The sequence below is a fragment of the Sapajus apella genome, unplaced genomic scaffold, assembly GCF_009761245.1.
Source record: "Sapajus apella isolate SASKATOON/1434 unplaced genomic scaffold, GSC_monkey_1.0 scaffold61, whole genome shotgun sequence".
Lineage (NCBI taxonomy): Eukaryota > Metazoa > Chordata > Mammalia > Primates > Cebidae > Sapajus > Sapajus apella.
The window spans coordinates 9,062,894-9,207,072 of NW_022437001.1; the positions used below are offsets into that span (position 1 = coordinate 9,062,894).

Genomic DNA, 144,179 nt, shown 5'->3' on the forward strand with positions numbered 1-144,179 from the left:
GCAGGCTATGCGGGGGCCAGCGGCATAGGCATGGGAGGCATCACCGCCGTCACCATCAACCAGAGCCTGCTGAACCCCATTAAGCTGGACGTGGACCCCAACATCCAGGCCATGCGTACCCAGAAGAAGGAGCAGATCAAGACCCTCAACAACAAGTTTGCTTCCTTCATCGACAAGGTGCGGTTCCTGGAGCAGCAGAACAAGATGCTGGAGACCAAGTGGAGCCTCCTGCAGCAGCAGAAGACGGGTAGGAGCAACATGGACAACATGTTGGAGAGCTACATCAACAACCTGAGGCGGCAGCTGGAGACTCTGGGCCAGGAGAAGCTGAAGCTGGAGGCAGAGCTTGGCAACATGCAGGGGCTGGTGGAGGACTTCCAGAACAAGTATGAGGAAGAGATCAATAAGCGTACAGAGATGGAGAATGAATTTGTCCTCATCAAGAAGGATGTGGATGAAGCTTACATGAACAAGGTAGAGCTGGAGTCTCGCCTGGAAGGACTGACTGACGAGATCAACTTCCTCAGGCAGCTGTATGAAGAGGAGATGCGGGAGCTGCAGTCCCAGATCTCGGACACGTCTGTGGTGCTGTCCATGGACAACAGCTGCTCCCTGGACATGGATAGCATCATCGCTGAGGTCAAGGCGCAGTACGAGGAGATCGCCAACTGCAGCCGGGCTGAGGCGGAGAGCATATACCAGATCAAGTATGAGGAGCTGCGGATGCTGGCTGGGAAGCACGGGGATGACCTGCGACTACGAAGACTGAGATCTCCGAGATGAACCAGAACATCAGCCGGCTCCAGGCCGAGAGTGAGGGCCTCAAAGGCCAGAGGGCTTCCCTGGAGGCTGCCATTGCAGATGCTGAGCATCGCGGGGAGCAGGCACTCAAGGGTGCTCGTGCCAAGCAGCAGCAGCTGGAGGAAGCCCTGCAGAAGGCCAAGCAGGACATGGCATGGCAGCTGCGTGACCACCAGGAGCTGATGAACGTCAAACTGGCCCTGGACATTGAGATCGCCACCTACCGCAAGCTACTGGAGGGCGAGGAGAGCCGGCTGGAGTCTGGGATGCAGAACATGAGTATTCACACGAAGACCACCAGCGGCTGTGCAGGTGGTCTGAGCTCTGCCTGTGGGGGCCTCACAAGCCCCGGCCTCAGCTACGGCCTGGGCTCCAGCTTTGGCTCTGACGGGGGCTCCAGCATCCTCAGCCGCACCAGCTCCACCAAGGCTGTGGTTGTGAAGAAGATTGAGACCCGCGATGGGAGGCTGGTGTCCGAGTCCTCTGAGGTCCTGCCCAAGTGAACAGCTGCAACAGCCCCTCCCAGCCTGCCCCTCCTGAGGCTGCCCCAGAGCCCGGGAGGGTGGCCGCTGTGCAGGGGAGCACAGGAAACAGGAGGCCCACCCGACGCTCAGACCTAGCCCTCAGCCCACCCGCCAGGAGTTTACTGCCTGGGGACCTCCCTTGCCCATGCCTCCAGCTGAAAAACAATTCAATTGCTTTTTTTTTTTTTTGGTCCAAAATAAAATCTCAGCTAGCTTGGAATAAATAAATAAATAATCTGTTTACTGCCAAATCCTCTGTCTTCCAGGGCAGAGGAGAATTTATTCTTGTTTCTCTTTTCAACCTTGACACCATTAATGTTATGAATAACTATTTACTGTGGGGACTGTCCTGTGTAATGGAGTAAAACTGTCCTTTGTAATGGAGTAAAACTAGCTTAAACACAAGAGTTGCTAACATTATATGGAGCTGGCTATATCTGGTACTTTCAAGAGGAAATCTTAAAGAAGAGCATGTTAAGCAGCATCCCTGGCCTCTATATACTCGATGCAAGTAGAATGCCCCCCCCAGCTGTGACCCCCAAAAATGTCACCAGACATTGCCAAGTCTCCCCTAGCAGGTAAAATCAGCCCAACTAAAAACTATTGCTCTATAATGAAATGCTTTAAGCTCAAGGGTTCTTTAAGTAAAGACTTGCAAATTAGACATTTCTTGGCCCTATTTCATACTTAAGAAAAATCTCATCTATCTTTTTCTTCTCATTAGTCACTCTTTTGTTAGAAAACTGCTCTTACTGAAAGGAACAGCCAATGAAGAACAAACCACAGAACCTAAAATCAAATGAATAGGAACAGTATTGAATCATCCTGTGGTTTTTGGTCAGAAACAAGTCAAATATGTTGAGGTTTTTAACGATCTACTCTATCCAGTTAAAAAGAACTGCCTAGAAACCACAAGCCATGGACCCAGCCCCACTTATTGATTGGACTTCTTCTCTGGGTCACCTCCTAAGAAGGAGGTAGAAAGCAGATAATTTTGAGAGGATTCCAAGCATAACCAGGTGAAAGATTTTCTTCTTTCTTTCCTTTTAAAACAGATTCTCTGTGTTAGCTTATTTAGCTGTAGATGTGTTCATAGGTTATAGAAGTTATACTTTCCATCTCAGACAGTTTGGGGGGATTATCATTTTCTGTTCCTGAAGTACAAATCACATGGTTGAAAAATCCCCTTACTGCAGGTTTTCTGGGGGTAAACTCTCATTGTTTTCTGTTTATCAGAATATGTCTTTATTTCAACTCCTGTCTTGAAATTCTAGATTGACAGTAATACTCTCCCAGCATTTTAAAGTTATTATTCAACGGTATTCTGGCTTCCATTGTTGTTAAGAAGTTTGCTTTTCATCTAAAAGTTGTCTTTGTACAGATGTCTTTTCTACACATCTAAAATCTTATATGTATTTGATCTGAATCTGTGAAAGATCTGAGGGCTCCACTTGAAAATGTTTTCCTCCAAAATGGTTTCCTTTGCTTATTCTAGGATTCACAGGGTACTACTGATGCAGACACACTCCTGCTGCCCTGTATCCTCAGGTGTAACCACAGTTTCTTGGTCAGCTCTGTGAGGTGCCCTATGCCCAAGGCCTATCTCCACCTGCAATGGTGATAGTGCACCTGCTCTTGTGGGGATACCACCTACTGAATGGGAATCGCTTCTATGGATTTCAGGTTGAGGGAGGGTTTTTATGGCTTGTTTTAAGTTTTTTTAATTTCAATTTTGTTTTGTTTGTTGGAGGGGGGTTATTTGACATTTGACAATATTCCCTATAACCTATAAAAACAGAAAAGACAGAATCATTATTTTTTCTAGTTATTTTTTAATGTGAGGGTATCCCAGAGTACCTGACTGGCCAGTCTGCTGGAAACAAAAGTCCCAAAATCCCCTCTAGATAGAAGCTCTCATGCTGCTCCAGCCCAGCCTTTCCTACCCTCGTCTTCTCTCCTCTGGTTCCCCCACCTCCCTTCAGTCATCAGCCCTGCTGGGGCATGAAGTGACTTGTGCCTGGGGCTCCAAAAGCCTCCTGCTCCAATCAGGTTTTAGCTGCTGCTCTTTAAAGGGGTTGATTGCTTGTCTTGCTGCCCTATTAAAATGTATATATTAAAGGAAAATCATGTGTTTAAAAGAATTTATAATCAAATAACTAAAGACAATGAGAGAAAGTGAAAAGTGCTTTAGGCTTATTCTCAGGAGATGGGTCTTTGACTCCTTAGATAACACGGGGCATTCTCTGCCTCAGTTTTCTTATTGATAAAAATGTCCTGGCTACCTCATAACCAAACAACATAATACAATGGTTTAATTACCTTTGAGTGTAGTTCCTTAATAGGACTTTCTCCCTGATTTTAACATTTATGATTTTTGTAATGCAAATGTAACATATAGTCACAGAGACTGAGCTGTAAATACTCTTTGGTAAATAAATCATCAATTTAAAAAATAATCTGACAAATTCTCAGGCTGCCAGTGAGATAAGGGAGGCCTGGACAGGGGAAATCGATGCCATCATCATCACAGATAAAGTGGTATGCTGGATCCAGCTAGTAACTGCTCCTAAAAGCTGATTCTGTGCACCTCTCCCCTACTCTGTGCTCAGTGACTTCACATTGTTAGTTGAAGTTGGCTATGGTGGAAATATTAATACAACAAAAGTCAGCAAAGGTTGCAAATCAGCTTTGTGTGCCTTGTTTGGAGAGCGGCTTGGAAAACACTGTTTGGCACATCACCATGCTAAGGGGGGAACTCCTAGGTTAATATGAAATGAATCTTTGGTTTTAACCTTAATTTTAGAGAACTAAACCCACACCCATTAAAACTATAATACATCGTGCCTCATAATCTATCCCTGCAAACAATGAATCTTCTTTAATGTTTCTCAGAAAGATGCTATGCACTACCACTGGTCAAGCCACTCAAACAAGCTTTGAGGCCCAATTACTAAAGTGTCTTTGATACCAACCTGGAAATCATACACTTATACTCCTTGAAGCCTCTCCACTGTTAAATATGGGATATGTACAGACCATCGCCAGGGACCATATCTTTTGTCTCAGAATATATTTGATGTTTTCAGAACAGAATTTTCTCTCTAAGTTCTGAGAATTCTTAACTTGCTGCAGATAAAATACTATTTGTTTGTTTTTTATGTAAGTGAATGTCAGTATTCACGTTCTTAGCTATTGAGTATAACTAATCAAAGAGTTTCCCAAAGCAAATTTTCTAGAATCCTAAAAGGAATATTCCATTTAGATCAACCGAATTTTTTCATTAAGTACAATTTACATAGACAACTTTTTTCATCAGCTTTTGTTTAAAAATCTTGCTAAAACATATTGTCTTGATTTCTGCTTTAAAAAAGTTCAATAGCCAAATGATTTTCAAGAAGTATTATATTTCAGTCTTTCATTTAACCCAGAAATCAACCTTCTTAAAGGTCATATCTATGTCAACCAGTGGATTGGCCAAATACAAAAAAAAACAAATTAAACAGAAAAGAAAAATCTCAACTGCTTTTGTTTCATGAACTATAAATAAATCATTATTTGAATATTCATTAGGTGATATATATTGAGAAAGAGGTTTAATACAGATAGTTATATTTAGTGAAGACAGTATTAGATACTTACTATGTGAGTCTAGGGTGTATAGTATCTGCTTTTGGCATTTATCCTGAGGAGTTAACATGCAGTTTCTGACAAGGTTCTTCATTATATCACTGTCATACCAACATACTGCACCCTTGATGGCTAGGCAAAATTGAGAATTGTGTTCTCCAAGGTATAGTTCTGTTTAAACATCTGGCTCTTTAAAAGGCATTCCAAAAGTTGTTTGCTATTTAATGAGATTGTTGTAAGAGCTTAAGGCCATTTTCCCTATGTCTATGTGCCCTGGAACACAGAAGGTCTCTCTGACAGTGTTTCATCTCATCCTGAGAGCCTTTCTATATTCTAGCCCCTCACCTCTTTCCCTATTTAACTGGAGAGTGCCCGTCTTAGGCATTCAGTGATAGAACTATGTCTCACATCTCGAGAACCAGCCTATCCTGGTTGACTTGAGCACGGAAACTCTTTCAAGCATATGTTTCCCCAGAGAAGGAATCTCATGAAATAATAAGGTTTCAAAGCATAGACCTCCATGAAAACTCAGCTAGCTTCCCCACCAAGTGATAGCCCCCGTTGTGCCTCTCCATTTTGATCAGTTTCTGCCCTCTGCCCTAGCAAACACATTTTATTTTCATCAACTCTCCAGCTCTAACAATTTTTATGTTTCCAGAATAGCAAAACAGTCGATTTGTTACTTCTGAATAATTCTAAAATTTTTGCTCTTTCAAAAAAAAACCATTCTGAAACACTTTAGAGTCAGTGCCCTTCTGAGCAAAGCATCTGAGGTCAGTTGGAGACCACTATCACTTTTTAACAACCTAGATCTGTACAGGCAACATGTAGTGATGGACACCAACTTGTACTGATGTGTAGGTGACAGTGGTGTCATTATGCATTTGTGCATGTACCATAGCTATAAGCAAGAAACACTCTTACAAGACTGGAGCATCCAGTCCAGAATCTCACTGTCATCTCCCCATTGCTTCTTATTAAAATGCGCTATGGTGGGAAATATTTATACTTTTCAAAAACTTCCTATCTGGTATAATATTATTTTATAGTGTTTGTTCTGCCTAAATCTGATCTGCCTAAATCATTTAAATTACAATGAATACTTTTCAGTCTTTTAGCCCTAAACCTATGTGTTTCTAGATTTTTTCTTTTCTCTTTTTTTTTTTTTTTTTAAGATGGAGTCTTGCTCTGTCACCCAGGCTGGAGTGCAGTGGCATGATATTGGTTTACTGCAACCTCTGCCCCTGGGTTCAAGCAATTCTCCTGCCTCAGCCTCCCGAGTAGCTGGGACTACAGGTGCGCACCACCACACCCAGCTAATTTTCATAGTTTTAGTAGAGACAGTGTTTCACCATATTGGTCAGGCTGGTCTTAAACTCCTGATCTTGTGATTCACCCACCTTGGCCTCCCAAAGTGCTGGGATTACAGGTGTGAGCCACTGGGCCTGGCCTGCTGTTTTAAAACTGCAAAAACTGCATCAAATCCTAGAAATCCTACTCCTACGTATTTATTCTAGAAAAAAAATCATTAGATTGGTGCAAAAGTAATTGTGGTTATTGCCATTAAAAGTAATGGGAAAACCGCAATTGCTTTTGCACCAACATATACATACCCACGCAAAGACTCGTACTTGAATAGTCATGGCAGCATTATTTACAATTGCTAAGAACTAGAAATAACCCAAATTAGCAACTGGTAAATGGATTAACAAACTGTGGTATAGCCACACAATGGGAAACAATAGCCAGCAATAAAAGGGAAAACAAATCACTGTACATGGATGAATCTCAAAAGCATTGTGCTAAATGAAAGATTCAAAACATATGCTTCATTTGTATAAAATTTCTCATAAAGGCAAATAAATCTATAATGACATGAAGCAGATCTGTGATTTCCAAGGCCTGGGAGACAGGGAAGAAGATGGATTGCAAGAGACACAGTCAACTTTTGGGAATGGATAAAAAAGTTTTATGTTATGATTGTGGCAGTGGTCACATGATTATAAGCATTTGTCAAAACTCTTCAAACTGTGCATTCACATTGGTGAATATTAATGCAAGTAAATTATCAAAATAACATTTAAAACAAACACACTGAATGTAAACTGAAATACTCTAATCAATCCTGCACTCCTTGCAAAATAAGATATCATTTTCTGGCTGTATTATGGTGTCATACAAGGAATTCTAGCTGGGTTGTATGATGATCAGATCACAAAGATGCTGTGCACAGCTTTGTCACTATAGGCAGAGCAGCAGCAGGAAAAAAATCTATACCGTTTTCATGCTGTGGATTCTCTAGTCCTAATTTCACTGCACCTCAGTTTTCCCATCTATATATGAAATAATTGAGCTAAGCTAGCCCCAGCATCCTGTGATCCTGTTTTTTAACCCCTAGTATAAACAAACTTTATTCAATATACTCTATTTTAAAAAATCACTAATCTAGATCATGTCACAATACCAGAGTCTATTCCAGAAGCCTTCTGATTACAATATTAACATTTGTGAGCATAAGTACATTGTATCATTCAGACAGCTATTATCTAAAAATAGGTTAAAGAAAACAAACATGCTTCTGGTTTGGAATTCTATTTCTTCTCAACCTCCCTGTTCCTTCTCGTATTTCTGTAGGTTCTGCCACAGGCACAGTTTCTTCCACAGTGTTATCATTCTCTGATTACATCTCACGTCCAGAAGACCACACCAGCATCCTCCACTTTGGCAAGAACGAGACACAGAAGACCTGCAGAGTCCTGATCATCGATGACTCCCTTTACGAAGAGGAGGAATCCTTCAGTGTTTCACTGAGGCTGCCAGTGGGAGGACAGCTGGGAGCCAGATTCCCCACCACTAAGGTGACTATCCTGGCTGATCGTTATGATGGTAAGTCTATTTCTTGCTTCCCAACCTTTGGCAATAGCTGCCTTCTTCTCACATGTGCCCCCAACAGTGGAAAGGCAAATGTAGCTTAACTTGTCTTTAAAAGAATATTTTATGCTCCTTTTTCTCCAAAAACTGTGAGTAGCTCTTCAAATGCATAGACATCGCCAACACTAACAACAAAATAGCCATGTGAGAAGATTAAATATTTGGGTATGACACAAGAAAAGCACAGCCCAAGGAGGTGACCTAAGACTTAGAAGGAAATTAGGAAGAAGACCTAAGTCAAGTATCTAATCAACCAACCAGGACTACCCCAAGAGGACCCTCATCTTAGCAGCAAAAGGATCATCCCTCACAGCAAGGGTGTGAGTTGTCAAGTGGTACAAAGACAAGATGGAGCCCCGCGTGTCAGCATCTGTACCCCTTTATGGTTACCTAGCAGGGCATTTGTTTCCAGTCCCTAAGAAACCCAGCTGAAATTTGGCCAGAGAAGAGAGGGGCGCCTCATTCCTCAACACCAGCCCTCCCCTCCCAGACACAACATAAAATATCAAGCGCAGTATGATTTTCCTAGGTCTCACCTGCCCTTTCTATAAGGAGCACTTTTAATAGAAAATGGTAATAAAGACAAGGCCAGGATCAGACTGTGTTATTACTATTTATCATATTAGTTTGACTGCTTCATCTCTCAACCATGCTCCTATCAGGATTTGAGTGGCTGTGAGTTGCTGAGCTCAGACATAAGAAGGGTTACACTGGGCTGTTAATCTAGACCCAAAATTAATATGACTGCTTTATGGATGCACACAAAGCTTCCATTAAACTGAGAGCTTTGCCAAAAGATAAACACAGATTTGTAAAGTTTGAACAGTTTATACACTCTCCAGTTAGGTATGGTAAATTTATCGTATACTATCATATTCTGTTTGAAATTATGTCTTCATAACAACCATGGAACAAAGGAAAATATGAATGAGATTAAAGATAGTCTTTTGTTTGTTTGTTTGTTTGTTGCTGAGTCTATCCTGCAGACTCTGGCTGAGTGGCAGATGAAAGGAGTATTCAGACACAGGTATTTTACGTAAGAGCAGCGAGGGGACTGCTGGAGAGAGCAGTCACAATGAGCCAGAGCCGCTTGTATTTATTCAGTACTGGTATAATGTCAAAGGCCTGAAGCCAACACAATTGTGGGTAATTAACATTTGCAGGGAGGAATCTTGCATGTCAATGATCAAAGGTCGGTCTCTGACTGACATTAGGTAAATAACTTATCTAGATAGATTTCTTTACACTCCCTTGTTATCTACTGTTCGCTCTCAGCCTCAGAGTAAGAGAATCAGCTGCCTTCAGCTTTATTCTCACCAGAAGCTTTGCAGAGCCTTCTGACCTTTCAAAAGGCCTGCTTCTTTCCCTATAGCTTCTCCCACCACCCTGACCGATCTCCTACAGTTTGTTTGTTGTTTAGTCTCCTAAATGACTTTATTTGGGAATACTGGACCCTTTGGACCACATCTCTGAAATGTTCATTAGTCTAGTTTTGCTCCATTAAAAAGAAAAAAGAATTTTCAAGGACTAAGTTCAGTTCCAAAATACATCTTTACAAGTATCAAGAGCTAAGAATAAGAATAGGCCCTGAGATCCATGCTGTGTTCATTGTGTACTTTTCAAAAATTTCTTCATTGGAATTAAAACAAAGACTGTTTTTCTTAAAATAATTTGAATGAATTTTCAACTTTTTATGGAAATGCATAATTGTGTTATACAGTATATTCTCCTTTTTATAATCAATGCTTACAGTTCCATCATGATGAAGAATTAACATGAAAAGTTGAAATTTGTAAACATAGTAGTTTCAAATTTCTTTTCCCTTCACCATCACATCTTTTCTTATAGCCAGAAAGATTGGCGTCAGAACAGTCTCCATTATGTTTCTCTAGCAAAGCTAGTAATAGGTCAAAGTACAAAGCAAAAGAAATGGGAGAAAAAAAGGAAGAGAATCAAAAGTGGAACAACTGAGCCAGAAAAGCTTGAGCTGGGGGCTGGAGATTTTGGATTCTAGGCCTGAGACACACTGTCTCTGGGTAACCTTGACTAGGTCGAGCTATCTGGGGCTCTGTTTCCCAATCATGAAATAAGGGAATTGATTGGGTTGCCTCTAGGAATCCTTTCACTCCATAATTCTATGATTCTTAAGTCATTCTAAGAAGAAGGCATTAGTTAATAAACACCACCCTTACACAAAAATGATGCATCCTGTAGGCTGAGCTTTTCCATTAAAATTTTGTCATGAACTTAGAAAAATACGTGTCAAAGTTTTGCTCTAAATAAGCCAGATAAAAAAGAGAGTTAACTGGTGAAGGAAAAACTTGAATGGTCATGCATTTATGCATTTTAAGCTATCCATTTTGTCTTTCATTTTTCCAAGGCCTACCCCTGTTTGACTCATGCGATGCTCTAACATTTTTATAAGCAAGTGCATTATATAATTTTACCCAGATAATTAGAAGGAAATTTCTTTTAAAACTAGCCTGAAAATTTTAACTAAAAATGAAGAATGAGATTGTCTGAACTTCAATTATTCTATCTCTTCTTCCTCAAGAAGAAGTATGTTTTCTGCATGCTCTTTACCTAATATAGTTATTAGAATAAGCTCAAAAACCAGAGCTTATCTGAAAACTACAATGACTAGAAACAAGGCATGAAGCACGCAACAGATATTAGATCTAAGCAAGCAATTTAACGGGTGAGATTATATTACTCTGTTGGTATGCTCAGATCTGTGGTGACTTTGGGGACCACCACACAAAAGAATGAAGAGAGAGTTCCTTATCCAAAATATTAGTGCTTGTATGTATAATAACAAATGAATGGCTGCCAAAAGAGCAGATATTCAAGTCCTTTGGTCAATATTGTAGGCTGAATAATGGACCTCAAAGATATTCACATTCTAACCACCAACATTGTGAATGTGTCACCTTACATGGCAAAAGGGACTTTGTGGTTAAGGCTGTTGAGATGAAGTGATTATCCTGAGTTACCCAAGTGGGCCCAGAGTAATCAGCAGGGTCCTTATAAGAGAGAGGCAAGAGGATCACAGAGAAAAAGGGAATCCAATGACTGAAACCAGAGGTTGGAGTGAGGCACTTTGAAGCTGGAGGAAAGAGCCACTAGCTGAGGAATGCAGGTAGCCTCTAGAAGCTAGAAAATCAAGGAGATGGATTTCTTCCTGAAGCCTCCATTTAGAACACAGCCCTGGTAACACCCTTTATTTTAGTTAGACTTCTGACTCGAAGAACTATAATATAATAGAATAAATTTGTGTTGTTTTAAGCCACTAAATTTGTGGTAACTTATTATGGCAACAAAAGGAAATTAATAACGTTAGTATTGTTTCTGGGGACAACATCTGTATAAGTTACCAATTTATAATTAGAAAATTTAGTGACTGGTGTGGAAATGAAATGGAAAGATGATCTGTTCTTATCATTAAGCAAATACAGCTTTCTCTGCTACACTCATAATCCTACAAGAGTATTGCACAGCTGAGTATAAGTCAAGGATGCTCAACCTAACTCTTAATCACTGAGTTCCCCGCTTCTGACTGTATGTCCTTTTCCTAAATCTTCAATTCCTATTCTAGTAACACGGTGAATCAACTACAGAGCAAGGTAAAAAGTGATTAAGGCAAGACAGGCTCAGATGAAGGACCAAGGAAGTCAAGAAAAGCCAGATATTTCTTCTAGCTGGAGGAGCTCAAGAAAAATGTATCAATTGTACTGTGTCTGGATGGGTAAACTTGAGGATAGAGAAAGGAAGGACAATAGCATTTCAGGTGGAGGAAACAGCTTGAGCAAAGTCATAAATGAGGCGATATCAAGAATGTGGTTCAAGACTCTGCAGGAATGCCATGGGCCAATTCTTTTATTCAATAGGATTGAGAATTCGCCTCACGCTTTATATTTGTTAAGAACTACTTGTTTATTAATTTATTAGTTCCAAAAGCATTTGTTGAGCCTCATTATGTATCAGGAACTCTGCTAGGCATAGAGGATACAGCAGTGAAGGATCCAACCATTATATAATCAAGGGAGAAACACTATTCCGGAGTTTTTCTCGAAACCAAATAAAGGATATTAATAATAACTTTCAGCCATTGCATCTCAGGTTCAAACCTAAGAAAATATTTCTGGTAAAGTTCTAGATACCAAAATATACTGCAGAGAGAGATTTTTTTTTGGAATACTTTTAAGAAGAGAATATGCAATATAATATTACCTAAGTTGTTTGTATGTAAGTAAGTCTTGCCTAGGGACAAGAAATAGATTAAAATCCTTCTAGGTTCATAAAAGCATAAAATCTTAGAAATAAAGATCATGTGGTTCAGCCTTCTCATTGTTGAGGTAAATGTACTAAGTGGCTTTTCAAGTTTGCCCAGCCAGTTAAAGCCCAGATTTCTGCCCCTGTGTTCCTAACTCTTTTGTACTCTCCTATGATCCTTCAGTGATATGGTTCTGGGATGCATTTACCCCTAAGAAATAGCCAAACCTTCCACAGATAAATATTTTCTTCCTTTTAAAGTTACTAACGGGCTGGGCACAGTGGCTCATTCCTGTAATCTCAGCACTTTGGGAGGGTGAGGGAGGCAAATCACAAGATCAGGAGTTCAAGACCAGCCTGGCCAACATGGTGAAACCCTGTCATTATTAAAAATATAAAAAGTTAGCTAAGCATAGTGGCAGGTGCCTGTAGTCCCAGCTACTGGGGAGGCTGAGGCAGGAAAATCGCTTGAACCCAGGAGGCGCAGGTTACAGTGGGCTGAGATTGCACCACTGCACTCCAGCCCTGGTGACAGAGTGAGGCTCCATCTCAAAATAAATAAATAAATAAAGTTACTAACTGCAGTGATACAGGTGGCCATCTAGTGCTTCTGATAATAAAAATGTACCTTCATGTTCAAAACCCCCAGAAAACCACCAGTCAGTAAAGTTTGACCCCATTGTTAGTTTAAAATTGTTTCAGCTGTCTTCAAATGCATGCAAAAAAAAAAAAAAAAAAAGTTGCTAATAATATAGTAACTTCACAGGTACCATTTGGCAAGCAAACTCCTTGAAGAACATGTTTTCATAAGCACATAGCCAAAATTAGGTAGTCTGGAGGAGATACCAGACCTTCACGCATGTGAACAGTAGGATTTTGTAATGCACCTTGATCCTGATTTAATACTGTGGGTCTGTAGCATTGTCTCATTTTATGTGGAGACCTGCTGACTGTGTGTATAACTGAACAAAGAATCCAGTTGTTCATCAGTAAAAGTTTTGAAGAAAGAGATGTTTGCATCTCTTTCTTCAAAATTTCACAACATGCTACTTAATAAGTGAACAAAATTCTGAAATAAAAGGAGCTGGCACATTTTGCTAGTCATTTCATAGGCTGAGCAAATGTCTGTGTAGAAATGAAAGGGCCACAATGGAAAAAAGAACCATGAGCTAATATAAGTAATCTGCCCAAGAAAACACATGGGTATGCTTGACTTTTCAGAAAAATAGAAATGGCATTAAATTACCACTTTGTTTATGAAGTAGTAAGTAAATAAAGATTGTAAGATAATAAAAGGAGACTTTTTGCTCACTTATAAAGTAGTAAATTGTTTGCCTCTCAGTATTTGGAGTTAAGTGGTAGAAAATTAAAATGATAGTGTCTTTATTGTCTGCACATGAAAGTCAGAGGAAGGAAGAGAATAAAGACTGTAAATGGCTTTCTTCGTGATCACCACTTTCTCAATTAACCCAATGCATATTCTGGCAAACCACTTTGGCTACATTTTTCTCTCTCTTTGACTTTGTTTTTTATATTTCAAATAATAAAGTTACATCTGTGAATCATGGTGTCCACTGAAACAATAGAATAACACTAATTAAATTCCAAAAATGAAACAATAAAATTGGTAAGATGAGCTACATGGTACTTAACTCTAAGAGTAGTTATATATAAGAATATGTAAAAACAAGTAGAAGTCTTAATATCTATTTCTTGAAGAAGTATATCCTTGAGCCCTGCCATATTCCTACTTAATTTTTACTTAAAACTTTGGTAGTTTTTGTTTGTTTGTTTGTTTGCTTGCTTGCTTGCTTGTTTTTTGAGACAGAGTCTGGCTCTGTCACCCAGGCTGGAGTGCAACAGCACTATATTGGCTCACTGATTCTCTTGCCTCAGCCTCCTGAGTAGCTGAGATTACAGGCACCTGCCACCCACCGATGCGTTTGCCATTCCACATGGACAGATCACTTCTGACCTTGTGATCCACCCGCCTCAGCCTCCCAAAGTGCTGGGATTACAGGTGTGAGCCACCGTGCCGGGCCACCTTGGTAGCTTTAAATCCTCTAATGTTCAGAAGAGAACTTGAGAAAATTCCCAATATCAAATATAAAAAAGAAGGGAAAAAAAGTAAAGAAAGGGGTGGGAGTGGTGACTCATGCCTGTAATCCCAGCACTTTGGGAGGCAAAGGCAGGTGGATCACCTGATGTCAGGAGTTCGAGACCAGCCTGACCAACATGGAGAAACCCCATATCTACTAAAAATAAAAAATTAGCTGAGCATGGTGGCACATGACTGTAATCTCAGCTACTCAGGAGGCTGAGGCAGGAGAATCTCTTGAACGCTTGAACCTGGGAGGCAGAGGTTGTGGTGAGCTGAAATCATGCCATTGTACTCCAGCTTGGGCAACAAGAGGGAATCTCTGTCTCCAAAAAAAAAAAAAAAAAAAAAAGCAAAGAAAGGAAGAAAATTACACAAAATCCAGTATACAAACCAATTGTTAAGTTGCAATGTTATTTGAAATGGTTTGAGTAGATTCTTAACAAGTAGATAATTCATTCAAGAGACATTTATAGTGACCTGCCACCTGCTTAGCACAGAGCTTCAAACTCTATCCCTGCCTTCTATCCTACCCAACTTGATCTTTAATAAGATTATCCTTGAATGAATGAAGGCTTTTTAATGGAGAAAAAAATTAAGCACAGAATTAATGATGGAAAATTCATAGTTCAGTGTAAACAATCTGAACTGCTACATACTTATCTGAGCAAGTCATTATTTATAATTACTGGATTGTGTGAACTTGCATTTAGATTCTGTAACATTTATTGAGGATCAAGCATATTGCTAAGCTTAAAATGTAATGCTAGAATCCACATACATGATCATCTGTGTGATTTGTTTATGAAGTCACACTAAAATATTATTTAATTTAAAAAGGAGGCAAGTTTCCAAGTTGTGGCTTCTAGTTACCTTTCAGGAGCTTCCTAAATGATTTTGGTTGTGCTCTTGAGTTCTCAGCACCCCTGATATTTGAGATCTGCCATTGTTTTTATCATTTAAGATATTAACAATTAATTTTAAAAATATAACTTTAAAGTATTTTCTTAGTATCCTGAATATGTCCACCTAAAAAGAATAAGCTGAGGCAAAATTAGTAGAGTTTATCTAAGCCAAAGCTTGATGACTGCAGCCTGGGACAACATCCAGATTGCCTTGAAGAGTGCTCCAGAAAGTGAAGAAGAGGCTCAAGTGTTTAGAGAAAAAGGAACACATCAGGAGATGGACTGTCTTAGTCCATTTGTGTTCCTATAAAGGAGTCCTGAAGCTAGGTAAATTATAAAGAAAAGAGGTTGATTTGGGCCACCGTTCTGTGGGCTGTACAGGGAATATGGTGCCAGCATCTGCTTCTGGTGAAGACCTCAGGAAGGTCCACTCGTGGCAGAAGGGGAAGGGAAGCTGGCGTGTGCAGATCACATGACAAGAGAGATGCAACAGAGAGAGGTGAGGAGGTGCCAGGCTCTTTAACAATTAGATCATGCGGGTACTCATAGAGCAAGAACTCACTCATTACTTTGAGGATGGCACCAAGATGTTCATGAGAGATCCAACCCCCTGATCCAAACACTTTCCACCTGGCCTCACCTCCAACACTGGGGATCACATTTCAACAAGAGATTTGCAAGGAACAAATGTCCAAACTGTATCAGATGGCAATTACAAAAAGTTGTTTGTCAGGAATTCTCATTAGTTTACAGAAATAACATTGGTTGGTGGTTGGCTATAAACTGTTGAATTATATGACATTTTATGGCTGCTTGACATCAGTTAGTCTAGAGTCCCCACAGCAAGTGACTTCAAGAAATGTATTATTTAGCTCAAGGGGGAGTAGGTGTGACAGGTGCTACATTTCAAATGCCTTTCTAGGCTGGATAATTTAAAGGGACTTGCATTCCTCATATAAAAAGGTTTTTTTTTTCTTATATAGACAATACATAAATTATTTCCAAATCAATATATTTACTTCGAGTTGTTCTTTTATCTAGAACTCCTCATCTCAGAAATACGTCAGTCTACTGAGGCTACAGAATGTATTAAATGAATCAACTATGTCTAGAGTACAGACTGCATTTGCCATTTCACATGTGAGGTCATCACAGTCAGAGACAACAGGGAGAAAGGAAATGAGGCAAACAATAACAGCTGATTGCCACTGATTTTTATCCCAGAAATCTGAGAAAGTGTATCAAAATTGTTTTAAGGTTAGATATCCATAGGATGATGTACCTTTCACAATCTCTTTACAAAGCACTGTGATACAACACTCTTTTCTAAAACCACCTAGGTGTCTTCCAGTCATGTAGAAGCAGTTGCTTGGCAGCTTACTCCAGTCCATGACCTGACTGCCAGAGTCAGAGGTCTAGAAGCTCAATTTTGTCTGTGGGCACAGAGGCAGGATGTAGACCCACAAGAGACACAATGTATGTGCCAAAATGACAAATTATAAATTGCAGTGAAAACCAAAGTCAAAGAAAACTGAAAATCAGAGTCCCCTGGTTAACACATTCTCTCCTTAAAGGATACTCTACTGGGCAGCCACTTCATAAGCAGGAAACTGATGATAATGGGATCCTAGAAATCCCATCAAGCCAATACAGCCATCTCCATCCTGGGCAAATAACTACCGAGGGTCCTAAAGACTCAACATCCAAGGTCAGAATACCTTTTGTCTTAAGATGGCTAGCAACAGGCCACTCATTTCTCCTTCTTTTGGCTTCTTGCTGTTTTCTAGGTCTCACGCAGCACTAACTTCAGCTAAAGTCATTTTCCCTTAAATACAGCACAAAACAGTTGGCCATGCTACAGATATAACCATGCTGACCTAGCCTGACTACTGAAGTCATGCTTCGTCACATTCCATTAAGCCCAAGTTTGACTCTACTGAGTGCCTAAAACAGCTCAATCTCCAGAGTTAACGATATTTAATTCTGACAGGGGCTTCTGTCAGAATTAGTGGTATTTCAGAGCAGGTATTGGTTTGTAAAATTCTGAGGTGTGACTTTGTCCCATCTTCAAGTTCCCCCATGGTGCGCTCACTGGGCAGCTGTCAGTGTATGACTCTTATGGGAGCTACTTCTGCTTTAGTCCCTACCCTAGAGAAATGCAGATTTTGCCAGTCATGATTCTAATGATCGCTTTGAATGATCTCATTTTATTTTCACCTTGAGGAAACCACAAGGAGTATTAGTGCACTTCCCACATAATTATCATCTTTTTAGAATAATGACAGGAAACAATAATTCTGTTCATTCGAGTTTCTAAGCATTAGCCACTTGTCAAATCCCTGTGCGTGGTGTATCTCCAGCAGTAGTTTAGTTTTCATTTCAGTCAGAAATAAAACATATGTCCTTAAGAATTGACTGTTTAAGAAAATATTGGGAAAAGCATACATTCATTTTCCAGGGTTAGGATTTTACATATAATTTACCAGTCTAGGCACACGTTAGATACCAATAATGCTTCCTTTTTAGGAGAGTCAAATATATCATCTTGTAACGAAAGCATGTTTTCATTTAGGCCAAGTGATGGCACAATATCTAGCAACCTGAGGATGTACCCAAGTTGCTCAAGGGCAAGTTTTTCTTTTTTTCCAGATAGAGCTGGGGAATTTTATTCCATTTTGCTGGACTCAAGGAAATGTTTGCTCTCTTAAGCAGAGATCAAATATTCCTCTGCCAAATGGAACACCTGAAGAAATCGTTTTATAAGGACAACTATCATGGAGTAAGACACAAGAAAGAGTATAGGAGCAGCCAGAGACTAAGATTATCCCTGGCCAGGGACGACTCCCTGACCCACACTGCCAAGGGAGTCATTTTAAAAATATTGGCTACATGAGAGCAGAGGCCATGGTATTTGCCTAACAAATGTTTGCTGAATGAATGCATGGCAACTTCATGTTTATTCACCTGGCTTTAGAACCCAACTTCCACTGGCCCTGTATCAAGGGCAAGATAAAACTGAGAACACTTGTTAATATGAAAAATGTGTCTGTTCTATATACAAGCACTTTATACCGTCTCTGCTGAACTAGTAAAGACTTTCAATTTTTAGTATGTGATTTGAAAACTCTAGTAACTTGCCACAAAAAAGAAGTGTCCAGTTTCACAGAGGGCTATATATTTTGTCCTGAGGCAGTAGTATTTGGAAAAGTTGCATAAAATTTGCCTAGAAATATTACCAGCTAGTTTAGTATCTTTGTCATTAAATGGGCATCTAACATAATGACGACAGATTTAAGAAAACATTGTAAGGAAAAATTGTGCATAAACAAAGTGTCATTTTGGTGAAATCAGCACATTCAACTTTTTGAAAATGTGGTTATGGACCAAGGAAAACTTCAACACATAAATGCTTTTAAAAGGTGAAAGATATATATTTCTGTGCTGTAAAAACCCAGGAAACTTTTCCAAAGAAATAGTATCACTAAAAGAAAAAAAGAAATAGTATCACTATGCTTTCTAGAGCTAGTCATATTATAACACAATTACTACAGGCTTTAGATATATCATATTTTAATTTTTGATCTTATTTTTTAGTTTAAAGTTAATGAAAGAAAATATTTCAGAGGCCATTACCCAACATAAAAAAAAAGACTTTAGAAACAGAAAGGAAAAAAGAGCATTCCAGAGCATAGTGACCAGTGATCACCCTTGCTTGCAATAGAAATGACAGCACTGACAAAAATGTAGTTCTCAGGCAGAGATGTTGGCTGTGTATGGTCTTTTCAGCCTCCATGATACTTTAATTTCTTCTGCATTGAGTCAACAAGAGCTTTAATCCCATACAATCCATATTTGTTAGTTATGTTAAATTAATTTTAGATTTTGTGTTGAATCTTGAAGAGAATGCATTATATTCTCCTAGCTATTGTCAGATTTTTTAATGAAATTTCACAACTTTTATATTTGAAGGTAACCTTGGGTGAAGTAAGTAGACCTAGAATTATTTTACTGTTAGATACATTATGCTGACAGCATATTATAGTTTAAATGGCAATTGCAAAGTTCAAAGCAGCTTTTTTATTTTTTATGTAGAAAGCACACGAGGTTAAGGTCTAACCTAATGCATTTGTCATTTCTTATATTTTTTCAATAGGGTTTTGGGGACCAGTGGTGTTTGGTTACATGAATAAGTTCTTGAGTGGTGATTTTGAGATTTTGGTGCACCCATCATCTGAACAGTGTTCCCTGTGCCCGAAGTGTAGCCTTTTATTCCTCACCCACCTCCCACTCTTTTTCTTGAGCCCCCAAAGTCCATTGTATCCTCAAAGTCCTCCTAGCTTAGCTCTCACTTATGAGTGGGAACATAACAATGTTTAATTTTCCATTCCTGAGTTACTTCACTTAGAATAATGGTCTCCAATTTCATCCAGGTTGCTACAAACGCCATTATTTTGTTCCTTTTTATGCTAGCCACTGCCAGATTTAATAAGACCACTACAACCAGTTGGAAAGATTTTAAAAATTCAGTTAACTCTGCTCCAGGTAAAATTTATTCTTCAGCTCATGCTGGATGCCAGCATGACGCAGAAAATGTGAAGACCAGCCACTGGTTTTTCAGTAGCTCCCCAAGTCATATTCCACTCTTCAGATGAGGTGCTTCTAAGCCCATAGTCCAGAGCCAAAGTCTTCCATCCTACATTTCATGTATGGATATCTGGTTTTTCGCCTAGAATTCTTTTTCCACGTCCTGCACTAGCATCAACAAGACTTTGGTTTCCACTCCCAGACTTGATACCTTCCCTGGAGGCCAGAATGTATCCCTGAATTCCAGTCCCGCTGCCCAAGAATAATAGACCCTTTCCCTCATTCTCTATTTCAACAGCTCTGGATTCCCCCATTCCTTTGCTCTAGCCCAGTGTTCCTTTGCCAGAGATGACACTTTCTATTACTACATTATTTGGACACCATGCCTTGCCAACTGGCTGAATCTCCACTGGTAGGGAATTGTACATCTTCTAAAAGGAGGAAGAGGCTGACAATGTGAATGTTGCTTTGGCCAAGCAAATACACCTATCCATACCCAGTTCGCTCTGTTCCAAAAAATAGCTTATGAACTTAGCTGATAATTTAAAGTATACACAAGGCTTAGCTGTACTAGTACCTACTATATGAACTATAATGGAAAAGGTTTTGAGATGAATGCTTTTGTTGATTGTGACATCTGGAGGCAAAAGTTATAAGTATTAAGGAGCAGATTCACCATGGAGGAATGACCCCTTGAGCTTGTCAAATGGAAAATTAGTTATGGAGATGACACCTTTGCAAACATACTGCAATGCAGCAGAAGCATATCTGAGTTTAAATTCAAATTTTGGAGGCTAGAAATCAGATTTAGTAAATATTATTTGCTTCAGGATATATTTTAGTAGACTGCTTAACTGCTGAGAAAGTAGTAGTAATAGTAAAACTGCTAAAAGTTTTACCATGACATACAAGACCTCTCCCAATCTGATTTGAGTTCATTTTTTGCTGAATCATCTGGTACCATATTGACACTATAAAGCACTCTGTGCCTTCTGTTCCAGTTATACCAAACAGCTCCCAAAATACTGAACACAGCATGCGTTTATGAGCCTCCATCCTTGCTGGTGATTTTCTCTGAGCTGGAATGTGTCAATTTGGCAAATGCCAATTCATTTTGTTAAGGCTTTGATGAAGAGTTGCCTTCTCTGGGAAGCCATATGTAGTTCCTCAAGAAATTAATTATTCTTCACTCTGTGCTTCCCTAACATTTCTAATAGTTCTGTAACCATGGTAATGTAACACACTTGCAATTTGCTCACCTCAGGCATACAGCACACAGGTGGCCTGCACTCAGATAACGGTGATAGGGTCATTCTTTTTTTTCTTTTTAATGAACATGTAGTAATTGTACATATTTATGGGGTGCATAGTGTTGTGTTGATATATATAAGGCATAGTGATCAGGTCAGGCTAATTCGCATATCCCATTCTTTGTATTTTTTGCCTCTCTAGAACCTGCCCTGCACTTTGGGGATGCTGAATATCATGTCAGTGAAAGTGCTGGCTATGTGGAGATTTGTGTTTGGAGAAGAGGCACTGATCTTTCCCAACCATCATCCATCACTGTGCACTCCAGAAAGTCAGAGAAGGAGTCAGCAGAAGGTGAGAGGGCCATTTAAAGAATATGTCATTATCATGATACACGTTTATGTGGGGCTAGTCTGTTAAGTATAAGCATGCTTAGTCCTTGTTGATGGGCTCTGATTGAAAGTTTCTCTGGCTTGAGCACATAGATGGTTTGTATATGTAATGACTTCTGCTGGTTACAAAATAAATATGGGTTTCACCATATTAGCTAGGCAGGTCTCGAACTCCTGGCCTCAAGTGATCTGCTCACCTCAGCCCCCAAAGTACTGGCATTGCAGGCATGACTCACCGGGCCTGGCCTTGTTTTGTTTTCTTAATGTCATTATTTGGTGCCTTTAAAAAAATTTTTTGGAGTAATCTCAAATTTACCAAACAGCAGTAAGTAGACTGAGATGCTTTTTCTTTTTTTTCTTAACCATTGAGAGTAAGTTTGGAACCATGTCTCAGAAAACTTACAATGTAATTCCTTCAAAGATACTCTCTTGCGTTACCACAAAACAAGCATAAACTGAGAAATTAACTCGATACACTTCCGTAATCTACTCAGACCTCATTAAAATTTCACCAGTTGTCCTCAAATTATTCTTCACAGCAAAAGAATCCAGTTCTAAAGCAGGCATTATATTCAGCTGTCATGTCTGCTTTTGTTTTCTTCATCGGTCCTCTTAACACCTTGATGCTTTTGAAGATTGCCACCCAGTTATTATACTATGGTAGAATGTCTTCCAAATTTGGGTTTGCGTGTTGGTTTTCCATAATTAGATTCAGATAATGCATCTTTAGCAGGAATATCACAAAGATGATACTATCCTCCCATTGCATTCTATCAAATGGCACACAGTTTCCATTTATCCCATCACTTGTGGTTATTAACTTTGATCACTTGGGTAAGGTAGTATCTGCCAGGATTCCTCACTATATTCACTTTTTTTCCTTTGAAATTAATAAATATTTTATGGAGAAGCACCTTGAGACAATATAAATTTCCTGTTCCTTGATTTCTTTTTATATTTATATCACTCAGGGTTGTTTCTATTTAATTCCATTGATTATCATACGTTACTATCGTTACATTTGATGACTTTTCAAATAAGTCACAAAGAAGCTATATGGTGAGGTGGGCTAGCTTGCAAAAATGATTAACAACAACCTGAAGAATGGCAGAACTTCATGGCTTCATAAAATTGAGCAGAATGTTGTGAGGTTAAAATAGGTGTCTGGCAAAAGTGAATAAGTGAAACCTAATCAAAGTAAAATGTATTATATTTATCTTCAAGGTTAAAAATAAGAAAGCCAAATCCTTTCATTTCAAATCGAAGCTGCCTTCAGAGATCCTTCAATATCATTGGAAGGATCTTGGTGGAAGTAGTTGGAAGGTGGTGTGCCTGGTCTAGACGTGTAGAGCCCTGGTGAGGGTGGCACGTGGGCATGGCACAAGGTACTATAAGGCATTTGGTAGAATATGGAAGTGCCCCCTTCTGGGGATCAAACCCACCATGTATGATTCTGAGAGTGTTGAGTACAAAGGAGAATGCCACAGAGTTAATGAGAGCACTCATTTTTCTCTGAACGAAAACTTACGACAAATCCTACAGTCTCACTAGTGCCTGTTCCTTTTTCTCCAGCTGGAACAGATTATGTTGGCGTCAACCGAAATCTGGACTTTGCTCCAGGAGTGCGCATGCAGACATTCCGAGTGACCATCCTCAATGACGTGGGACAGCCCACCTTGGAAGGCCCAGAGAAGTTTGAATTACATCTTCAGATGCCTATGGGTGCAGTGCTTGGAGAACCAAATAAAACTACCGTTTTCATCAAGGATACCATCACTGACTGTAAGCAGAGTGCTTGTAGTTCCTTTGATTGAAAGACTTTAAGAGGGAATAAAACAGCCAACGCACGTCTGCTAACAACAGAATGAAATTCTACTGGTTATAATCTTAGCAATTCTGGGGTGTCAATGATATTGTCATTTGTGTTATATTCTGGTGATATGTGGACATGTAATTTATGTGACTGCATGGAGATAGATATATACAGAGAAAAGATTGAGCCCACAAAGAATTAGACTGTGTTCATGTTCTTTTTTGAGGAAAGCAAGAAACCCACTGTCATCAATTAAATCAGAAGTTAAGATCAAAGGACTAACCTCTCTTTACTGATTGATGCTGGATATGAAACAGTTTTCAATTCTCTCTCTTTTCATATATAAAGTTCTTTTAGCTAATTCTTCCATTTTTCTTCACGAGTCCTTATCAGACTACTTGATAGGGAAATTTTTCAACTCTCCATTCATTTGCACTCTTTTGTAAAAAAGGATAATAAACAGTAAAGTGATGAAAATGCAAGAAGTGGAAAGGAGAAGAAAGAAAAGTTGAAGATTTGCATGGTTCACAAACTGCCCAGTTAGTTCTTAATTAATGTTAAATTGACACTATATAAAGATGTGACCAATACCACATAAATCAAAGTTTCCAAATTATTTTGAAGCCATATTTTTATGCCCCATCATTATTTTTTGGTATTTCTTGTGCAGATCTTTTCTTAAACTCTGTTTCAGATATTTATTTAACTTATTCTCAAGCCAACATGGTGTATAATGGAAAATATTTCCAGAAGTATTTTGTCCAAATATTGAATGGGGCTAAAAATGTTCTTGACTATCATGTAGTCTGCATATACAGGTCAAGAAGTCCTTGTCTACTGTTAGCCCAGGTTTTGTTTCTTTGCTAGACTTTCATTTTCCCAACCAGAGAAAATATTTTTCTAGGCTACCTTATAACTCTTGACTTCACTTCTCCCACTGTAAAATGAGAAATTTAGACTTGATTTCTGTTAAGAACTCTTCCAGTTCCGTCTGATTCCTGTCTGAATGCATATCTACTAACAAAAAATCACCCTCCCTTACCATGTAATTTGCCCAACTACCAGGGTCAAACATCTTTTTTTTTTTTTTTTCTTGAGACAGAGTCTTGCTCTGTCACCAGGCGCCAGGCTGGAGTGCAGTGGTGCAATCTCGGCTCACTGCAACCTCCACCTGCTGGGTTCAAGCAATTCTCCTGCCTCAGCCTCCCAAGTAACTGGGACTACCGGTGCGTGCCACCACGCCCAACTAACTTTTGTATTTTTTAGTAGAGATGGGGTTTCACCATGTTGGCCAAGGTGGTCTCGATATCTTGACCTCATGATCCTCCCGCCTCAGCCTCCCAAAGTGCTGGGATTACAGGCATGAGCCACGTACCAGGTCCAAACATCTTTTAAATTTAAATTCAACAAATACTTATTGGGCCTCTTCTTCAGGTCAATGAGATATGTTCCTTTCACACACATTAGGAAAAAAAGTAATAGAAAAACTACACATGGACTAAAATAACTCTCAGATATATCTAAGAGACCCCAAAGAGGCCCTGATTTGGGCCCCAAATGAAGAAACAACTGTTTTTCCTGCTGAGTTCCTGTGTGCCCAGGTGAAATTCACATTGTCAGGATTATGGAAGATTCTGTTTTGAACTTGAAATTAATTCCAGTCCTTCAGTATCTTTCAGAAAATCACCCTTTCTCTCTCTCATTGTATTTTTGTTACTTAAGTACATTCAGATGAATGCAGTGTTTAGGCATTCATATTTGGGGGGATAGATATTAAAAACAGTGCTTTTTATAAAGTGTGTTTCATTCCCAGTTTCTACTCATAAAGACATGCCAGAGAAACAAAATTACATTTTTAGGTTTCTAGGATGAAACCTGGTGAATTCTAGTTATGACTTATAGTGGATTCTACGGTTCAATAATGAAAGTAATCTAGTGGCCTGAAAAAGTGAAAAAATGCCTGATTTCCTACCAAGAATGGAATTGCATACTATGGAAAATCAGGCTCATTTGTCATCCGTTATATGCTCTTCCTCTATGCTAACATTTTCATAGAAAAAAATACTAAGTACTTTTTTCTCACTTAATACTTTTGTTTTCTCAGAGCTGGAAAGTTTAATGGAGATACTCTAGAGGTCCCATGATGTTGCTGTTGGTGTGTAAACCTTAAATGGAAAGATGTTGTATATTTTATTCCAGTACCCAGGGTCCAATTTAAGGGGTCCACTGACAGGGTGAATGAAAAAGACAGGCAGTTAAGGGTCATCATTTACTGGAGCAGAGACACCAGTCATAGGTCCTTGGTGCACTGCCGTACCCACCAGGGCTCAGCCCAGGAGACAGTGAACTATGGGAAGCAACCCAACACTGATGACTCTGTAGTTAGCTGTAGAGTTTGCCAGCTAAGCATTCAAAGCTTTGTCGCTAAGGCAGCAGAATGTTGCTGCTCCTAACCTTATTTATAATAATAAATAGTTGTAAGCAGCCCAAATGCCCAATACTCAGGAACTCGTTAACTGAATTATAGGACATCTACTTAATAGTAGATACTGTTGTATGAATTCTAGAGTATTCATGGCCATGTGGCTATTGCAATCCTTAAACGTACGGAAAAGTCTAAAAGAAAAATGCCTGGAAATGGCAATAAATTTGTATTAGGGTAATGAGATTATCAGTCATTTTTTTGTAAACTTACTCTATAGTTACATCGGTAAATATATGTGCTCATTAGCAAGTTGTTGCTATTTATGAAACTGAGGAAATTAAACAGATTATAATGACCTCATGATGACGTTTCATAGGGTCCCTGCAGGAATGTTTAGTGCTGACTTGCCCTAATCCCTGGAACCTATGGATGTTACCTTATATAGGAAAAACATCTTTGCACATGTAATTAAGGATCTCGAGATAGCAAGATTATCCAGAATGGGCCCTAAATGTAATCACAAGAGTCCTCATAAGAAGGCATGAGATGATTAAACTTAAGAGCTTCTGCACAGCAAAAGAAACAATCATTAGAGTGAGCCAGCAATCAACAGAATGGGAAAACATTTTTGCAATCTACCCATCTAACAAAGGGCTAATATCCATAATATACAAAGAACTAAAACAAATATAGAAGAAAAAACAACCCCACTCAAAAAGCGGGCAAAAGATATGAACAGACACTTTTCAAAAGAAGACATTTATGTGGCCAAGAAACATGAAAAATGCTCATCATCACTGGTCATTAGAGAAATGCAAATCAAAACCACATTGAGATACCATCTCACGCCAGTTAGAACGGTGATCATTAAAAAATCTGGAGACAACAGATGCTGGAGAGGATGTGGAGAAATAGGAACACTTGTATACTGTTGGTGGGATTGTAAATTAGTTCAACCATTGTGGAAGACAGTGTGGCGATTCCTCAAGGATCTAGAAATAGAAATATCATTTGAACCACAATCCCATTACTGGGTATATACCCAAAGGATTATAAATCAATCTATTATAAAGACACATGCACGCATATGTTCACTGAGGCACTGTTCACAGTAACAAAAACTTGGAACCAACCCAAATGCCCATCAATGATAGACTGGATAAAGAAAATGTGGCACATATACACCATGGAATACTATGCAGGCATAAAAAAGGATGAGCTCATGTCCTGTGCAGGGACATGGATGAAGATGGAAACCATCATTCTCAGTGAACTGACACAAGAACAGAAAACCAAACACATGTTCTCACTCATAAGTCGCTGTTGAACAATGAGAACACATGGACACAGGGAGGGGAACATCACACACTGGGGTCTGTTGGGGAGTGGGGAGCTAGGGGAGGGATAGTGGCGGGGGGAGATTGGGGAGGGATAACATTAGGAGAAATGCCTAATGTAGGTGATGAGGGGATGGAGGCAGCAAACCACCATGGCATGTGTGTACCTATGTAACAATCCTGCTAGATCTGCACATGTACCCCAGAACTTAAAATAAAAAAAAGAAGAAGGTATGAGATGGAGGTTACATACAGAAGAGGAGGATGCAATGTGACTATCAAAGGCAGAGATTGGAGTGATGGGGTCACAAGCCATGGAAGGCCAGCAGCCACCTGAAGCTGGCAGGCAAGCACATTCTCCTCCAGACCCTCTGGAGGGAGCACAGCCCTGCCAACACCTAGGCTTTGTCCCAGTAATACTGATTTTGGACTTCTAAACTCCAGAACTATGATAAATTTCTGTTTTTTTAAGCCATCAAGTTTATAGTAATTTGTTATAGCAGCCACAGGGAGCTAGTAGCACAGGCAGGGAGAGATCAGCAGAGTTTGCTGATATTGGCAATGAAGTAAAATGAAGAACACTAGAACGCATGCTCAGAGAATACAGACAGAGGATGACACTCAATGTCTGCTGTGAGGGGATCTTTATGTAGAGATTCAAGGCCCTGTCCTGAAGACATAATGCAATCCATCTGACAGAGGTAATACTTGGAAGCAGCATCAGCAGATATACAATGTCCTGAAAGCAATAGAAACTCCAGTCTGAGGCTTTAGTAGATCTATGTTTAGAAAGAAGCTGTAGGCAGTCCAGCATTAGCCTAATCTACAAATAATGTAAGTATTAAGAAATATAATGAAATAAGAAGTATTCCTTGGCTGGGTGTGGTGGCTCACACATTGCTGGTTTAATCCCAGCACATTGGGAGGCCAATGCAAGAAGATTATGTGAGCCCAGGAGTCTGAGACCAGCCAGGGCAACATGGTGAGACCTTGTCCGTACCAAAAAAAAAAAAAATTAGCCAGGCATGATGGCGCGAGCCTGTAGTCTCAGCTATTTGGGAGGCCGAAGTGAGAGGATTACTTGATCACAGAGGTTCAAGGCTGCAGTGAGCCACTGCACTCCAGCCTGGGCAGCAGAGCAAGACACTGTCTCAAAAACAAAACAAAACAACAAAAAACAAAGATAAAACTATTCTTCTATTCCTCTACTCACAACATTTCTTACACCAAATGTGCGGGTTCTTTCCGCACCAAGAACCAATTCTTCCATCCTTGGGATACCAACTGGGTACCCTACGATACTTACCTGGAGTTAGGATCAGACCCTACAGGTGAAGGACTCAGTCCCACAAGACTGCTCCCACTTCAGAAACCAGTTACAAGTCTCAGACTTCTGGTACTTCTGAACAGCTTGGCTACAAATTGGAGGTGCCCACAACTACCTCTTAGGTTTGATAATTTGCAAAAACAGCACAGAATTCAGGGAAACACTTTACTATTACTGATTTATTATAAAGGATATTATGAAAGATAAAAATGAAAAGCCAGATGGGTGGGGCTCAATGTCTTACACCTGTAATCCCAGCACTTTGGGAGGCCAAGGTGGGCAGACCACTTGAGGTCAGGAGCTTGAGATCAGCCTCGCCCACATGGTGAAACCCCATTCTCTAGTAAAAATACAAAAATGAGCCAGGTGTGGTGGCACGTGCCTGTAATCCCAGCTATGTGGGACACTGAGGCAGGAGAATTGTTTGAACCCAGGAGGCAGAGGTTACAGTGAGCAAACATCGTGCCGCTGCACTCTAGCCTGGGTGACAGAGCAAAAGTCCATCTCCAAAAAAAAAAAAGAAAAGAAAGAAATGAACAGCCAGATGAAGAGGTACGCAGGGCAAGGTCCCAAAGGATCCTGAGCACAGGAGCTGTGTCTCCTGGAGTTTGGGATGCACCACCCTCCTACCATGCGGATGCACTCACCGACTTGGAACCTCTCCAAACCTTGTCTTTAGGGATTTTATGGAGACTCCATTTTATAGGCATGATTTATTAAATTATTGGTCATTGGTGATCGACTTAATCTCCAGCTCTTCTCGTCTCCCTGGAGGTTGGGAAGTGGGACTGAAATGTCCAACCCTGTAATCACATGGCTGGTTCCTCTGGCAAGCAGCCCATGCTTCAAGAGTCATCCCATTGGCATAAACTCATATATGGTTAACAGGGGCTTATTAGGAGTAACAAAAGTCTTTCCACTTACCTCTATCACTCAGAAGTTCCAAAGGTTTTACTAGCTCTATGACAGGAATCAGGAACAAAGACCTTAAATGATATTTCTTATTACATCACAATATCATACTAGTAATTTCAAGACTATAGAACAAGACTCCAAATTTGGAGCATGACTAGAGAAAAAATATATATATACAAACACATATACATATATATTTATGTTTATATATATATATATACACACACACGTGTGTGTGTCTTGACAGATAGATATCCCCCTCTATATATTCCTCTATAAATCAAAATAAAATAATGATCAGATAAAGAGCAAATCATATTTATTAATAAGAATTCTTATACCCTTAAAGAGTATTTTCAGAATAGGGTCCATATATGCAGCTATATCTCCAATTTTCCTTTTGTCTTCACTTATTCACCAATCTCACTTCTTGAGGTGAAGGTCATTCTGTCAGTTGACGGACCAGGGCCTCAGACTCCTCTATTCTTGGCATTATGGCGTATCTTGACACTACAGTAGATCAAGTGAATTTTAATTCAGAGCAAGCACAAATATGTTGTACTTTTTACAAAGCTATGTTCTTTGATTCTATAATGGAGCATTAACAAGAAAAAAATATGATAGGAAGTTGTGAATCATCCTAACAGCTTACCTTTTCCACCATACCCTCATTAATTTTATACATTTTAAATATTTTAAATGTAATAAAATATAATAAAAGTCATAAATATACTTCCCTGGATTAAGCACCGTGACCATGTTACCACATTGGATTTGTCTCATTCTAAAGCTCCAGTTCAGCTGGTGGCAGTTGCTGATGCCTGTAATCCCAGCACTTTGGGAGGCCAAGGTGGGCAGATCATGAGGTCAGGAGTTTGAGACCAGCCTGACCAACGTGGTGTAATAAAATTACAAAATAAAATACAAAAATTAGCTGGGCATGGTAGTGGGCACCTGTAATCCCAGCTACTTGGGAGGCTGAGGCAGAAGAATCGTTTGAACCCGGGAGGCAGAAGTTGCAGTGAGCCAAGATTGCACCATTGCACTCCAGCCTGGGCAACAGGGTGAGACTCCATTCCAAAATTAAATAAATAAAAAAACAAAAAAATAAAGCTCCAGTTCTTTCTAGGTCACTCTGGTCCTCAATATTGTCTTGTGCCTTAATAAAAACCAAATGTAATGATGTCCCCCAAGTACTTTAAGATCCGTAAATGTCTTTTTATGGATAATAATTTTATTGCTCTTACAATGTCAGAATCAATATATTTCTCATGTATATTTTAATAGATTACATAATACATAATATGCATGTTGAGAGGTACATATCTTGAATTGTAAAATTATCTGTTTTGAATAGAAGTTCTTAACCTAAATAGACATAATGCTACAAGAAATATATTAACTGAGGAAGAACTTTGAAATTAAGCAACTGTTATACTTGTTCAAAGAATGTTTAAAGCAAAGGTATAGGCACATCCTGCCACAGAAGGCACTCCTAGTTTCGGTGAGTGAGGTCGACAGCAACCTTTTCTAAGACAGAACACTCCACTAGTGAGACAGCATGTTTAAAGGGCTCAGGATAGGGCTGAGTGGAGTGGGGCTCCCGGTGAGGAGGAAGTCTGTGCTACGATCAGATCAGTGCAAACCCTGTGTGGTGATTTTTTGTTCTAACAAATGTTTCTCACTGAGTCCTAACCCCGCCTCAGCTCTTTCCAGCTGGCTGGCCATGGTGGACACTGAGTATACTTGAGCTTCCTCCTCTTTCTTTTCTTAGGCCATTCTGAATAGGTAAAAGTGTATTGTATTTCTAACATAGTGGTCAACAAATATGAAATAATTTCACTAAATATGTGTTGTGTGCATGTGAGTGTGTTTATGATTTTTTTATGTCCACAATTACATCTTCCAAGGACTAAAAGAAATCCAATCAGAGAGTCTCCTAAACACAAACATTGAAGGAAGGTCTCCATAAGTTTATACCTTGTTGAGGCAACAAGAAATTAGGCCACATTTGAACAAGGAATTTGTTGAGAGAAGTATATTGATATCTTAAAAATAAATAATTGATTATTATTATTAATCAATTTATTCCAAGCCTTTTCCCCTTATAGAAGTCAATAATTTACAGAGATAATTGTGTCAATGATCAGTTTTTTTGTCTGCAAAATGAGAATATCTCCTTCGTAGGATTATTGAGAATCAGTATGATGATACATGTACCCTAGTGTTCACTACGCACTCAGTAAACTGTAATTACTATTCCTTGTTTTATTCTTATTACTTTGGAATGGCCAGTCCTTTATGCTCTCATTAGCATCTGTTCTCCCAGGTCTCTGTCAGCCTCATCTGTCTGACACAGAGGGAGCTGAGCCTTTCTCAGCCAAGATTCAATATATGGGGCCCGATGACACTGATCACCTCAATTTAATCCCAATCATTGTGGTGATGCTGCACATGAATGATAGGTGTTAGCACAAAACGAAAGACACAAGTATGCATTCTCTTCAAGGAGAAGGGGGACCTCAAAGCCATGCCTCAGGCCACTGGAAGAACTGAAGATGTCTCCCTGGGTTCCAGGAATGCTGCTTGTCATGCCCACACAGCCTCTTACCAATTTTGAGCTCTTTCTCAGCCCTGATGGCAGGCCATGGTAGGCACTAAATGTATCTGAGCTCCTTCCACTTGGGCAGATGCTAAGTATGTTTGAGCTTCCTCCCATGTGGGCAAACACAGCGCTCCAGTCTTCTGATGACAGCAAGCTCCACACCAAGCATGGCTTCCCCACAACACATTGCCAAGCACCTGGAAGTGTCCAGGCAGAATCCCCCTAACGGTGCAGTCCCTCCCTAATGCCTGCTGGAACTGTTTGCTTTCACTAGAACCTCAACCTGGAGGCCTGCCCATGTGAATTCAGCAGATACTATGACATGCCCATACTGCTGACTGAGTGTGGTGTCCTTTGGCACTGATGGCCAGGTATGCTTGTGACAGGAGGACTGCTGGGGATGGATGGTGGGGGACAGCTGGAGCAGAGCAGCAATCCATACTCATTAACTGGGGACAGAACAATCCATTAGAGGCTTAGAGCAATCCTAAATGTGAGTATAAATGTGAATGATCTCCAGATCAATCAATTAATTGGAGAGGCAGCTCCAGATCTGAAATTTCAAATGGAAACCACAAGGGACAAAGTGAAATACAGCCTGGAAGAATATGAGTTATCTTCAGTAATTAACTACGTAAATATCAAATATCTGTCTTACTTAAACCTGTGTAGACATGGCTTTGGATAAATTTAATCTTTGATGTTTTCTGTGCACTTTTATTCTTGTCTTTTTTTTTTTTTTTTTCTTTTTTGAGATGGAGTTTCACTCTTATTGCCCAGGCTGGAGTGCAATGGTGCACTCAGCTCACTGCAAACTCTGCCTCCCAGGTTCAAGCAATTCTCCTGCCTCAGCCTCCCAAGTACCTGGGATTACAGGCATGTACCACCATGCCTGGCTAATTTTGTGTTTTTAGTAGAGACAAGGCTTCTCCATGTTGGTCAGGCTTGCCCCGAACTCCCGACCTCAGGTGATCCACCCACGTTCGCCTCCCAAAGTTCTGGGATTACAGGCGTGAGCCATTGCACTTCGGTGCATTTTTTGAAGCAGGTATAGAAAGACAGAATTCCATGACATAACAATTATTCTAGAATATAAAACATAATGTTAGAAAATGATAAATATGACTGGGTTTAAGTATTTATTCATAGTTCTGGAAAATAAAAATACATTCACTATAATATTGAACCAAAAGGATAAACATTCTTTTAAAAAGTAGTACTTGTTATTCATTATGTGCATTTTCTAATTAATTCAATTCTTTTTACTGTATATGATTTTCTCTATATAGATTTCTATTCTGCAGGTTACATTCTATTTTTTAGTAAAAAAAAATACAAGTGAAAAATATAAGCAAATCATTTTTTAAACTTTGATGTGTTAACTCTCTTGAAGTCATGTGCTATCAATAAATAATAAATAGTATTGAGACTATTACCTTGAAAAATAAAATAAAATAAACAAATTATGTTCTTCCAAGATACAATGATGAAACAGAGACTGATAAACATTTCCATTCCAAAATGGAGAAACAGGCCAAAAATAAGGGGCAGCAAGCCCCACAGAAATATGCAAACCAGTAGGGCAGACATTAAAGCTCCAAAATAATCTCCTTGGCTCCATGTCCCACATCCAGGCCACAGTGGTGCAAGGGGTGTGCTCCTTGCACCCCTCTTGGGCAGCCCCACCCCTATGACTCTGCTCGGTGCAGCTCACACGGCTGCCCTCGGGCTCGAATCGAATTCCTGTGGCTTTTCGAGGCTGAAGGTATAAGCTGGCTCTTTCATTCTGGGATCCGGAAGGCAGTGCCTGTTCCTACAGCTCCACTAGGCAATGCCTCAGTGAGGACTCTCCATGGGGGACTTCAACCTCACATTTCCCCTCAGCACTGCCCTATCAAGTATCTCTACAGTGCCTCCACCCTGGCAGCAGGCTTTTTCCTGGGCACCCAGTCTTTCTGCCATATCCTCTGCAATCTAGGGGAAAAGTTGCCAAGCCTCCGCCACTCTTGCCTTCTGCCTGCATGCAGACCTAACACCACGTGGAAGTCTACAAGGTGTATGGCCTGTGCCCTCCAGAGCAGTTACTCAAGCAGGATCTGGTGCCCTTTGAAATGAGGCTGGAGCCCAAGCAGGTAGGATTCAGGGAACAGTATCCCGACACTGTGCAGGGCCATGGGGGCCCCAGGCTTGGTTCCCAAAATCACTCTTTCCTCCTAGACCTCTGGGAGGCTGTCTTGAATAATTGCCTTCAATAATTTATAACATAGCAAGGAATCAAATTTCTTATTACCTTTCTTCATGGGTTTTCTGGCCTCTAAAATGGAAAAAAGATTAATTCTCTTCCTAGAGCTATGTATCCAGAAAGAAGATTTGTAACAAGTCAGATACCAAGCAGAGTTAACCACACAGTAGAAAAATGTGCCCATAAATGCTATCACTGGGTGCCAACTTCAACCTCTCATGTGAAATTTAAGTAATAAAAAGAAGAAAAGTATTTTTTAAAAACCAAGAGATTTAAACTGAGGAACAGTTACAAATTCCCAAAGGGATGATTTGTTCACCTGTGTTTAAAAGTCGTGGTGCTAGACAATCAAGGATGCTTCCAACATGTACCTAGAGGACTCTGACCTTCTAGGCCCACTGTCCAGATGTTAAACCGGGCCAGTCCTATGTGACTACCTGCGCCTCTCTGTATTCGTCTTTCACTCCCAGCTGCAGCTGGTAGCTGGCAGCACTTCGACCTGCAGTGAGAGCTGCGGCTCATGTTCGTGTAACACTGCCATCCTGTGGATAGATGGGGTCTGCAGCTGCCAGTCAGAGGCTCAATTCAAGGTAAGCCTGGGGAGACCTCTACAGCTGCCTGCGCTTTCACAGTAACTAAACTATTCATTCTCTTACCAAGCCCCCAGTCCCAGTACTGTCCAGGTACAGTAAGGAGCTCAATGATAATTTTTTTTAAAGATTAGTTACTGCTATGAAGAAACTAAACTCAGCGTACGAAGGAGCTCCCCTAACTTGTCTTATGACGATTAGGGTGGGAAGAAAGCACTGTGGCATCTGCAGCACTTAGATTGACAAGAGTATTCTGCAAGACCTGTGCCATTAATTTTCTCCAATTGGCTCCCAGGGAAAGAGGTTGCCAAAGAATTAGCGATCTGGGAGAAAGCCTGTACCCAGAGAAAAGACCTTTCTACAACTGGAAACCATGCTAAGAAAGCAAACCTATCCATCTACTGTACTAGGATTAAAGGGAATACAAAATGAAAAAAAAAAGTTACTCCTTGCAAAGCTAGGATGACCAGATGGCCCCTTACCACCTCCTAGAAAGTCATCAAAGCTAATCACCAGCCTGTTTGTGAGGAGGAGCCAGTAAGAGCTCCGCCTTTGCATAGCAATCTGTATCATTTATATTCTTTTTCCTTCCACTCAGGATCCCTACATCCAGCCAGCATGCACATCAAGGAAAGCAGGCTAGTGGTAAACTTCAGGGCAGAGATCCTCCTCTGAGAGCAGCTGATAATGTCTCACCCAGCTAAACCTTGCTTCTAGCCAACAGCACTGCCTCACTCAAGAAATTACTAATCTGTATCAGGCCGGGTGCAGTGGCTCGCACCTGTAATCCCAGCACTTTGGGAAGCTGAGGCGGGCAAATCATTTGAGGCTAGGAGTTTGAGACCAGCCTGGCCAACACGGTAAAACCCTGTCTCCACTAAAAATACAATAAGTAGCCGGGCATGGTGATGCGTGCCTGTAGCCCCAGCTACTCAGAAGGCTGAGGCAGGAGAGAAGAAGTTACAGTGAGCCTAGATCACACCATTGCATTCCAACCTGAGTGACAGAGCAAGACTGTTTCAAAAGTCACTAATCTGCAAGAGACACAGACACTTTGACAGAAATTCAAACAGCCATGGAGAAATACTGATGGTGTACTGAAGCAGTGCTTAGTCCTTGCTAGAATTCTTGAGTTTGAAACAGGGGAAGCAGCAGCACTTCCAGTGTGTCTGAGCATTGCAACGGAGCTCTAGAAAGAAGCTGCTGTTGTCTATCATCTACCCTTTCCCCAACCACCCAGGCAGCTCTTTGTCCACTCCAGTGATGTCTGCAGACCGCCCTAATGTCACCTCTTGAGGGGTGAATCAACCTTCCACTGGCCAGCACAGCCCTAGGGTTTCATCTAATTTCACAGTGAATTCGGCTTTCAGGACAGGATTTAGTTTGGGACAAAAAAATATTTCTATTAAGTAGTGTATTTGAATCCTGGGTTCTTCAATGATTGATGAAGACTAGTAAAGAAAAGCTTACAAATAATCACATGAACTAAATTAGGACTCCACAAATTTAAGGTGAAATGAATAAATAATGCCTATCTCTATTTCTTTTCTCAATTTATTCACAATCTATATGCACAAAAACTCCTTTGGGTTGTCTACAACATCAAAAACAAGAATTTCTATAGTAAGCAAAATAAGCGCTTAATTATTCTGACTTTGCAAGTGTTGTTAATGTTTTTGTCAGTGTGGTGTTTATCTTGATTAAATTACAAAGTTTCCAGCATTAACTAAATTCTGATAAACTTTCTTCTTGTACTGGAGATACATGACATGCAACATTAAATATTGGTGTCCTAGAGCTAAGAGCCACACACCTATGCTATAGAATTAGAGGCCAGCACCTAGATCCTCAATCCTCTCATAGCCTCATTACCCCCAGATAAAATCTGTCATTAGAGCTGGGGAACCTCTCAGGACATAAGGGAACCTCAGTGGTAACAAAGAATGAAGACCCATGTTGCCAGTCTTAACTTGGCTATCTCAGGTGAGGTGCCAGTCCACTTCTGAAACAATGCTTTGCCTCCTATGCCTATGGAGAAACAATTTTACTGTTTTTTTTTTTTTTCATTTAGAATCGTAGCATTTCAGTCTTTTTCTTCTTACTTCAATGTTGGTTCTGGTATCATAGTCTTTCCTGGTAACTACTGTAAAAAATGCTGCAAAAGCCTAATCATTCTAATAGAAATGTTAACAGATCCAAAACGATTCTGGCATGTACACAGTGAATTCCCTGTAGCACTGGCCCACACCCAAGAATGTATTTTGCCCATTATCTGTTATCTGGGGCATGCCATCACCTTTGACGATGACATCAGATTCCAACAGGTAAGGATATATTTTGGTAACAGCTATGCACCTCAAAGTTTCTTCTCTGTTAATACCTGCCTTCTAGCATTCATCTGGATTTATGAGTTCATCAATCCACCTTGTGTAAATCTACTTCGCTTAAATTACCCTCCTTAGTACCTATTTTTTTTTTTTTTTAGCAATGTCTAGGCCCACACGTTCTACTCCAAAACAACTGGTTTGATATACAGCAGGACGTCCTTTCAAAGGTTTTTTAGATTAAAAGGGATAAAACAAGATTTAGTTTCTTTTTTTACTCAGTATTTTTTCTGGAAAACCAGAGGTGTTTCATGTTTTGTTTTTTTAATCGAGATCCAGAAAGGTACTAAGCCAAAGATCATTTGTATAATCATTTATATAATTAAATGCAGATCAATTCAAACAATAATTTTAAATACTCAAAAGTGCAGATTGAGCAATCCTTATCTGAAATTTTTGGAACCAGAAGTGTTTTTAACATTTTCCAGATTTCAGAATACTTGCAATATACTTAACAGTTCAGCATCCCTAATCAAAAAATCTGAAGTGCCCCAGTGAGCATTTCCTTTGGGCATTCAGATCTTGGAGCATTTCTGATTTTAGATTTTTTGATTAGGGATGCTCAACCTGTACTCTATGCCTAGGATTTGCTTCTCAACTTTATGAAACTTACACTGTGGTGACTCACACCTGTAATCCCAGCACTTAGGCAGGTCGAGGCAAGAGGATGGCCCGAGGTTGGTGTTTGGGACCAGACTGGGCAACATAGCAAGACTCTGTCTCTACAAAAACTAAAAAAAAATCTAGCTGGACATGGTGGTGCACACCTGTTGTCCTAGCTACTTGGGAAGCTGAGGTGGGAGGATCACTTGAGTCCAGAAGTTTGAGGCTGCAGTGAGCTGTGTTTGCACCACTGCACTCCAGCCTGGGTGACAGGGCAAGATCCTGGCTCTTAAAAAGTAGAAATAAATCTGGGCAAGATGGCTCACGCCTATAATCCCAGAACTTTGGGAGGCCGAGGCAGGTGGACCATGAGGTCCAGAGATCGAGACCATCCTGGCCAACACGGTAAAACCCCATCTCTACTAAAATACAAAAATTAGCTGGACGTGGTGGTGTGCACCTGTAGTCCCAGCTACTCGGGAGGCTGAGGCAGGAGAGTCACCTGAAATCCAAAGACAGAGGTTGCAGAGAGCTGAGATTGCACCACTGCATTCCAGCCTGGCAACAGAGCAAGACTTCATCTCAAAAAGAAAAACAGTAATAATAATTACACTTTATAAAAGCTGCCAGCACTTTTTCAGATGTACAATTAAGCATTCTTGCATGTTTTGTTGTTAAAAAAAAAAAGACACATTTAATCAGCATCATGATCAGACTATTACATTTAGCAATCAACAGCATGGATGCAAAACAAACAAAAATCTACATAACCCCTGTGTTGGAATGCCTTACACTTTCCATAGAACAGAAACTAAAATAACCTATCATATAATTAGTCACAAATAGTCATCAAGTTCTGTGGTTGTGGTGGCTTTTGTGGCAGCATTGGTGGTGGTGGTGGTAGATACAGTGGGGATTGCTATAATAGATTTGGTAATGATGGAAGCAATTTTGGAGGTGGTGGAGGCTACAATGATTTTGGCAGTTACAACCATCAGTCTTCAAATTTTAGACTCATGAAGGGAGGAAACTTTGCAGGCAGAAGCTGTCCTCTGTGGTTGTGAAGGCCAACAGCTTGCCAAACCACAAAACGAAGGTGGCTATGGCTGTTCCAGTAGCAGCAGTAGCTATGGCACTGGCAGAAGATTTTAATTACTGCCAGGAAACAAAAACTTAACAGGAGAGGAAAGCCAGAGAAGTCACAGGGAAGCTACAGGTTACAAGACATTTGTGAACTCAGCCAAGCACAGTGGTGGTGGCAAGGCCTAGCTGGTTCATGCTTTTTCCAAGTGAGTTTTTCTCTTCACACAGTTTCCATTTGAGTCCCTAAGCTCTCAGAGCTAGCACTATACTTGATTCATTTTGCATTTCCACTGTGTATCTCTCTCCCTCCCAGTTTCTCTTCCTCTTGAAAACATCACTTTTGTGACCTCTATAAGTTTTCTTCAGCCTTACATTTTTTCAATTTCTTTCATACTGAGGTTATAACTGTTACAAATTATTCGTTTCATGAAAAAGGTAACCATTCCTCATGCATGTATTACACCTTTAACTGTCAAGACTCTAACATTGTATTTAAAAAGTTAATTTTGAGGGAGCACTAAATAAGTTCAAATTACTTTACAATTTGCCATAAACACTGCGTTTTTGACATTAACAGCAGCAACTCCATATTTCAAGAAATTAAGCAGTATTAGTAATACTGCAGGTATCATTTTTTTTTTTTAATCTCCAATTACACATGGGCAGGTGAAAACTACCAATAGAAATTTAAGAGGAAGAAATCCAATTAAGGGAAACATTGTGTCCTAAGGAAAAAAGTGAATTAAAATTGAGAAAAAGATTAAAGAAATTGAAAGAAAAGACCACTTTACAGATTATAAAAGTTATATTTATTCACGATGCTACATTTATTGCATTCCCTTAGAAAAATGGAGAACTGTTTATGTACCCAATCTGCACATATAAAATTTTATACAAATTATGTGTAGCACATAAAGGCCTCTGGTACAGCTAAAATCCTGACACTATAATTTGGGTATTCCTGCTTTAGGGTCTCCAGTTTATCAAGTCTGTCCATAGAAAACAAAAACTGGAATTACAGTCAGTCTTGCTAACACTTAGAAATGACTTTAAAATATAATAAAATTTTCATTTACTCTAAAACTCAAAATGGGAGGAGATACATTTTGTTACCAATTTCAATGTAACAGTATGACAAATTCACACTTCATTTTGGTTGGGTCTTTCAAAATTAAAAAAAAAAAAAATCACCTTAGTTCTGACATTATCTAAGGCCGTGGCTGCTTCAGAAGGTCATGTCAAAATATTTACCAAATAATTAGAAATAACAGTAATATTCCTTTTACAAAATGGTACAGTAATACCTTAAGGAACCGGAAGATATTAAATGTCTTTGGCTATACAACTAAAAGGCCATTCTTCCAAAAGAATAGGGCATATTTATTTCAAAATCACCTATAAAAACAGAAAGCATAACAGAAATATGCATAGAATTTAAGTATACTTTGTCTTGCCTTCTTTTCTCATTCTACCCACATAAGCTAGGAGAATGCAATTTACATAATCTTTCCAGATGAGACTCAATAGCACTACAAAGAAAATACCCAAATTTCTGCAAAGGCAAAGTGGATTAAAATAATTACACAACCAAGTGAAGATTGAAAGGGACAACTGTTATCTGAAATTTTCTTTTTTTTTTTTAAACTTGCTTGTTTTTAAGCCTTACAAGTGTAGAAATTATAGCTAATAAACAAAAAGTCACAATCTTCACAAATGGAACTACAATAGAAAAATAAATCAAATGAAACATTTAGTAATAAATGAAGCCTATTTTATTACTTCAAGTGTTAATGATAAAAAAATTTCAGCACAGCTGTTGCATTTAAAAAAGTGAAACTACATACTATGTTTCTAGCTCAGTAAACAGATGAACCTGATGTCTTTAAATGACATAACAATTGAGCATTGTACAGTACATCTTATGAAGACCCGTAAATTAAAGAACTACTGGTTTAAAGTTAGTGATTATGAAACAAAAACATATTCATAGTTTCAGCTTCTTTTTTCTTCCTCGACCATCAGGTGCTCCATCCATTTTACGTTTCTGTGTCTACAAACAGAAAGAAGGATTACCTTTCACAACAAGACTAATATAAACATGAAATATAGTTGCAGACACATTATAACACCTTAATAATAACTACTACAAAGTAATAGGTGAGATTTTTCTCCCAGACTATATAAATCTTTCAAAGCAAACTTTTTATGCCTCCAAATAATCTTATCTGCTTACTTACACAATGAACACATTTTAATGTTAATGACGTTATCAGAATGCACAATTAACAATAGTAAATCAGTATCAAATAAAGTCACTCTTCCCAAAAGAAAAGAGTATAAGAAACACTTGAGTTTTTAAAAGGCAGTTACATAAATACCAAATATTATCCAGAGGTATTCATTTATTCATGACTCTATAAATTACTTTTTTCATTTTAATTAAATTAACTATTATTAAATAGTAATTTTTTTCCCTTAAAGTGTTTGCCTTCAGGTTGCTAAAACATCACTGAAAAAAATCAAAGCTTAGAGATTAACAGTAAAAGCCATAATGCTACTGCTTTTCTAATGTTTCTTGTATTATCCTAAAATTATAACTTGTATTCCCAATGAGATGTGTACACACTTGGCATTCAGAAGACATACCTTTCCAGATTTTCATGAAGACCCATATTAAGGACTACCGCATCATCAAGACATGATTTTTCCTACACAACCCAATCAAGCTAAATTTGTACATTTTAAGTATTTTAAGGAAGTCCTAGTTATAGCAATCAGAGAGAGAGAAATATGGAACATCTAAACTGGAAAAAAGAAGTCAAACTGCTGTTTGTAGACGACATAATCTTACATTAAGGAAAATCCAAAGACTTCATCAAAAAACTATTAGAACTCATAAACAAATTCAGTGATGTTGCAGGATATAAAATCAACATACAACAACCAGTAGCATTTCTATATGCCAACGGTGAAGAATGTGCAAAAGAAATAAAAAGTAATCCCATTTACAATAACTACACATGAAATACCCAGGAATTAACCAAAACAGTGAAAGACCTCTACAATAAACTATAAAATGCTGATGTAAGAAACTGAAGATACAAAAAAATAGAAAGATAATCCATGTTCACGGATTAAAAAATCAATATTGTTAAAATGTCTATATTACCCAAAGCAATCCACAGAGTCAATGCAATCCTTATCAAAATACCAATGACATACTTCACAGAAATATGCAAAAACAAAAAAAAAATAACTAAAATTTATATGGAACCACAAAAGACCCAGAAATAGCCAAAGCCACCCTAAGCAAAAAGAATAAAACTGAAAGAATCATATTACCTGACTTTAATTTACAGTACAGAGCTATAGTAACCAAAATACCATGGTGCTAGTGTAGAAACAGATACACAGATCAGTGGAACAGCAGAAAAGAACAGAGAAACCAGAGCTAAGTCCACATCTACAGGGAACTCATGTTTGACAAAGGTACCAAGAACATACACTGGAAAAGGACAGTCTCTCCAATAAATGGTGCTGGAAAATTTGGATATCCATACACAGAAGAATGAAACATGACCCCATCCCTAACTACATACAAAAATCAAATCAAAATGGATTAAAGATTGACTCTAAGACCTCAAACTATGAAACTACAACAAGAAAACATTGGGGAAGCTCTCCAGAACACTGGACTGGGCAAAGATTTCTTGAATAATACCCCACAAGCACAGGCAACCAAAGCAAAAATGGACAAAAGGGATCACATTAAGTTAAAAAGCTTCTGCACAGCAAAGGAAACAATCAACAACAAAGTGAAGAGACATCACACAGAATGGGAGAAAATATCTGCAAACTACCCATTTGTCAAAGGATTAATACCCAGAATATATAAAGAGCTCAAACAACTCTTCTGAAAAAATTCTAGTAATCCGATTATAAAATGGGCAAAAGATCTAAATAGACATTTCTCAAAGGAAGACATACAAATGGCACACAAGTATATGAAAAGCTGCTCAATATCACTGATCATCAGAGAAATGCAAATCAAAACTACAATGAGGTAACATCTCACTCCAGTTAATATGGCTTTTATCCAAAAGTCAGGCAATAACAAATGCTGGCAAGAATGTGGAGAAAAGGGAATCCTTGTACACTGCTGGTGGGAACACAAATTAGTACAATCACTGTGGAAACAGTTTGGAGGTTCCTCAAAAAACTACAAATAGAGTTCCCATACAATCCACTAATCCCACTCCTAGGCATATACCCAAAAGAAAGTCAGTGTATCAAACAGATATCTCTACTCCCATGTTTACTGCAGCATGATTCAAAGTAGCTGAGATCTGAAAGCAACCTAAGTGTCCATCAACAGATAAACTGATAAAGAAAACATAGCATGTATACACAAAATAATACTATTCAGCCATAAACAATGAGACTCTGTAATTTGCAACAACATGGATGGAACTGGAGTTTATTACGTTAAGTGAAATAAACCAGGCACAGAAAGACAAACTTGGCATGTTCTCACTTATTTGTGGGAGCAAAAAATTACAATTAAACTCACTGAGATAGAGAAAAGGATGGATATCAAAGGCTGAGAATGTTAGCGTGGGTGGGGCTGGCTAATGGATACAAAAAAAATACAGAGTGACTAAGACTTAGTATTTGATAGAACAGGGTGACTACAGCAATAAATAAAATATCTCACATAACCTATAAATACATATACCTACCCATAAAAATTAAAAATTAGAAGTTTATACCATTACTTAAATTTGAAAAGTGGAAGAAATCTCCAATTATGATCTTAGGTTCCCCCTTATGGAAAACAAAAGGTAACTCATGGCAATTTGGGGGAGGGAGACAGGCGGCCCACAACAGGGACTACCGCATCAATGACAGCCAAGCAGTGTTCAAATACTTAAAAAGAAAGGGAAAATTTACATAATCCACATATTTACATATTCATGAATACTTACTGAAGGCTTTGGTCCTCGTTTCTTTTTCTCCGCCTTCTCCTTTTCTTCTAGTTCCATGTTTTCTCTTTCAATCAAAGTAATTAAGGTGTTACATCTCCTCTGGAGCTCCTAAATTACAAACAAACATGGCATAGGCACTTTCCATCTACAAGTTTCATGATTTCAATTTTAAAATAAGGCATGTTTTTAAAAGGATAATATGAAACCACTACTGCAGCACCCGATTTTTTAAAAAACTGATTTTCATACACAATTCATGCTATGAAGATTAAAAGCAAAATATCTGTAAATGTTTTTACTCCATTCTTTAAAGGCAAACTACTGTATAGTCTTCAGAAATTCTTCCTTCACTTAGGAATTAAAGCAATAAAGATGAACATCTCATAACACATGCAACACTGCTACTTAGTGTGTATGTGTGAGAATTACTGTGCGACTTATAGCCAAAACTTAAAAAGATTAATATAGTGCATATATGTGAGGGTCAAACGCAACAAGAACTTTAACAGGTGTGTATAATCTTTCCCTTCAAAGTATTATCACTAGAATTCTGGTAGTCAATGAATCGCATGGCATCTTTCCCAATTTTGGAAAAGCAGCCATGGAAGTCTATGGTGAGTTCTACTTCATCTCTCTGGCAAACTGGACATACAGCCTCCAGAAAAGATTTAAAGTATAATGTAGAAGTAGTGGATAACCCTAAAAGAAAGAGAAGTCCATTTGCATGGCTGCTGGTTAGCAGCTCCCTTTCTTACAGGGCAAAATTATTCTTTTTCTTACATTAAGTAATACTACTATACACACAACCACGGTAAAATAATTTTAAAATACTACTCTATAGACTACACCACACAAGGCTTAGAAATAGTATTATAGATAGAAGACTACATTATCATTTTTTGTGCATCTTAACATGACACATGTTTAGAAGTAACAGTTTTAAACCATGGTATTATACTAGTAAATTAACACGGCACTGTCTTGTTAACAATTACTACAAAATTATTCTTTATTAACTCTATAAATTCTTTCCACTTAAGAAGAAGTAAGACCAAGCTTACAGCAACTGGATCTTTTCTCTAATTATGTATTTATACAGTGTTTTTTATCTTAAAAGTACCTTCATGTATTAAGTTTAGTACACTTCCCAAACCTGGGTATTACAAAACCGTGATGTCTAGTGAAAAAACAGAATACTGCTTTAACTTATCCACTGTCTTACAAAGTGACATTTTAAATACACAGAGAAATCATGATAAACAAACACGAAGATGTTTAAACTTTGCTTATACCAGGATACCCCAAACTTAAAACTACGGAACTTATTAGCATTATTCTCAACTGGCAAAAAAGTTGAAGCTCAAAGTTCAATGGTGGTGAAATAAGGAAGAAAAGGAACAATCCATCAAAGCTAAACTTTTCTGTATTTAAATTTTAGGTTGTTAGAAATGGGGATATTTGGTCAGAAACGGTTAGCCAGACATTGAGAATAAAAACAAAACCTAGCATTAAGTCAGTACAAAAATAGTGTTTCACTACATTAAGTGATCTTAAAATAACCCAGACTCAGCATTCTGATGTGCGGATGCCTGAATGCAAGGACAATTTTTCTTTATAGAAATGTGTTCATTTGAGAAACCAAAAAGTCATAACATTCAGAAATTGAAACTGATGATATTTCCTCTCACTTAGAACTTGAAAAGCTAGTTTTAGCAAATAGTGACGTTTAAAGATGTAAGATATTAAAGGACGGGACCAATAAACTTGTAAGTTATCCATGCTACTAGGTTTTATGATACCAACAATATTTTAACAAAAGTTTACTTCAAAGATTTTTTTAAGGTCATCTTAAAGAATACCAAAGACTTATTCTGAACTTACTCTGAACTTTCTGCTATATTACACCAAAAAAAAACCCTTGAGCACTCACCATTGCAGTTCTGGACTTAAGAAACCAGTCAAATCTGAACTGAGGAGAGTTGCGAATACACTGTCGCAATTCATCATAAACGTTTTCTTTGTCAAATCCAAGTTTGTGAAGCATACAAATCAGAAAACGATCTTCTTCTTCAGTATAATTTTTTCCTTTGTTAGTACCATATGATATTCTCAGCTGATGAAAAGGTGCTTTGTACCGTCCAATCTAGGAAAGTGAGATTTTATATTACATAAAAAACAAATCCTATATAATCTGTATTTCAAACTCAGCTTTAGTAGAATTAGCTAAAATGTTGCATTTCAAATCAGAATTTCCTATCCAGAGCACCTTAACTGCTTTATATATAACCTTTGTCCTGAAAGACCTTTATAGTCTTTATCATTATTATAACGAGAAAAACAGACTCAGACTTTTGATACTACCTAGTAAAAAGCTAATCTTAGTGCCTCTGACTCTGATCTATCAGTCTAGTACAGGGGTAAATTCTGTTGACAATACCATGTTTGAATGCTACCCTGAAGAAATTTTAAACTTGAAACTCTCACTTCTTTTCCTTTTATAAAAAACTCTCATATTCACAGCTAGGAGTTATTTTATTAACTACCCTACTTATTAACCAGCAAATTACCTTTGTGTCAAGTGCTTTTTTGATGCTTATTCTTCTTTGAATTCTTGCCTCTCCCCTTTCAATCTGAGCCATAATCTTCTCTATGTCCTGGAGCTCGTTGCACCTTTCCCAGAACACAGCTATAAAAGTTGGACAAAGTAAACAAGCCACTTATATTTTGTTTTCTTAAATGTGGGGAAAAAAAAAAAAAAAATGGGATCGACTGGATGATTTCAGTTATCTTCTAATTCTTAAATTTCTGCTATTCTAAGCAGACACGCATCACAGCATACCCGCATATATTAACATAGTAATACAACTGACTGCCGCAAATACACACATAATACTTGGATGTTATGGAGAGAAATAAGATAAAAATGAATGTGCAATTATCCTATGACTTATTCTGATTTTCTTGGCTGTAGCTAGAGTTATCTAGGGTTAAAATTTTTTTTTTAATTATACCATTTTTGGGAAGGAGACATTTTCTAATTTGTAAAAAAACAACAGGCCAGACGCAGTGGCTCATGCCTGTAATTCCAGCACTCTGAGAGACCGAGGCGGGTGGATCATCTAAGGGCAGGAGTTCGAAACCAGCCTGGACAACATTGTAAAACCATGTCTCTACTAAAAATACAAAAAAATTAGCTGGGCATGGTGGCACATGCCTGTAATCCCAGCTACTCGGGAGGTTGAGGCAGAACTGCTTGAACCTGGGAGGCAGAGGCTGCAGAGAGCTGAGATCGCACCACTGCACTTCAGCCTGGGCAACAAGAGTAAAACTCTGTCTCAAAAAAACAAAAAACAACGAAGAACGTACTAACTATGCTGTGGCAAAATTAGCTAATCACAATATAATTCAGAGTAAGAAAACAAGAATCTTCCAACAGCTCTTACTGAACTCCAAAAGCCTGGTTAAAAGAATTACCTGAATATTCAATGACTTCTTCTGGAGTTTTGCCTTCTACTTCTCTTGCTATATTTTCAATATCATCACGACCCCACTTCTCATTAGCTTTGATAAACTGGTTAAAATCTCTCTTATTCCAATTGGTAAATCCCTTCACAGGAACAGAAACAAAATATTTAATCCCAGCACATTAAACTTGGAAAACATGCTATTAAAATTATAGCAATCCTTCTAAATATTATAAAAAAAAATTTTTAATTGCTCCTAGTTTATTTACTATTTTAGAATGGCATCTTTTCATTTACATAAATGTACAGTTTTGGCAATACATTATATATTGCTCAAATACCCAAGCAATTAATTGTAAGTGGGAGAGAGTAAGAAACACTGTGTGAAAAGGTGACAGTTTTGCTTAACTTTGAAAGATTATTAGCAGTTGGCCACAAAGAGTGAATAATCTAAAGGGCAAAAATATGATCAAGTAGAAAAACGGAAGGAAAACAAAGCTTTAAAGTAGGTTAAAGGCCAGATTCTAAAAGAGCTTGATGAACACCAAAGGATGTTAAGAACTTACCAAGCCAAGATTTATAATCAAAAATGGTGAGTAGGTAGTAATGTGGAAAATTCATAGGAAAGACAAGAACATTCAAAGTAAGGTGATAAAAAGGATACCCACCCTACCAAGGCCGGAGTAGTCTCCTCAACTACCTGAACAACTAGTGACAATCAAATGGAGGATTTATGCACATGCCCTTGCTTTGTTATCTCCAATTATTCCATCTTTAAAAGCAGAAACCTGTACTTATTTGTATGCCCCAACATCACCCAACACAGTACTTTACAATAAACTGTTACTAAAGTTTGTACTGATTAAAGGCTATACCTGTGTTAGAAGCTTCTCTTTTTCCTCTAACTCTTCATCATTAAGAGGTTCAGCTTCATCAATTTTAAGCTGTTCTTCTTTTTGTGCCTGTGCTGCATTAGGCAGCTCAGGATTTCGAGGTACCTACAAGATATTTTTCTATGCCATCAATAAGTAAATTTTAAAGAGCAAGTGATGAACTAAATTCTTAACCAATTAACTGACATTTCACAAGTTTCCATTCAACCAGGAAAGAAAATATACTGATATCTTGCATTTATCACATTAAAAACAACCTAGATTGGTCATGAAATCTTATTTTTCTTTTTAAATAACAGACACAAAGCTTATGTATTTGACATACACAACTAGACTAGGCTAAAGCAATAGCTTTTCCCACTAGGTCCAAATTAGATAAATATTAATAACTAATATTTATACCTTCCATAAATTCTGGATAGCAATGGACAGAAAAGTGGACAATTTCAATTACCTTGTACCCAATAGTTTTTCTGTAAAACAGAATTTCTTTTTCCAGTAATTCAAATAAACGTGGGGGAAAAAACTGGAAATCCTGAACATTGGGTTGTTTTGGAGGTCGAGGAGCCTAAAGGAAAAAAAAAAAACAATGTTATCTATAAAAAAGAAATTTTGTTTTAAATGTATCCTTACTTCTTACTTCATAAACCATGACAGCAAATTTTCCAAGCAAATGAATGCATCTTTCAATAAAACTGAATTGATACCTTAATTTTAAATGCACAGATTCAAAACTGATTTTTTTTAAAATGTTAACTAAAAACAGAATACAGTCTAAAGAAATACAAAATGTAATTATCAATGTTTTTGCAAGAATATAGGAAAAAAATTACATTTTTAAAATTTTTAGATATTTTTATGCTGTGTCAGTCAACTCACCTTGGGTGCTTTAGGTTCACTAACACGAAGAGCTTCCCTGAAATATGCATCAACGGCATAATTGGCTTTTCTTTCTCGTTTAGGTGGCTCAATCCACTCTGTGAATGCAATCTAGCACATGGGAAACCACTCAAATCACCAACTTTTATTACACACAGTAACAAATTATCATCAAGAAGGATGTTTGTAAATGGAAAGATATTCAATCCTGGCTATAAGCTCTATGAGGGTGGGGACTACGATACTTTGCTCAATATTATGTATATAATTAACACATGAGACAGTGTCTAATAAACAACAGTGTAAGCATTCAGTATTTCTTGCTTAAAGGAACAACTGTTAGAGAGGGAGGAACACTATAGAATGTTTGCTATAAATCTAAACTAGTAGAAAACTGTAGACATATGTTTAGCCTAGAACAAATTCTGAAGATATAGACCTAAATGTTAACAAGAAAAACAGTGGGTAGAATAATTTTTTTCTTCTACTTTATGGGTATTTTCCAATTTCCCTCTATATTACCAAGTATTACTTATGAAATTAAGAAATTTTTCCCTTTATTACCAGCCACTTCTGCTGTTTAAAATAAAATTAATCAGATTAACATCCCAAATTACTATATTCATCCCATACAAGAATATATTTCACTGTAAACATATACTACAAACTTCATCAGAGAAACTGTAAAAATATTTCAGAGCTTCCCAACTCAAAAACCAGCCTTAAATTTTACATAATATTCAGATGTCAATAAGCAAAAATAACTGACTGCTGTTTTAAGCAAAATTACAAGACATTATAGTACCACTTAAAATTCCAAGTTTCTAGTAAAATAAAGCTTTCATGTATCCCAAACCTATTTCGAAATTACCTTTTGTTTTTCTCTATAGTCTTCTCCTTCAAAGTTATAAACACTCGACTCTGTATCCATTGTAAAGTTTCTAAGTGAGCTTTCACCCATCTTGGAGAGCTTTTCATTCATCTCTGCAGTCTAGAGAACAAAACAAACAACTTCTTAGACTCACAACAAAGCAAGTATGAACCTGTAGTCAAAATAAATTAACTTCATGTACACAAAAGCCTTTTTATAGGAAAATAAAATTATTTATAAGCAATGTAACAAATATTTCCTCAGTTTCTGGTCTGAGACATTTTATATTAAAAGCATTATCATTTAATCTACATCTCACCTTCTTTGCACCTCTTTCCAAAATACCGTCGATATCTTCATCAGTGATCTCACTTTCCTTTGAAGCAAACACATGTGTTGCCCCATGTCTAATCATTTGAAGCATTTCATCTTTCCCAATTTTGTTCAGATTCTGGTCCACAAGCCTCCCTGAAAAAAGATTGTGTTGTATAATGTTAACTGAACAGACTTTCACTGGTAACTTGAAATTTTAAATGTAAGGTTTAATTTTTAATAATTTTGTCTCAAATGTTAATCATTTCTGTTTATTGTTTATTCACACCTGATAATTTTCATTTTTACACTAAATTTAATACCAAATTTTCAGCTGGTAAGCTACAAAAAATTTCTAAAGCTTATATATTATATAATGAACCCTACTGAATACTGTCAATGAAATATAATCTTTTGTGAAAGCTGCATATAACAAAATTAATTTTCAAAAATCCAGAAGTTTCAACAGATAGAAACATTACATATACAAGTTTCTGATGAGCAGAAAGGTGTTATTACTAATACTCCCCAAATCAGTTTTTTTTCCTTTAAAAAGTAAAAAAATCCTTCACATAGGCCAAACTTTACACTAGAACTGAAATATCTAACATCAGTTTCTTTTTAAAGAAAACTTCCAGAAGAGCTGAAACTCCTAAAAACTTATTATTTTTTTTGCAGTCTTGCTCTGTTGCTTAGGCTGGAGTGCAATGACAGGACCATAGCTCACTGCAGCCCTCAACTCCCTGCTCAAGCCATCCTCCTATCTCAGCTTCCCAAGTAGCTAGGACTAAAGGCATGCACCGCCACACCTGGGGAGAAAATGTATCTGGATCATCAAAGAAACTCAACATTAATAAATTAACAAAGATCTTCAGTTGGCGGGAATTTGGACAAGCTTGTAATCTGTGTTTTAAAAAATACAAGTATATATTAAAAAAAAAAAAAAAAAAAAAAACAGAAACACTTGTTTTCACCCTCCTCAAGGGTCACTCACATACACCTAAACAAAGCTTTGATTTTTATATGCCAACCAACTTGTAGTAAGCGGATAAAGATCCAAGTTTTCAATAACTTCTTTTAATATTTATATCATGGTTTGGAACCCATAACAGAATGCACAATCAAACATCCATGACTCTCAAGGTGAGGACATAGCCACAAAGCATGTTTCTTTGAATTGAAAGCTATCTCATTGCTACTAAAATTTTCTTAGGCTTATAAAAACTACTTCCCAGTTGGGTAGGGAGGGAACCTTCAAATGTAAAGTGCTTATGTACTCTTGTTTTTAATTATGTCCCTCAAATAAAAAACAGTAACACAGAGGCATGCACTTAAGGCCTGGTGTTTGACTAACATGTCTACAAATGGCACATGAAAGCTATTGGTCTGAAGGTTTGCTCCCAAAATTGCCACAGTAAATATGAAGTAAAAAATCACATGATTTCTAAATTTATTATGAATCAATCAATTAAGGGCTTTTTAATCTTTAAAAAAAAAAAGTGTTCCAGCCAGGCATGGTGGCTCACGCCTGTAATTCCAGCACTTTGAGAGGCCGAGGAAGATGGATCACCTGCGGTCAGGAGTTCACCACCAGCCTGGCCAACAAGCTGAAATCCCATCTCTACCAAAAATACAAAAAAACTTAGCCAGGTGCAGCGGTGAGCCCCTGTAACCCCAGCTACTAGGGAGGCTGAGGCAGGAGAATTGTTTGAACCTGGGAGGTAGAGATTGCAGTGAGCTGAGATCGCACCATTGCACTCCAGCCTGGGCAACAAGAGCAAAATTCTGTCTCAAAAAAAAAAACAGTGCTTTATCGATGAAAATAACTCAGAACAAAAGTACATGGCAGGTGTCTTCCAAAACACATGGATGTGTGAAGAAAAGTAAGACATTGTCCATTATATTACCCATGAGATAACCTCATGGGAAGGCAGCCTTTCCTAATTAAATAGTTAACAAAGTTCTTGATTGCTCCCCTCATCACTTCCCAGCTGTATATATGATGAGCAAGTAATTTAACCTCCTCAAAAGTCTTTACCTCTGATGCTAACACCTCAAGTTGGCACGAAGACTAAAGGAGTAAATGGGCCAGGTGCCACGGTCCAGGCCTGTAATCCCAGCACTTTGGGAGGCCAAGGTGGGTGGATCACCTGAGGTCAGGAGTTCAAGACCAGCCTGGCCAACATAGTGAAACCCAGTCTCTACTAAACATACAAAAAATCAGCTGGGCATGGTGATGCATGCCTGTAATCCCAGCTACTTGGGAGGCTTAGGGAGGAGAATCGCCTGAACCCTGGAGGCGGAGGCTGCAGTGAGCCGAGATCACACCATTGCACTCCAGCCTGGGCAACAAGAGGAAGACTCCGTCTCAAAAAAAAAGAAAAAGAAAGTTTAAGTACACAGCACACTGCCTGACACAAAATAAACACTTCATTAACAGAAACGATTTGTAATATAAGCAATAGTTGTCTTCAGGTATGCGGACATATGGCTAACACAATGAACAGCACTACGGATGCCAAAGAAATATAAAATACTCTCTTACATGGAAATTAGAGACTGACAAAATCAAGATACTTACATAATCAGTAAACAATGTACATATGCCTCTCAGCTTTATAGACAGATTGTAAATATATGCTCAGAATGCAGTTATAAAGGAAACCAATATATACCTGAAGTTATTAAGTTCCCCACACCTTTTCTTGCATTTTCTATTTCCCATCATCAACTTTATAGTAAGCTTCATGAAAACGTTAAGTTATGTCATCCTTAAAAACTGCTCTGGAATGAGAACTTAAGTTTCCTTCAACCCAAAATAAAATCCCACTCTCACCCCCTACTCTACTTATATCATTGTTTACTTCTTCTTTCCCACCTAACTAAATTGTAAACTCTTTGAAAAAGAATATTTGTATGTTCCATTTACCACTGAATTCTCAGCAACAAGAACAGTGCCTAGCATCTGGGGTACTGATAAGTTGCAGACAAGAAAAATAAAATCAGACTCTTTGACTTTTATTTTTATTTCAGTATTCCCCACAGTAATCAAGAGTATCTAGTGCATATAAACCATTAACCACCACATTGAATGTCAGATATTTTACATACATTATCCCCTTTAATCCTTTAAAATCCGTAAGTGTAGCTATTTTTATCCTTACTTAAGAGATGAGGAAATGGATTCAAGTAATGAGAGAGAAGTGCTAACTGGCAGAGTCGTTAATTCAAACCTCAACTGTCCTGAGCCCAAAATCCATCTTTTTAATAACAAAACTAAAGTTTACTGTATTTGCAATACCAGTCATCTCTACCGGCTGCAAGCTTGACTCAACAGATGCTTAGTAACAAGAATCTTCTAAAACGATGTTCAGACAAAAACAGGTTATATCAATCCAACTTGGAAAGTTTTAAAGTTCCATAACTAACCTTGTTGAATGACTATTGAATCCAATCTGAGTTTCATCTCAGCACGTTCTACTATTCTTTCTTCTACGGTGTTATCAGTTATAAAGCGAAACACTCTGACTGTCTTGGTCTGTCCAATTCTATGTGCTCGGTCCTAAATAAATTACCATGTTATTTTGAAAACAGTTTAAAAGTTAAATAAATAACACTGAAATGGGTACACTGAGAAACAAAATTAAAATATTCTGCAGTATAAAACTTTTACAAATTTGTAGTAACACTGAATCTGTAAGGAATCAGATGAATTCGCTACGTTACACTAAGACAAAACACATCTCCAAACAACACACAAAATTATAATTAAGTCTGATGATAAAATATTTTAAGTCTTTTTTCCTAGGTTTAAATTCAAAGTGTTTTTCTACATCAATCAAATCATTTGCACTGCTATCAGGCAAAAAAAAGTGACATTAAACAATGAACTTAGCAAACAATATTAAAATTCTAATCTTTAAATAGGGAAAGTGCCTAATGGGCAAGGTGCAGTGGCTCACTCCTGTAATCCCAGCACTTTGGGAGGCTGTGTGTGGATCACTTGAGTAAGAAATTTAAGACCAGCCTGACCAACATGGTGAAACCCCGTCTCTACTAAAAATACAAAACAGCTGGGCATGGTGGCGCACACCTGTAACCCCATCTACCTGAAAGGTTGAGACAGGATAATCACTTGAAACTGGGAGGTGGAGCTTACAGTGAGCCAAGATTGCACCATTGCACTCCAGCCTGGGCAACAAGAGTGAAACACCATCTCAAAAAAAAAAAAAGGGAAGTAACTAATGACAAAGATTAAGTTGGGTAGTTGGGTTTATGGTCACCAATGTCGTGGGTCAGGCCAATCTGCAGTATCAATTTTCTCAATCTAAAAATAATCTTCCTCATCTGACCAGGTACTCTCACACAAGCATATCTTTTAAACATCTAAAGTGGCAAACAAGTTAGTTGCTCATCAAACCCAATTATCTCTCCTCCTGTGATACAACTATACTATCATTTACCAATCCCCTTGCAGTCAGTTATGCTATACAATTTGAGTTCTGTCCAACTGTCTGGTCAATGAGGTGAAGAGACAAGGAGGCTCTTTCAAGGTCTGACCCATAAAAAATTTCCCAGGCAATCCCCAACTCTATCCTTTCCCCTTTCTGCAGTAGGATGCAGAAGATATAGCAGAGGACTCCAGGGTCCTAAGATATGGCGGACGCCTGAGATGGAAATATCCTTATTAAGATGGATGATCACCTCAAAATACTCTCATTGAATCATTAGAGAAAAATAAAATTCTATTGGGTTAAGTCACTGATATTTGTAGAATTCGCTTGCCCTAATTAATGTATCTACTAAGCACAGAATACATTTATTTGTTATCTCTTACCATAGCCTGAAGATCTACTTGGGGATTCCAATCAGAATCATACAAAATTACTACATCAGCAGTTGCAAGATTGATCCCAAGACCACCAGCACGCGTGCTTAACATGAAAACAAACTTTGTGCTGTTTGGTTCATTGTAGGCATTGATGGAGTCCTATGGATAAAATAAAATGAGTATCAAGAAATTCATGATTCTTTTTTATCTCCCTCCCCATATTTTACTCACTTGTCTTTCATCATGGGGCGTCTGACCATCCAACCTGCAGTACTCGTAATTTCTCCACATGCAATAATCTTCCAAAATGTCCAAAACCCTTGTCATTTGACTGAAGATTAGTACTCGTGAACCTGTTGGTGAATATAATAATCCATTATCAGCGGCTTCAAAAAAGCAAAATTTAAGGGTAACCAAAACTAAGACTAACCAATTATCCCTTAATTCCAAAGTTACCTAACTTGGTTACAAGCAGGGAAAAAAATCTACATTATTATTCAAGTCGCTCATTCCCCACTTTTTTCACACCGTGGCACAAATAAAAAAGGGTAACATTTGTACAAAAAAGCATATTTGCCACTGGTCTGGGAGGCTGTGCTACCCTAAAGGGTAAAATAATCATCATCTTGTTAAACCATGTATGTTTAAAAATAAACTTCCACTACTCCACAACTTTTCCATGCATACAACTCCTCCAACCCCCAACACACACCCAATACTCCTAGTCTTAGCCTGGTTCTAAAGACCCATTCCAGATGAAAGGATCATAGTATGTGTCTTGTGTATCTACAGTGATTATCCTTCACTTATCTGACATGATTCAAATTATCTCACTGCCTTCCATTTCTTCAGGCAGCTACATAATACCCTTCAGTAGAATGTATCAAGACAAAGGATCATTTTGAAAAGTAATGATTATAAAATGATCCTGTCTTCAAAGCAGAGGCTGAACATCTGCTGTTGCCACACATTCCTGCATCTCAAATACATAAGAATTTTTTTTTTTTTTTGAGACAGAGTCTCACTCTGACACCCAGGCTGAAGTGCAGTGGCGCCATGTCAGCTCACTGCAACCTCCACCTCTCAGGTTCAAGTGGTTCTCCTGCCTCAGTCTTCCATAAAGCTAGGACTACAGGCACATGCCACTAAGCCCAGATAATTTTTTTCTATTTTTGGTAGAGATGGGGTTTCACCATGTTGGCCAGGCTGGTCTCAAACTCTCGACCCCAAATGATCCACCCACCTCAGCCTCCCAAAAAGTGCTGGGACATGAGAATTTTTCATAGTTTCCATTTTCCCTGCAGAGTTTAATAAAGTTTTCGTTATAGCTGAGTATTGCCACTAAGTTTCTGCCACTCCTCCCCACCAATTCAATTCCTTTAATTACTTTGCTTTCAAGGAAAACATTTTTTAAAAAATCTATCTCCACAAAAAGGTATAAAAAGGAAAAAGTAAACCCATTCGCTGACAACTCTTAAATATGCTTTTGACAGTAGCATAGAGGAGATTCATTTACTGGTACAACTGTCATTCTTATTAAAATACAGAAACAAAAACAACCTTGAAACTGTATACTTGATAATATAACAGTGATATGTCTTAGCTTTAAGAGATATATAATAATTTAAGAAATGCTATAGTGTCTGAGGTTTGCTTCAAATAATCTGGGAGGAGGAAAGCTATAGTAGACTAAAGATGTTTTTTATTAGTTAAAATTGTAAGCTGGCTTCTTACTAAGTTCTTTCTACATTCACGTAATTTTAAATATATTCGAACACTCACCACAGACATATAAGAAGTCAGCATACTATGAATAAAAAAGTTTTGGGTCCATGTAAATGGTACCTAATTAAATTAAAACTCCACACAAGTAACTGAAAAACAGTATCATGAACACACCACCGCTATCTAACAATGGATCTGGGAACCATGTATGGGAGGGAGGTACATTCTTCACATTTTATGACAGAAAGCTATGATTTCTAGGAAGGCATATATAAAGTGCAAACTCTTCCCAAAATCCAGGGAGTGTGGTTGCTCTAACTATTGCTTACCTTCTGAGAAACTTAAGGCCTAAAACCAGGAGGAGGGGTTAGCATTGGAATAATGAATAGGTTTTTACTGTTCTACACTTCAACTTTACAAAGTATCAGAGCAGTCATTTCAAAGTATAGTGCTCCTTCATTTTAACATGAACATTTTAAAACAGTTTTGATAATTTGATATGAGTAACAGATACCTTGTTCTTTTAATTTAGGGAGCAGTTTGTCTAAAACCACCATTTTGCCACTGTTAGTTACTAGATGCATATCTGTTGTATAAGGAGGACCAGGTTCTGCTCCATCAAAGAGATATGGATGATTACAGCATTTTCTCAACTGCATCAGGATGTTCAATAACCTCATTTTGTCCATCTTGCCTGCTGAGTTGAGTATATCTATATCCTTCATTAATATCCGAGTATACCTATTCAAAGAAGAAAAATATTTTAAGAGCTCAAATGTTCCTTGATCGATCCCTGCCACTTTACATACTCAATCACCTTCCCCACTGGAACCCTCAAATACCTATAAGAAACCATTCATCAACATCTAGGTATGGTTAGGAATTTAACATCTGTACCCTGTTTGTTTCCATTTTTCTTTATTGTCTATAGCGTTCTAATGTTCCTATTTATGTCTTGAGCCTTGAGGATATTTTTTTTTTTAAAGTACAAAAAAAGTTTCCTTGGGTAGAATTAAAACAAAGCAGTAAGTTATAATATTTTTAAGTAAACAAAACTTAAAAAAAGTTAGGTGTAGTTTTTTGTAACAGAAAGTGCCACAATTCAATTACAATATACCCCGTAGATAGTACAACATGTAGGTAAGAACCCTAAGATCTGAGAAGAGACGAAGAATAATGAGTTGTTAAGGCATGATGATGAGAATAATATGAATAAAATGAGATTAAAACATACATATAAATACATAGGGGGAGGAAGATTTGTCTGTGAGACAGGTCGGTGAAGCTACAGTCATAAGCTAAGGCCAGATTATAAAAAGCCTTGAATGTATACTGAGAATTTAGACATTATTATGCAAGAATGAGTAATTTGAGCAACAAAGTTTTAGGCGCCTTGGATCCTTTGAACAAAATAAGTTCAAAGGCAATCTCTGCTTAAACAAGGCAGACCTTTCCATCTCAATTCTGATATAAAGTTCACTCACATTTAACTAAAAAAGATTTGTCTTCCCTTAGCATTAACTCGTCTTAGTTTTGTTTTAGAGATAGCCGAGGTAAGCCTACTACCTGCTTTCCTTTTAAAAGTTTCGAAGACATTTAGGACTGACTACCTTCTACAGATAACCTCTTACTCAGATAACATGCCCAGTACTCTAGATGATATTAAGTCCTTTAACCAAACAACCCTGGCCTCCTGCAAATACCAAAATTTAAGTATCCAATTAAATATACTTGAAATATAATGAGACCAGTAAATAAAAGGGTAGCTATATTTATTTCCCTCCTTTGAACACTACACTTACATTAAGGTTAACAGTATCTTTTTCTGCAGCCACTTTACACTGACCCAAGTATTTATGAACTTCCAAGTAAACCGTGTCTCCCCTACTGTGTGCTATCACAGTTTCCTTTTAGAAAACCCAAGTAGATGGCTTCATGTGAACCCTGTTCAATTAAATCCCAATTTTAATGTTGGATTCATAAGCCTTCCATCCTGATTCTATCATCTAACAGGTTCAAAACTTTCTGTAACAAATTTAATGAGCAAGCCCTATCCTACATGACAAAAAAACCTTTCAGGTTGAGTTCAATCCAGCAAACTGGAATTCCATGAAAACACAAATTAGGAAAACAAAATACAAATGAAATTTAGGGAAGAATCAATAGTGCTATCAAACACATTTGAGAACACATACCATTCTCTTTGCATTTTGCTGAGACCCACATAGATTTTTACTTCCTTCTTTGGAGGCAAACTCTTTTCAACATCAGCCTTAATTCGGCGAAGGAGGAATGGACGCAAAACCTTAGAAAGGACAAAAAATAAATAGGTAATACCAATATGACACATAAGGTCATATTTCAGAATCTCAGAATTGTATATAAAATATAAGAAAAAGAAATTTCTGTGTCCATATCAAGTGACTTTTAGGATTTCTCCTTGCAAATACAATCATATCTCAGAGTCCATAGGAGACTAGTTCCCGTCCCCTTCCCTTTCAATACGAAAATCCACAAATGCTTGAGTCCCTTATATAAAATGTAGTGTTTGTACATAACCTACAAACATCCTCCTATATGCTTTAAATCATCTCTAGAATACTTATAACAGTTAATAGAATGTAAATGCTACATAAATAGTTGTTACACTATACTGTTTAGGGAATAATGACAAAGAAAAGGTCAGTACGTTTAACACAGATGCAACCATCCATTTTAATCTTTTTTGGGGGCAAATATTTTCAGTCCACAGTGGACTGAATCTACTGATGTGGAACCTAAGGATATGAAGGGCTAACTGTATATAATTTGTGACTATTGGGTTCCAAGATCATTACTTATTCAATACAGGTATACCTGAGAGATAGTGTAGACTCAGTTCCAAACTACCTCAATAAAGCAAGTCATGTTTCCCAGCGCATCTGACACATGTTTACACTATTAAGTGTGAAATAGCACTATGTCAAAAAAAAAAAAAAAAAAAAAAAAAAAAAAAGCATACATACCGTAATTTAAAAATACATTATTGCTTTAAAAATGCTAACAAAGTGAATACATGCTGTTGGAAAAATGGTGTTGACAGACTTCCTTCATACAGGGTTGCCACAAACCATCTATTTGTTTTGCAAAATCAATTTAAAAAAAAAAAAATGCAGTATCTGTGAAGCACTGCAAAACATAATAAAATGAGGTGTGTCTCATTTTATTATATTATTGGTATATACTTGTTATACTACCATAAAATACTAAAAACAATAATAAATTTTTAAAACGGTGTTTTTAACAATTCACTGCCTTTCAGGTCTAAAACTAGTTGCTTGCATGCAGACTGTCTAATATTGCTTAAGAATGGGCCAGGGTCTCATTAAGATCTCTTTATGGTTAGTCTTTAAATTTACTGGCCTAACTTACGGAAGGAATATGAAAGTATATAATTCAATAAATCATGACTGTACAGTGTTATAAATTTTATCCAAGTACTGTAAAAAATATTCATGTAATTATTACCTAAATTGAACACTCTAGAAATCCTTTTTGTGTCCCCTCCAGTCACTATCCCCTCCTCATTTCCTTCCCAAGAGTAAGCAATATTCTGACTTTTAGACACCACAGATTAATTCTGCCTATCATTTTTAACTTTGTATACATGGACTCATTTGATATACACCCATTTATATCTGGTTTCTTTTATTAAACAATGAGACATTTCCACGTTATATGCAGTTCACTCATTTTCATAAAACAGTAAGTTTTAAAATTACCCATACAACTAAAAATATCCTTTTTTGTACCTTTGTTCTATTTACACTGATTTCTTACAAATACTATTATCACAAAATGAATTAGACATTAGTGAGACAAATAATCAGCAACACCTCTCTAATATCGCCATGCAGAAAAGCTAGTTTAGCCCTAGTCAACAGGCAACAGCAACTGTCCCTGACTGGTGCTCTTCTAGCATCGTCCAGCTAAATTCAACTAGATAAACCCAGGTGTAACCCACAAGAAACCATCCAGTCAACCCATAAATTCTGGGGTTGTTAACAAAATATAAGATATTAAGTGTTTGTGGGGTGGGGGAAATAAGGGGTTCTAAGATGTTTTGAAGGGTGGGGTACATAAGGGGTTCTTATTAACTCTTAAGGGGGTTATTAAGATATTTTGGGGGGGTGGAGGAAATAAGGGGTTCTTTCGTAGCATTAGATAACTAATACATAAAATAAGAGTTATCTCATTCCTAAGCATATCCACACTGACTTCTGAATCTTCCTTTCATTATAGGAACACAGGTGTTATTGTAGAAACTTCAGAATAAAGATCAGGACAAAGTAGAGAGATAGCTGCAAGACCTCTTCTCCCTGACTTGAGAAGCATTTCTAAAATGCCCTGTGAACAAAATAGAGTTTCCAAATCTGATTGATTCTGCTGTGTGGGTTGTTCATTTGCTTTACCTATATGTACCTACATATTAAAGAAAAGCCAAGAGCAGAGGAATAAGGAAAAAAAATGCATGAAGGAAAATCAAGTTCTTCTGCCTTCTTTTCTACCCCCAAGATTACACGTAACACTACACAATCCTTGGTCTAAGTAAATACAAAGAGAGTGCTTAGATACTTGAATGCCATCTGAATTGAAATAAAGGTAGCTAGGAAATTATTACCTGTAATATTTAGCAAAACTCTCAGTATTTAAGAATTTTAAAGTACCTTATAATGAAATATGTGAACATTCATGAACTTAAATTTTTTTCCCTGCTTAAACATCCACTCTAACCAGGCATTGTGCCAGGTATACAAAGACAAATGAATATATATTTCCTGTCTTTATGCTTACAATCCAGTATGGAAAACACTTGTGAATCATCTAAATAACCTCTGCAAAGTCCTATAATGTTAGAATGCTCAGATTATTAAAGAAAGAATACACAGAAGAGCACCTAGGCCAGCCTCAGCCTGGGTAGGTCAGCGGAGGTGATGTCACTGAGTGTTGGACTAGGTATTACTAGTCAAGAGACGAGGAAAAAATATTCTAGATGTAGCAAAAACAGATTAGAATTAGCACAATGTTTACAGAAAACTAACAGTGGGGTCAGTAGTCTGTCAAACTAAAGCTCAATATATGAAGAAATAAAACAGATGCCAAAGAACGTTAAAAAGGTTACGTCATGGAGGGTCACAATTTTGTCCCCCAGGGGACATTTGCAATGTTTAGAGATATTTTTGGTTGTCACAACTGGAGGAATGTTACTACCGGCATCTAGTGAGTAGAAGTGTCAGGGATGCTATTAAACATACTACAATACACAGGACAATCACGTTCTCCCCTCTTTCCTTACCCCTAAAAGACATATCCAGACCAAAATGTCAAAAGAGGCTGAGAATTCCTGAGTTAAGTCATTAAGGGCTTTATAAGACATTCTTATAAGCTCCTGCTTTAGCCTGCTGACCAGGGTATTATGATCTGGAGTCTGTTAGAAAAGTTTCTCTACCTATCAACTTTTACTTGTGAACTGTCATAGGAAGCTATATGTCGACACAAAGCCATACAGCAAAGCAAAAACCTACCATCTCTGCTCATAATGCAATATTAGCAGTTGCTTATACACACAGTCACTAGATTTAAGAAAAAAGATATATCTTTAGCCTTTTCAAAAGTGAACCTGTTAGATTCTTCTATGGAATATAAATGGAACTAAGTTTTAAAAACTTGTCTATAAGGCTGGGCGTGGTGGCTCACACCTGTAATCCCAACACTTTGGGAGGCCAAGGCAGGCAGGTTGGTAACTTGAATTCAGAAATTCGAGACTAGCCTGGGCAACATGGTGAAACACTGTCTCTGTAATAAACACAAAAATTAGCTGGGCATGGTGGCAGGTTCCTGTAGTCCCAGCTACTCTAGATGCTGAGGTAGGAGAGACTGCTTGAGCCTGGAAGGCAGAGGTTGCAGTGAGCCAAGATCATGCCACTGCACTCCAGTCTCCAGTGAGACTCTGTCTCAAAAACAATAACAAAAACCTGTCTACATTATCATGCAATTCTTTTCCCCACTATAATTTTTTTAACTACAAGAGATTACTTTTTCCCTTAAGTCAGGATTCCATTCTAGGTTCTAACACTGAAACAACCACACATCACCCCCTACATTGAATGTAAGATGTAACAATTAAGTGGCAGAATTCAAACAGATCTGATTCTTAAGCCATTATGCTTTTTGCTAACAGGAAAATAATTTACTAATTTAAACCTCTAACCTTTTCCCCATCAGAAATATGCTTTAACACTACTCCAAAATACTTACCATATGAAGCCTCTCAACTAGCTTTTGATCCCCAAGGCAGTTGTTTGTATCAAACCAGGAATCAAAATCCTAGATTAACAAACAAAAAATATACTCAGGTCAGAGATAATATTAACAAATACCCTATAATAACAGATATAAAAGTGATTTCTAGAATTAGTATATTTGAATTGTAATCCCCCCAAAAAAAATCACTTAGTCCAACCCCATTTTTTATGTGTCATTATTACCAAGTAATTTCAAAACAAAGTTTAGAAACCATACTACCTTCTAAACATTCTTCTCGAAAACATCAAAATAACAAGTTTCACGGTGAAAGTTGGAAAGCAAATTCTATAGAATCAGAAAACATTCTTGAAAAATATCTTTCAAGTTTCATAAAAGCTTTAAAAGTAAACCATTTTATAGTTTGTTCTCTAAGACCGTTCAGACTACTCAAATACAAAGTTACAGAACAATGTCAATTTTAATCAAACTTACAAAATGAAACTGAAATTACTGGCATTTCATTGATAGTTGGTTAGGATTTCAACAAGGACAGTTTCCCTAACCTCATCTCTTGAACACATGGAGTTCTTTTGTTGGTTGGTTTTTTTTTTTCTTTTCTTTTGAGACGGAGTTTCGCTCTTGTTGCCCACATTGAAATGCAATAGCACAATCTCAGCTAACTGCAACCTCTGCTTCCCTGGTTCAAGCCATTCTTCTGCCTCAGCCTCCCAAGCAGGTGGGATCACAGGAGCCTGCCACCAAGCCCAGTTAACTTTTTGTATCTTTAGTAGAGACGGGGTTTCACCATGTTGGCCAGGCTGGTCTTTAAATCCTGACCTCCAGTGATCCACCCGCCTCGGCCTCCTAAAGTGTTGGGATTAAAGGAGTGAGCCACCACGTCCAGCCTGAACACATGTATCATACGTGTGCTTCGTTTTTGAGTAAACATAATCTTAGAATTCACTGCTATAACTAAAGCAAATGAAAGTGTCAATGTAGTGAGAAAAAGGAATTACCTCAAAAACATCAAAATATGTAAAATCAAAACTAAAACTGCTTTTGGAGTTAAAGTATCTTTTTACAACACAAAATGTTTCTTCTTTTAAAATAATCTTCACAGAACAAACCAAAATTAATACCTTTTTATAACTTAATTGTACAAAAACATACTAACATGGAGCTCTTCAAATCCCCCTAATACACACAATACACCAGCTAGGCAAACAAAGCTTCAAAAATAAACGCCGGTACAGCCCAAAAAAAAAAAAAAAGCTCTGCAATTATGAATAGCACAAACTCTTGACAGTTATCACATTACTATTAACAGTTCAAACAGCTAATTAACCATTGCTATCATTTCTATAACTATAAATAATCCATGAAGATTAGGTTCTACTTGTTTGTTAGACTATAAGAAATGCCAGACAGACTTCACTATATTTGACAGTCACCCTTGAGACTTAGAACATAAGCAATGTGAGGTATACAAATCATTTCAGGAATACATTTAGCAGCACCTTAAAAACACAACCAGTCAACCTAGAGCCACTGAAACAAAGTCAGGCCAACATGACTTACCAAATAGGAGTGATAATTTATGGCATTTCAGGGAGAGAAAACAATGATTTAAAGTAGATTGAAGCCTGGTGTGGTGGCTCACACCTGTAAACCCAGCACTTTGGGAGGCCAAGGCAAGCAGATCACTTGAGGCCAGGAGTTTGAGATCAGCCTGGACAACATGGCAAAACCTATCTCTACAAAAAATACAAAAACTAGCCGGGCATGGTGGCACATACCTGTAATCTCAGCTACTCAGAAGGCTGAAGCACAAAAATCGCTTGAACCCCTGAGGTAGAGGGTGCAATGAGCCAAGATCACACCACTGCACTTCAGCCTGGGCAACAGAGACTCTGTCTCAAAAAAATATATAATAACAATAATAAAGCAAGATTGACACCAAAGGCACAAAAGTAAATTCCCATTATACACAGACAACCTAGTAGATAACACCAGGCTAACTATGTAAATAAATGCATGAAAAATTAATGATAATCTCAAGCTGTGCTATAAAAGCAAGCCACTTTTATTACAAAAATACATAGCATTAAACAAAATATTATTAGCCAGAAAGCACCAGGAAATACTTACATCTGCAGAATTAAACACATCTGGCAACAAAAAGTTAAGAAGTGACCACAGCTCATGCAAGTTGTTCTGAAGAGGTGTTCCGGTTAATAATAGTCTATTTGTAGTCTTGAATTCCCTCACTATTTCTGACAACTGAAAGAAAAGAACCAAATACACCATTATAATAGTCCGCATATTGCACTAGTTACAATAGCAAAGACTTGGAACCAACCGAAATGCCCATCAGTGACAGACTGGATAAAGAAAATGTGGCATGTATACACCATGAAATACTATGCAGCCGTAAAAGGGAATGAGTTCATGTCCTTTGCAGGGACATGGATGAAGCTGGAAGCCATCATTCTCAGCAAACTAACACAGGAACAGAAAACCAAACACTGCATGTTCTCACTCGTAAGTGGGAGCTGAACAACAAGAACACATGGACACAGGGAGCAGAACATCACACACCAGCGCCTGCTGGGGGGGTGGGGAAAAAGGGGAGGGAGACCATTAGGACAAATACCTAATGCATGCTGGGTTTAAAACTTAGATGATGGGTTGACAGGTGCAGCAAACCACCATGGCACATGCATGCCTATGTAACAAACCTGCACATTTTACACATGTATCCCAGAACTTAAACTAAAAAAAAAAAATTCTGCATTTTAATCAAATTCTTACACGAAGGCTTTTCACATCTAAGTGTCAAATTACCTTAGATTTTTCATTTTTGATCCTGTGAGCTTCATCTATTACTAAGTATCTCCAATTAAATTTTTTGAACACAGACTTCTCTTTAATAAGCATTTCGTAAGATGTTACACATACATCCCATTCTCCCGGTAATAAAACATCTCTGACAAAAGCAGCCTGTGTAACAAGAGAAAAAAATTACATCATGCAGAAATAAACTACACATGAAATTTACTAATGACAAGTAATCTAGTACGTAAAAGGAGGTGGGAATATTAAAAAGGAGTGGAGTAGCTACCTTATGCAAACATTTAGAACCAGCTTTCCTAACACTAAAGTAACTTTATTAATCATTTAAGTGTCAGAGCCATTGAGTTTTCAAAAACTGACAAAGTTAACCAGTGCAAAATTCAATAGACTTAAAACAGAAAGACTTTAAGTGTCTTTCCACAATTCCACCAGATCTGGAAATTCTTGAGAGACAGGTTTAGACAAAAAAAAGAGGGGCGTTTTAACATAAAGAAAGGAAGAGGGCAGAAAGATAGTTAGCATTAGTAGCCATTTTCATTCCTTTCAGGTTTACAAATGTATTAACACACTGCTAATAGTATTACTTTACAGGTAAGAAAATTGAAGCAAAGAATGGCTAAGTAATTACCACTTTTTGGGCCCTAAAACAAAACAACTTGATAACTTAAAATACCCAACATAACTAGAAGGAAAGAGAAAAAAATCTAGGCTTATCACTCACAGCTAAATGAAGGGTAAAACAAAACAAGTACACAACCGTTCAGTAGAGTCTGAATAAATTTCCAAATCTGAGCTTTATATTCTAATGTTATTATTTCCATCTCTTCTTCCCACAAGGATGATGTCAACTGATCAAAATTTTAACTTATTTCGTTAGATATCACAACAAATCATCAAATTACTGTAATTGACTCAATCTGCCTTTAAAAACTATAATCCTATTACTATTACCACTACACACATTAATCTAAAAATGTAGCTCCTTAAATGTCCAACCACCTCACATTTCACAGCATCTTTTAAAAACAAGAAAACACTTTTCAGAATGAGAACACAACCAATGATTTTAAACAGCCACTCCCAAAAGGGAGAAAAACAAACTATATTCTTACAGCTTTCTGCAGTTTCTAACATTTTCCCAGTATAATTTTTGTGGGTTTTTTTTGAGACAGAGTCTTACTCTGTCGCCCAGGCTGGAGCATAATGGTGCAATCTCGGCTCACTGCAACCTCCACCTCCCGGGTTCAAGTGATTCTCCTGCCTCAGCCTCCTGAGTAGTTGGGACTACAGGCGCATGCCACCATGCCCAACTACTTTTTTTCTATTTTTAGTAGAGACATGGTTTAACTATGGCAGCCAGGATGGTCTTAATCTCCTGACATTGTGATCCATCTGCCTCGGCTTCCCAAAGTGCTGGGATTACAGGCATAAGCCTGTCACTCAGTATGATTTTTATCCACCAAGACAATGCTACATTTGTAAATACTAGTATTTGCAAAAATCCCATCTCTTTTATCCTTCCCCCACTATACCCATACCCAAGCCTGAAGTCAAATTATTTTAACATCAAAAATGTAACGAAATACTAGAAACTTACTCGTTGTTCTTTATCTCCTATCAAACAAACAGATCTAAGTGTTGGTACCCATCTCTTGAATTCACTCATCCAGTTGTGTAATGTAGACTTAGGAACCAAAACCATATGAGGACCAGGAATGTTTCTATAATGTTTCATGTATCCAAGAAGAGAAATTGTTTGAAGAGTCTTTCCTAGGCCCTGAAAGATTTCAAAATAACCACAAAGCAATGAATAACCACAAAAACATTATTTCACAATTATACCTCCATATGTAAAAGAAATGCTACATATTTTCAATAGTTAATAAATGGCAAAACTTAATATATGTGAAAGTTTGTAAGTGTTATGTCATCTAATCTTCACAAGTCTCTAAGGGAAGTATTATCACCCACATAAGGCCCAAACAGTTTAAGTGACTTTCTCAAAGCCATCTAGCAGAGCTAGCATTGAAACGCAATTCTTTTGACTTTGTACTTTCTCCAGCCAATTAAATGTTTTAGCAGCAGAACAATAAAGAAACTTTTAAAAATATTCATTACATAACTAGTAGTTAATAAGACATAAAACGTCTTTTAAGAATTGTACAAGCTGCCACCCTGAAAAAAATACTTATCAGCTATGAACAATTAATGATCTCACTTGTGTTTTACAGAAGTGGAAGGAAATAAATCATTGTACTACAAAACTCATCCAATAATATGTTTCTCAAAATGTATTGCTTTTAAATTTATTGTATTTTCATAGACGGAGATTTCTCACAATTCAAGTACAAATCACACTCATGCAACTAAGGCAAGCTGCTTATACCAGTTTCAGAGCGGATCAGTTTGCTAACAGTTCCAGACTATAAGAAACAAAACTGTGTTACATACTTTTATCAATTTAATGTATCAGATATTTTAAATACAAAACATACCCTTCAAAAAACTACCAAACACATACCATTTCATCTGCAAGGATACCATTGATGCCATTCTCATACAAGGAAATGAGCCAATTCAATCCTCGGACCTGATAATCTCTCAGTTTACCCCATTTTACATCTAAGAACAGAAGGAAAGCACAATACGCATTTTAAGAGAAGAAACACAAGGCAATCTCTTTCATGTATGTCTACACATATCTACTGAGTTCATTTTCATTACTAAAGGATTCTTGAACAATAGGAACTCTGCATTTACAAAATGCTAGAGGTAGCTGCCATGGTCTGAAATGAAAAGGGTGGGCATGGAAGATAACCAAGTGCAGGGAGCATGACTGCGGGCATCAGAGTACCCACTCCAGCAACTCAGTTCTTAAGTTACACATATACTGCTCTGAGAGACTCTTTGGCCTCTTCTCTTTTTAATGACAACCCAAGTGTTCCTAACCAAGTATTTACAGCTTTCATAAAGACCAGATACAGATTCTTTGGGTGTTTTATTTTTTTTTTTCCATTAAAACAAAGGAAATAGAATATTCCTAAATTACTTTTCCAATATATCTTATACATTCTAGTGTACTCTCTTCTTTCAAAGTATACTACTTACTTTGCTTCCCAAAATAATTATCAAATATATACAATAGTCATCTGATTTTTTTTTTTTTTTTTTGAGACAGAGTTTCACTCTTGTTACCCAGGCTGGAGTGCAATGGCGCAATCTCGGTTCATGGCAGCCTCCGCCTCCTGGGTTCAGGCAATTCTCCTGCCTCAACCTCCTCAGTAGCTGGGATTACAGGCACGCGCCACCATGCCCAGCTAATGTTTTGTATTTTTAGTAGAGACGGGGTTTCACCATGTTGACCAGGATGGTCTCGATCTCTTGACCTTGTGATCCACCCGCCTCAGCCTCCCAAAATGCTGGGATTACAAGCTTAAGCCACTGCACCTGGCAGCATCTGATTTTTTTTCATATGTACACAGTGTACCCCCATCTCCTTTTGAAAAACACCTGAGATTAAAAAAAGCTAACCAATAAACAAATACATGTCAGAATATATTAAAACTAACATAAAAACATTAGGTGATAAGTAAGCAAATGTCTCCATGAAGTACCTTTTTAAAAATAAATTAGTTTTCTTATCTGGAACAAATATAAAGCAAAACTATCTCTAGTTTTACATATACCTCAGGGCAATAACAAACACAATGACATTTTATATAACTTTGAAATACAGCACTACTATCAGATAATATGCTGATAATATGCTATCATCTCCATCAAAAGCTGAAGTTTATTTCACAACCAATAAATATCTAAGATTACTACACATTTGCTTTACAAATAGTAGCCAACACAAATCCAAAACATTAACCAAAGGATGTCTCGGAGGGCAATTTTTTTTAAAAAATCAAGTGTGTTTAACATACATGATGGAGAGTCTTCAAATCGCGTGCAAACGTTGGTTGCTTTGGAGCTCTCTGTTAATAGTTCTTCATCCTCCTCTTGCTCTGTTCTACGGTGTCGGTAACTGTTAAGTTGAAAATAAAATCACCTGATTTAAGTTTTGGCTTTAATTATCAGCTACTATTTCAACATAATAGTCAAGCAGCTGACCAAGATTCCACAAAATTAAAATTTTTAACAAGCATCAACCAGTGAACATCAGCAAATACGAAAAAACTGGCCAGGCGCGATGGCTCTTGCCTGTAATCCCGGCCAAGGCGGGAAGATCATGAGGTCAGGAGTTCAAGACCAGCCTGATCAACATGAAGAAACCCCATCTTACTAAAAATACAAAAATTAGCCAGGCGTGGTGGCGCGTGCCTGTAATCCCAGTTACTCGGGAGGCTGAGGCAGGAGATTCACTTCAACCCGGGAGGCAGAGTTTGCAGTGAACCAAGATCGTACCATTGCACTCCAGCCTGGGGGACAGAGCAATACTCCATCTCAAAGAAAAAAGAAAATATGAGTAAATTTAAATCTGAAATGTTTTAAATAATTATTTAAAATATACATTAAATTGTTATTAAAATACAGTAGTACTGTAGACTAACCAGAACCCAATAAACAGAAATATGATAGTCAAATTTCAAGAACCATGTAGTCAGAAAATCTCATTATTTGTTCTTTAAAGTGTACCTTGTTAAAAATCTTTTTGCCAAGGGAAAAAAGTTCCCGAAACCACATTTTTAAAACTACAACTTTGAGCAAAACCTGCAGCATAAAAACTCAGAAATTAAAGCAGTGACCAGGGATTCATCAAAAAGCTTTATAAATACACATCTAAATTCTACATCCTAAGAGAATCAGATATACCCCCTTAAAAACTGATTTTCTCAAGTTTAAGACTGCCAATGAATGTCTAAAGGGCTCGGTTCAGTAACACTATTAATACTTACTCCCCAGTTCTGACACTTCCAGCTTTACACTTTCATACATCCAGCAAATATTTTCATCTTATTTAGAAAAAAGCAAGTTATTCCCCTATTGAGACCCCTGAATCTAATTTATAACTTCATTCTACCAAAACTACATGCTTGGTAAAAGGGTAACTGGCCTTCCAAAATAGAAGAAGCATTCCTCAGAAATTCAAGGGCCTTGTTACATATGCTTCTAATCAGAACATCCCAGTCTTATTCCTTCTACTTCTCTGCATTCTGAGCCTATGAAATTGAGTACAAAGATCTACTTCCATCCCCAATTCATTCTCCATAAACTGGGAGATAATTTTAACATTATTTTTATAAAATCTCCTTTACGATTATTTTCAAAATGCTTATTACAGTTGTAAAACTCAAAATAAAAGCTGAGGTGTGTTTTTTTGTTAAAAATTGAATATAATTGTGAATGACTGGAAAAAAAAATAAATAAAAAGGATTTTTGGCCAGGCATGGTGGCTCATACCTCTAATCCCAGCACTTTAGGAGGCTGAGGTGGGTGGATCACTTGAGGTTAGAAGTTCGAGACTAGACTGGCCAACTTGGTGAAACTCCATTTCTACTAAAAATACAAAAATGAGCTGGGTGTGGTGGTGTTATCCTGTAAACCCAGCTACTCAGGGGGCTGAGGTACAATAATCGCTTGAACCCCAGAGGCAGAGGTTGCAGTGACATGATATCACACCACTGCACTCCAGCCTGTGAGACTCTGTCTCAAAAAAAAAAAAAAAAAGATTTAAAAAAAATGTATTCCTGATACTCAAAGACAGTAGTCACCCTCATTACTTTAGGTAAATTGGCTTCCCATTTAAGATGGTTTTAAGAGTAAAGAAATTTGTTAACTAGGACTCTTCTTCCCCAATAACACTATTTAATAGATCAAGACGAACAATTTATTACGTATTTCCAACAGAATCTTTTTTCTTATAAAAAATTAGGATAAAAACAAAATAGAAAAGAATAACAGAATTGTTTCATTGTTTCATAGACAATGTGACATCATATTGTCTATCCCATAACGATATTCATTACAGTAGTCTCTAGTTTCATGCCATGACACTGATATTCAAGTATCTGCAAACTTCTGATGTCTGAAACATTTCAAACACAGCTGAAGTGCAAAGTTGCCTCTTACAAAGTTTCCTAAGTATTAAGATAGTGCTTTGGTCACAATGAATAAGAAATAAGATATACTGGATGAGTGGAATACTCCAAATAAAACATATTATGCTTACAACAATAATCCCTTCAAGATGAAGATCAAACTTCCCTCTTACAATACACTGTGTAGTGAATTTAACCTTGTTGATATTTCTTCTTCTAGATAATCTTTTATATCTTAATTGCTAATTAGTTTTCACTTGGGAATTACACAAAGCTATTTCAGGGAGCCAAGATAGCCCTAAATCTACTATTACTAATTAAACATCTTAGTTATCCAACCAGAACGCAAATTCTAGAGAATTCCCAAATTCAACATTTAAGAATTATTTTCAACAACCACCAAAGGATGGCATACAACTTGACACTTTAGTTAATATAAAAACAACTAAGTATGCCACAAAAATTTTAAACAGGCTGCTGTGACCTAAGTCATCACAATATCCCACACACTAGACTTTAAATAAAATACCGTCAATATATGCATGTAATGTAGGCGCCTACAGCACACCCAAGTCAGATCCAAATTCAAGTCTGGATCATTCTTACTATTTCAGTGTGATGTTAAGCCACTTAACCTCAGCCTTTGTTTTTCCTCTCTGAGGAATGATGTGACATCTAAATTCCATACTCAGTATGACTGTTACAATTCGTAAACACTATAATGCTATAGAAAGTAAGGCGTTATGCACATTTTTCTTTTTTTTTTTGTAGTGATGGGATCTCCCTATGTTGCCCAGGCTGTTCTCATATTCCCGGAGTCAAGCAATCCTCCCACCTCGACCTCCCAAAATGCTGGGATTACAGGCAATAGCACTGCGCCCTAACTATTATGCATATTTTATATGCTTATTCATTTATGGCTAAAGCATACCAGGCCAAGCAGGACCTAATAAATAATGACACTAAAATAATTTTTTAAATTATTTAGTTATCATAAAAGTGACTTTATGCCTCTACTGAATACTATCAAAAGTAAGTTTGGTTGAACTAAATTACTCACTCGCCAACTGATAGTAAGTTCTGCTTCTCATCTTTTTTTATTCGTGGGCGCCCTGGTTTCATCTTCAAAGGTGAAGTTGGAGTCTTCTGAGCAGCAGGTTGAATGAAATGTGCAAACAGTTCTGTCTGCTTTAATAAATACTCAAATCTATTTGCCCGGTCAGTTTGCTGAAAAAGAAAAAAAAAAATTAAGATACATTTTATCAAAGTATCCATTAAAACTCCAGAAATCAAAGTTTCGGCATGCCTCCATACAATGAACTCAGCAAAAAAAAAAAAAAAAAAAAAAAGAACTAGATACATCCAACAACATGGATGAGTTTCAAAAGCACTATGCAAAGTCAAAGAAGCCAAACACAAAAGACTACATGCTGTATGATTCCACTTAAATGAAACACTAGTGATAGAAAGCAGGTCAAAAGTGTCAAGGAGGTAGGAGCAAGAACTGACTGCAAAGGAGCAGGAGCAAATTTTTTTGGGATGATGGAACTACTCTGCATGATGATTGTGACAGTATTTAAGTAACTGCATGTATTTGCTAAAACTCACTGAATTACAAACTTAAAATTACTTTATGTCAAACTTCAACATAGTTGATTGGAACAATTTTTAAAATATTAAGAGGCACTGTGCAATACAAGTGAATTTATTCAGAAGCAGGGAAAAATGAACTGGTCATTCATTAGTTAGGTTGTGACGAGTTTTAAAAAGGTATTAGGCTTGATATTATTCCTTCCTTTCATATCTGCCAGCTGCACCTTTGAATGTTCCCTAATACCAAGAGAATGGAAGAAATTTACTTGGACAAAAAAAATTTTAAAGCTTTGAAGACAAGTTTTCATAAAAATAATGAAATTGAGAGCCTAAAAATTTAGGCAGCCTTTATACAGAAAGAATAATTGTTTGATGAAACAAAGAAGAAGACAAGAAAAGCTCAATAAACAGGAAAACCAACTACCCAACATCTCTGTCTATAAACGTTTAAAATGTCAGTTTTGGAATGAATTACAAAAAGACATTTTACCTAGCCCAGAAGTATCCAAATGCCATAATGTTGTAAAAACTATGTATTTTTAAAAGGAACACAATCATTATTTAAGATTACAACATAAAAACTGAAGCCCAATTTGCTATTAGGAAGGCACATGGTTACAGTGTTTCATTGGGTCACAAATGACCAAACGGATCTGCACAGTAACAACACTGTGAACATGCTAGAACCTAGTAGTGTCCTACAGATGACAAGCCTCCGTTGCTTATGTTTTTCAAGATTACAGAATGTTTTAAAGTACTGAACAAGATACATATGTGAGTACATATTTTACATAATTACATTTCTTAATTTATATATAATGAAAGAAAAGCCAAGAGCATGCAACTAAATGTTAGGACTGAAAAAATATTAAATTATTGTAATTTTGTTTGGACTCAAGATAAACTGCTTGAGAGAAGGTTAAAATTGAAATGTCTTGAGGGAGAGAAACTAACAGAACACAAAAGCAGAAACAAGAGTATGATTAGGAACCTGAAGGAAATCACTTATAAAATCAAATGGAGATTAAAGTGAATAGCCTTGGACTAGCTTCTTCCTCTGAGACAGGAAGAAATGATGTAGGACAGTAGAGGCTATGTTTCAAAAGAGAAAGAAAATAAAGACAGGCCTGCAATTCTTTGTGGAGGAAGACTGAAAATGACAGCATGATTGAAATGGAGCAGAAAGACTGATCAGAGCGGGCACATTTTTGAATGGCTAAATGAGATTGATAGGCAATAAATACTCAACATCCAAGAAAATAAAAACCATAAATATATTCAGGCACCAATCAGCACTATTACTTAGTTTTCTGAAGTACTACTCAGCATTCTGGGTTCAAGAATCAAGAGTGGATAGTGAACTTATCTATGGTTAGGAACTAGCAGATGACAAGGGAGCTTGCTTAGAAGAAAACTGTTCAGGTGAAGATCACAATGTCGAAAAAGAAAATGATGCTGGGAGACTGAAAAACCTGGAAGAAATGAGAAGAGTTCCAATAAAAGCCACTAAGAAAATAAAAAGCACTGTAGAGAACCACTGAAAAACCTCCATTTTATAGTCAGATTTGTGTCATAAATAGCACTTTCCAAAAATGTTAAGAAACGTGGAAGAGGCCAGATCATAAGAAAGAAGGCAAATAAAGAAGAACAAAATAACCCATGCAGTAATAGAAAAATACTGAACTAGGGTGATATGGAAAAGAGAATAAACTCATAAGTAAATTTACTATTAAAAGGTATTCAGTACTGTCATGGACATCTTAAGTACACCTGAAGGGGAACTTTCATTCATTAAGGTAACACTAAGGTATGTGAAGTAAAAATTGAGTACACCTCAAGAGGAACTTTCATTCATTGAGGTAACACTAAGGTATGTGAAGCAAAACTTGTCAATTCAGTTTTGGATATTCTCAAGCAAAAGGTAAGAATAGGATTTTAAAGTAAATGAAAATACTGATTACAGGCTTCTGGGCTAGAGGTTAAGTATTTGAAAGTATTTAGTTAAAGATAACAGGTGAAAACCAGTAAGATTCAAACTGTCTAGGAAGAGATGTTCAAAATTTAACAGGGGAGAACAAAAGAATAAAAAAGCAAAGAGGATGTCATCAAGGGAAAAAACGTCTTACAAGGCAAGTCAAGATTTCTGAAGAATGGTCAACAATGTCAAGTACAAATCAAGAAACTAAAACTAAAACTAAGCCTCAGAATTGGCAATTAGATTCACCCGTATAGTGTTAGTGTCAGAATCTAAACTGTAAAGGGTTAAAGCAGTATTAAAATATGTAGACTGCATTCAGTTCAAAGTAGCATTCACTTTAAAAAAGAGTGGCAAATATATTTTTTCCTAAGTTTGATAGCAAAAAAGATGAGAGTTTATACATATGTAACAAATCTAAAAATGTATCATTTATAATTTACATAGTGTTACATGTATTGTGCATATTATGTATGTGCATAAAATAAATATCCTAATTTTAGGATTTTGAAGCTATTTAAAACATTAAAAAATATTTACTGATTTGGAAGAGAAAGTCAGAATACAAGAAAAAAGTATGTTTTAAAAAATATGTAGTATCTGCTATATGCCAGCTATTGTTCTGCTGCAGATAGACAGATTAAGATACTGTTCCTAACTTAGAGGAGCACACTGTGTAGTGCTATTCTTATTTAATATATTGTTATTTTAACTTTTAAGACTTCAATACGATTAAATGAGTTCAATCCATATAAAGCATTCAGAAAAGGGCCTGATACAGAGTAAACATTCACTGTTAGCCATTGTTACTATTATTAAAACTGAATTTAAATTTAAAGCTCTGTGGTGGTACTGTTTAAATCAAGTCATAGTTCTGAGAGGTTTCTTAGAAGATACGGGATGTGAACTGGGACTTAAATGACTCCAGTATAATGTCATATTATTTTTGTAAAGATCCCATCTATAATATAAAAATGCTGTAAGCAAGGAGCATATATTTTTTCTTTGTAACCAGGAGAGTACAATGCTAGCCAGGTACAGAAGAAACATACACTGGATAAACTATTCTGGTCCTCACCTCACTTCCAAGGTTAAATTTTTAAAGGTATTGTTAACATAACTAGATAATGACATTATGTTAATTCATACAATACTTCCATTTGGTTTACACAGGCAAGTAAGATATGGAAGTTACAGTATTCTATGTTACTTACACGTATTTCAAATGGATATCTGTGCCCTCATTGTAAAAATTAAACAGACGTTGCTATGGTTTGACTGTGCCGCCGTCCAAATCTCCTATGTTGTAATTTAATCCTCAATGCAACAGAGTTGGGAGGTGGGGCCTAATAAAGAGGTGATTAGGAAAAACTTTCTGTCATTATCTCAGGAGGTGGTTAGTTATCACCAGAGTGGGCTTGTTATAAAAGAAAGTTCAGTCCTGTCTTGCTCTCTTCTCTTGGCCTTCTTCTATACAATGACACTGCAAGAAAGCCCTTAGCAAATGCTGGCCTTGACATTGGACTTCCCAGCCTTCGAACTATTAAGAAATAAGTTTCCTTTCTTTATAAACTACCCAGTCTGTGGTATTGTTATAACACAAAATGAACTAAGACAGATGTTTAGTACATTTAATCACCTAACAAAAAGTTTTCCTTATAGACTATCCATAAGCCTAGAACATACCATTTTTTCTTCATAAGTAGGATCTGGTTCTTGGATTTCTTTTTGCTTTCCAGGTGATGTATCATCAAATACTTCCTGGTAGGAAGAAAAAAGTTAAATGGAATTGTTCTTCAAAAATTTTTACATACAATTATAAATGAATTTCTGCCCAAAACACATTTTAAATAATATATTCTCACCCAAATTTCCTAGAAACTTAAATTATTGTCATCTAACCTAACAGAAAAACTGATAAAATGAAATTAAACACCATAGGGATAATAACCTATTTAACCCACATATATATACTGTATGGTTACCAAGATTAGAACAAGATTATCTTCACCATCCTAAAAGAAAACTACATTTAATACAGTCTGTTTCTCTTTTTTGTAATAACCATGAAACCAAATTAAATAGTTGTGCAAAAAAGTTCCCTTTTTATCATAAAACTACAATATGTGCTGTGCTACTACACAAATGTAAGCAAAGAAATCAGGATTAGTCACCCTGATTTCCATCTTCTGGAATATTACAAAAAAATTTATCTCGCAGCCTAAACTGAATAACTACGGTCTGATTACTAAACTAGTAGTAAGTATGTTATTCTTGCAAATGCATTTATCCTGACATTCATATGTCACAAACAACAAAAATCAGCAACTTATATACTGCCAAGTTCTGTTCATCCACCAAAGAAAAACTGGCAGAAGTATAATCTTCATTAATGATGCACAAATCTATGCTTGGCAATACATGCTATAATGTAACTATCTGTGACTAAAAAGTTGTGGGGAAGAGGCGTAATATGGTACTGGAACAAAAGGTAAATGACCTTAAGACAAGCCTAACTTCATTGCTAAGACCCTTGGCACTTGTGTGAACTTATGTTCATCATAAATCTCTGGTCTCCATATGTAAGTGACAAAGCCACCTACTCAGTACAGTTTACAAAATTCCAAATGTCATGAAATGCAACATACAAAAATAAAATGTGCTTTCCAATAGTTGTCATTATTTCTTCCTTACATTATAAAAAAAAAAAAAAAAAAAAAACAATTCCAGGCATCTTGACATCATTATCATTATTGGCTAATAGGTGGTTATTTAATCAGTCTAGTCAAGAGATGAGGATCAACACAGAAGAGTTCCACATTGCCAGAAGAACAACTAAAAAACAAGTTGCTCCATTGACCTATCAGTATCAAGCAAAAAGAAAAAAAGAAAAAAAGTAACTGAATATATAAGGCGGCTATTTCTGAGAAAATCAGCTTTGTCACACACAAAAAAATTCATGAATGCTGTTTATTCTGTGCTTTTAGAAAAACACCTTAGACCACACTTTCAAACAAGAAAAAAGCATTTATAGAATATTCATTTTCCAAGTACAAAACAGATTAAGTTGTGACATTAGGCATGTGTGCTGAAACTTACTTTTTATCAGTGAATTGCAGTGATTCTGAATTTTGTTAAACAGAAAACAGACTGACAGTACATTTTAAGAGACAAACACAAACACACAAACACACACACACACACTATAATGTGAAAAGGAAAAAATTAAAATGAGTCAGTGATAAGATGGATGAAAAATAAAAGTGGTCCAATACAGGGCTGCGCAGTGGCAGTGCAAACTCTGAGTTCGCTGAGTTTCAGGAATTACTCAAGGTGATGAGGGCAACTGATGACAGAATAGTACATGAATTAAACACTATGTTTCCAAAAGCTTCCTCTGAAAGAAAAATTGATGCCAGCCAAAACTGTAAACAACTTTATGAGTCTCTGATGGCAGTTCATGACAGTAGAGTCAGAATCATAAAAAAATTGTATAGCCCAGACCTCAGCAGTAGTAAAAAAGCTCCGAGAAGAGAGAGAAAAGAATTTGGACGATTTAACGTTATAAAAGCAACTTAGGGAAGAACAAAGTTTGCCATGAAGATTATGGAATCAGGGAGTTCCTGTAGATGTTACAGCTCTACCTCTTCATTTTCTTTCTGAGGAAAAAGACTCAGAGATAGCAACATCCCCAAACCCAGAAGCTATCGCAATGGATGCAATCAGAACTCAATGTTTAAGAAGTGGCACATGGTATGAGCTGGAAGGTGTTTAATGAATGCTGCCAAATTCATTTCAAGTCTCCAAAGAATGAATAAAGAGACATACTTGGTTTTTTTTTAAGGACCAGGTCATCTCATAAGAGCTAAGCATAACAGATATCAACAGGGTGGGCTTCCTAGAATGATTTCTGAGCCAACAGTCCAAGACCTTTTGTTGATTTCTGCCCCACTTAGCCAAGTGGGGCAGAAATCAACAAAAAGTATAAATAATTCCAATATAACTCAAGTATAAATAATTCCGATAATTATGGAGAAATCAACTATTTTTATACTGATTCTGTTAAAAAAAATTTGTGACTATTAAAATAATTTTCTGAAAACAAAATAAAATTCCTAATATTTCTATACTAGGAAAGTAAAAACGGCTATGGTATTCAATAAATTCAACTGCCAATTTTTTTTTTTTTTTTTTTTTTTTGTAAGAAAATAACAGAGCAAAATACGTGAGAAAAGGCTCACTTTTAAAGGCAGACCCGAGTTTTATTACAGGTTCTACCTACCAGAACTCTATTTCCCCATCTGGCAAATGAAAATATCACTAATTTAATACGGTAGTGATAACATCTATACTCATTTTTAAACTTTAATTCAATTTTCATTAAAATAGCAATTTCAAGTCAAAATACTTAAGGCTTAAAACTACGCTGCATCCAGATACTGACACATTTATTTTTCCAAAATTTGGATAACAGACCCTTTTGAGAAACTGAGGAAAACTATAAACAACTTTTTGTAGAGAACTGGACATTTACACACGTCTCGGGTTTTCAAACCCCTGAAGCCTTGAAACAGGAATCCAAGTTAAAGAGCCCTGGTAACCCGAAAGAACCATTTCCGTAAGAGGAAAAAAAAGGCAACACAACATATTTTAATTTGAAGGAAATCTTAATCACAGAAAACTACAGGACCTACCAGGAGTTCCTAAGTCAATAAACCTACCCTCACCACCAGAAGTTCTTTAAAAGATTACTAACATTAATGTTACTTAACCCCAACTACCCAAATACAACTCCTGTGCCAAATACCTCAATGGTAAACTACCCTTTCATTTCCTTACCTTACCGTATTCTGCATCAAGACTCATCTTCGGAGCAGTATTACTTTCATTCTGTCTAAGAATAGGAAAATCCCATAAAGCTTTGGGCTCCAACTTACAAAGTATCTCAAAACATGTCGAAGGCCAAGAACAAAAATTGGAAGGAGCAATTACTTTGTTCCCAGATATCGCAAAGCCTGGGAGCATATCCAAGAGCTCCGCCTGGCAGCTCCCCCATCTTTCCAGCCCCCTCAGTGCTGTCAGCATCCCTCGGCCAACCCAAACCCAGAAGTCTCGGCAGCGACTGGTGCTAATTTTTTTTCTTCCTAAGGCCAGAAGCTAAAGAGAGGAAAAGTGCCAGACTGAGAGCCCATCAACTGCGCCAGGTTCTCTAATTCATTCATACACTTATTCATTCCCCCTAAATTAGATGGGGATCCGAGACAGCTGCTGCTGCCTTGGTCGCTTCCCTCCCAATGGAACAGTGCCTGGGAGGGGCCTCCTCTCCCTTCACTGAAGCAGCTGCGCCCCGCTTATCCCCACTGCGCACTCGGCCATCCAGCTCTCGCCATTGTTTCGGCCCAGAACAGATACCGCCCCCGCAAGTACCGGGAGGAAGAAGAGGAGGCCCAATACCTCGGACGCACTTTTAAATGCCTCCTTCACCCCGCCCGTGCATCCCGCTCCAAAGGGGTCCCCGCCTTTTCCCGAAGTTTGGTGGAAACTAAAACCCACATTCAGAGATAGGAGTGGGAATTGCGGGAGTCTAGAAGGGAAAAAAAAAAAAAAAAACGGATGGGTTCCCCTAGGCCACTGTAACCAAGAACATCTGTTCACTGAGGGTGTTCGAAGATTTGTCAAGATTCACCAAAGAGACAAATAATTTAAATGTGAGAAGCCGGAAATCCATTTTGCTTGGCCCGAGTAGGTTAAGAACAAGGGAGCAAGGGTGAGAGCAGCACTTCGTATCCACAGGGTGTGAGGCTGAGTCTGGTGCAGAGAGAGAAGCCCGGCTCTGCGCCCGATCGCCAAGATCCGGCGAGGGAGCCAGCTCCTCCTCCCCGCTGCGCCCGCTCCCCACGCCGCAAGCCGCCCTCACCTCCATCTCCGCGTCTGCGGAACCCGCGCTGGCCGCAGACGCAACCACCTGCGCCGCGACGCCCTCAGGGCCGCCTTTGTTGCTGCTGTTGCTCCCGCCGCTGGCGGCCGAGGCTGCTGGCTTTGAAGGCGCGCTCTCGGGAGGCGGGGGTGGCGGAGGCTCGGCCGCGGAGGACATGATGTTCCCTCTGCGTCACCCGCTGCTGCCAGAGGCCGGGTCCGGCGGGGATGGACCGGGAGGCCTAGGCCTGGGTGGCTACGTCGCAATAAACTGGTGGAGGAGCGAGACTCCCACCCGAACGCTCCCCCGCGCCGCGCCTCCGCGACGGGCCTGAGCCGGGATCAGGAGCCGCACACTCTAAGACGTTCTGCTCTTCCGCGGGGCTCTGGGTTCCACCGACGCTTACCTCACGGCGGGAATCACATCGACGAGGGTGGGCGGGGCCAGACAGGTCACTGAGGTCAAGGAAGGCGGGCTGATTTAGAGGATGGGGGAGGGTTGAGGGAAGGGAAAAGGAAAACGAAAGACAGACTGAGGCTGGGAAAACGCTTCACCGCCTCCTCTTCCTCTGGTAGATACCTTCTATCTTGCCAGCATTCAGGACGACTACCTACGCCACCGACTTTCAACCCTCGCGAGATTCCCTATTGGCTCACTGGCTGGGTCCCTGAAGCGCATGCGCATGCTGCCCTCCTTCCCTCTGGCCCCTCCTCCTCCGGACCTCTAGTGGTCTCGAGGGAGAAGAGTCGACGGGACCTCGAGGGATCGCCCAGAGACGTAGCTTTGTGCATGGGCTTCCTGGTAGGACGCGAGCTCTGTGTTTTAGGATTCCATAACGGCTCACGATTCTCGCTGTGTCTTCTGGGCCTGGCCGAGATCGGAGGGGCCTGACTGGGGTCGGCGGCACTCCCTGAAAACTTGTCTTGGTCTTGTGCTGCCCATTCAAACTTGGAAGTCTGTGTCTGGCCCCAGTAATTCTGCGGTATCCGCATAGAGGCGTGACGCCACAGCCTTGACGACGCTATGGTTACCCCAAGTGACGTCTCACTGTTTTGTTGTTAAAAAAAAAAAGGGGGTCCTTTAGTGTGATTTTTTTTATTATTATTATTTTTTTTGGCCCTCTCATGTTAGCTACCGCAGTCATTTCTAAATACCCTCTTTCCTTTAGGTACAGACTTAAATGTTGCTTCTGAATTTATATGCTAAAAGTAAGCAAACAACGTGCACACTACCACGTAAGAGAAACACAAGTAATATATGGGGAAGATAGGTGGTGCGATGTAATCTTTTCCTCAAGCATCAAACATGAAAATTAAAACGTACATTCTCCTTAAAGAAGTGTTAACAAATACTCAGCACTAATTTCTTTGGTTTTTTTACTTCTTTTTTTTCTTTTCTTTTTTGGAGACGGTGTTTTGCTCTCACCCAGGCTGGAGTGCAGTGGCGTGATCTCGGGTCAGTGCAACCTCTGCTCCCGCGTTCAAGCGATTTTCCCACCTTAGCCTCCGGAGTAACAGACTATAGGCACGCGCCACCAAACCCAGCTAATTTTTGTATTTTTAGTAGAGGCGGGGTTTCACCATATTGGCCAGACTGGTCTAGAACTCCTGACATCGTGATCCGTCTGCCTCGGCCTCCCTAAGTGTTGGGATTACAGGCGTAAGCCACCCCGCCCAGCAGCACTAATTACTTTGTATACTGCTTTAGGCAGTCTTCAATGCAGCTTAAGGGTCTTCTTCGTTCATCTCCTATGAAATTTAAATACAGTGTAGTCTATTTGATAACAAATATGCATACTTCAGTAGATTCTCTACCCAGCACAGGGTTTTATTTGGCTTTTTTTATTCCCCATATCCAGTACTCTAAAAATGTTCGTTGAATAAAGGAGACATTTTTCAAGAATTGAAATTTGTGGTGACTGGTGATGTTGAATTCCAAACAGAAGAGATCCCTTGTGACTATATATCCTGCAATTTTTTTAACTAATGGAATGACAGTTCTTTGAGGTCTGGAAAAATGTCCTCAGTCCACTAGAAATGCCAGTTCTTAGACTAAAAGGAAATGTCTAAGCATATATGTAAAGATAAATACCTGCAATGATGTTCATCACAGTCTTCATATGTAACTGCAAAAAGCTAACAAGAATAGGCTGAATCCCATATTAAAAGTTATGAGTTTAAAACTGTCATACACCCAGAAAATGAACTGTTAACCTTTAACAACTGTTAATGTTGAATAATGGTTGTGTTGTTGTTTTGTTTTGTTTTGCTTTGTGACAGAGTTTCCCTCTGTCACCCAAGCTGGAGCGCAGTGGTGCCATCTCAGCTCGCTGCAATCTCCAACTCCTGGGTTCAAACGATTCTCATGAGTTAGCCTCCCGAGTAGCTGGAATTACAGGCACGTACCACCACGCCCGGCTTATTTTTGTATTTTCAGTAGAGACAAGGTTTTGCTGTGTTGGCCAGGCTAGTCTCAAACTCCTGGTCTCAAGTGATCCGCCCGCCTAGGCCTCCCAAAGTGCTGGGATTACAGGCATGAGCCACCGCACCCAGCCAAAGAATGTTAATTATAAATTGTTAACTGAAAAACAAATGTTTTAAAGTTCAAAAATGTACATAAAAGTTGGAAGCATATTTACAAAAGTACTGAAAATAATTACTGTTGGTATTTCCTAATTCTTTTTTGCTTGACTGCATTTTTTTCATTTGTCCAAAATGAATTTGCCTTTTTTTTTTCTGAGACTGAATCTTGCTCTGTTGCCAGGCTGGAGTGCAATGGTGAGATCTTGGCTCATTGCAACCTCCACCTCCTGGGTTCAAGTGATTCTCCTGCGTGAGCCTCCCAAATAGCTGGGACTACAGGTGCGTACCACCACACCCAGCTAATTCTTATATTTTTAGTAGAGATGGGGTTTCACCATGTTGGCCAGGATGGTCTCAATCTCTTGACCTCGTGGTCTGCCCACCTCGGCCTTCCAAAGTGCTGGGAGCCACCACAACCGGCCTTTTTGTTTTTTAGGCAGTGGTTTGCTCTGTCTCCTAGGCTGCAGTGTGGTGTCACAATTATGACTCACTGCAGCCTCCGCTTCTTGGGGTCCAGCAATTCCCCCACCTCAGTCTCCCAAGTAGCTGGGACTACAGGTGCATGCCATCACACACCTAGCTAATTTTTGTATTTTTCGTGTGTAGACAGGGATTGACTTGCCCAGACTGGTCCTGAACAACAATCAGGGCTCAATCTATCTACCTGCCTCAGTCTCCCAAAGTGATGGGATTACAGGTGAGAACCACTGTGCCAGGCCGCTGAATTTTCATATTATTGCATTAATAAAACTTTTTTTAAATTTTCAGCTTTATTGAGGTATAATTGACAAAAATTGCATATATTTAAGGCATACAATTTAAAGTTTTGATATATAAACACATGGTGAAATGATTACCAGAACTAAGCTAATAAGCATATCCATCACCTCATGTATTTACTGCCTTCCAGCATGGTGAGAACATTTAAGATCTACTCTCAACAAATTTCAACTATGCAAACCGTATTGTTAACAATGGTTATTATGCCGTACATTACATCTCCAGAAGTTATTGATCCTGTATAACCAAAATGTTGTATCCCCTGACCATCATCTCCCCATTTTAAGAAAACTTAATTTTAAAAAATGTTCTTTCAGCAAAAAAATTATGTGGAAGAGTAAGAAGGTAGTGTCTAAGGTGGAACCTGACATATAGATACCTAAGAAATACTTGATGAATAGTTTTTTATTATTTACATTAAATGTTTCTTCACTTTTTATAGTCTTAGGTGGAAATCTTGGGTCTTGGTCTGGAAACCCTAAAGTTATACATAGGTATATAAAAGGAAGGATCTTAAGTCTGATAACTATTTAAGGAAAGCAATAAATAACAAGGAAAACAATGCACATAATTAAATAAAAATTGCCTCCAAAATGGGGATTGTCTTTTAACCCGTGCATTTATATGTTGAGTTCTTTTTAGGATTGTATGAAAGCTGTATTAGAATCATCTGGGGGGAAATTATAGAGAAAAGATAGAAACTAGAAAGAGAACACAAGATGTTTGAACTCGGTTATCTAGCATAAGGGATAGAGAAAAAGATTTTTGGCAGAGTCCAGAACAAGAAAGGAAAAGCAGAGAGGAGCTACAGAAAAGACAGGATGCCTAGAAACAGCTACAGGGGCATTAGCTGTGTTCCTCAGGCAGATGGCAGTACTAACAGGGTGGCCAAATCACAAAATCCTGCTAAAAGGCCAAAACTAGCAGCTAGTTGTGGAATTGATCACATCATGTAGAATTCATGTGTTGGTAAAAGAGTAGGTTGGGGAGCAGGCAAGCTTAGATTCCAGTTCAGGGTCTGGAACTTTGTAGCTGTGTGAATGCAGACAAGTTACCTAAACTCTTTGAAATCAGTTTTCTCATCTTTTTATTATTATATTATCCTAGCTTTATTTTGAGATAATATTCTTATTATGATGTCATAAGAGTTAAATGAGACAGTACAAGATGCTTGATACAGTGCCTGACATATAGTGAGCTCTGGGTTCAAGTGTTAGATAGTCTTATCCTTAAGAATCTTAAATCGGGTTTAGAGTATAGTTGGAAGAAGTGGAACCAAAGAAGGAGGAGGGTCAGGGGTGTGGTAGCAAGAAAACACCAGAAAGGATTAGAGCTTTAGCCATGTTCCCAGCAACAGACTGCTACAATGTAAAACAATGTTAGTGTTCTATCTCCAATATGTATATACACACTTTCCACCTAAAATTTCTTGTTAGATTTAATGTGCTAGAACAGCATGTACAGTACAGAAATAAAATAGAACAAAGAGATGTTGCCAGAGGACAAAATATGCCAAAGAGCCAGAGCTCTCTGAGCATGTGTCCTTGAATGGTAACAGAAAGGAGTTAAAAGTTTTCTCAAGGACAAAGTAGAAATGCAACACCTCTCTTCCTTGCATACTTATTTTGTCGAAGCCTAAGAAAATAAAGTCTGATTACTACAAGACAATAAAACAGTATTGAGTTTGTATATAAGAATGGGTACTTCCAACACCAGATACCAATGATTAAACCTTGTATGTATCTTTTTTAAAGTTCTCCCACTTAAGTCATTTGTCAATACACAGAGATTTCAGTTAAAGAGAAACATCAACTGTGCTGTTAATAAATAGGTAAGAGTATATTCCCTTCATTCCCCTCATATTTAGTCATCAAATAAATAGTGGGGGACTTTGTATCTGCTAGGCATATATGCATATATTTATGTAGTCAAAGCTGTTCAAGTTCTCTCTGCATTTCTTCCTGCTCATGAAAAAAAATTTCTTTTTTGTTGGACTGGTTAGTCTAGGTAAAATATTTATAGGAACCCAAATATTATGGTCCAAAGTTATATTTTAACCACAATTCTTGAAACATTATTGAAAGAATAAACTACAAAGCTTCAATTAAGAAGTTAGACATTATTTATTTTTTATCTCATTTATTAAAAGAAACTTCAGACAAAGAAAATTAGGCGGCCTTTTGCTCAAAGTATTGAATATAGAAAGAAGGGAAAGATATATCATTAAAACACTAGTAAAAAGAAAACAACAGTTGCTATATCATTATTAGATAAAATGGATTTCAAAGCAAATTATGAGACAAAGAGGGACATTATATAATGATGAGAGTGTCAACCCAGAAGACAGCAATTTTAAATGTATATGTACCAAATAGCAGAGCTGCAAAATATGTGAAGCAAAAAGTGATAGAACTGAAATGAGAACTAACAGTTATATGTGGAGACTACAGCATCTCTCAACAACAGATGGTACAACTAGGCAGAAAACCAGCAAGGGTATAGAAGAACTCAACAAAAGCCAATAGGATCTAATTGACGTTTGTAGAACCTGCACAAATTTTGTTTCTTATGCAAAAGCAGGACTATACACATTCTTTTCAAGAACCCACAGAAAATATAGCAAGATAGACCATAAACAAACCTCAACAAATTTAAAAAATTTGAAATCATAGAGAATATGTTTTTTAACCACAATGGAATCAAACCAGAAATCAATAACAAAATGTTACCAGGGATATATTCAAACTAAATGACATGCTTCTAAATAATCCGTGGGTCAAAGGGAGATCTCAAGAAATCAAAAAGCACACTGAATAGAATAAAAATACAATATATCAAAATTTGTGGAACACAGCTAAAGCAGTCTTAGAGGGAAATTATACACTAAATACTTAAATTCAGAAAAGAGAATAGTCTCAGAGATAAGCTTTCACCTCAAAAACCTAAAAAAAGGAGAGCAAAGATAAATCCAAAGTAAGCAAAAGGAAGGAAATAATAAAAGTAAGAGCAGAAGCTGGGTGTGGTGGCTCACGCCTGCAATCCCAGCACTTTGGGAGACCGAGGTAGGCAGATCACAAGGTCAGGAGTTCAAGACCAGCCTGACCAATATGGTGAAACCCCGTCTCTACTAAAAATACAAATATTAGCCAAGCATGGTGGTGGGCGCCTGTAATCCCAGCTACTCAGGAGGCTGAGGCAGGAGAATGGCTTGAATCCAGGAAGTGGAGGTTGTGGTGAGCCAAGATTGTGCCATTGCACTCCAGCCTGGGCAACAAGAGCAAAACTCCGTCTTAAAAAAAAAGTAAGAGCAGCCGGGCACGGTGGCTCACGCCTGTAATCCCAGCACTTTGGGAGGCCGAGGCGGGTGGATCACGAGGTCAAGAGATCGAGACCATCCTGGTCAACATGGTGAAACCCCGTCTCTACTAAAAATACAAAAATTAGCTGGGCATGGTGGCGTGTGCCTGTAATCCCAGCTACTCAGGAGGCTGAGGCAGGAGAATTGCCTGAACCCAGGAGGTGGAGGTTGCAATGAGCCGAGATCGCGCCATTGCACGCCAGCCTGGGTAACAAAAGCGAAACTCCGTCTCAAAAAAAAAAAAAAAGTAAGAGCAGAGGTCAATGAAATTAAATACACAAAATAAAAAGCAAAGAACTGTTTTTTTGAAAAGATACATGAAATTGGCAAACTTCCAGGAAGTCTGACAAGAAAGGAAGAAAGGAAAAAAGAGAGGGAAAGAAGAAAGAAAGGAAGGTAGGAAGGAAGAAAGAAGACTCAAATCACTAATATCAGGAATAAAATAGGACCTATCATTTTAGACCTTGAAAACATCAAAAGAATAATAAGGGAATACAACACATATAAATGTAACAACTTAAGTAGAACACTTCCTTGAAAAATACAAGCCACTTTAACTCAAACAATATAAAAAAGATCATTTGAATAGCACTATAACTATTTAGGAAATTAAATTTATAACTTAAAAACTCCCAAAAAAGAAATCTCCAGGCACAGACGGTTTCAATGAAAAATTCTACCAAATATTTAAAGATGAGTTAATACCAATTCTATGCTACCTCCTACAGATAATAGAAGAGGATGATATACTTTGTAATTCATTTTATATATGAATTATATTTCTAATACCAAATCAGACAAACACTACAAAAAAAGAAAATGACAGACCAATATTGCCGATGAATATAGATACATAAATCCTTAACAAAATATTATCAGATACAATTAAATTATGTGTAAAAAGAATTATGCACCCTGACCAAATTTGATGAATATTCCAGATATTCAACACTGATTCAGTATTTGAGAATTATTGAATGTTGTCTGCCATATTAACAGGCTAGAGAAGAAAACTCACATAATTATATTGATTGATAAGGAAAAAGCATCTGACAAAATTCTAACACCCATTTATGACAAAACTGTCAGAAAAAAAAAGAGAGAGAAAGCAGAAATAGAACAGCACTTCCTCCTCTTAATAAGAAGCTTCTGCAAAATACCTACAGTAAACATTATACTTAGTGAGATTGAATTCTCTCCCCTTAAGATCTGAAACAGGGAAGGCTTACTGCTTATACCATTCCTATTCAACACAGTGCTGAAAAGGAAAAATAGAGATCACTGAAATTATCTTCAATCTGACATAAAACTTTTGTTGAAAATCAGAATAATGATTCAATTTGGCCAAATACAAATTGATATTTTTCATAATCTTTAACAATAAAGTGGAAATAATGCTAGCTTATTTGATCAATAAATCAGTATAAATTTAGGAAAAACATTCCCAACTAAAATTAGTATAGTATTGCATTATATTTAATGCTGATAAATCAGAGAAGACATAGATGATTTTATTAAAACAAAAATATTAAATTAGTCTTGTTGCCAAATATTCACCTAAACTGTGAACATGGCTTCTCTACTTGTCAGTTTCAGTAAGAATACTTTTCTTTTAGATTTTAGCACACTTAAAGTATTAGAAGTTTATTATTTTCTAGGAATTTTTGGAATATGCAATCCATATATGTGACTCTATTAGTCAATCAGAACAGGCCCCTTTAAGAGTTTGTAATTGAACTTATTGATAACATCCTGAAATGAAAAACATTACACACTCATGCAAGGAAAGTAAAATTCTGTCTTAATTAGAGACACATATACAGACAGAGAGCACTTAGAGTTTTAATTCTGAAATTTCACCCACTGGTCAACCCAACAATAAATACAACATCACAACAACTTCCCAGTTCAGATACTAAAGAGCTTTTCTCCTTCCTGATAGGCAGGAAATTCTGAATTGATTTAAGCCCGAAATAGATAAATTGACAAACAAACCAAAAGACTAACAAATCCAACACTTTATTGTCTCTCACTCAGCAGAGACTAGATCTTTATCAGCCACTAATTCTTCTACAGAAATCAACAAATGGTCAGATAATAAAAACCAAATTGCCAATTATTGCTGCCACTAATGGGAAATAATTTGTCAGCTGCAAAAGAACAAAAAACAAAACATAAAATTAGTAGAGAAGAAAACTAAAAATAGAAAAACATCATCAGCAAATTTTTATTGCTGCTTTGGATTTATGTCTGGAAGCCAAGACATGCTGGGTTTAAACTACCCATGAGGTGCACTTCTCTGGTGACAGTTTACCTGGTGATATGGTTTGGTTGTGTCCCCACCCAAATCTCCTCTTGAATTGTAATCTCCATAATCCCTGAATTTCTAGGGAGAGACCTGGTAGGAGGTGACTGGACCATGGGGGCTTTTCCCCCCATGCTGTTCTTGTAATAGCAAGTGAGTTCTCACAAGATCTGATGGTTTTATAAGAGGCTCTTCTCCCTTCACTCCTCTCTCTCTCACCTGCTACAATGTATGATGTGCCTTTTCCCATTCCACCAGGATTGTACATTTCCTGCGGCCTCCCCAGCCATGCAGAACTGTGAGTCAATTAAACCTTTCCTTTATAAATTACCCAGTCTCCAGTATTTCTTTATAACACTGTGAAAACAGACTAATACACCTGGTCTTATTAAGTGAATCCACTGGACATGTTTGTGGAAAACTCTGTTAAAAGAAGTTTTTCAAAAACGTAAAAGCATGATTCTCATACATATATAAAAAAGAACATTTGTTAAAGATTTTATGTAACTCACTAATAAGGAAGTTAGTGAGGTGTTACAATCAGTTTAAAGATTAAAAAAATACAAATTTATAATGGGTAAAGAAAAGTTGAAATTAATGTGCAAGTGGAGGTAAAATTATCTTCTTCCACACTATAGGAAGGAAGTTCGTTTACCTTCTACTGCATAAGATGACACTCACATATATACAGACAAGAATTATTTTACACTTGTATAAGTTATTTTAAATTTACAGGGTTGTAAAATAGTTCCTACAGAGTCAGAAAACCCAAAAGTTTGTCCTCTAGAGTCAAGACAATTCAAGATTTTCTATTTAAGTGCATGTTTTCCCCATGTGCTATTATTTTAGTTTTATTGTAAATAATTCTCATTTGGACTCTTAAATAACGTAATAATTTGTCTTTATTTTACACTAAGTGAAAGAACTGAAATTCAACCCATATGCAGGCTTGTAACCATTGCAGCATAGATTTTTGTCATTCTGCATCTCTCCAGAATAGCTTGCTTTCTCTTGGTTTTCTCTGCTTCTAAGCAAGTGCATTGTGTTTAGTCTGTTTCAACTCCAATTGGCTTCGCATTGTAGTACCTCATTGATAACAGGCAGTGTTTCAATTACAAATCCCAAAGTCTGGAGATAGATTAGTTCAGCTTAGATCCCTTGTCAATCCCAGATTCATCAGGTATGAGTACAGATCAGGGCACTAGATGTAAACATGGCTACCTAGGCCACCTCTTGAGCAGCAAACGAGAATGGAGGCAGGCTCTCTTAGAAAGAAGAGTGGATTTGTGCAAAGCATTGACTGGCATCTCTAGCATATGTTTGTGGTTTGTTTATGTCACAGAAAAATAAACTATCTTTAATGGAAAAATCTATTAATGTTCCCATTCAATCATTATGATCCTTTTAATTTTCATTCATGGTTCAATGTTCATCCAAGTTGCCAATTCTAAGCTCAGTTGCACTTGAAACTGAGTTATTCAGTTAAAATGTATTTGAAGTATGTTTTTGTGAGAGATGGGGATTAATTCTGACCTTTTGAAAATTTGATTCTTAACACTTGTAGGTATATAATTATTATTCTGTAATAACTCATCATGAAAGATAATTTGGATTTAGTATCTTATAAATTCAAAAAACCATTTTTTAAGTTTCTGATTCATTTCAAAGTACCTGTTCTTCACAAGTGTTGAACCTAAACTTCGCTGTATGGTAAGTGCTCCAGAAGGCATGCAAGGAGGAAGCCCTGTAACTCTGTTACTGGTCAGAAGAACCACTGAGTTGTTTTCTTAAGAAGAGTCCACTTTTGGTTTTGCCCTAGCAAGATAAGCCACTTCAGGGTCTTAGTGGAAAGAGGTAGAGATGTAAGTCTCACATTCAGAAACAAAAGAGAGGATGTAAGTCAATGGAATTTTCCACTTACTATTTTGTAAAGAAGCAGGAATTCTAGGACAGAGACCTTGACAATAAATACCGTGTAAGACTGTAACCTTTGCAGTTTGTTCTTGCTTGTCACTTTTGTCACAGCTTGTGCTGAACATTTCAAAACTAAATTCCTTATCATTGAATTTTCTTTTTTTACAGTTCTTTCAGTAACCTGAATTGATGAATCATGATATTTGGAAGTAGACTGAATTTTAATTCTAGATTTATAGTTGAACTCACAATGAAGTAGTAATTTATGGAGCTGCAATTTCCTTTATAAAATGACTATATCTTATGCACTTTCATTCTAAACCTGAACCTATAGTAGAGATTGCAATAATATCATTTAGCTGTTTTGTATTTTATTTGCATATTATGTTTGTGTCCCCACAGAAACAGACACCAAGACAGGGTTAAGCTTGCAAGATATTTACTGGGGGAACTAACTTAAGAATAAAGGGAGGAAGTATGAATAAGGAAGGAGTGACTTGAGACAGAGAGACAACTAATATTTGTAAAGACAAGGGAAAGATGGAGGATTGTGAAAGAAGAATTTCAGTTTATAGCAGAGCTCTGAGAAAGTTTTGCCCAGGCTGAGGGGGCATCTTTAGGCCAAAGTCGCTCATTAGATGAGTAGTATGTTCCATGAGAATGTTCCTGCACTAGTACCAGTGCCTGCTGGGAGTAGCCTGAAAAAAGTTGGCCCTAAGCGCAAGCACGGAGTAAGTGGGGGTAGGGATGAGAGGATGGAAAGATGGGGAGGTAGATCCAGAGCGGCTACAGCTGGGGCTGCCATAGTATATTTAAGTGTCATAGTTTCATGGTCACCACAAGAATATACAGACATATTACAGAAAAAGAAGTATACTTTCAATAAATCCATCTCTTAATTAACTAATTTCCGCTAATTTTACACACACACATACACACACTACACAATCTTCAGGGTGAAAAATAAAACATATATTTAACATTGAACCCTGATTTTGGACTCACAGAGACCCCAGGTACTCAGATAAAATTTAGACAAAAGAATATTTGTATTTCAATGATGATAGTGATGATAATAATGGTAATTAAAGTTTTATTAGTTGTATGTAGTGTATCAAGTTTTTAATGTTTTGACTTAATTTACCCTCACATTAGCCCTTATGAAGGGGTAATATTTGTCCCCATTTTGCAGACAGAGAAACAGACACAGAACATAGAATGTCTTACATAGTATTATACAGTCAATGTGTGATATGGCAGATTGATTAGACTAAATTGCATAACAGTATAAGATGAACCCTGTAGCTCAAGGATGGTAGCTTATTGAGATGATGGAAATAAATGAAGGTCACCCAATAAGAACAAACAGATGCTATTTATTCAGAACTTGTTATATCAAGGGACTTAACTACCATCACTTGCTTTTGGCAAAGCGGGAAAGTGGTAGAATATGAACTGGAAAAACTTTATAGTGTTGTGTTCTGAGTAGAGCTCATTGGCATGGAGGAACTGGAGGCAGGCTAAATAAAATAAGACATCTAGGATGACTGGTTTGGAAAGTATATTTGGCTTTCTCTCCTTTATCCTGAGTGGAAAGTTGTACTGATGCAAAAAATAGGGAAGTAAGCAGTCACTGACCACATTGTGACCACACTGAGCTGTTGCTGCAGAGGTCGGGGTATAGCTTATGCAGCGGTTTGGATGTCTGTGTCTCCCCCAAATTCATATATTGAAATTCTAACTCTCAAGCTTATGGTTTTAGGAGGTAGGGCCTTTTGGGAGGTGATTAGGTCATGACAACTCCACAGAATAGGATTAGTTTTCTGATAAAACAGGCCCAACGGAGCTCGTTTGTCTTTTCTGCCACGTGAGAAGGCTCCATTTGTGAACCAGGAAGTGGGCCCTCACCAGATGCTAAATCTGCCACCACCTGCCTAGATCCTTGCCTTCCCAGTCTTCAACACTATGTTAAATAAATTTCTAGTTTTCTTTCTTTCAGTCGACACAGTTGGTTATTTGGTTATAGCAGCCCAAAGGGACTAAGATAGTTTCTCAAACTAGTTGCTACAGACGTTATGTGTCACAATTCTGTTGTCATAAAAAGTCAGTTTGTGGCCGGGTGCTCATGCCTGTAATCCCAGCACTTTGGGAGGCTGAGGCTGGCGGATCACAAGGTCAAGAGATCGAGACCATCCTGGCCAACATGGTGAAACCCCATCTCTACTAAAAATACAAAAATTAGCTGGGTGTGGTGGTGAGTGCCTGTAGTCCCAGCTACTCGGGAGGCTGAGGCAGGAGAATTGCTTTAGTAAAGTAATTAAGTAAAGTAAGCTGAGATAAGTAGGAGAAGCTAAGCACATGGCTGAAAATCACCAATTTTTTAAGTCTTGGAGGAAAAAAAAATAGTACAATTGCTTGTATTAGCTGTGAGCTTGCCCTGTATCTATGGCTTCTGTGGATTTAGAAACTTAAAGATGAGGAAAACAGAGTTGGGAGTGGGCAGAATTTTGAGACTGTGCCTTCCTCTTCTTCAGCAAAAGATGGAAAGGTGTTAAATGACCAATGTTAAAGAAAGGAAAAACCATTTCTCAGTTCATTAACAAGGTATTATTACAGGTTGTTACCAGAAACCTGAAAAAGGAATGAGGCTCTGGAGCAAGCTTGTGCCTCCCTGCTGTGGGTTGGAGCTCCAAGCAGGCTGTAGGGTTCCTTGCCCAGCTTCATGCCACATAATTAGAAAGGACATGGAGTATTAGCTGTGTTTCCAGATTTTTGGTGACAGAAAAATTCAAGCACCAGAATGAGGAGGGGAAAAATACAGGCTCAGAAGAAAAATTGCTGAAAACCAAGCACATTCGCAAGGGCTTATCAACTCTGTTCCAATGCAGAGTTAAGAGGGGACCCAGGAACCTGGCTGCACCCTGGGACACAGGCAGCTCTTTCTGAAATGACTGTTAAAATGGCCTGATGAGGTTGAGTGTGGTGGCTCAAGACTGTAATCCCAGGACTTTGAGAGGCCGAGGAGGGTGGATTCCTTGAGTGCAGGAGTTCTAGACTTGCCTGAGCAACATAAGGAGATCCCCATCTCTACAAAAAAAATAAATAAATAAAAATTAACTGGATATGGTGGCATGCACCTTTAGTCCCAGGTTTTGAGAGGCTGAGGCAGGAGGATTGCTTAGCCCAGGAGTTCAAGGTTGCAGTAAGCTATGATCCCCAGTACACTACAGCCTGGATGACAGAGCAAGACACTGTCTCAGGAAATAAAGAAGAAAAGAAAGAGAAAGGAGGAGGAGGAGAGAAGAAAAGGAACATTAATTGTAAGTGTATTGGGGCCTAACTAAATGTAGTGTAAATATTAAGTTGCAACTGAAAGATCCCATCATGAGTACGGTTAATGTATCTTATGTTAGTCTTTATGGAACCTAAGCAATGTTCCAAAACAAACCCACCAAATTTGTTCTATTTCATTTTTTTAGATCAGGTTTTTTGAAAAGTCTTTGACAGCTCTTAATATTAATTAATACTTGATCTTAATTTGTTTCATTTATGTCTGCTAACTACCTTAATTGACATTTAACAGCTGAGCCAGTAGAGTAATAAGATCATAAATATCTGGATTTAAAATAAAGGCCTTTTAAAAACATGGAATTCAACAACAATGCCGCTAATAATAAAAGGTAAAAGAGAACACCAGTATCCATAAAAGTAAAGAGTTAAATGAGAACTTAAGGCAAAATTTCAAAGGCTTCTTGCCTTTTTGGCTATTTCATTTCTATTTTAGGTTAGTTATATGGATTTCTATCTAAAGGATTGCTGCGATCTGAATGTTTGTGCCCCCTGAAAATTCATAAGTTAAACTTCATCACCAGTGCAGTGATGTTGGGAGGTAGGGCATCTATAAGGTGATTAGGTCATCAGGTCAGAGCTCTCATGAATGGAACTAGTGCCCTAATAAAAGAGGCCAGAGATATCTTGTTTGCTCCTTCCTTCATTTGAGGATAGACAGAAGGTACCATCTACGAGGAATATGAAGATTAGAACACTAAATCTTCTGGTGCCTTCATATTGAACTTCCTGGCCTCCCTAACTGTGAGAAATAAATTTCTGTTGTTTATAAATTACCCAGTCTAAGCTATTTTGTTATATTAGGCTGGTGCAAAAGGAATTGTGGGTTTTGCCATTGAAAGTAATAGCCAAAACCGTAATTCCTTTTGCACCAACCTAATAGCAGCCTGAATTGACTAAGACAAGTACTTTCTGTTTTTGAATTCTCCAGTGTGCTCTGTGGGGAGAGAAATGCATCTTTCTGTTTTAAAGTATGAGATGCTGTCTTTATTTGCTAACAGGAAGCAAAACCTTGACCAATATGCTGTGAATTTGATTCCAGGATAATTTGGATTAAAGTAAAGAAATGTAAAAAGCCTCGGCTGATTCTGGAACTAAGGCAGCAGCCTTTTTCTCCCTTCTCTCAACCTCCATGTCCTTGTTAAAAATAATAGCACAAGGAAAAGGCAGTTGAAACCTTAGAGAAATGCATAGTAGTAAGGTCAAATCACATGCTATGTATGAGAATGACAGATGAGTTGATCTTGTTGATAGCATTTTAAATAATACTCTTGATTACTTTTATGTTTTATGCCGAGTAACTCTTTCTTGTCACCACCTATGCCTGAATACAGATGCCTTCAGCCAAGTGGTACTGCTCTGACTACAAACAACCCTGGGTTTTTGTTTTTTTTTTTTTGAAATGGAGTCTGTCGCCTAGGTTGGAGTACAGTGACATGTTCTTGGCTTACTGCAACCTCCTGCCTCCTGGGTTCAAGGGATTCTCCCACCTCAACCTCCGGAGTAGCTGAGATTACAGACTTCAGCCACCATACCAGCTAATTTTTGGGTTTTTTGTTTGTTTGTTTGTTTTTATTGGAGACGAGCTTTCATCATGTTGGCTACGCTGGTCTCCAACTTTTGACTTTCAATGATCTGCCCGCCCTGGCCTCCCAAAGTGTGGGGATTACAGGCATGAGCCACCATGCCCAGCCAACCATGGGTCTTCAATATAGTGAAAAGGCCTCTGCTTGGGTCCAAAACTTGCCCTAAACAAGTGTTATTTCACATATCACATTTCCAGAGCTGATTACTGCCTGGAATATTACCCTGCCCACTCTCTTGTTAGAAGCCTTATTCTCTTTTGTTATTTTCCTCTTGAGTTAGTGCTCCAATACCTTACCAGGTGATTTTTTTTGTAAGTTAGGCCACTCACTGTTCTGGTAACAATCTCTCATTAGAAAAAGAATCTACTGCTCTGAATTAATAGGGTTTAATTTCACATTATAGACAATTTTTATTAGAAGAGTTAGAACTGTAAATAAAAAATACACTCAAAGATATAATTGCAACTAAATCTTACATTTCTGTGAGTTTTTATGTTTTCCCTAACTCTGCTTGCAGTTCTAGGGGAATAGGAAGACAACGTTTTATTTATTTATTTGTTTTGTGTTACTTTAATTCTAAACCAGACAATGATAATCTCATAAAACTAAATGAAATTCTCAATTTGTGCCCATGGTCTAACTCACACGGATTAAGGCATGCTTATTATCACTTCACTAGCCACATTCTAAGTCTGGGACCTAACTTCCTATGTTTTCTAAGTATTTTGGTTTGGACTAAGCCACCCTTTTCTAAAAAGTATGATATGACCTGTTACAAAAAGTTCATTTTATAATTCAAATCTCTAGATGTTCATCTCTTAATTAATCGTTTACATCTTGAATAGGATAATAGGAAAGACACCGTAGGAATATTCAACTTGCTTTTCAGCATGATGCCACAATGTTAGGACACTTAAGCTGACTTAGGTAGAGGCCCACTGGGTGAGGAACTGAAGCCTCCTACCAACAGCCATGTGTGGAAGCTGTGCTGGAAGCAGATTCTCCAGCTCCAGTCAAGCCTTCAGATAACTGGAGCCTAGGCTGACATCTTGGCTACAATCTTAGGATTACAGCTAAGAACTTGCCATCTAAGCAGCTTCCAACTGCTGATCTGGAGAATCTGTGTAAGATATTAAACATATTGTCGTTTAAGGTTGCTAAGTTGTCAGGTAGTTAAGGAGCAATAGATGACTAATACTGGTATCTTAATTATTTCAGATGATTTGTATAATTATAGTGATAGTTTTCCAACAGATGGCACTAATATATCGAATATATCTTATTCTAACAAAATCAGTATAATTGTCTAACAGATGGAAGGGCCATTTTCCAACCTGATAGATATTTTGCTTGTAAAAGAGGTACAAATTTAATAACTGACAAATCTCTTTGGTTTAACATTTAAAATATCTAAAATAACCCATGCTTATAAACAAAGAGCTGTTTTTCTGGCTGATGTAATGATTATCAAATGTCTTGAAATTTTTAAAAAATCTCCTATTGGTACTGGTATACTGGCTAAATTTGACGTTTTATATTGCAGCTCAGATTTTCTTCCATTTCTTTACTATATCAAAATGCTATTGCTGAGTCCCAATTTAAATCCATAAGTATATAAAACAGATCATGTTATCATGTTACTCAGGAGGCTGAGGCAGGAGGATCTCTTGAGCTTAAAAGCTCAAGGCCAACTTAGGCAACAAAAACCAGATCATCATTTATGAATCAAAAAGTTATTATATTATTGATGGAACAGGTTAAGAATTTATTTTCTACTTTCATATCAATCATAACTAAAGAATATAAATAAAAACCCAAAGTGAAAACGCCTTAGAGACTCTATTAATAATCTTTATAGGTCATGGCCAATAATTTGAATGTTAAACAATAATTTAAATGTTAAAAGCTCTTCTTTTTGTTTTTGAGGCAGAGTTTTATTCTTGTTGCCCAAGCTAAAGTGCAGTAGTACCATGCTGCCTCACTGCAGACTCCACCTGCAGGTTGAAGAGATTCTCCTGTCTCAGCCTCCTGAGTAGCTGGGATTTCAGGTACACACCACCACACTCAGCTAATTTTTGTATTTTTAGTAGAGACGGGGTTTCACCGTGTTGGCCAGGCTGGTCTTGAACTCCTAACCTCAGGTGATCCGCCCAGCTTGGCCTCCCAAAGTGCTGGGAATACCCGGCCCTGTGTGCTTACTGTTACCAGTGAGTTTTCTACCTTCAGCTGATTATTTATTGGTCATTAATGTCCTTTTCATTTTGACTGAAGTACTCCTTTAGCATTTTTTTTGTAGGATGGGTCTGTTATTAATTAAACCTCTCAGCTTTTTTTTTTTTTTTTGTCTGTGAAAGTCTTTATTTCTTCTTTATGTCTGAAGGATATTTTTACCAGATATACCATTCTAAGGTAGAAGACTTTTTTTCCTTCAGTACTTTGCATGTGTCATGGCACTCCTCCTGGCCTGTAATGTTTCCATTGGAAAGTCTGCTGCCAGACATATTGAAGCTCCATTTCTTTTCCCGTGCTGCTTTTAGAATCCTGTCTTTATCCTTGACCTTTGGGAGTTTGATTATTAAATGCCTTAACGTAGTCTTCTTTGGGTTAAGTCTGCTTGGTGTTCTATAACCTCTGGTACTTGGATATTGATATCTTTTGGGAAGTTCTCTGTTATTATTCCTTTGAATAAACTTTCTACCTCAACTCTTCCTCTACCTCCTCTTTAAAGCCAACAACTATTTTTTTTTTTTTTTTGAGATGGAGTCTCACACTGTCGCCATGCTGGAGTGCATTGGCACAATCTTGGCTCACTGCAACCTCCACCTCCTGAGTTCAAGCAATTCTCTTGTCTCAGCCTCCTGAGTAGCTGGGACTACAGGTGTGTGCCACCATGCACAGCTACTTTTTGTATTTTTAGTAGAGATGTGGCTTCACAATGTTGGCCAGGGTTGTCTTGATCTCCTGACCTCGTGATCTGACCACCTTGGCCTCCCGAAGTGCTGGGATTATAGGTGTGAGCCACCGCACCTGTCCTAAAGCCAATAACTCTTATGCTTGCCTTTTAGAGGCTATTTTTTAGATCCCGTAGGGGTTCTCATTTTTCACTCTTTTATCCTTTGTCTTCTCCAACCATGTATTTTCAAATACCCTGCCTTTAAGCTCACTTATTCTTTCTTCTCCTTGACCAATTTTGCTATTAAAGAACTCTGATGCATTTATCTGATACCAATTGCATTTTTCAACTCCAGAATTTCTGCTTGACTCTTTAATTATTTCAATCTCTTTGTTAAATTTATCTGATAGAATTCTGAATTCCCTCTCTGCATTATCTTGAATTTCTTTGAATTTCCTCAACACAGCAATTTTGATTTCCCTATCTGAAAGGTCACATAGCTCTGTTTCTCCAGGATTGGTTCCAGGTGCCTTATTTAGTTCATTTGGTGAGGTCATGTTTTCCTGGTTGGTGTTGATGTTCGTAGATGTTCTTTGGTGTCTTGGCATTTAAGAGTTAGGTATGTATTGTAGTCTTCACTGTCTGAGCTTATTTGTATCCATCCTTCTTGGGAAGTCTTTCCAGATGTTGAAAAACTTGGTTGTTGAAGCCTAAGCTGTATCTGCTTTTGGGAGCATCCCAAGCCCAATAACACTGTGGTTCCTGCAGACTGGTAAAAGGTACCACCTTGATGATCTTGGACAAGATCCAGTGAAATTTTCTGGAGTACCAGGCAGTGACTCTTGTTCTCTTCTGTTACTTTCTCCCAAACATACAGAGTCAATCTCTCTCTGTCCTGAGCTACCTGAAGCTGGGGGTGGAGTGACACAAGCACCCTTGTGGCCAATCACCATGACTGTGTTGGGTCAGACCTGAAGGCAGCATAGCACTGGATCTTGCCCAAGGCCTGCTGTAACCACTCCCTGGCTATTGCCTATGTTTGCTTAAGGCCCTGGGACTTTACCATCAGCAGGTGGTAAAGCCAGCCAGGCCTGTGTTCTTCTCTTCAGGGAAGCAAGGTCCCTCAGCTGGGTGAGTCCAGAACCGCTGTCCCGGAGTCACGGACTAGATTAAAAAACCTTAGAAGTCTGTAAGGTGTTCTATTGTATTACAGCTGAGCAGGCACTCAAACCACAAAATGAAGTCCTTCCCACTCTTCTTTCCCCTTTCCAAAGACAGAGGAGTCCTGCCCCATAGCGACTGCTACCCTGGCCATGAGGAGTACTGCCAGACTACCATCGATGTTCCCTTAAGGCCCAAGGGCTCTTAAGTCAGCTTGTTGTGAATGCTGCCTGGGCCAAGATGCAACCTTCAGGGCAGTGAGCTCCCCTCTAGCCCAAGACAGGTCCAGAAATGCTGTCCAAGAGTAATGTCCCGGAACTGGGGACCCCAAGAGTCTGTTTGGTTCTCTACACACCTGTGGCCAAGCTGGTACCTAAAGTGCAAGTCAAGGTCACCTATTTTTCCTTCTGCTTTTCTGAAGCAGAAGTTCTGTCCCATAGCCACCACAGCTGGGAATGTTCTGAAGCTCACCTGAAACCAGGAAGTCTCAGAGGCTCACCAAAGGCCCTCAATGTAGTCCCTGTTCATTGCTACTGATTATTCAGGGCCCAAGGTCTCTTCAGTTAGCGGGTGATGAATGCTGCCAGGACTGGATCCTTTTCTTTAAGGCAGCGGATTCCCTTGTGGCCCAGGGTGTATCTAGAAACGTTGTCTGAGAGTTAGGGCCTGGAACAGGGGCCTCACAACTTTTTCTGGTGCCCTTTCCTGCTGTGGTTGAGCTGGTATCCAAGATGCAAGACAAAGTCCTCCCCACTTTTCCCACTTTGCTCATCAAGTGAAAGGAAGGGGTCTCTTCTGGAGCTGTGAGCTGTGCAGCCTGGAGTTAGGGGAGGGGTGATGCCAGCACTACCTTGGCTGCCCCAGCTGGTGTCTCAGCATGTCACATGCTCCCCTCGCAGTCCACTGTTTCTGGGCACAGTGGCTCAGAGCTGCAGTCCTTATGGCCTAGACTGCCTTTCAAATTTACGTGGAGACACAGAGTGCTGTAGCCCGTGGGGGTGTGGTGTGTAGGAACTTAAGTTCAGACCACTGGGATGGGATCAGTGACTTCCCTCTGGCTAGGTCCTGGTTTAAATGCTCACACCCTGTCAGCTGAGTTTGGTCCAGTTTTCCTTTCTGTTCTAACAGGACAGCACTGAGTTCAATGCCTCACGATTGCTGTGTGCTCCCTTCTTCAGCACCCAGAGTTGCTGCTGCTCGGGGGTGGGGAAGGGTGGTGTTGGACATTCAGGACTGCTTTTTCTATCTCTTTGGTGCCTCTTTCAGTGATAGGAAATTAAAACCAGGTGCTATGAATGCTCACCTGATTTTTGGTTCTTATGAAGGAGTTTTTTCTGTGTAGATGGTTGTTAGCTTGGAGCCCTTGTTAAAGGAGCCATCTGTGGAGCTTTCTATTCTGCCATCAGAGGTGTGATCTGCCTCCCTATCAAACACTACAGAGTTCAAAGCAGGATCCTACAAAAAACATTCTAGAGAGTCTATATTCTTTGTTCTATTCACTCTTTAAACTTGGTAATGAATGAAGCAGCAGCAGAAGCTGTTTTGACACACTAAATGTCCTTATTTTACTCAATAACTATGCAATTATTACAATAAACAATATATTTTTGGTTCCAACATGTTGAAATGTGTCAGAGAAAACATTTATTGAACACAAATTTGAAACTATTATCAATATCTATGGGAAGGTTGAGATGATACCATCAGGCCACTAAGAACTAAATTGTAGGTAGTACAAAATCCTTTTGTGGAAATTATTGATAATATTAATAAAGATATAGAGAGTCCAGAACTCAAGATATAGGCATCAATGGAAAATATCCACTTTAAACTTACTTTCTTAGGACTAATTTGGTATATTTTAAGTCAAAATACAGGTATAAAGAATATGATGCAGGACTAAGTTCATTGTAAATAATGGCCTTGACAGCATCAAAGAAACTAAGAAATTCTATAAAGTGATAATACTTACAAAAGCATATATTATTGTGCTTGCTTTGGCAGCACATATACTAAAATAGGAATGACAAGAGATGTTTAATGTGTATACATTTGCAAGATGAAAAAGGCCTAGAGATCTGTTTCATAACAATGTGAATGTACTTAACAATACTGAACTGCACATTTTAAAATAGTTAAGATGGTTAATTTTATGTGTTTCTTACCACATTAAAAAGCATATGTTACAAATTTTAAATAAAGTCCCTTGATATTGATACAACAAAGACAAACTAGAAGACCAAGAAGTCTCAATTTGGCTGCAGATGTCAAAATCAAGACCGCTTTGACCCAGCATCAAATAACATTTTCTTTCCTTTGTTTCTGCATTAGCTATAACAGTATTATCTTTAAAAAGAAGATCGTGACGGTGATTTCCTAGATATATACATATATCAAAACTCATCAATTTATATGCTTTAAATATATACAGTTTCATATTCATGAATTATATCTCAACAAAGCTGTTTTATTTTTTCAAAATAAGAAAAACAATACTGAAATATCATGGCATTTCTAAATCAGTGCTTCTCAAACTTTAATGTACAGATGAGTCATCTGGGGGGTCGTATAAGAAGTAGGTTCCGATTCCATACATGTGATAGGGATAGTTCACTGATGTATGAGTATCTAAGTATCTGGAAACCTTATTTTCCAAAGTCTAGTATGAATTCTATTTAATTATTATAATATATTTATGGAAATAATTTACTGAGCACATTCCAAAATACTTTAAGATTCTCAAAGATATTTTTCTTTTCTATTATCATTTTGCCAGTGAAAATGTAGCCTCTCAAAATTAAAATTTTTGAGAACCATTTAAAGTCTACAGTATCACAAGAATGGCAAACCTGGTAATTATTTCTGAAGAAAACGAGATATTAGAGTAATTAAGCCCTGAAATGATCTTAAAGAACTGTTATGACTTTAATGAAGTGTTATTTTAAAAATTAATTTCTTCATAGTGACTTTGGGTCCCTTCTCATTATAATTCATTTGTATTAGTTTATGATGACTTTGAGTTCTCAATGATTTTTGATAATTTTAAACTTTCTATAATTTCATGTTTATATTTTATATATATACATAATTTATTCTGATGCTATATTTACATGTGACTTTTTAAAATCATTGTTATTGTTGAGAGCTAAATAATGTAACAATTTAAAATATATCATTACCCAGAGGTGCCACTGGTGGTAGCAGCTGTAAGTGGAGGGTGTGAGGAAAAACGTAATGAGTGAATTGTATTTCGTTTTGAAGGCTGCGGGAGCCCCACAAGTGAGTTATGAGATCAGATTTGTGATGGAGAAAGATTCATTTGGCAAGCATGAGGGCGAATAGAGATGGTGGATTCAGAAGGACAGGAGACACTGGGTGTGGAACTAAGTACAGATGGTGGCAGCCAGGAGGTTACCAGAAGTGATCCATATGAGAAAAGAGGTAGGAGCAAACTAAGGAAGTAGCAGAAGAAAAGAGAGAAGAGAATGAGAATATTCATTATCTGAGCAGAAAGAAAAGACTGAGGGTCATAAAAAATTGTTAATAAGAAAACCTGCTTGGGAGGCCGAGGCAGGTGGATCACGAGGTCAAGAGATCGAGACCATCCTGGTCAACATGGTGAAACCCCGTCTCTACTAAAAATACAAAAAAAAAAATAAAAAAAGGAGACCATGCCTTGAAAATATGAATGTGCCATTAATATATTTCTATTCTTGAATACATTTCCATCTTCACCACTTTACCTCCCTCTGGGATTGGTCTTACCTCCCTCTGGGATCAGGAGCCAGACTTGCTGTGTGCTGCCTAGCCTCATTTCAGACTTTTCTCCATCTTTTCTCTGGTCCAGCATTACTCAGCTAGAGAACAGAGTCAGATTAGAAACGAATTGCACATTCCTTGAAAAGTGTTGTGAAGATGAAGTAACACTATTCAACTAAAATGTCACAAGAAATTATCAAAAGCTATTAAATCTATTCCATTCAATGTGGGGTTCATTGTAAACTTTCTTAGTATTACAAATTTTAAAGTATATTCTGCCAATTGTTCATTTAGTGAATTGGTCTGATTCCACAAGATCTAGAGTGGAAACTTCATGGTGGCTGGCTGGCTGTAGTAGGTAGAGGAAAAGATCGTTGGAGTTTAAGGACCACCGAGAGGCTGATGTACTGTATGCATTGCCCTGAAGGATATTAAAATCACCCAGAAAATTGGAAGAGATATAGAAGGAGGGAAGGCATGAAGCATGGGGAGTGAGAGAGAGTGACCTTTGAGTAAGATGGAGTGAACAGATGCTATACTGTCACTACACACTAGAATATAGTCACTAGAATACAGCGATGAGGATGGGGGTGTCTTAAGCTCCTGCAGCTACATTTTTGGGATGAGGTTTGAGAACTTGTTTGAAGTAGTGTTGGAAGAGGAAGAAAGGGACACATGTCTGCTTCCAAGGTCTAGGATATGACAGGAAAATACTTTCCCTTGAAAGAAATGGGAAGTGTTATGTTCAGGGAAGCTCACGTTTAGTGAAGTCAGTTTGGGAATAAAACTGAGATAAAGCTTTTCCTTTAGAGAACCAGGGGAAAGGCTTAAGGGATAGGAAGAGGTGGGAGGCTGTGGCAGCTGGTGGGATGATCATTTTTGGGGTGAAGAATTAGATATGATAGATAACAGGACTTCGAGTGAATTGGAGATGTGAGGGATGCCACTGTAGTTGGAGTGCTTTTGGTGATGGTGGTGGCGATGAGCAAGATCAAATCCTCTTGTTGTGAGCTTTTGATCATCTCAGTTCAGGAGACTTCCATCTTTGCAACTGAAAAAGGAGGGCAGCCGGGTGGAGTGGCTCATGCTCCTAATCCCAACACTCTGGGAGGCTGGGGTGGGTGGATCACTTGAGGTCAGGAGTTTCAGACTAGTCTGGCCAACATGGCGAAACCCGTCTCTACTATAAATACAAAAATTAGCTGGGCATGGTGGCATGTGCCTGTAGTCCCAGTTACTTAGGAGCCTGAGGCAGAAGAATCACTTGAACCTAGAAGCAGAGGTTGCAGTGAGAAAGAAAGAAAGAGTGAGAGAGAAGGAATGAAGAAAGGAAGGAAGGAAAGAAAGAAAAAAAGAGGCAGGGCCTAGTGGCTCATGCCTGTCTGTAATCCCAGCATTTTGGGAGGCCGAGGCAGGCAGATCACCTGAGGTCGGGAGTTCAAGAACAGCCTGAACAACATGGAGAAATGCCATCTCTGCTAAAAATACAAAATTAGACAGGCATGGATTACATGCCTGTAATCCCAGGTACTCCAGAGGTTGAGGCAGGAGAATTGCTTGAACCCAGGAGGCGGAGGTTGCAGTGAGCCAAGATTGAGCCATTGCACTCCAGCCTGGGCAACAAGAGCGAAACTCTATCCCGGCCCCAACAAAAAAAGAAATGGAGGCCAGGCGCGGTGGCTCAAGCCTGTAATCCCAGCACTTTGGGAGGCCGAGGCGGGTGGATCACGAGGTCAAGAGATCGAGACCATCCTGGTCAACATGGTGAAACCCCGTCTCTACTAAAAATACAAAACATTAGCTGGGCATGGTGGTGCGTGCCTGTAATCCCAGCTACTCAGGAGGCTGAGGCAGGAGAATTGCCTGAGCCCGGGAGGCGGAGGTTGCGGTGAGCCGAGATCGCGCCATTGCACTCCAGCCTGGGTAACAAGAGCGAAACTCCGTCTCAAAAAAAAAAAAAAAGAAAGAAATGGAAACAATACAAATGTCCATCAACTGGTGAATGAATAATTAACATGTAGCACAGCCATAAAATGAAATTTTTTTAGCAATAAAAAGGAAAGCAATACTGATGCATCCTACAATATAAATGAACCTTGTATACATTATGCTAAAGGAAAGAAGCTAGTTGTAAACGGTCATGCTACATATTGTATGGGATCTATTTTTATTAAATACCTGGAAAAGGGAAATCTATAGAACGAGAAAATAGGTTCATGATTGTCTAGGGCTGGGGCAGGATTGGGGACATTGGTAGTGATTGCTAAAGGGTATAGAATTTCTTTTCAGGCTGATGAAAATGCTCTAAATTAACTGTGGTGATGCTTGTACAAGTCTGCAAATATACTAACAATCAGCTGTATAGTTTAAATGGATGAGTTGTGTGGTATGTGAATTATTAATGTATTTCAGTGGAAAATGAGGATAATTACCTTGGGTTGTAATCAAACAAAATATGGATGTGAGAATGTTTTGGAGACGAAAAAGCACAAAATACATGTGAAATTGGTAAGGCAAGTGCGGGGACAACTTTTTCTGAAGATTTAAAAGAATACGACTAATATTTAACGGCTGGTCATAACTGACTTATTGGAAGGCAAGGGGACAGACCATATGGCTTCAAGGAACTTTTACAATTGTAATTCCATGAGAGAATATTCATGGAAATTTATTCTTTTTGTCAGGCTTCCCTTGAAAATCAGTTCATGCACAAGAGGGTGCTGTCCACCAAATAACAACTTGTTCATCACTGCTGGCAATGTGCATATATAATCTTAGAAGGAAAAATCAAAGTAAGATCAAGGACAATCTAAATTTAAAAGTCCCTTAATACATATTAACTAGTATATATTAGTTTGCTTATGAGCGTACAGCATATCTCTAGAATGACATATAACATGGCATAGGAGAGAAGGGGACTTTTTCTGTAAAATATTTTATGCTTTTTATGTTTTAAACCCTATGATTGTATTATTTATTCAAAACATTGTATAGAAAGAAATAATACTTTATAAAAATTATTCTGTGATATTATTTAGATTAACATGTGAAATTGAGAAGAGGGATATGGAGAACATATGCAACATTTAGAGAGATTATTCAAATCAATTCTTTAAAATCTTTGCCAATATTTTACTTCTTTATTCTTCTAATGAATCCAAGGACTTTCCTATTTATTACATATATACTCTTTTCTTCCTTCCTTCCTGTCTGCCTGCCTTTCTCCCTTCCTTTTTTCTCTCTTTCTCTCATTTCTTCCAGGTATAAGAAAAATAACTGAATTGTTTCAACTACTTTTCAACTTTCTACTATAAAACTCTTCAATAGAAAATTTGTAAGAATAGTACAATAAATATTTATCACCTTGATGGAATAATTAATATTTTGATTTATTTTTTATTTAATTTATATCTTATTTTTTAAGAGACAGTCTCACTATGTTGCCCAGGCTGGTCTCAAACTTCTGAGCTCAAGCAATCCTTCCATCTCAGCCTTCCAAGTAGGTGGGGCTGAAGGCACATGCCAATTATTTTGCTTTATTTATCTGTGTACATATATGTGTATGTATATGTGTGTGCATTTTTTCCAATATTATTTTCAGAGGTTTTAACCCTAAGTAATTCAGCAGCCATCTATGTAATGAAGGACATTCAACTACATTATCATAATACTATTATTACATGAGAAAAATTTTGAGTAATTCTTCAATACTGTTTATTATCTAGTTCATATTTTAAATGTGCTATTTGTGCCTAAAATGTCTTAAATCACTTTCTTCCCCCATGAAATATTGTGGTTGCTATGCTTTTCTCTCTTTTGTTCTGGAGCATTCCCTCACTTTTAACAAAAAATGACTTCAACTTTTTGTAAAGACCGGACAAGCTGTCTTATATGGAATGTTCTATATTTTGTCCGATTGTTTCCTGGTGGTGTCAATTAAATTGTCACTCTATCTTCCAGATGTTAGATTCAGGTCAAACATTTCTGGCAATAGTTTATTTTTAATCTTTTCATTAGGAAGTAAAACACACAGAGAGAAGTGCACAAAACAAAAATATGCAGCACAATGAATTGTTACAAAGTGAACATACCTAGGTAACCACTACTCAAGTCAATAAATAGAACATTATCAGCACTCCAAAAACCACACATGCCCCTCCCAACTTTTTACCTGTCCTTCCTCGTTTTTATGAAAATTACTGTAACTCCTTCCTTCCTTTATAGTTTTACCACCTAAGCATGCATTAAACATCATGGTTTAGTTTTTGCAGTCTGTTTTTGAGCTTTATGTGAATAAAATCATATGTTAAGTATTCTTTTGTATCTAGCTTCTTTTAGCCAATCCTGTATTTGAGAAATTCATCTATGTGCTTATAAGTGCCTGTATTCATTTACATATCTGAATTATTAAAATAAAACATAATTCACCTATCCTTTCTACTGTTAATGAGCATTTGGGTTATTTTGCTCATTTTGTTTTTATAAATAATACTACTATGAACATTCTTATGTCTGTCTCTTGGTACACACGTTGTGTGCATTTCTGTTGTGTCTAACTCGGTAGTATAATTTTTAGGCCATAAGGTGTTCATATGTCTAACTTTTGTAAATGATGACAGTCTTTCAAAGTGGTTGTATTAATTTGACCCCTACTGGCACTGCATGAGATGAATGTACACATTCTTGGCAATGCTTGGTATTTGCAGTCTTTTTAATCATTTGGATGGATGTGCAATAGTATAATGTGAGTTTTTTTTGCATTTCTCTTGTTTCCTACCCCTTTTTGAGTTACTGTATTTTTCTTATTGATCTGTGGGAGTTCTAAATATAATCAGTTTATGAATCCTTTGTTAATTTTCCCACTGTGCGTTTTGCTTTTGGTTATTGTAATGGTATCTATTGATGAGTAGATGTTCTTAATTTTGATATAATCCAGTTTGTCAATCTTTTATTTTTTGGTGAATTCCTTTTTTGTCCTGTTTAGGAAACTCTTTTTTTTTTTTTTTTGAGACCGAGTCTCACTCTTCTTGCCCAGGCTGGAGTGCAATGGCGCGATCTCAACTCCCTGCAACCTCAGCCTCCTGGGTACAGAAGATTCTCCTGCCTCAGCTTCCCGAGTAGCTGGGATTACAGACGCCTGCCACCATGCCTGGCTAATTTTCTGTATTTTTAGTAGAACTGGCGTTTTTACCATGTTGGCCAGGTTGGTCTTGAACTCCTGACCTCAGGTGATCTGCCTGACTCAGTCTCCCAAAGTGCTGGGATTATAGGAGTGAGCCACCACACCCGACTCCTTTTTTTGGGGGGTGGGGGGGATCATGATAAAATTATCCTCTATTAGTTTTGTTATTGTTTTCCCTTTCACAATTATATCTACAGTTCACCAGGAATTGATACTTGCTTATGATGTGAGTCACAGGTCAATTTTCTTCCTTTCCTTTTTTTTTTTTTGAGTCAGAGTTTCGCTCTTGTTGCCCAGGCTGGAGTGCAATGGTGCGATCTCGGCTCACCGCAACCTCCGCCTCCTGGGCTCAGGCAATTCTCCTGCCTCAGCCTCCTGAGTAGCTGGGACTACAGGCACGCGCCACCATGCCCAGCTAATTTTTTTGTATTTTTAGTAGAGACAGGGTTTCACCATGTTGACCAGGATGGTCTCGATCTCTTGACCTCGTGATCCACCCGCCTCGGCCTCCCAAAGTGCTGGAATTACAGGCTTGAGCCACCGCACCCGGCCTTCTTCCTTTCTTTATATGGATATCCATGTGGTCCACCACCACTTATTGAAAAGAACACTGTTTTCCCACTGCTCTGTAGCTACCATGTCATAAATCAGTGTCCATATATATGTGATTCTGTTTCTGTGCTCTCTTTTGAGTTCCATTGGCATGCTTTTTCTTCCTGGTACTAATATTACATGGAATCAATTGCTATGTCTTTATAATAAGTTGTAAATCTTGTACAGTACTTCTTTCACATAGTTATTTTTCAGGAATATTTGGCTATTCTTGGCCTTTTGCACTTCCATGGATACTTAAAAATTAGTTTCTCAGGTTCACTTAAAACAAAAACAAAACAAAACTCTCCTGGGATTTTGAATGAGATTGCATTGAATTTAAAGATCAATTTTGCGGAAAACTCGTATCTTCACAGCTTTGAATTACCCGCCCATGCATATCATATGTTCTTTTTTATTCCTCTGTTTTGACTTTATTCCTAATATTTTATAGCAGCAGTTTTGCACATCTTATTTTAAATGTATTTCTAAGCATTCATTTTTTTGATGCTATCAAAATTTCACATTCAAATTGTTAAATACAAAAATTGATTTTTGTATGTTAACCTTATTTCTAACAACCTTTTTCTGTAGATCTGTTCCAGCTTTTTACATGCACAATCATATTATCTGTGGATAACAGCAGTTTTATTTATTTTGTTCAATTCTTACAATTTTCACTGTATAGGTCCTTCACTACAACACTGAATAGAAGTGGTGATAATGGACATATTTGTCTTATTCCACCTCTCAAAGAGAAACGTGTTAATATTTCACCATTAAGTGTGGTTTGTGATAAATGTTTAAATATTATTTTTTCTTAATAAATTTCCCTTTTATTTCATGCTGCTAAGAGTTATTCTTTAAATCATGAATAGATGTTGAAGCTTATTAGCGATTTTCTGCATCAGTTGAGATGATCATGTGATTAATTCCCTTTTATTTTATTGATAAGAACCTTCCTTCCTTTCTTATCAGGATTTTTAAAATTTCTTAAATGTAGTAAATTTATTTGTTTCTTACGTGTTTGGTAGACCCCATTGAGATGTTACCTAAGCTTATATTTTTCTTTGGAAAAAGGTTTTTAATTATAAAATTCATTTTAGCTACATAGAACTATTCAAATTTTTTCAGTTTAATAAGTTTTCTTTTCTAGTGATTTGTTTATTTTATATAGTTTTCACATATATTGGCCTAAGGTTGTCCGTAATTTTTCTTGTTATCATTTTAATATCTGCAGTATCTGTAGTGTTATCCTGCTGTTTTAATCCTGTTAGTTTTATGCAAAAACAAGATTATACTCAGGTTATATAGTCTTAATTTTTACACAAATAGTCTTGAAAAACCATTCATGATGTCAAATATTCTTTTATTGCGAGAGTTAACATTTTCTTTTTATGGGCGCCGTGGCTCATGCCTGTAATCCCAGCCCTTAGGGAGGCAGAGGCAGGAGGACAGCTTGAGCCCAGGAGTTCAAGATATGCCTGGGCAATATAGCGAGACCCTGTTCTCCACAAAAAGGAAAAAAACAAAAGACACACAAAAAATAAGCATAACATTTTTTTTTCTAGTAGAACCTATTTTTCAAATAAAATCTCATACTTATCTTCCAATGTACACACAAAAATGTGGAGGTACTGTAATTAAAGCAAGAATGAAGTGGGACTGGATCTCTTAAATACTTGATCTACCTTTCCTTTCTGAAGTCTCCCCTGTGGAAGGACATGCTATCAAAAATTATTATTCTATATTATAAATTGCTATATACATGTGTGTGTACAACTTAATTGTCTCTCCATTGTTGGATAAGCCCCTAACTCATTGGAGACAATATTTTTGTGATTAATTCTTTGATGCTAATTGCTTGAAATGTAATTGCTATGTTAAAGGTTAACTACAGTTTCAAGACTTTAAAATCATATGTATAAATTGCTCTTTGAAAAAGCCGTAGCCGGGTGTGGTGACTCACGCCTGTAATCCCAGTACTTTGGAGGCTGAGGTGGGTGATCACCTGAGGTCGGGAGTTTGAGACCAGCCTGGCCAACAAGGTGAAACCCCATCTCTACTAAAAATGCAAAATTAGCCAGGCGTGGTGGTGCATGCCTGTAATCTCAGCTACTTGGGAGACTGAGCCAGGAGAGTGGCTTGAACCTGGGAGGTGGCAGTTGCAGTAAGCTGAGATCACACTACTGCACTCCAGCCTGGGCAACAAGAGTGAAACTTCATCTCAAAAATAAATAAATAAAATAAAAAATAAAAAGTTGTACCAACTTACGCTCCTAGTGGTGTAAATGATAGTGTATCACATACATCTGTATCAATATTGTATATTACCATTGAGTATTTCAAAATATTTGAAGGAATATTATGCAGTCTTTAAAAATAACAATTCAGATGCTTAACACCTAGGAAAACATTTATAATAATAGTTAATGCAAAAAGTAGAGTCCAACTGCACATTTAGGCAATGGTAGGGAATTAACATGGTTTGTGGGCATTTTTCTTCTTACTATCCCAAATTGTCTTAATTACAGTTTTACAATGTGAAAGTAGAAAAAAAATTCTGAATGAAACAAGCTTGGCCCCTGTGTCAGAACAACAGAATCAAGCCACACTAGTAATTTTAAAAAACAGATAATTTAATACAGAGAATTAAGTTTACACTCACTGGTAGGTGTGAAGGCTCTTTAGAAATGATTCTCTGAACAATGCTACAAAACTGCCAGACATGGGAACAATCAGGAATCTGGGTTCAGGAAACCACTGCCCCAACGGTTGAAACCATCATACCTTCAGGGTACAGTAATCTACCACGGCAAGTATTGGCTCCAAGCATACACCACTGCCGGAATTCCTTAGTATGAATTCATTGGTTCATATCCTAAATGCAAACTGCTAGGTTTAATATTGATGCCTCACAGACTTCAGTCTCCATTGAACTCAGTTTCTGAGTTTAAGCAAGTATTACTAGTGAAAAGTCAATTACAAGCAGCACTTTAGTTGCAAGGAAGTCTGGGAAAGGTAGTTTTTATCCTTACAGCTTCTTAAGTACAGGAGAGTATTCCAGAGAGAAGTTGAATCAGCTGTGAAGCAAGCCAATCTACAGATATTTTCTTTCCTTGAGGATGATCAATAAAACATTAATTGAATTATTGGTCTGACATGATGACAGATATGGATATTGTTAAGGGTTTTCTCTGTTTGCTGTACCTGATGTATCCTCCACCCTTCTCTGACTTCCCATGTGCCCTGGGAGACTGACTTCTCTGTATTACATATTCTGGATTCCCAGGCTCTCTGGCTGCTGGTTGGTTTTAGCCAATGGCAAGTTGTGGGAGAGATACCCTGGTTTCTTCACTGCTGGTCAGCATTTGATAGGGTGTGTGTCCCTTTAAAGTGTCTGAGGCCGGGCGTGGTGGCTCACACCTGTAATCCTAGCACTTTGGGAGGACAAGGTGGGTGGATCACCTGAGCTCAGGAGTTCAAGACTAGCCTGGCTATCATGGTGAAACCCCATGTAAAAAAAAATAATAATGAAAAAAATAAAGTGTCTGTTGGCAGCCTGTCTCCACCAGCTACAGCTCTTGCTGGGTGTTAACAGCTCCTTCCACTTGCCTCCTTAATTCTAGAAGTGGTAATGGCTTCTCACTGTTGCTAGTCACTTACTGTTGCTCAGGATTTTATTTTTATCGTTTAAGAAATGGAGTCATTTTGCTTTGTCGAGGCTGGAGTGCAGTGGTGTGATCATAGTTCATTGCAGCTTTGAACTCCTGGACTCACACAATCCTCCTGCCTCAGCCTCCTGAGTAGCTGGAACTACAGGCATGCACTACCACATGCAGATTGCACAGGGTTTTTAACCACTCCTGTTGGTTCCCCCAACCCTACCCATACAATAGTCCCTTCATTCAAGTCTCTTCAATTACTCCTTTGAGTGCGCCATCTTTTCCTGCTGCAAAAAGATTAAAATAGCCAGGTAGATGAGATATAAACATAGCCACAAGCTGAGAATGTGTCAACTTTTTGGAGTTAGGATCATTAAAGAGGTAATTAAGGTAAAATTATGCATTTTACCTAATCTAATCTGATTTCTTTATAATGAGAGAGCAGGACCAGGGATGCCAACACAGAAAAAAAGACCATCTGAGGACACAGTGAGAAGACGGCTATCTACAAGTCAAGAGACCGCAGAAGAAATTAAACCAACACAGCCTTGATGCTTGACTTCTAGCCACCTGACCTGTGATAAATTCATAGTATGAGGACTACATAAGAATATATACTATATTGAACAGTAACTGTTCAATATCTTTATAAGAACACACAGTGAAACTCAGACCTAGGCTTAGAACTGTCTCCTGACTTCTTGTGGCCTATTCTTTCCATGCTTTGGGTTATTGTTCTGACATTTTCAAGTCCTTAATTCCCAACATACTTGAGTTCCCAAGGTCTCCCATCTTTGGTCCCATCTCTCGACTCTTTACTCTGCCTTTGTGACAGCTAGCCTCTCAGATGGCTCCCAGTGATCCTTACTTCCTGGTATTCATACCCTTGCAAGTCTCCTTCCACAGTGAATTAAGGAGTGGACTATACAACCCATTAGCGCACAGCTGAGATGACAGTGTGTGACCTCTAAGTCTAGGTCATTTGTTTGGTCTCTGGGATCACTAGCTTTGGGGAAAGCCAGCCCCCATGCCACAAGGATACTCAAGCAGCTCTGTGAAGCAGTCACCTGAAGAGAAAGAGAGGCTCCCAGCAACAGGCAGCACCAACTTGCCAGCCATGTGAGTAAACCACTTGAGGTAGATTCTTCAGCCCTAAATAACTCATTTCAGCTGATTTGACTATAATTTCTGTAGAAACACTGGGCCAGAGCTCTTTGGCCAAGACATTCCTGAATTTTTGATCATGGAAACTATGAGATAGAAAAAGTCACTACATTCTGGTTACACAGCATTGGATAACTAATACAATATTTCATAACCTTCCACCCAATACATAGTTCTCTATATCCTGCTTTTGTCATTTTCCTTACCTCTTCTCATGAAAAAAACCAACAGCAAGCTAATGTTCTTGCAATGTCCAGCTCAGTCTCCATCTTTAGGAAGGTTTTCTTGACTGTAGAACTTTGTCTAGTCAAGCTAATGTTCTCCCAATGTCCAGCTCAGTCTCCATCTTTAGGAAGGTTTTCTTGACTGTAGAACTTTGTCTCTTTGTTGGTAGCTCACAGTTGGTACCTCAGAAATAATCACTTACTGTCCTGTATTATTTCACACATATTAATTTGTAAAGATAAAGATGAGGTAGATTTCTTTCATGTTTCCCATAATGCCTTGAATAATTCAACGTGTAGCAGCTACCTTAGTGAAATGGCTAAATTATTAGTAAGCGACCATCAAGTAGAATCAAAATCTGGGACAACAGTATCTTCTTAGTCTGACTTCCAAAATTACTGTTTTGTCTAAGGATTGGAATAAGCAACTTTCAAACGCATTAACAAGGCTGATTAAAAAGTAGCTTTGGGGTATGTAGGGTAATATGTTTTACATACAAAATGGAAATTTAAAGCAGGAAAAGCTAAATAAACGTGTAAGGTCATAGCATGTGACAAGGGTGAAGAGGTGAAGACTACGGCCCAGTGTTATAAATGAAATTCTGTCCTTAATAGTATCCTGTACCCTATGCAACAAGAATGCAGTCATCTGTGTTCTTAGAATACTGTTTTCCATCATTGGAGATGTCAATTTAATGGTTCCTAGAAGACAAAAAGTTATGGCCAGCAGAAGTGGAAACATGGTTCACTGTCTGTAAATGGTAAACTTTTGGAGCAGACTGCCAATACATTGCAAGTTAAACTTCAAAATTATTGCTCGGTGTGAGAGGCACTCAGATTAATGACTCAATATGTATATCAGTCATGGTTCTCCAGAAAAACAGAACCAGTAAGATACACATATATATGTGTGTGTTTGAAGATACATATTTATGTGTACACACACACACACACACACGGGGGAGACAGAGACGGGGGAGAAAGAGAGAGAGAGAGAGAGAGAGAGAGACAGAGAGTGTTTTAAGAAGGGCTCCAGGATTGTAAGAACTGGCAAGTCTGAAGTTGGTAGGGTAGGCCAGCAGATAAGAGGTGATGATGCAGTCTTCAGTTCAAAATTTACAAGGTTGGAAACTTAGGATTAATTTGTTATGATCTTGAGGCTGAATTCCTTCTTCTTTTGAAAACCTCAGCTTTTGCTCTAAGGCCGTTAGCTGATTGAATAAGGTTCAACTACATTATGGATGAGAATCTGCTTTACTTAAAATCAACTGATTGTAAATCTACAATCACATCTACAAAATATATTCACAGCAACATCTAGTGTTTGACCAAACACATGGGCGCCATAGCTTCACCACATTGACACATAAAATTAACCATCAGAATACCATATCTGATAAAGTGGGCTTTTTGGGGTATTATTTGATTTTAATTTTTAAATTTTCTATACCACTGTATGTCCCTGCACTCCCCACCCTCAGAGTACTCCAAATGTTCCAAGCACCACATGGAACACAAAATCAGCGGAGACATGTTAAGAGTTAATCACCAACAATAACCATAAGTAATAGTAATAAAATCTTTTCTAATGAAGTGTAGAAACATATTAGAAACTTAATTTTCTCTAGGCGTTCCTTTATTTCATCAAAAATAGTTATTTTGTATGATTTTAAATCAGGAAATCTAAGAGGACATGTTACCCAATCACAAGTTAATAAAATGCCTCCCATTACAGACTCAGCTTTTTAAATACTCAATAACATTCACAGAATTGACAAGTTATTCTCCATAAAATTCTAACAAAAACTGCAACTCAAAAAGTGTGACTATATCAGAGATGGTGGTAACTTCCTCAAAGAAGTTACATTCAAATACCCAGGAGTCTCATGGTTTACAAGGTGCCAGACATATAAGAAAATAATCTCAAAGAAGATAACCTCACAGTACCCAAACTTCCCAAATATGATTTAGTGACAGAGTTGCAAGTGGACTGGATGGGCTAAGAGAACCAAAGTGCCGACTTACAGTAATTGTTAGGATTTTACAAAGTACTGGAGATGTTAGAAACTCACATAGAAATGAAAAAGCTCAGCAAGTTAATAAACAGAATCATTTCCCAAGCCACATTTTACGTATAAAACCTAGTTTCTGAAGATAAAGGTTGCATGTGGGCTTACGTTTATTTTGACTTTTACTCAATAAAATGCTGGTAGCACTGGCTGGCTGGAGGAGTAACAGGGAACTTGTATGTGGCAACAGAGTTTCTCCAGGAAGCTTTTCCTCTTTAGTTAGAGAGGATCGTGACTTGTATTTCAACATGACTTAGTGAGATCTTTGTTGCAGAAAATGAGTGACACATAGAAGTGCGACTGGGAAGCACAGTTAATGGCAGAATTAGGTTTTTGATGCAGATTAAGACTCTAAGGAAGGGTTGGAAATATAAATTTCTATGTCGTTATTAGTTCACAATCTTAGTGTCCAAATTGTCTATTTAAGGCCTGGAAACCAAATTGTTTGAAAAGTTTTATTTGGTAGGAGAAAAGATCTACAATGGGACCTTTACAAAGATTATGAGCAAGAGGAGAGAAATAAATTTATACATATGATTTTGTTGTCAAAATTTGGGATGATCATCAGCAATCAAGAACTTACATAAAACCACCTTTTTAGGTAAAGGAAGTAGAAACTATGTTAATACCTTGACCAGTCAGTTTGCTGAAATTCTGTTAACAGGTATTATACTGAACAGGAAGAAAATTAAGTCTATAGAAGACAAACCAAATCATTTTTAACTGTAGTAATGCATAAATTATTTAGACAGATTGAAAACAACCATCTCAATAACCTAACAGTTGATTTCTATCAAATCAAGTCCATGGTGTCTACAGTATTTATTTATACTATGGCTTTTCATCTCCTAGTTGTTTTTAAAATTATACATATATATGTATGTAACATCAGGTGTTGACAGTAATTGTTATCATAGAATGTGTATCTTTCTCACTGTGTGTATCCACTTGATTTGTTCATATGTCTAATCCCTGTCATGGACCTGATTGCTTACCTGACAGTGGAGGACAAGACCTATCAGAATGACCTGAAGACAGAAATAGGAAGGATCAGCTCACCTCAGCATTATTAAAAGGCCAAAGGGTCTGTAGTCAAAGTACTAACACCAACACTTTTAACGAGCCAAAAAAGAGGCACTAGGTGTGTTTGTGAACACGGAAGAATTATAATCAGTAGCTACAGCATAGTGTGTAGTAGGCATAAAGTAGTTAATATTTTAACAAAATACAAAAATACTGTTTTCTCTAAAGGGGGAAGTAGACAACTTCCCATAAGTAGAAAAAGAAAAACACTGGTATTCAATTTCCGGTTTAAATGCATTTATGAAGGAAGACTGTAATCCCTATTAATTAAATATAAAAGAGTCCAGCAGAAATTATGACCTTAATGTACAAGTATAGTGATATTTCTGTATCAAATTAAATTTAGTCTATGATTAAATACAATGCTATATATACACACACACAAACAGACACACTCATAGTACCTTTATGGAATTCTCTAAAATGCTCACAGTAACTTATATGGTATTGATAATGATAAAGATGTATAAACTGAAGTGTAGATGTAAAAAATCTGTACAGCTTACTAAATGATACCTTCCATGGGTTAAACAGCTTTTTCGAGTTTGAATTTTAAGTTTTGAAAGCAGAACTGTGCTTTGGTATTCAAACCTTCATAAAATCTTACGATTTTTCAAAATAACGAATTAAGGTAAAGAACTCTAAAGTGGAAGAAAAAGACTTCCAACTATAACATCATAACTGTCACATGGTTAACCAGTGGTTTTTAGCCCACTCCTGGCCAAAGTCTAGCTTCTTGGAGGTGAGTAAAATGGTTTGATTCAAATTTAGTTTTTATATGTGTATATTTTACAACTTAATAAAAATGCTCATTCTAAAATGTCACATACCCTACTTTAACACACTGGAGACTGCTTATGTATTAATTTTCACTACCAGGATAATTTATCTTTGTATAGACCTTGAATAAATTTAGCTATCTCTAACTAAAGAATTTCCTGAGATGTATGTTTAAAACCCATTATTTTTGCTGACATATGTATGAATCAAAATTTTCTTGGTAATATACAAATAAAGGCATAGCTATAAATTGGGTGCTGTTTTCATCAACCATGTATTAACTCTACATTTGTGTTATTCAGGAATAATTCAGAATCTTATTATGCTTAGTAAGGAGCCAAAATGAATAAACTTAAATGTGAACTCAAAATAGATTTATATTGATAAGATGGACTTTTCAGGCTATATATATTGGGATTACACATAAAATTTCATTTAAAAAAGATTCTAGTGCTAAAAATGTTGGAAAACACTGCTCTATAAAAAACTTTTAATTCTCTAATACAATGTTCAATGTGATTTAGTTTTCTAAAGAAAACTGCCTTTCTAATACCTCCCTGTTCTTATTCAGAATAATGGGAAATTTTCTGAAAATGAGAGTGCTGCAAATCTTCAAATATGGTAACTTGTAAAAAGTTAATGATAAATTAAACTAAAAACATTCATAAGCGCTTTAGACCCTTCTGATAGACAGCTGTAAAGAAAGATTTTTTATTTTTGAATTAATCATGTATTTATTACTGTGTTTAAAATCTTAACTATATTCATCCTCCAAGTAACAGAATTCAGTATCTTTACACATTAGCTGTATTGTGTGTTTTGATAGTTTAGGCACATTTTAGTGATTTTAGATTTTATTTTGTGGTTTCATTATAAAACAGCTTGCACACCAAACTCAATCAATCTTTTTTATTTAAAAATTTACCTAAAAATTCACTTCTGGGTTTTAGTTTTTGTTTAAAAAGAAGCAAATGTTTAAAGGCATCAAATGTTACTGGTCTACAATTCATCTTGCTATGAACATTTTTAGTTTGTGGATTGGGAAAATAAACCTATTATATTGATTAGGCACAGTACTATGGCCAATGGGTGAGAAATCAGGGCACATCTATGTATTTAGGCAACAGTTAAAGGTCTGAATGGAGGGAGTCATGCCTCACATGTGGACTCTCCTTTCTCTATGCCCCCTCCAAATATTGTTACAAGTTTCAAATCAGTACGAGATTGTATGTAACTTGGTGAAAAGACAAACAACTATACCTGTTTTCTAAATTACGTTGCAAAGCCAAGACAGAAGAATATAACTGTAGCCTCACTGTAACTTGTGGTCTTAATATCTATGTCACAGGACCACGTCATAGGTGAGACAGAATTATACCATCCTTCTGGTGGTTTCAGAAATCTAGTTGGAAGGAGTCCATGACTATAAAATTTCACATTATAGCAAGGCTCCAATATTTCTTGAATTGGGTCAGTGAATATAAATCACAGTACAAAATCCTTAATTCTTTTAGTGGAAAAGCAACAGGTACTACATATGAGAATCACTTATATAACATCTATTTTTTTTTAAAAAAATGCAGATATAAGATATTAATTGCATAGGGATTTAAATATAAGGCCAAGAAGAATATTAAGTAAAAAAATCATAGAAAGGGCACTATGGTGTCAAAAGATAGAATTTCATAGAGTAACAAATCTAAATTACTGTCTAATTAAAAATCACAGTATGTTGCTATAACTAACAGTGAATGTCAACTGCTTTATTAATTCCAAACTGAAAACCAATATTAGGACTAACAAGAACACAACCAAAGCTCATTGTCTAAACCTGATCAGTGTATTAGCATATCACTGCCTGGTACGTACCTGATTAGTTATATAATCTACCTTTTGCAAATAACACTTAATACATGTTAACAAGTGTAAGAGCACATCATCACTGCATGCCATCAATGATTTGCAGGCTTACTTGATAGTGTAATTATTAAGTCTTTCAAAGGTGCAAGATCCTACCCGGCAGAATCTTCACTCGATGAATCAACAACGCTGTAATTCACAAAATATAACAAAGTTCCACCATTAAAAACTAAATGTACAATAACCAGAGAACTAGGTCCTGACACCGGTACATACATTATCCTCAGCATTTTGGAAGGCAACAAATGATGAGTCCAAGTATAAGCTAATGGTTATCACCTGAAGCTGCAGGTTGAAGGCTAACTTGTGAATCTACCTCTCATTTTAATGTTGCTAGACTGCAGTTTAAACAGCAATTTCCAAATCTAAAAGTAGCTTAGTTAACTTAGTATTGTTATATAAAGTAGTGTGACAATAAACAAGGATTCTCAATGGAATTATGTTAAGATACATTGGGAATACCCCAAACAATGTTTTAGATGAAAAAGTGCATGAATACAGTAATACTATGAGTGTGTTAACTATGGAACAAATGTTTCTCTGGGAGCTAAACAATACTATTTTCCCACATTATTTACATGTTATGAATTGTTCAGATACCACAAAGCACCACTTAAGTCTAAATTGCTTGATTATGTCAGAAAGGTCCTTTGACTTCAACTCTACTCATTTGAGAATCTACCTAGAGTAGAAGTGTCAAGTCATTCTTCAAAAGGGATTTATCTTTAAATTCAGTTCTCTTTTGTTCAGAAATGGCAAGGCAGTATTTTCATTTCACACTCTTCGTTGGCGTTTCTGATTCTGTGGACTGTCTCCCATCTGTCCAGGCTTCCCGGGTACTCTTGAGAGCCAAGGTCTTCTGTTGGTCAACAACGACATAATCCACCCTCTCATCTGCTACACTGCTGCCTGAGCCACTGGTCTTTTGCTAAAACACAAAGAAAAAAAAAAGTCCAACATATAAAGGAGTGTTTCTGAGTAAAACTCAGTCTTAAAACACAGACACACATGCATTGTGAATACTCTTTTCTTTTTGAGAACGAGTTTTGCTCTTGTTGCCCAGGCTGGAGTGCAGTGGTGCAATCTCAGCTCACTGCAACCTCTGTCTCCTGGGTTGAAGCAATTCTCCTGTCTCAGCCTCCCAAATAGCAGGGATTACAGGCATGCGTCACCACACCTGGCTAATTTTGTATTTTTAGTAGAGACAGGGTTTCACCATGTTGGTCAGGCTGGTGTCAAACTCCTGACCTCAGGTGATCTGCCCACCTTGGCCTCCCAAAGTGTTGGGATTACAGGCATGAGCCACCATGCCTCGCCATGAATACTCTTAAAATTTTTCTGGGTCACACACAAAAAATAATATCAACTACCTAAACTTAAAAATGTCTCTCTCCTAACTATATACTAATTGCCTTATTAAATTTATAAAATGACTCCATCTCAATAAAAAAAGAATTCAAACTAATGCTTCCATTGCAGATGAAATTCATATACAATAGGGACAGCAGATGCCTGTTTTATCTTAACATAGACAGCTTGATTCTCCTGTCAACTTAAGTTTGACTTTCTCTCAAGCTCTGAGAGCATGAATCAATGTTTACTTTGACAGCACAAGAAATTTTTTTTTGAAAAGCATTACCTCAAGAATGACAAACTACATGGCTGATGCCCTCTTATTCCTAAAATTCAAAAAGAGATAGATACTTAAATAAAATTATCAATGCACTGCTGCGCTCACTAGAAAGTGAAATGTCTAAGGTATAAGAAAAGCAGAGGGAGTGGTGAGCTTCTAAATGGTAAAGGCAGCGTTGGCTTTAGGATGACTATCAATCTCAAAAATGCAATCAGGAGGCCCTGTATTGAAATGAGACTATCCCGTCAAACTAGGGATCCTTAAAGGGAACTGATGGGGTCCTAGGGTGGTAGCACCTCCTGGTTCCTAGCAGAAGCAAATATAAATAGTTTATGGAGGAAATTCAGGTCCTCAGAATTCCCACAGATACGTTCAACAAAATGAGTTTGCAATAAAAACATAAAACACACAAAGAAACAAGCTGTAGAGAGTGTGAGTTAGGAGAAACAATATACACAGATGCAACCTCCAAGGATTTCAGATATTGAAAAAGTGCTATTAAATTAGCTAGATATATTTGAAAAAGAATATAATGAAACAGAATTTCATTTTAGAAATGGAAAAGCAGTATCTGAATAGTGCCTGAGACTTTCCCATAATTGATAAAAAAAAAATACGAATCCAAAAAGAAGACAGCACTTCTAACAAATCAGGATAAATAAAAAGGAATCTATGTCTAGACATATCGTAGTGAACCTGTAGAATACCAAAGACATAGAAATGATCTTAAAATCAGCCAGTCAGAGAAGACATTAGCTACAAGGGAATTACAATTAGACTAACAGCAAATTTTTCTATAGGAATAGAAGCAAGACAGTGGGTGGGACAGTATCTTCTATGGGCTGAGAGAAAATTATTGTTGATCAAGAACTGTGAACTTAAGCAAACTGTTTCCAAGAGAAGGCAAAATAAAGACATTTAAGTTAAACAAAAACTGAAAAAAGTTTTTGTAGAGTCCAGCCCTACAGGGTCCTGTGAGCCCCTCTCTACAGGTGTGGAGACGAGAAACTGTGGAAATAAAAGACACAAGACATCAAGAAAGAGAAAACCGAGTTTGGGCTGAGGGGTCCACTGCCAACCAAAGCATGGAGTCTCCCACGGGGTCTCCCACCCACAGGTTTCCACCAACAGATCTCCACTAATGCCACTTCTAAAGAGTATATTTCAGGTGGAGGGAAAATTATTGTAGAAGGAAAGTCTGAGAAATAAGAAAGAATGCTAAAGAGGCTGGTAAACACGTAGAAAAGTGTAAATAAACATTGTTATATAAGAAGAACAGTAATAATATTGTCTAATTTGTGGGTTTAACAAAAAGATAACATTAAAATTTTGTACAAAAATAGCAAATAATTTGAACAAACATTTTAAGGAGAATAAAGACACTAGACTGGTTAATTATAGAATTCATTAAATAATGGCTGGGCACGGTGGCTTCCGCCTGTAATCTCAGCACTTTGGAGGGCCAAGTCAGGTGGATCACTTGAGGTCAGGAGTTCAAGAGCATCCTAGGTAATACAGTGAAACCCTGTCTCTACTAAAAATACAAAAATTAGCCAGGAGTGGTGGTGTGCATCTGTAATCCCAACTATTTGGGAGGCTGAGGCAGGAGAATCGTCTGGACCTGGGAGGTGGAGGTTGCAGTGAGCCAAGATCACACCACTGCACTCCAGCCTGACCAACAGAGCAAGGCTCTGTCTCAAAAAAAAAACAAACAAACAAAAAAAACGTTAAATAACCATTTCAACGGTAACCACTAAGAGTAAAAAGTATAAAATTTCCAACCATCAGGAAGGAAAAAAAATAATCAGCCCCATAACTATGTTATTTGTGGTTTATGAGACAGCATCAAGTAGCAGACCAGACTAAAATTTATATTGAACATAACTTAGTAAAATTCTCCCAAAGGAGGTAATTCTTCAGGTTTGAAGTGTGAACTAACTGTATACACAGAAGAGGCATGTCACTCACCTTACGTGGTGGTGTGGATTTCCCAGAATCTAAGTCGAGATCTAGGTATTCCACCTGTTTGTCTCCTTTAGGCTTGATCATAGGGCTGCTTCCTCCATCAAGACTGTTACTGCCAAAGAGATTCTGAAAGTATTAGACAACAAAATCAATGGTCATACATTCACCAGACATACCACTTATACTGTTTGACATCTACTGAAGCCTAAATATTTGCTTTCAAGAGGACATAACTTAAAAAGTTAAACCACCTTTCAGGATAGAAAGAAAATAAGTAAACTGATTAAAGCCTAGCTTACAGCAAGCTAAACATGGTTTCAAAAGTTAAACTTGGTTCACACTAAGATTGAGACATCAAGAGATAGCTAGCTATGATAGCCCAACTTGAAATTATTAAAACATATCTGTACTCAAGTATGCTTTTACTCTACCGGATCTTTATACTCCTTGCTTTCAAATTAAATTTAAACAAACTTTCCACATTTTATTTAAAGGCTTTCAAACTAAAATTTGTTTCGAGTAAATATGTTATCTATGGAAACATGACTCCACTGGCTAAGTCTATTTTGCTTCAATCATTTGGATTTTTTTTACCACTTAATTTCCTTAGTCTGATCTTTTCCTTCTTGAAAGGCATACATTCTAAAGAATATATTTAAGGGAAAAGGAAAATTATTACCTAATGAAGGCCTGAGATACAAAAAGAAGTGATAAAGAAGCTGGTAAACATGCAGAAAAATGTAAACAAGCATAGTTTATATAATAAGAGCAATAATAATACTAACTTGCGGGTTTAAAAAGACAGAATTAAAATTTTGGACAAAAATAGCACATAATTTATGCCAACATTTTAAAGAAAGTGAAGACATTGGTTAATTCTGGAATTTATAAATAACCGTTTTAGATAATTTGTATAGTAGGATTACTCTCTAAAAAATGCTAAAGAAGATAGGAATATATGCAATAAACAACAGGAACAAAAAACTTGAGGCAGAAGAATGAAAATCAGGCACTTCAAGATCAATGCCAAATAGAAAAGGCTGGCATGAACCTAAGTGCCTATATATTCCCTCCACTCTAATTACAACAGGGTTCTATTATACATCTGCTCTAATTTTAATGTATGTGTTGCTGAAGCGAGCACTATACATGTGACTTATTTCCATGCCTTACTCCTTTTAACCCCATCTAGAAATGTTCTTGGCTTCTTATATGCAAGACTGTGTATTTCGCATTAGGGATTTTCATTCTTGTGCACTGTTGATATTTATGTTCATATATTATCTCATACTTTTGAAGAAAACCATAATGATTTAACAAAGTTAAAAATTTACACGTTATGATGAACAAAACAATCTGAAAACTGCATACGTCTGGTGGTTCTGTTGATTCTTTTTCTGTTGCTACTTCATTTATATTTGCTTAGGTTAAACAGAAAAAACTGTGCCTTAGGGAAAGGATGCTTCTAGAAAAACATTGAGACTATTCCCTCATTTCGCAGCAGGGCTAATAGCTGGTAAGGAACCTTGTTGTGAATTATTAAAACGTACTTCTTGCGCTGGGGTGACACAGCTCTATGCTGTGGGTGACTGCAGCTTGCTGAGCAGGACATGGCCTGGATTTCACATAATCAGGTATGCAGTATGTTTATGCAGTAAAAAACATGCACAACTAAACATAATGTTCTTATTTGGCGAAATAGATTTTTTAAACCAAATTTATCAATTACTGCAAATAAAACATTAAAAAATATAGAAAATGGCTGGTTGTGTTGGATCATGCCTATAATCCCAGCACTTTGGAAGGCCAAGGTGGGCAGATCACCTGAGGTCAGGAGTTTGAGATCAGCCTGGCCAACATGGTGAAACCCCATCTCTACTGAAAACTACAAAAATTAGCCGGGTGTGGTGGTGGTCATAATCCCACCTACTTGGGAGGCTGAGGCAGGAGAATCGCTTGAACCCAGGAGGCAGAGGTTACAGTGAGCCAAGATCGCGCCACTGCACTCCAGCCTGGGAAACAGGGGGAAACCCTGTCTGAAAAAATAAAATAAAATAAAAAATAACATGTAGGGCACAAAAAATATAAGCAAGTTTTGGTCCTCAATTAATATAAATCTCTCTCTTTTTTCAAATTCATGGAGAAACTGAAATCATCATGAAACATTTTATCTGAATGACTCTATATATCATTGTCACATAAAATCAGCCATGAATGTGTAAAAAATTCTATATTCAAATGTGATCAATGAAAGACCTGCATTTCTCTGATTAGAAATGTCTAGAAGTAACTGCAGTATTACAAGGCTATAAAAGAAACTCATAAATTCATATGACCTGCATGCATAATACCAATAAATTGCTCTTAAAGAGAATTTCTCAGAGTGGCTAGTTAACCTATTTTATGTCTATTACTACTAGAACTGAACACTTTTCCATCTTTAAGTATTGTTAACATTTGTGTCTACAAGGAAGTCTATTTGCTCTTGATTTAATCTCCATTGGGAATAGCCTGTCTGTATTCTAGCCTTTCCCCCAGTATTTTCCCAAAACAGTTTAGAGAAACTCTAAGATTTTAGAAGGTAAGCGTTCTTTGAAATAATAAACCAGTAGTGCTAATTTTTTTTTTTTTTTTTTTTTTGAGATGGAGTCTTGATCTGTTGCCTGGGCTGGAGTGCAGTGGCTTGATTTTGACTCACTGCAACTTCTGCCTCTTGGGCTCAATAAATTCCCCTGCTTCAGCCTCCTGAGTAACTGGGATTATGGGCACCTGCCACCATGACAGGCTAATTTTTGTATTTTTGGTAGAGATGGAGTTTCACCATGTTGGCCAGGCTGGTTTAAACTACTGACCTCAGATGATCCGCCCGCCTTGGCCTCCCAAAGTTCTGGGATTACAGGTGTAAGCCACTGCACCCAGCCTAGATTTTTTTAAAATTCTTTAAAAATTATGTAAAGTCATTTGACATATTTTTGTTGTTATTATCACATAACAATATGTATGCCTTTTGTTATAGTGTACCTTCATTTGAATTTCAGGTGTCATATTAAGAATTCAGTTGATAATATGTAACTTTTGATCTAAACTTAAAGAAGTTTGTTACATATTGCTATAATTCTCACATTCTTTTCTAAGGGAGAGTGGTATGGACTATGATGAGTCCTTGCAGTTGGCAGCATGGGGAGATAGAATTCACACTGCTGACTTTTCTATTGTACTTGGTAGATAGGTATGTCCTCTTGGGCCATTTTTGCTTTTTTCTTACACATAGAACCTAAATAAGTACTTCAGAAATTCACCACAGGCCGGGTGCAATGGCTCATGCCTGTAATCCCAGCACTTTGGGAGGGCAAGCAGGTGGATCATTTAAGGTTAGGAGTTTGAGACCAGCCTGGGCAACATAGTAAAACGCTGTCTCTACTAAAAATATAAAAATTAGTTGGGCACGGTTGCACATGCCTATAATCCCAGCTACTCAGAAGGCTGAGGCAGGAGAATCATTTGAACCCAGGAGGTAGAAGCTGCAGTGAGCTGAGATCATGCCACTGCACTCCAGCCTGGGGGATAGCACGAGACTGTCTCCAAAGAAAAAAAAAGAAATTTGCCACATTGTGTTTACTTTCATTTAGACATCTCTACTGGTAGCAAGTAAAAGGACTCTTCTGGCTTTATGTCATTAGGTGTAAAAAAAGTATTTTGATTTCCTTTGATTTCTGATTGTAATGTTCTTATTTTTCATCTTTTCCCTTCATCTAACACCCATGACAAATCATATTTTTAAACATTCCTATTATATGGTCTTGCCAAAATTTGTATGGCTATTCACTCTTTTAGGCAAAAGACACTCTTTAGAACCTCAGAAAATACTATAATTACTTTACAATAAGAAAACAGTTCACTCGACTACATAAAGTTGAAAATTGGTGACAATATCTACTCTGACCCAAAATTTAGGATTTAGAATTTTACTAGAGTCAACGTACTATACTGAGGAAAACTAACTTAATAATAATAGAATTCCACTCAAGTTGAAAAATAGTGAATACGAAAGCAAAAGTCAATTAATAAAAACTGCCCTGGCTTGAAAAATCAGTGAAAACATTATTGATATACTGATTATATTATTTGAGTGCTTTATAAATTTGGTATCTTATTAAAAAATTTGTATAGACAAGGTATCACTTATGTTGCCCAGGCTAGGTGTGAACTCCTAGGCTCAAGAGATCCTGCTTCAGCTTGCTGAGTGGCTGGGACTACAGGCGCATGTCACTGTGCTTGGCTAAATTTGATAATATTTTAAAGTTAACTAATTTAAGCAGAAAATCAAGTTTTTCATTTCACTTAATTATGTTTCCTGACAACATAGTTGTAACAAACCTGGTTCTGCCTAAAGTCTATTAAGGATGAAAAGCCAATTCATTGCTAGAATTGGGCTTTATATTTTATACCTCTATATAGGGCTGTTTTAAATAATATAGGGCCGCTAAAGTGTTAATTCATTCCAAATTTTGACATTAGGTATTTGCTTATCCTGGTAGATACAGCAGACTGTCCCTCAATACCTGCTCTCCCCCTCCCACATGCATGGGATTGTTAGGTGGGCCCACTGTTCCTCGGATCTAACACTGTTTTCCAGCTCCTTTGTGTCTATGTGTGACCACACCAGCTAAGTTCTGGTTAATGCTTTGTATACAGCAGTTTCGATGAACCATCCTTATGAGGCAGTTCTTTTTCTCCCTTTCCTCCATCTTGGAGTTGGAATGTGGCTCTGTTGGCCAGACATCATCTTATCCAATGAGCATATGCGCACACCCAAGGAAAGAATACTGGAGAGCTGGAAAAGGTCTGAATCCCTGAAGACGCTATGGAAGAGAGCTGCTACAACACCTTGGATTGACTTTCTCTAGACTTTTCCACAAGAAAGAAAGAAAATTCTCTCGAGTCACAAATAAATACTTATTTTCTTTTACTCAGATGGGAACTTAATCCTAAAGGATATACTTATCTACCAAAATGCAAATAACAAAGCAAACATTAAATCTTACAAGGAAAATGTAAAGCAAAATATTTTTAAAAATTAAAATTGGTTTGTATTCTTAAATGTATGAAGTATTTTCTGGCAACTACCTGATTTCTGAGGAACAAAATGCTCACTACTATTAGAAAATTCTCATGCTTTATGGCAGTATAGCCAACCTGGAACATGTTACGTTTATAAGAGGTCTTCTTTAATCTTTACACTTATCTAAGGGTATATTTATTTATAAGACCATTTCAACATCAGAGGGCTGTGACATAGCCTTAGAGAACTGCTTTATAAAATGCTGTATATTTTTCTGAAGAGTATAAAAAATCAAGTATCTCTCAAATGACATATAATGGAAAACTTTATTCTTTTTTTCAAATTAGAGACAGGGTCACATGTTGCCCAGGCTAGCATCAAACTGTTGGACTCAAGGACTCAAGTGACCCTCCCACATCAGTCTCCCAAACAGTTGAAACTACAGGGTTGTGCCACTGCGCCGGGCAATTTTTATTTTTTTAACTCATTTACAGTATATTTTCACCTTTTATTGGTTTTAGAGTTTACGGTATTATTTTTAATAAGCATTTTAAAAAGTTTTATTGCTTCTTAAGTATTATAAAGAAGGATGTGAGGATAAAATTTATAGATGGAAAGAACAGTTCTAGCTTGAATGATTTAAACGGGCTGCTCAGGGAGAAGTTAAGACTTTACATACTGGGTCTTCACTGGACAGGTTTGGGTTCATGGGAACATAATTCTCTTCACTGTCATGTGAGTCACTGCTTGAAGTGGTGCTATGCACTGAATCCGGTCGGGGGGACATGGGAAACCTAGAAGAGCTAATTACAAAAATCATCATCACAAACATAAGACTTGACAAAAATATCTAAAATTATTCCCCAAATAAAAATGAGAGATAATCTGCATTCTTTCAGAAATACTCCCTTATGTTTATAATCACTCATTGTACACATTTATGACATAATTTTTGTGCACAAACACATAACTAATATTTACAACTGTATTATAAAAGTATATTTTGGACAGCAAAGTATTTCGTGTAGAACAAACAAACTACTACCAGTGACTTTGTCAGAAGTAGAAAGCTTCTGATATAAAATGGAAGGCTTAAGAATTTTGTTTTTTTAAAAAACTATATATATATATATATATATATATACACACACACACACACACACACATAAAACATGATCATATGTTCAATATAAGTTTGTAACTCATAAATTTCTCTCATTTTCCTATATATATTTAAATAAGTTTCAGTTAAATAATCCCCACAAGAGACTACCATATTTTCAAGATTAGTAGTCCTCAGAAATTTTTGGTTTCACAGACCCTTTACAGTCTTAAAAATTATTGAGAATCCCAAGAAATGTCTGTTTACATGAGTTATATCTATTAATTTTGCCATCTTAGAATTGAAAATAGACACCTTTTTAAAACACAAGTAGTACACAAATATTCATTCTATTGGGTGTCACAATGATATGATCACATATCATGTAGCCTCTGGAAAACTCTACTGTACACTCAGAAGGAGCAAATAAATACAGCAAATAACATCTTAATATATTAATGAAAATAGTTTTGACTTTACAGAACCCCCCAAAAGGGGGCTCTTCAGATCATCCATTGAGAACCACTATTCTAGATATTTTCCATGATAATGAACAATTCTAGATAGTCACATTATTCATACAAATTACATATTTTAGACAAAGGACTCACTCTCGAGCAAAACTCCTAGTGATGGGAGATCTAACTGGGGCTTGTAATTCTTCCCATTCTGGCAAAGGTTTTATTTCTAAAGGTGCTGGCTTGGCTGAAAAGAAAAATAGGAAAGGGATTTTTAGTGTACAGAACTTTGGAAAACAAACAAGATTTGCTCTAACTCTATATTTGATAGCCAGAGTAAACCTAAGACCACCTAGTTTCACATATGAAATGAGGTTCATGAATGTTACATGATTTGCCCAAGGTTGCATAGCTAAGTAATTAGCGCTAAGAGCTAAATCAGATAACGTTTTCATGATTTTTACTTCAAAGCCTAAATCTCTATTACAACATGTTGCTTCTTAAGTAAATATCTTATGAATATAAACTAAATGAGATGAAGAAAGAATGTGACCCAGTTCTTTTGTAGTTGCTTTATACGTTTCATTATTTCATAAATTATTTCACTAATTTCATACTCAAAGAAATTTAATCATCTATGTAAAATAATTCCTATTCTTCAATATTGAAGCATATAACTATAGATATAAAATGATGCATAGAAACTATGAAAATTTTGTCAAAACCCTAAATCAAAAAAATGTTTGAATTTTTTAGAATAATTCATGCCAGTCTGGAAACAAACAAAACAAAACAATATTATATCTTTGGATCCAAACTCTGTCCTGAGAAAAGGGCATAATTATTTTACTTCAAATTGTTAGTGTAATTTAACCAATAAATCTCTTGCTCATTATATACAATTAAGTAAATGCTAATATTTTTGTTAGTTCCATTTATAAGTGATCTTTACTTATCTCATTATTGCAGTAGACAATTAAACCAATATATACCACAGATTTCTTAGCCATTTTCTTAAAGTCAAGACTGAAAATTTTTTCAGACATTTATGGAGTGAGCAAAAGAACGAAAACAATACTATTTAATCCTAGATACTTTAGGAAACTATCTAAACATGTGAGGTAAATATTTCAGTAATGTTTCATTCTGCCACTCTTAACCAAAAATTTCATCTTTCCAGGTTTATTTATAGTCTTTGTCTATGTATGTTTGATTTTAATCAATTATGGCATAATTACCATTAAACTATAAAACGGATGGCCATTTTAAATAACCATATACGTTGAGGCTCATAAGCAAGTATTTTTGTCAACTCACATATAATGAAGACCAAATTAACTTATTAAATTCAAGCTAAAATCATTTTCCTTGTCTATATTCTTAAAATGGACACATACAGAATATTCTGCCAACTAAAAGTATTTCTTTAACTCTTACTGTTTTACCTTTTTGACATCCAAAGGCTAATAGCAGTTTAGCTGTCAATTTTTAAATAATGGGACAATTAATCCATGGAAATGATTCTTTATTCTGTCTCAGGACAGAATACATATACAGAAATACAGAAGATAACAGAAACTCACAAACAGTTCACAAATTTAAAGGATAAAATATTGTCTAAAAAGTTAAAAGAATAATGTACAAGGACAAGTCTGAATATCACATATTATCAAACATTTAACATGCTGCTGTTAATGGCATAGTAAGTAGACTCTATGTATTATGGGAAGCGCTCACTTTAGAATGCTGGAAAGTTTTATTTACAACAGCAGTAGTATTTAAGTTTCTTCTTTCTTGATTTTTAGAAAAAACAAATTACAAAATAAATTCCCAATGCCCCACACAGCATGCGGTGCTAAAGTACATACCCTTTCTTCTCGTAGCAAAGTCACCTATGGTTTGTGAATCAGTTCGCTCTAAACCATGGGGTTTGAGTCTTAAAATTTTAGGACTTTGACCTAATTGGTAAAAAGAAGACTCTCTTAATATAATGTTATTTATTAATTGGAAAATGGATTCTGTAAAAAAGCAACAGAGCCCTGTGCAGAAATGTTACATCTCAAAAGCATGAACAAAGGTTTGTGGAGAATATTTCAGCCTTGCTACATAAAATTCATGCTCATGCCCAGCACAATGGAAAAGAGGAAGTTACATGCAACAATGTAAGAAGCAAGGAGGTATAAAAGATGGTAGGATCTTAGTGTGATAACCAGCCTGGTTAGTTGTTATCTTCATTTGGGGGAACAGAGGGAAAATATGTGCCATGTTAGTTTTTATTCTAACATGTCTTAGAAAACTGGATCAAATTTAAAAAAATTGTAGAATACCCTAGTCAGATCTCAATTACCTCTTTCTTTTTTTTGAAATATGGTGTCTCATATGAAAGCACGAAGGCCTGCCTCCTCCTTGTAATATTACTTTTCTAATTTGATAGAGACGTTTTTAAAGCCTTAATCTGACTATTCCTGTACCTCCTGACCAAGACTCTTCTAGAGAAGCAAGTGGCCACTACTGTATTTGCTAATCTAAAACCAAAACAAGACCAACATTTCCTTCCTCTGGATACTCACTGGTTGCCCAGTGGCTTCATCTTGCAAGAATTAGATGGTTAGATTCTGGTTCTACTGATTGCCTAGCTTCAGTTTAATTAAGTATATGAAAGCATAAATCCAGTTACCATCATCTTCCTTTCATAATTTAATGTTTGTCACATAAAATCACCTCTGAAAAGCCTCTGAAAGGCATATTTCCCATTAGAAGCCTGGATGTCAGAGTTGTAATATCAATCTGAATCAATGACTTAAGCTACTCCATTATTGGTGGCACTAAATTTTCTTTTCTTTTTTTTTTTTTTTTTTGGAATTTACAAAGTTGAATTGACATCTAGTAGGTGGCAGAATCAGAATTTGCTGGTTAAATGCTGATATCTAGCACTTACCTATTGAAATCTAAAAGTCTCTTAAAATATAATTCTGTAGAGGTTATAAAAAATAAAAATTTCCTAACCAATTTTCTAAGTTAAACAATACATTGAGTTTATTCAGAAATGAGGCAGCCTGAGTTTAAAAGGTCAATATGAACATTTTGGGCAACATCTACTCCTTACCCCTAAAATTCCCCAATCCAGGGCCCGTACTGGCAGGACACTTTTCTAAAGCAAGGAAAGATGACAACTTTTTAAACTCCCCCAAATAGTGTGCTACTCTTCAAAAAGAGTAAGACAGAGGGTAAGTCTTAGTATTAAAATAACGTAATTATTTTGGAGTGAAAGGCCCTTACAAATCTAGTTTCTTCATTTTATGAATGAGATTCGCCCAAAGAAAGAAGGAGTTACGTGATTTGCTCAGGTTACGCTTTAATCAGAGGCAGTTAAGACTTCCTCTAGCCTGTCACCAGCTGGTTTGGCACTCTTGTTCTATACCACACTGTCCTACCTTTCCAGACCTTTAGTATATAGAGAATCTCAAGAAATTTAGCTGGAGACCATGTTGGAGCTACTTGAAGTTCATTTTTGAACTCTCCATTGCAGCTAGAGAGCTTACAGCACTCTGTGCTACACAGGAACCCAGACAGAGAAAGGAATAAATGTGCTTATTACAACACTTATGTCTATAGTTGATACTACTCTGAATTTACAGATGTGGCTTGGGGGGACATCTATGTGAATGCCACAGAGAATTGCCCCACCAGTGATGTCTGGTTTAATTACACAATGCTCTTAGAACAATTTTTGGTTTACTGGTCTTGACTGGTTATGTGTGATACATTCCTCCTTTTCTGAAAGATCCGTTTTCATTAGCTCTTCAGCTTCCTCATGATTTTTTCACCATATTTATCTCCCAGTGGTCACTCTTTGCATTTCTCAGCTTTGTGCCCCCAGCATCTTATCTATGTTTGTGGTTAAATAATCAAGGTCACATGACTGCTAAATCTTACCTAGTTATGGTTTCTCACTTTTTCTCTAGTTCTACCTTCCAACTGCCTGACAGGTCACCTCCAATTATTCCTCTGAAACTGAAACTGATTGTTTTCCACCTCCAATACTCTTAGCAATGACACCATTTCCTGGATCCTTAGGTACAAATTCTCAGAGTTATATAGTTCATCCCCTTTGACCATGTGTATTTGGTCTCAAAATGCTAATGATTTTTGTGACAACAAAAAGAGCTTTTAAAATGGTAAGGACTGAAATGTAAGGAGCAGGTAGTCAAGGTCAATGAGAAAGTTACCAGAGCCTGTGTGAATGCTGGTGTGATGACTATAGTCCAGAATGATCACGGCCTTTGAAAAATTACATGGAGGGTCTTTTAAAACCTATGTTTAGAGGAAGAGAAACAAGGCAAGAACAAACGTGTTTGGGAAGAAAAGCTAATCATAATAGATAAAAAAGAGAAACTCAACTTCTATCTTGCTTTGGTCTTCTCTAGCTAGGAGAATGATTTTCAAACTGAAAAGGACAGAAGAAATTATAGCAGCCATTAAAAAAAGGCCATTATGTGAGAAAGGTGTGCGAAAGTCAATTATACAAATTGAGTCATTCTTGTTGCACCCAACTAAATCAGGGTTGAGGGCCAGGGGCAAAAAGCACCCAGGGCACCGAGCCCAAGAATTAACATTTCCACAAGCCCTGGTGCTGAAACAGCCTGCTGCAACCCTAAGACCAGTTTTACCTAGAAGCTGCTGAAATGACCTGCCATGACACTAAAACTGGTTTTACCTACTGCCATCATTCACCAATCAGAGCTTGCCAGTTCCCAAGAAATTCTCTAGTGCCGGCGAGCTTTCTTTCAAAGCAATACATAAGATTTCTCTTTCTAATAAAACTCCCAACCTCCTCTTTGTTCTTTAGATATGACAGACCACTGGGTCTGTGTGTGTGTATCTCAAATTGCAATTCTTACTTCCCAAATAAAATGTTAAAGATTCATCTCTACATTTTTTATTCTGACTTTAACAAGTACAACATACTATCCAGCTACTTTCAAGTTCTATTCAATCAATTACATATCAAGATAGCAGTGATTTTACAAACAAGAACACATACTATATATGATTTATCTGGGGAAGTCATGGAGAACACGGAGATGCCACAAGAATAAACTATGGATGCATTTCCATCATGTTCTCTTGAATTGTGCTCTGCTCTAGCTAGACCATTCTCTTCTCTATTTCTCATGTACATCTTTAAAAGTTCAGCCCTTTTCTACATTCTTTCACTATCAATATCCACCACTGCTTTATCAATCAGTGACTAATTGCCACACAAAGCTCAAGTTACAATACATTCTCTAAGACTGCCCAGAGAAATTACATTACACTTAATCATCAATAATGAACATTTACTTACACATTCTTAGGATTAGATACTCTAAAGCCTCCCAACAACCATGAAAGGAAGATACAATTTAATAAAGATTTTAATTATTTTATTACCAAGCTTGCTGAGGCTTATAGAAGTTAACTTGCCCAGACTCACAAAGATGATGACTGGGAGAGCCAGAATTTAAATCCTGCGAATCTAGAGAGAGGGTTCATGTTCTTAGTCCCATATCCTTATTTCAAACCTAGAATCTTTACTATAGTTACTCTTAGAAGAGTATTCGCATTGTTTTGCTTTTATATACAGTAACTTCTCTCAACTAAATTTTAAGTACTTCACATATTAGAGACGTAAAATCTCTACATTTCTCTGAAGGGTTTACCTTCCTGACCAGTAATTTCTTGTTGGTTACAGTGAAAACATATAAAATGTAAGCAATTGTAATGATGAATAAAATGTGGATTAAGTAAATTTCAAAGACATCACATGCTCCAAGGAGACTCGTATTAGGCAAAAGCAGCTGAATGAAATCAGTAAGCCTTTCACTCAAATTCTTCTTCATCTCCATTACTTTCTTTCCGGGGTGGGTACTAAAAGGGTATTCCTTTTCTAGGGTATTCCTTGGTTTCCTTAATAGAACAATATGATATAATCATATTGAAATTTAAAAAATGCATTTATAAAATTTACATGTATTTTCTACTCTGCGTAAAGCTTAAGGTTAATTTTAGGGCAAAAGCTGCAATGTGGAAATGCTGTACTGAATTGCACCATGTCACTTAGGCATTTTGTTAGCTTAATTTCTCTATGCTTCCATACTCAACTTGACATTTATGTACCAGACAGAAATGAAAATCATACCCAAAGAATAGCCCTATATTACTTAATAGGAGAAAAAGGAGAAAAAAAGTCCAAGGTGTAAGTAGGTCTGTCTTAGCCTTTTCTTCTTCTTTACTGCCTGTATGCAATAGGCCAATGTTTTACTGATTGCTGAAGAAAAGTGTGAAAATAGATAATAAGAAATAAGAAGGCCAGGTGCGGTGACTCACACCTATAATCCCAGCATTTTGGGAGGCCAAGGTGGGTGGATCACGAGGTCAGGAGTTCGAGACCAGGCTGGCCAATATGGTAAAACCCTGTCTCTACTAAAAATACAAAAATTAGCCAGGTGTAGTGGTGTGCACCTGTAGTCCCAGCTACTCAGGAGGCTGAGGCAAGAAAATCGCTTGAACCTGGGAGGTGGAGGTTGCAGTGAGCTGAGATTGCACCACTGCACTCCAGCCTCGGTGACAGAGTGAGATTCCATATCAAAAATAAATAAATAAGAATACTAAAGCAAAGGCAAAAATACACCAACTTTGGTGATTCTCAAATGCTTAGAGTAAACAGAGAACTCATTTGTGTCTGAACCTTTAAGTCCAAGGCAGTTACAACTTGGCTTTTGCTAGACTTGGCTTGAAAAAAGAGTACAACATAATTGAAGAGCACTGACTACTAGAGAAATTTCTATCTGTGCTTTAATCCTTAGGAGGACTGTTAATGTCAATCTCTTGATCATGTGATCTGCTCCCTAATTTGGGGTACAATTAGAGATAGATGTAATTTTACATTTTAAAATAAGAAAATATATGCAAAGAAAAGTCAATGGATTTGTCCAATGTCATTTATTGGGAGGGAGTGGTTGTTAATAGTATTACTAGAAATGAATTCTAGCTTTTTGGATTCTGGGTGTAACATTTTTCAAATATACTGTTGTATACTGTAACCTCATCACTGTAACTGATTTTAATGGTTTCTAAAAGAAAAAAAATGAAAACACTGCTAACTAGAAAACATACGCCATCTAGAAGAGTGTGCAGTGTATGATTCATACCCTCCCTTTGCTTTGCTCTTATATCATGTGAATTCTCATGGAGGAGAAGACTTTTAAAAGTCTTAAAAGCTAAAGCCCTTCAAAAAAAAAAAAAAAAAAAAAAGAGACGATTTTAATTCTAAGGAATTGTCCCCAAGTATTCCAAAGAAAAAAACAGCAGGCCAGAAACAGTGGCTCACACCTGTAATCCTAGCATTGTGGGAGGCTGAGGTGAGAGGATCACTTGAGCCCAGGAGTTCAAGACCAGCCTGGGCAACATAGTGAGAACCTATCTCTAAAAGAAAAAAAAAAAAGAAGAGAGCCTTGCAAACTGCATAAAAACTTTCTGTGCAAACACTGATGTCAAGGCAAAATGTAAGGCAAGTCTTAATGTAGCACCACCATTTTATGCAACCCTAAGAAACAGAGCAGCAAGTATCAGAATACTCTTTTAAAATGAAGGCCCTGACATGCTACAGACATTTACACCAGAAAATGAAAAATTGTCTGATGTCTTTTTTTAAGAAATGTGTACTGCATTGCTATATGAGTTCCACTTATACTCCAAGTACCTCAAAACTTCCAAAAATCACTACACGTTCCCCAAGTTGAGGGAACCACAAAGGGAGACTTTTGCTATGCCTTTCCTGTTTGATCCTGTCTCAACAAAAACTTCAAGAACCCTGGATTTGGAAAACTGGGCAAAGTACTCTTTGAGAAAGAAAAGTGATTTTTGTAACATTTTATATTAAGGAATACAATTATTTTCTCCATTGTGTTCTTAAATCAGAATGAGCTCTCTAGGGACAACCTGATTATGTTACATGCCTGCATAAAATTCTTTAATGGTGCCCTCAGAATAAAGTGTAAGCTCATTATCATAAATTATAACTCCTTCAGGATCAGGCACCTGCAAGGCATCTGGCATTTGTCCCTCCTTTGGTATTTTCCTCCTTCCTTTTCGCCCACCCACCTACCTACCCATGACTCTGGGCCTGTTTCATCTCCCCTGTTTTTAAAGGACCTGGGCACATTGTTTATTCTGACAAGAAGATCCTTTGCCAGGCTGCCCTCCCCTAACATCATTTAATTGCCATTTACAGTCTCAGACTTTCCTCAGGGGAGCTTCCCTAATAGTGCCAACAGTTTACTTCAACCACAGCCCCTTCCACAGTAATTATGATAATGTGTTTACTTCTCCATCCCCTCTCCTAGATGGTGAGCTTCTTCAGGGGAGCAACCTTTTCCTTGTTTGGAAAATTTATATCCTGTAACTGATAGGTGCTTAAATCTGTGTTGAATTAATGTGAATGAACTGCCTTTCTCTTAAAGTTAGTGGTGTTTAATCTGATCAATCTCACACATTTTTGCTTGTCCTTTTTTTGTTTTTGAGAAGGAGTCTGGCTGTGTTGCCCAGGCTGGAGTACAACAGCATTATCTCAGTTCACTGCAACCTCTGACTCCTGGGTTCAAGCAAGTCTCGTGCCTCAGCCTCCTGAGTAACTGGAATGACAGGCACCACCACACCAGGCTAATTTTTTTTTTCTATTTTTAGTAGAGACAGTGTTTTACCATGTTGGTCAGGCTGGTCTCAAACTCCTGACCTCAGGTGCTCTGTACATCTCGGTCTCCCCAAATGCTGAGATTATAGGCTGAACCACTGTGCCCAGTCATATTTGCTTGTCATTTACAAGGAAAAAGGAAAGAACTAAATGGTATTTCAAGTCAGTCACATCAAATACAGTCAAGGCAGTCATGCGAGGCCATGTTTCGAATAAGTAGATTTGATCTATTAATGCATTATTCTAATAGGTAACCACTTACATAAATTCCACACAAAGTACACATTTTATTTTTTGTATTATTACAGGCTTTACAAAGTCCAATTTTTTTAAGCCTTAATTTTTCACTCTTCCCAAAGTTTTGCAGATTATGCTACTACTTCCAGTAGACATCTCCAAAACCAAGAAAGAGTAAAAGTAATTCACATCATTATTATCATCTGTTAATTCCAGAAAGCAATCAAGGCAGACAACTGAAAAATCTTTATACTTTAATGGTCTCAAGGTATAAAGAGAAATGTAATAATCATAATTATACTCCGAAGTCAAGAGAATAGAGAATAAAACCCCACGTTAAGGATATGCTGTAAAAACGCACTCCATACTTACTTCCTTTAAACGGTAATGAATTTAACCCAAAGCTTGAGGTTAAGCGGGCGCAGTGGCTCATGCCTGTAACCCCAGCGCTTTGGGAGGCTGAGGTGAGTGGATCACCTGAGGTCAGGAGTTTGAGACCAGCCTGGCCAACACAGTAAAACCCAATCTCTACTAAAAATACAAAAAATTAGCTGAGTATAGAGGTGGGCACCTATAATCCCAGCTACTAGGGAGGCTGGGGCAGGAGAATCACTTGAACCTGGGAGGCAGAGGTTGCGGTGAGCTGAGATCACGTCATTGCACTCCAGCCTGGGCAACAAGAGCGAAACTCCGTCTCAAAAAAAAAAAGATTTAAACTTTAATATCCGTTTATCAAAATCGAGTTACATGTACTGTTGTTATTCATACAAATAATTATTATTGTATACATGCAGTTTTTAAAAAGCATGTTAATGATCAAGTAGGCTTTAATCCTGGAGTGCAAAATGGTTCAACATATACAAATCAATAAATGTGATTCAGCATGTAAACAATTAAAAACAAAAAACATATGATCATCTCAATAGACATGGAAAAAGCTTTTGATAAAATCAAACATCTCTTCATGGTAAAAAACCCTTAAGAAACTAAGCATTATGACCAAGTCTTCAAAAGCAATTGCAACAAACCGGAAATTAACAAGTGGGACCTAATTAAACTATAAAGAGCTTTTGCACAGCAAAAGAAACTATCAACAGAATAAACAGACAACCTACAAAATGGGAGAAAATACGCACAAACTATGGAGCTGACAAAGGGCTAATACCCAGAATCTATAAGAAACTCAAATCAACAAGCAAAAAACAAGTAATCCATTAAAAAATGGGTAAAAGACATGAACTGACACCTCTCGAAATCAGACATACAAGTGATCAACAAATGTATGAAAAGATATTCCATCACTAATCTTCTGAGAAATGCAAATGAAAACTACAATGAGATACCATCTCACACTAGTCAAAACAGCTATTATTAAAAAGCCAAAAAACCACAGATTCTGGTGAGGCTGTGGAGAAAAGGGAATGCTCATACACTGTTGGTGAGAATGTAAATTAGTTCAGCCATTGTGGAAAGCAGTTTGGAGACTTCTCAAAGAACTTAAAACAGAACTGCCATGAAATCCAGCAATCCCATTACTGGGTATATATCCAAAAAAACCCAAATCTTTCTACCAAACAGACACATGCACTCACATGTTCACTGCAGCAGTGTTTACAATAGCAAAGACATGGAATCAACCTAGGTGTCCATCAACAGTGGACTGGATAAAGAAAATGTGGCACATATATACCATGGAATACTACACAGCCATAAAAAGAATGAAATCATGTCCTTTCCAGCAACATGGATGCAGGTGAAGGCCATTATCCTAAGTAAATAAACACAGGAACAGAAAACCAAATATCCCATGTTCTTACCCAGTGAGAGCTAAACATTGGGTACTCATGGACATAAATATAGCAACAAGAGATATTGGGGACTACCAGAGAGTGGAAGGAGGCAGGGGGAAAAGTGTTGAAAAACTAACAATTGGGTGCTATGTTCAGTTTCTGAGAGACAGGATCATTCATACCCTAAATCTCAACATCACACAACAAACGCAGGTAACAAACCTGCAGGTGCACCCCCTGAATCTAAAATAAAAATTTAAATAAAAAGCAATAAAAAAATTTAAAAAGAGCATGTTAATTTTTAATCACATTCAGAAACTTTGAAGGATCTCTTGAAAAAGTGTTTACAGCAAATCCATCACTGTGCCAAAAGAGTCACCCAGGGAAACTCCTGGGATTGGTCTTCTGTATGCTTCCCACACCATATTAAGGATCTAGGACTGAAAGTAAAGTACTTCAACCAAACTGGTGTATAAAAACACCATATAAAACCTCACACTGGCTTTAAAAACAGTCAGTACAATAACTAATGTTCAGACTGTTGCAGAAAGGCATGAATGGACAAGGCCAAACATAACAACACAGAGACAGCATGTGGGGCTCACACAGCTGCTGCATCATGCTAAACAGAGACTAGACAGAGATGGGGGGCCTTAGATAAGTTTAGCGATTAAATATAGATTTATGTCATGACTTAAAGAGAAGCTGTAACAGATAATTTCCCAAACTCTACAAAACTCCCTTTCCATCAGAAATACAAAAATTTTCAATTGAACAGGTCAAAATATAATTTGTCCTGCATTTTCAGTGACTCATTTGCTTTCCCAATATTTAATACAGTATGTTTAAAATATGTTTCACTTCTCTTACTACATGCAAAACTTGGCTCAGAACAAATGCTATGGTGGCAGAAATAGTATGATAAAAATATTGCTATCATGAATTGGGTGATAGGTAAAGGGTCTAAGATAACATAATACATTAAGTGTTCAGAACATCTATATATTTCTGCAGCTTCAATTACTCAGAAGTATTTGAAAAGCTCATCTGTACCACAAACTACAACAGCTGACATCTATCACTGGGGATATAAACAAGACTAGAATGTTACTGATTTCTTGTAGATATTTCCAAAGACAATCTCAAAAACCAGACATATGAATGAATTAGTTATACGGAGCTCTGAAACTCATCAAACCATATTTTATAGAATTAGATTTGCTTATTATGAGTTTTACATAAGACATACTGAAATAATAGATTAAGTCATTTATCTGGTGTCATGAAATTTGAAATTAAAATAGATTTATCTGATGATATAAATACTGAGAAAAATTATAGAACCAAATGAGACATTATTTTAGTTTAAGTGTTTGAGGATAAACTTTGCTTTGAGATCTGAATTTGGCTTTTAAGATGTTTTTCTTGAAGTTGTAACTTTGCAAAGTGAGTTTATGAAGTCATATAACTTTGTAAAGTGAGTTTACAAAGTTTGCCCTGT

The 144,179-nt window shown here is 37.4% G+C and overlaps 3 protein-coding genes and 2 pseudogenes across 10 annotated transcripts in view; 3 read left to right on the top strand and 2 right to left on the bottom strand.

Annotated features, from left to right (window-relative positions):
• LOC116529003 overlaps positions 1 to 1,519 on the top strand; it is a 1,732-nt pseudogene extending 213 nt beyond the window's left edge. The window contains exon 1 of the transcript XR_004259328.1: positions 1 to 1,519. This exon is cut by the window's left edge and continues 213 nt beyond it. The product of XR_004259328.1 is annotated as a keratin, type II cytoskeletal 8 pseudogene (transcript).
• The window catches only part of FREM3 (FRAS1 related extracellular matrix 3), a 99,731-nt gene extending 76,341 nt beyond the window's left edge, over positions 1 to 23,390 (top strand). The window contains exons 6-8 of one of the 2 annotated variants that reach the window (XM_032246492.1): positions 7,587 to 7,810; positions 21,195 to 21,344; positions 22,955 to 23,390. In XM_032246492.1, the coding sequence (XP_032102383.1) occupies positions 7,587 to 7,810; positions 21,195 to 21,344; positions 22,955 to 23,029 (449 nt within the window). In that variant the 3' untranslated portion in view covers positions 23,030 to 23,390. Of the gene's footprint in view, positions 1 to 7,586; positions 7,839 to 21,194; positions 21,345 to 22,954 lie in introns of both variants that reach the window. The other variant, XM_032246491.1, reaches the window with a different exon arrangement.
• A 16,102-nt stretch (positions 23,391 to 39,492) lies between these two features.
• On the bottom strand, positions 39,493 to 81,990 carry SMARCA5 (SWI/SNF related, matrix associated, actin dependent regulator of chromatin, subfamily a, member 5). The gene is made up of 24 exons (XM_032246493.1): positions 81,334 to 81,990; positions 77,103 to 77,177; positions 72,909 to 73,075; positions 69,734 to 69,834; positions 68,326 to 68,426; positions 67,402 to 67,581; positions 65,796 to 65,951; positions 65,100 to 65,231; positions 62,964 to 63,032; positions 58,862 to 58,971; positions 57,181 to 57,407; positions 55,173 to 55,294; positions 54,948 to 55,100; positions 53,540 to 53,672; positions 50,118 to 50,266; positions 49,799 to 49,918; positions 48,928 to 49,038; positions 48,503 to 48,616; positions 48,031 to 48,153; positions 47,166 to 47,298; positions 46,259 to 46,377; positions 45,622 to 45,834; positions 43,692 to 43,799; positions 39,493 to 40,756 (listed from the first exon to the last, which is right to left on the bottom strand). Exons 1-24 carry the CDS (start codon positions 81,508 to 81,510, stop codon positions 40,691 to 40,693), a joined length of 3,159 nt encoding a protein of 1,052 aa, XP_032102384.1. The 5' UTR covers positions 81,511 to 81,990; the 3' UTR covers positions 39,493 to 40,690.
• On the top strand, positions 77,890 to 79,700 carry LOC116528941 (annotated as a pseudogene).
• Positions 81,991 to 117,463: 35,473 nt separating the features above from the next.
• The window catches only part of GAB1 (GRB2 associated binding protein 1), a 132,280-nt gene continuing 105,564 nt past the window's right edge, over positions 117,464 to 144,179 (bottom strand). For 3 of the 6 annotated variants that reach the window (XM_032246498.1, XM_032246499.1, XM_032246497.1), the window contains 5 exons: positions 133,786 to 133,875; positions 132,071 to 132,164; positions 131,037 to 131,160; positions 125,299 to 125,421; positions 117,464 to 122,625 (listed from right to left, as the gene is read on the bottom strand). In XM_032246498.1, the coding sequence (XP_032102389.1) occupies positions 122,467 to 122,625; positions 125,299 to 125,421; positions 131,037 to 131,160; positions 132,071 to 132,164; positions 133,786 to 133,875 (590 nt within the window). In that variant the 3' untranslated portion in view covers positions 117,464 to 122,466. The remainder of the gene's footprint in view (positions 122,626 to 125,298; positions 125,422 to 131,036; positions 131,161 to 132,070; positions 132,165 to 133,785; positions 133,876 to 144,179) is intronic. The other 3 variants (XM_032246494.1, XM_032246500.1, XM_032246496.1) reach the window with 3 other exon arrangements.

Excerpts from the sequence above, each read along its gene's own strand:
- SMARCA5 (XM_032246493.1), bottom strand. The coding sequence starts at position 81,510 with ATGTCCTCCGCGGCCGAGCCTCCGCCACCCCCGCCTCCCGAGAGCGCG. Across the intron at positions 77,178-81,333 it reads CCGCAGACGCGGAGATGGAG|GAAGTATTTGATGATACATC; the intron begins GTGAGGGCGGCT and ends TCTTCCTACCAG. Across the intron at positions 53,673-54,947 it reads AAGTAGATCTTCAGGCTATG|GACCGAGCACATAGAATTGG; the intron begins GTAAGAGATAAC and ends TAATTTATTTAG.